Source organism: Phoenix dactylifera, chromosome 11 (assembly GCF_009389715.1).
Source record: "Phoenix dactylifera cultivar Barhee BC4 chromosome 11, palm_55x_up_171113_PBpolish2nd_filt_p, whole genome shotgun sequence".
Classification (NCBI taxonomy): domain Eukaryota; kingdom Viridiplantae; phylum Streptophyta; class Magnoliopsida; order Arecales; family Arecaceae; genus Phoenix; species Phoenix dactylifera.
The window spans coordinates 3,180,111-3,320,771 of NC_052402.1; the positions used below are offsets into that span (position 1 = coordinate 3,180,111).

The following is a 140,661-nucleotide window of genomic DNA, read 5'->3' on the forward strand; positions in this document are numbered from 1 at the left end:
AAGTCTATGTGGGGACTGCGACATAAATAAGTATTTGAATTTCCTCCCTGGATCCTTTTCTCCGCAGGCCGCAGCTGTGGTGAGAGGGGTGCTTCGGCCAGGTGCAAGAATATTGGCCTCAAATCCAAATGTGACAACCGGACTCGCGAGTGGGTAATTAATTGATGCGAGAGACGGAGAAGGGACCCGAAAAAAAAAAAAGGGTTCCCGTTCTAACGTGGGACCCGTGTTCGATCGCCTGTGCATGGGTAACGTCTTAGGTGGTGCTGCTGACGCACCAGAGCCGGATCTTGAATCATGAACGGCTCGGAATCAAATCAAATGAAGTGGTCTTAAACAAAATTAAATGTTTCAACGATAGAGTTAAAAACTAAAAATTATTTGGTTTCGATGGTTTTGACGCTTACCTAACTTATAAACTTATCCCAACCAAATTCACAACGGAACAAACTTGGTATTTAATATTCTTAATATTTTTTATATTTAGTAAATTTAAATTACTAATTCTATAAAAATAATCATCAAATAATTCTAACCTTCTATCCTAGCCTGATGAGAGACAGTTGTTTATTTTTCAATTTTAATTTTAGTTTTACATTTTTTTAATGTCAAATTGTAACTTTTTTGTTTGGAGAAGAATTCTAGGAGAGACCACATAGCATCACTCAATGCCTGAACCGTGTGAGATTGGTCTAGATGGCCCATTCATGTGGAAGTGAAATCCGTTCAACGCCAAAAGAAAGAGGGGCGCATATATTTCAAGCCATGCATGCACCACTCTACTCTACGTATATATCTAGTTAAAAACTAGGAAAGTACAAAACAAATCACCCATACGAAATTAGCGGCATTTAAATGCATCCAATCCTAGCTTATTTCGGTCAATAATGGAAGCTTCCGGACCTTCGTTCAGATCCCACGCTTTCGAGGTTCAGAAGGCCGCTACGGCTGCCTTCAATGGGTATTGAAGGCTATACAAGTTAGATTTTCGTCGGCGCTTTCTCGTACAGCTCCCACCTCTTGAATGTTCTTAAGTTTTTGGTCCCGCTGCTTCACAGACAATTACAAACGACCGGCCTCATCTGCCCATCCTTTAGCCGTGCACTAATTCCGCCGCAAAAGTGAGCAACTCAACATTCTAAAGAGTCTTTTTTTTGGGAAAAACTAAGTGTTTGTTTTTTTTTTTCAGAAGAAGAAGAAGAAGAAGAAGCTGATTTCAACCCTGAGCTTATTCATTCATTCTAGCTAACACAAGCATTTGTTCCGTACGTCTGGCGGAGGTCTTACATTCCTATGGAATTGCCTCTGCAGCAACTAAACAATGCATGGCAAGGAGAGTACTTCCACTGTACAAAAAGAAAAAAAAGGGAAAGTACTTTAGGTAAGTAAAAAAATCTCAATTTTTTTTTTCTGGTCAATTGAGCTGCAATAAAAGCATGCCAACGGGAAATTAACCACCAGCCAACCGGATTCAGTCATCAAGCATATCGTAATCGAGTTAGCAGGACCAGTGCAGTTGAGGGTGTTATATATGGGGCCCGGGCAATATCTATATATAAATGAATCCACAAGTTCCAACCAGTCATGGCCGTACGGTTCCAATGTTTTAAAACAAGGCTGTCGATATGTCCTATCTCAAAAACTAAACTTGAGCTTCCATCGTAGACCCTATGTATCCCTGGTAGAAATTTTAAAGAAAAGGGTAATTTCATAGAGTAATAAAAAGATAATTTTGTTCTTCATGAAAAAAGAAAAATTGTTGATGTATAAATCTAATTTTTATGTGCTCCTTCCATTCTTCTTCTCGTTCTTTCAATTTGGTGGGCTAGGATATAGATGGATAATTTCTTCCTTTTATCCATTTTTTTTAAGTTGTTTTTTGAACCAGACGGTGGAAAGAGATGAACCATCCTTTCAATTTCAGTCATCTTTTCTTCAATAACCCTAACCAAATATTTGAGATGCCACAAAAATATCAAAATGTATATTGCGAGGTGGTTATATTTGCTGCCAATAGCTCAAGATTTTACGAAAGATTTCAAAAACAGAAGCATTCCATGGAACATGTCTGCCAGCTCATCAGAATCCAGTAGTATTAGATTCATTGGTCGTGACATATTCTGTACCTCTGAACTAATATTTTCTTTCAAGGCAGTCATGACAAATCATCATTTGTTATGATAGTTTAAGCAGAGAAAAGAAATTTTCGGTTGACTGCTGAGGGGCTCGGCAACATGGGAGTTCGAACATTGACTTTGTTGTTCTAGATAATTATCTTATTCGGAAAAAAAATTAAAGCCTTCTTCTTCGGTGATAGGATACATATCAAATTATATTGAAGTTAAGGCGGTCAGGATGGTAGATGGAGGGCTCAATCAATTGCCCTCTGTTCAGAGTCCAATCCTACCAACGTAGGCGTTCGCGCGGTCGTTAACGGTTCACATCAAGCCACCACCGGCGACCCAACCAACTAACCTTAGCCCCTTTCTTTCCTTTTCTAAGCTCTTGTCACGCCTGGCCACAGCTGTCAACCGAATCCAGGGGCAGCCTGGTGACGCAGGGCCAAACAGTCTAATTCAGGATATTTAGCGTTGTTGCTCAGTCTTTGTGGCGAGGCATGTTTATCGTGGATGACGCATTGAATTAGATGGCTTGGGAATCGTTCAGAGAGACTTTTTTTTGGCCTTCTAAGGCCCTGTTTGGGGGAGCTGTTGGAAGTAGAGCTGTTGGAAGTAGAGCTGTCTGAAGTAGAGCTGTTATAAAAAGCTGTTTGCTGTTTAGTAGCTACATTCGTAAAGTGCTGTGGTACTTTATTTTGTGTTTGGTAAACAAACTGAGAAAGTACTTTTGTATGACAAAATTACCATAAAGGACATTGCACAGTATTATACAATAGAACATAATAAAATATAACATAAATTAATACATAAATATACGATATAGTATAATATTATTGTAATATAAAATAATATTATGTTAATATAGCATAATAGTAATATAATTATTAGAGTAAATTAATATTTGGTAATATAACATAATATTAAATTATTTAACATAACATATTAATGTATTATGATATAATGTAATATATATTATATTTATAGTATAATACAATAATAAAAGTATAAAATATTATAATTATTAGTATAAATTAATTTCTCATAATATAACATAATATTAAATTATTTAAAATAACATATTAATGTATTATAATGTAATGTAATATAATACAATATTTATAGTATAATACAATAATAAAGGTATAAAATATTATAATTATTATTATAAATTAATTTTTCATAATATAACATAATATTAAATTATTTAAAATAACATATTAATGTATTATAATGTAATGTAATATAATATAATATTTATAGTATAATACAATAATAAAGGTATAAAATATTATAATTATTAGTATAAATTAATTTTCCATAATATAACATAATATTAAATTATTTAACATAACATATTAATGTATTATGATATAATATAATATGATATTATATTTATAGTATAATACAAAAATAAAGGTATAAAATATTATAAATATTAGTATAAATTAATTTTTCATAATATAACATAATATTAAATTATTTAACATAACATATTAATGTATTATGATATAATATAATATAATATGATATTATATTTATAGTATAATACAAAAATAAAGGTATAAAATATTATAATTATTAGTATAAAATAATTTTTCATAATAATTTTTCATAATTTCTCATAAAATAATTTTCCGCGGTCCAGGGGCTCTTATTCGTGGTCCACGCTCGAGGAGGACCTCAGCGTGGGCCGCAAGGTTGATGATAAAAAAAACAATAGATTGATTTTGGAAGGTATAGAAAAGGATTAAAAGTTTTTTCTTCTAAAATGTGGTTCAAGAGATGCATACAAAAATTGAAAAGAAAAAAACCTTTTCTTACGGAAGGGAGTCTGACGGCTAGGGTTCTTGGCTCTAGCAGATTTTTAGGTTTATAAAAGGACAAACTATGTAATTATGTTATTTTAATATGGGCATTTTTGTCAAAAATACAGCTTTCCGAAAAAGCTGAAACAGCTTCCTCCCAAAAGCTCCAAATTGGAGCTTCCTCCCAAAAGCTGTTTTCAGCTTCCCGCAAAAGCTGAAACAGCTTTTTAAAAAATTTACCAAACACAGTTTTTCATCTAAAAGTACTTTTGGAGGGCCAGAAAGTGCTTTCTGGCCCTCCAAAAGCTCCCCCAAACAGGGCCTAAAGCTTATATACCCATGGCATTCAGAGACATTTTATTTTTTAATTTTTGCAATTATATTCATATCATGTTTGTGTAATACACTGTCTAAGAAGAAAAAAAATCGTGACACACCCGACACGAAAGGAAGTCCAAATCCTTTCTCATGGAGGTCTAATTTATGCTTGGCAACCTCTACTAAAGCGGTCTCCATCTATGGCTTCTTCAGAACTATGTATGTGTATTGAAATGCCAGCACAGTTGCTGGCTGGGTGGTTTTCTATACGGTGCATCACTTGGAAGATTTTTTTAAAGTGAACCAAGCAGATGTTTTTTACTTGCCTAGCTAACTTTTTTTTTTTGATTTTTTTGATTTTTTTTATTACTCTTATGCGTTTGGTGTGAGGAGCTCATGTAAAAAAAAAAAAAAAAAAAAGGCACAGTCTTCGCCTAACTTTCATCCCTTTATGCCGCAGTTCACTCTAATATGTGCCAGCTCTATAAGGCTGCAACCCCCTTTTACCTATTGTACTCACCTGTACATTTTCTGATTCTTCAATGAAACCTGAGGGAAGGATCTTACTTCCTCGGTTACTTCTTAAAAAAAAAAACAAGAGTCTTGAAACTCTGGCGAGAACATTTATTCTAGAAAAATTGAAAAAAAATATAGAAATACCTCCTCAATTTAGGGTTTATCCCAAAGACACGCTCTCGACTTTAAAAAATTCTACACGAATCCTTCAAATTTTTAAACTGTTCCAAACTAATCCCGTCGTTCATCTCCATTATAGAATAGTACCACATGACCATTATATGATAACATAAAATTATATTATGACCAAAATACCCTTCGTATTGTCTATTTGTCGATGAAGTTCTAGCACGGATCTCAAAACACTCTTAGTACATGATCCATAGTTAAGAAATATCCACTGCACATATCTCAAAGCATTCGAAACATCTTCACTCTCTACTTGCACGAATCTCAAAAGCATTTTAATATGCAGCTCATAGTTAAGGATAACATGTCGCACCGATCTCAAACACTCCAGACTTCTTCATTCCTACATATTTTGAAGAGGGTGGAGGTATTTTAGTGATATGTGACAGCTAATACCATCCGCTGGTTAGAAAGTGGAGGACAGCTTGGAATAGCTTGGAAGCTCAAAGAAGCTGCCTAAAACTTTTCAAAATCAAAGGGGTGTCTCTGGGACTGGTCCTAAATTGACAGGTGTCACTATAATTTTCTAAAATTTAATAGGGAACGGGACAGGCTCATAGCGTTTGGAACCTCAGGTCAATATATGCTCTAGATTCCTAATAGGCTCGGACCATATTATAACAAGTTCTAGGAAGGGTTTACTATTGTGGACTAAGAGTAACCGCATTTCTTTCCAGAGATATTGTTCGCTTTAGAGATCGAGGATCGTAGACTCTTATAGGGAGCCACCCATCCATTCCTCACGGTTTTGCCCTTTAAAAGACGCCTTTGAAGAGAAAGAGGGGAGCCCCTCATTTAAGGCAAAGCACTCTTCATCACACAAGCGGTATGGAATTAAAGGAGTCCCTCCAGACCCCAACACAGCCTCCTCTGACGGAGAGTATTGTGATTCCATACTTAAGTTTTAGAGGGTATAGGGTGGGCCATTCCTCTAGTGCCAACTGTTGTGGACTAAGAGTAACCGCGTTTCTCTCCAGAGGTATTGTTCGCTTTGGGGATCAGGAATCGTAGACCCTTATAGGGAGCCACCCATCCATCCCTCACGGTTTTGCCCTTTAAAAGGCGCCTCTGAAGAGAAAGAGGGGAGTCTCCTATTTAAAGCACATCACTCTTAGTCACACAAGCGGTATGGGATTAAAGGGTCCCCTCAGACCCCAACACTACTATATCAAAATCAGCTGAATATGATTCCATTTGAAACCATAAACATGTAGTTTAATAAGATGGTGGTCCGGAGTCACTGTAAAGTTTCATTCTTCCCGTACGAATTCTCACCGCCGGATGTTAGTGGATGTGCACTCCAAGTCAATTCTGAGCGACACTACCTACAGTCGAAGTGCAACACCTGCATGTGGTTTAGCTCAAAATAGCTTGTACAGGATAACAAGTCATATATGCATGCTATATTGGTGATGATAGCAACACAAGATTTCCCTAGAGACATAGGAAAAAAAACCCTACTTTTTTAACATTATAGTAGTTCTATAATGAAACATAAAAACATGTGCCGCAGTATTTTTGTATGGCTGATTTCTGATATGTTGGTCTAACTTAGAGCTAATCTTCTTTTGGGCCTAATTAGTCGGGATTGGTTACTGTCACACACTAATCAACAGCGTGTTCTTATTTAGGAGCTAATCTTTTTTAAACCTTATCACAGGACAACTAGTAGCCATAGTTACTAAGAATAAGAGAGGGCATATGGTAAACTATTTCTAAAAGGAAGATTTCTTCACTAGCCATATAAAATGGTAAACTATTTTATTTGTAAGTTACATGTGTAACTGTTGTATTTATTTGGACGAGCTATTTATTTATATGTTGCATTGCACATTATGTGCTTGATCCAACTATACGTGCAGAAGTAGCTGTTGGGCTGTTAGCTCGCTTTTTATTTCTTATTTTCTTTCCAGATGTTAGTGAAATTATGGGACTAAGAGCAGGAGAGTTAGGATCTAGGGGTTGTTTGCTCCTGGTTCAAATAAAATATTATGTGAATGATATTTGATCAAGTCCACAATGAATGTTGGTTTTGCAATATAAACTGATCTTGCTATTTTTAAATTCTCCAAGTGCTTTAGTTTTAATCCAGGAAAATATCTAAAAATTGTAATAAGATCTTATATATCCTCCAGATAAAATTCTGCAGGGTGTGCAGCTATTTGACATGAGCCTGTTCATGCAAGTGGGAAGGGGTAAGGCACAAATCCAGCGTGATACCAACTTTATCGCAAGATATTTGCACCAAGCCAACTTTAAATCATTACATTTGGTTGCAATAACGAACACTATCCAGTGGTCGTAGCCGGCAAAAAGCAAGCATTGGAACATGCTATGCACGTCCATCCAAATGTGTGGGAGTTACTCATTCTGCTCGGGGCCACTTCTTGGTGGGGGCAAGTTTGTCTTGATAGTGTCTCGACTGCATGATGGCCTTATCTATTCCTTTATTAATTTTGATCTTTTTCCATCCAAATCCTTTCTCGTCCTTCCCCATCTATATTTTAATCAAAATCTCAAATAATAAAAGTTAAACTGAATTTTTTTCTCAATGCTACGTTATCTTCTTCTAGTGTTTTGATTAAGAGTGTTTTTTTTTTTGCTAAAACGGATAATTTATACAATTCTAGTACGAATACATATAAAAAGATTAAAAAATAGTACATTCCATAGTGTTCTAGGCAGCTTCCCTCTTTCCGACCCACAAGAAGCATCCAAAGTGATTGGCTATGTATGAGGCCATCCAATCTACAGCACATTAACCTCTCTATATTTTAATCAAAATCTCAAATAATAAAAGTTAAACTGAATTTTTTTCTCAATGCCCCGTTATCTTCTTCGAGTGTTTTGATTAAGAGTTTTTTTTTTGCTAGAACGGATGATTCATATAATTTTAATACAAACACATCTAAAAAGATTAAAAGACAGTACATTCCAGAGCACTCTAGACAGCTCCCCTCTTTGCGACTCATAAGAAACCTCCAGAGTGATTGGCCACATATGAAGTCACCCAGTCTGCAGCCCATTAGTCTCTATATATTTGAATCAAAATCTCGAATAATAAAAGTTAAACTGAATTTTTTTCTCAATGCCACGTTATCTTCTTCGAGTGTTTTGATTAAGAGATTTCTTTTTTTTTTTTTGCTAGAACAGATGATTCATATAATTCTAGTATGAACACATCCAAAAAAAATTAAAAGACAGTATATCCCAGAGCGCTCTAGGCAGCTTTGCTCTTTTCAACCCATAAGAAACTTCCAAAATAATTGACCATATATGAGGCCATCCAGTTCGCAGCCCATTAGTCTCTCTCTGTATATATATATATATATTTGGTCTGGACAATCATGCCACAACGTCTTCTTCTCTCCTCGTCCGCTTGATAAAAAGCCTTTTTTTTTTTTTTTTCCTTTGGGTGGGTGGGAAACGTTGGGCGGAGGGGCTAAAATATTGGGCAGTGGGGTCCACCAAGCACAAGAGCCACCTCTCCACCGGCCTGGGTTGGGACTTGGGTGCAGCGAATTAAAGGTGTCTTACGTCCCCCGCCTCAAGTGGCGTCTCTCAAAAAACAAACAGAGAGATGGCCTGGTTGCTGGTTAGGCCCACTCTGGCCCTAGGTGGGCTCTTGGTGGAGGGTCATTAGACATAAAGGATGACAATTTATGATCCGAGCTATCAATCTATGAACGATTTATTTTAGGCAGATTTAGGTTTGACATCAGTTCCTTTATCCAAGAATACACCTCTCTTATGACTGGCGAGTGCCAATCCAACACTGGACATAAAGGGTAACAATTTATGATCCGAGCCATCAATCTAATCCATGAACGATTTGTTTTAAGCAGATTTAGATTTGACATAAATGGATTTCGATCATAAATAGATCAATCTGTCTAGACCTGTTTGTTAAATCGGTTGGATTCAGATTTAGACTTTTAAACCGCCATGCTTAACTTGTTTAAATTCATTTATCCTAGTACAAATATGTTTAACCTAACTTGATCTGTTTAATGGATAGGGTATGCAGGTTGGATCGGGTTATCTATTTAATAGACATATCGGATTCATATATAAAATTATAGCTTATTTAATAAACAAGTTAGGTTCGGATTGACGAATTTTTGACCCGATCCGTATTCGACACGATTGCCATCCCTAATTAGCCATCTATGAGGGTACTTAAAATTCACACCACCTCCTACAATCTGGAACTCCATACCAAGTGATATATTTGCTTGATGTTAATTATTAGATTCAAGTAATCATGCCTTTTATCTCTAGCAACTAGAGATATTCGAATTTGAATCTTGGACGGTGTATCTCCAAATATATCGATCCAACCACTTGATGCATAAATATTGTACGTTATTCTCATAATCAGCACTGAAATCTTGTCCAGTTAGCTGTCCAAAGCCCATCTCTTTAATATTAATCATCAAAATTATCCAGAATACAATCCTGCATATGGTTAGCACGGCAGCAACTTGTCATAGATCTTGATTGGCATGTGGCATGGCGTGTGAACATGAAGGTGGCCGAGCACTATGACCAGCGGACAGACATTTTGAGGGCCCAATGGACCTGGTAACTGCGACCCAAGCTTCTACCCACGTCTTTAAGAAAGCAGGGAGTAATTTGGATAAGGAGCTGGAGACTGCTTTGGGTGGTTCTCTGCTTGTTAGAAGGGTGAATTATAAGGCCTCCATGCTTGCAGACATGGCCAATATGGAATACTACGTCACTAACACTGTTAAGTCCAACAGGGCGTAGGAGCTCATGCATGGTTCTTCCCAGTGTAATAAACAATGAGAAATTGTGGTGCCAGATGAAGATCATGTTATTAATCAATGCTCCCATTTGTGGGCATTCTTATCACTTTTCAGTCTCCGAGCGGTTCTTTATACTTGACTCTGGACAATTGATGTTTCTTTTTGATTTTTTTTTTTGTATGAATTTTCATGGAGACATGGATTTTTTTTTATTTATATATTTTATATTTTTTTTACGGAGATAGATTTATTTATATATTTTATATTTTTTTACACTCTTTCTTATATGTGGGTCGGACTTTTTGTTCTGTTACTATGTTAAAATCACCACTTATCCCAAAAGCTTAAATTAATAAAATAAGGTAGATTTATTTATATATTTTATATTTTCTTACAACTTACCTGTTGCAGCCTTTGTTGGGAGAGATGCCCACAAGAAGTTCCTTACATTAGTGTTTTAAACTCTGCTCTTTACTTCCTTGGGGCCTTTTATAGCCTCTCATATGAAATCTATGTTTTATTTTAGGTTATGATGCAGTAGGCTGGCACCTTCTTTGCTTATTTTTGTTTTTCCTGATAAACTTCGGTTATTTTTGTTGAGAAAATTTTGTCAAGAAGATTTTACTTCCCCTTCCTCCCACCCTCGCTTCTTCCTCCTTTTTGTGAAGAAGACTATGGAATGCCAGAATGGGCAGCACTTTGCTCCAACTAAGAGCATGAAAGTTGAGGAAGAATAAAAATAGAAGATCTGAAGAAAGAACCACTACTTTGGAACTTTATAAGTTTCTTTTAAGAGCAGCCAAACAATCCATAACATTGGAGGATAACCATGTTGCTGCTTATCGGCATCCTTGTTCTCCAAGATGAGGAATATCTCTAGAAGCCGTCAATTCTAATGTGCATGCTTTCCTCCTCTCCAATCCTTACCAATGTCAGCAAGCTCATTTGGAGAATAACAACGTCAGCAAAAGTTAGATTGTGGAATATATATTTCCAAAATATTCGGTGGGGGTTACGTAATTACCCCAAACCTCAAGGAAGGTCAGTATAATTAATTTGTCAAAATAGAAAAAACTCCACCATATAAAAGCTCATATAATCTAACAATAACCAAAACTTCAGTGTCCCTTCATCCATAAGCATCTACCTGCTTCACGCGTAAAGCTCTGGCTCCAGAGCTTTACGCTACTATAACTGATGAAATATACACAGTTCAGTTCTTGCTTCTTACTTGCATGAGAGAAAAATGAGAGATGCATCTTTTAAAACTAAAATGTATATATTAAATCATATAATATAACAATTTTGATAGAATGATAGATTACCTCCATCAAGATTTTCAGCAAACTTGTAGATCGTGACATCTAGCACTTCTAAGGACAACCAAATCTACCATTTTTTTTCCCCACACAAATCTAGTATAAATACATCCTCAAGAGTCAAAGAGCAAAATATTCCGAAGAGAAAATGGCAAGGCCGCACCATCCATTTACAATATCTCACTGAAGTGATCTGCAACTGAATCACCATTTTGAGAGGCCTATCTAACTGCGTGTTTGGTGCCTCAGCACTAATAGCCAAGAGTGCTGATTGGCATTTATGTAGTTGAGGCTAAAGGACCAAATTGGTAGCACGGTGGGAATAGAGCTTTGATTCTACCGGAGTGGCCCATGTTCGAAATGTGCGAGCGTCGACTAAATGTGGAGTCGGATGCCCTCCGTTTGGCACATCCGGTGGAGTCGCTATCTGGTCTGACGGTACCGAGGTGGTGCTGGGGTGACGTACTCACACATGGGTGTTGATCCTAGTGGGGGGAGCCCATAGGTTAGGGAGGGTACGCGAAAATTTACGGTCTGTATCGAATATTTTTTGGTAGAAGGAAGACCCAGTGGGAGCTGCTACGCAGATGAGGTTCACCTCTCTCCCCTTCCTTTTTTTTTTTTTTTTTTTTTTAGCAAAAAAAAGAAAAGACCAAATTGGGTACCGTCACAGACCACAAAGGCCACAGTTAGTGCCACCAACATCGCCCTTTCAGAAGTTCCAAACTCTAATCATGGCTTGCTTCTCTCTTCTCTCCGTGCACTCTCAAGTTTTGCGACTCCGGGCCAGCCTCATGTCATCCATCATTGTGGCCTCTGCTGAATGGAGAGAAAGGAGTCCAAGGTCACACCTACACTTGTTATGGAAGCTGAGGTCCACCTCCACTAGTCTGTCAGCTTAAATATATTATTAGTTGCCGAGTACCAGAAGGTCAAACCTGAAATTTGTCCGTTATCCGGCTAGTCTATTCAGCTATTATCTTATCTGAAGGTTTTTTTATACCTCTGATAAGCTTAGCTGAATATATATACAATCTCATACAATCTCAATCACAACCATATATATATATATATATATATATATATATATATATATATATATATATATATTTGAAAAAAATGTTCATGACATCTGCAACCTAAGCACTATGTGGAGAAATGACAAATAAACTCTTCTTCTCCCACTTACTGGCGAAGAAAAAAATTAAGACCGATATGTTTAGCAGCGAATCGAAGGACAAATAGTCCAATAGGATGAGGAGTTGCAGTTGCAGTGTGTAGCCCAAAGTTTGATCGCTAGTTAAATACACCTATGTTGCTATAAACATTTAGAAACTTGCTAAAATCAATTAATCTCTCATCTCTCAAGAATTACTATAATTTGTAGTTTCAACTTCTTAGTGATGCAGGTATTCACTTATCAAACTGATTGGTAGCTTGAATTCGTCAAACTTTTAGTTCTGGCAATCGCTCTGGCAGAAGGAGTTCTTAGCCACCAACTTTCTTTATCCTCCAATATATAGATGAGTAGGCCCGGTTGTTCCCAACTTGCATATTTGGATAGCTGTCTTTTGGACATTTTTTAAATAGCTTGGATTCTGCAGTTGGCGACATGAGCTAGAATTATTTATTCCCTTAGCAAAACTCTCAATGGGTCGAGAGCATTGAGGACTCATTTGGTTCGCAGAAAAAAAAAGAGGAGAAAGTGTGACCAATGAAACAAATGATAAAGTAGCTTATGTTTGGTTAGAAATTTTAAATGAAAGAGATGGAAAAATAGCTTTTCTATAAAAATAAGTTTCTCACCTCCTATAGGCATAAACAGTCACCAATTTCATTAAAGCCTTTTTTTTTTCTTTCTTTTTTTTCAAAAAATCAGGAGGAACTCATCCTCCTCCAAAAAAACAACTCCGATATAGGTCACAGCATATGAAATTGAACCTTTGGTTCTTGCCTAAAGAGCAAGAGCTTATAACATCCAAATAAATGCTCCATTGTCATCAAACCAATTTGGACACAAGATGACTTAGTTGTCTCAAGAGACCAGGTCCGACATGAATGAGGTAGAGCAGACTCAGCCTGGTCCTTAGGGCTCGAGATGATCCATTGCTTAGTTTGTCATTTTATACCTAACTTGTGCATAATAAATCCAATCTGATTTGATGACTTTCAGTCTTACCTCCTGGAATTTCATGTTTGTCATCATCTTGTTCTAAATGCATATCTTGAATGTAACTCAGTCTATTCATCACAAGAGAGATACAAATTGGCGGCTGAAAAACATCAGCTTCTCCCATTTAAGTTAGTTGGTGATTCTCAATACAATATAATACATTTGTTAACAGTCTTGTGACCACTGATACGTTAACTTTAAAATGAGTTAAGGCTCTCCTAACCCAGACAATGGCATCTAATTCTTAATTATTTGCGCAAGTTGTGCTTTCCCTTTCCGTGATAATATAGAGTAACATATTATGGCGATTACTAGTAATAAAAGTCGTCTAACGGGTTAGGTTCTCGACCACCAACCGGCGAAGGCGCAATAGAATAGAGCATATGATTCTGGAACTATTCTTCTGTCTCCCCAATTGCTTTGCAATCCTATTTCGTTGAAAATATTCAAATAAAAATTATTAGCTCGCTTCGAGTCAAAAGTATCGTCGTTTGGAAATTGACCCGACCAGGGTCGCTGGAGTGCTCGGCTCATCTGCCATCCCGATTGAGAAGGTTAGCTGAGGATCGTCGCACACCTCCACGGTGATAGTCTGGTGGCCATTGCGCTCGGACGACGGTAGCTTCAATGCCAAGTGTCTCTGAGTTGACATTGAACATCGAAGGTGTTGTTCCGACCGTACTTGAATGTTGAATCCAACCTAAAATGATAAAGATAAGAAAATTCACCCACGGGAGCATATCCAGTGGGGGACCTTCTGATGCCTAAGTCAAACATAGTTTTCAGGAAATAAGAAGTGGTCTGAGAGTAGCAGAAAGACAACGTAGGAGAGTTAAAAGAGAACTTACCTAAAAAGCCTCTGATAATGCAATATATAAAGACGAGAGCCCGTGCCTTTCACCAAATAGTCCGGATGTGCACACTAACCATTATGGTAATAGTCCACGTACTTTGCGTGTGAATCATGCCTGCACTTCTTGGCTGTGCGAATCACTTGCATATAGCATTTGTTCGAAAATAATTAGCAATCATAGTCGAGCTGCTGCCAGTTGGGGAGAGAGTTCGAAATGCAAAGGATTCTATGCACACCTTCCAGATCGGCTACGTGGCAAGTTTTATAAGCAGTCAGCTTGTAGTTAGGTGGCCCGCTTTTATTGGCCGGTTTGTCTTGTCAGCTAATATCAATTTTGAGACATATCTGAAGGCAACCCACCTGATGTAGTTGGGAGATGAATGGTCTCGGAATTTATAACCTTTTCAGCAGAAGATTGGATGTCTTCAGTTTCTAAGCATCCAAAATGGACACCTTAAACTGCGACCCTTTAAGTGGGAGCCAGGTCGAGTGACCTACTTTTCATGTGCTGCAATCTTTTGGTGGGCAGCCATCCACCTATTTAAGCAAAGTTTTCTTTTGGTCCGCAGAGAAAGGCAGCAGCCGGCCATGTGCCTCCCTTTACAGACCGGTCGAACCCCACCAAAGAGAATCTTACCCTGGAGTCTTTAATTCAATGGTTCGCGGCGCTTCTCACTGCAAAAGCTGTTTTAGGGTCGCATATATGCAAGGAAAAAAAAAATTATTCCTTCAATCACTTCTAAAAAGAAACAATTATCCCTTCAAGCAAGCAGACAACCATTATTGTTTTATGGCCCTCTCAACCTCATCATCAGAAACCATCTCCGTTTGTTGCATTGAACATGCCGAAAGCATCAGTCTTTCGTCACTCCACCCTCATCTCGCTCATGCAACATGATATCTAAACTACTGCTTCTATTACTAAATAATGTGAAAGTTGACAAGTTCTGTTGCCATACATATACGTGGTTATATTTGATGTAGACGAGGAGGTGTTTCTTATTTTTGATGATTGATGTCTGCGTCTCCATCATCTTTCAATGGCACATTAACTTTATTTGGGCTTAACAGTTAGTGCATCCTACTTGACTAAATATCTTCGCACCTTAAAACTCTATTAAACCAAGGAAGACATCTGCCAATAAGCTCAAGCTGATAGACTAGTGATGAATGATTGTGATACACAGAAAGGCGGTGGCATTGTGCTGTTGTTCTAGCTTTATGCAAGCTGAGAGAAATATATTCTACACGGTGCGCATCACATGGATGTGCATGCCACCAATTACAACTGCTTATTTTTATAATGTTGCACTAGGATGAGCGCTTGATGAATAAAATTATATTTTGCTAATTATAGTTAGAACTTGATCATCAAGTTCTTTGTCTCCTTGCCCTGCTATAGAAACGAACAGCTGGATGGACAACTTTTGCTGCATGGCAAGGGCTATTATGGCATTTCGAACCTTTAGCATGATCAAACGGTGTGCCTCCACGTGTCAACATCTTAGATGTCTAGCAGAATTGGTTATGCACGCCAACCCGAGCCAGGGCCCCCCATCTCATCCTCCTCTGGGTCTAGATAGTATAAAACGTCGGCAACCGGGAGGCGCCTCTTGGGTTCACCAGTTTCGGGTCTCATCATTTGACGGAGATCAAGGGAAGAGGCGAAACAAGGGGCGAGGAAAGGGCTCCTGTCGCTGCCTTCTTCTCGAGCCAATGAGCCAGAGGCCAAGGAAGCCAAAAGAGGTACGAGAGCTCCCGTTCTCCTTAAACCCAATTCGGAATGGATACACCAATGGCCGCCGGAGAATCTTGCAATGGGGGTTCCCTGGCTCCAAGATTCTAGCTTTTTTATTTTTTATTTTTTGTTCTCTTGTTTTTTCGAGTTTAAATGGAATTGAGGAAACTGCAGAGGAGTTGGGCTGAAATCTGTTGTTTGGGTTGCACGTGCCTGCAGCTGTGGCCCAAGATTGTCCTCCGCAAATGGCTCAACATCAGCTCCAGAGATTCCGATTTCAGCGCCGATGAGGGAGACACCACCGAGAGCGAGTACGACTCCGAAGGTCACCCAGAACCCCAGAAAGATCGTTTTTTATTATATTCAAGAAACTGAAAAAGATTTATATATATAGAAAGATTGTTGATCCACGACTGAGTTTTATTTCTTGTGCTCTTTCTTTGGTTTATTTTGATTTTTACTTTTACTGTTAATTTTCTCGTGAAAAGTTGTTCTTTTGAATGTCTGTTCATCGACAACTGGGTAATGTTTCTTGTGTTCTTCCTTGGGACTATTTTGGTTCTCTTTCTTATGTTAAAATACATTTTTGCTTCTTGCCCACTTCCTTGAGATTACGATTTTCGTTAACTTTGCTTTCTTAATGAAAACTTTCCTTTTTCGTTTCTTGCGTAATAGAAAAATTCCGGGTTTCGTTTCATGAGCTCCTTCGTGGTTTAGCTTGTGGATTTGAATTTTATTTTCTTGGTAATAAGGTTGCCTCCTTACTCGTCAACAGAAGGTTTTTGTTTCTTGTCTTCTACTGTTGCGTTCAATACGATATGATAATTTTTCTGTTTATATTCTTGGTGGGTCTGGTGTCAGGGATTTGCTAATGAGATGATGATTCTTGGCCTTGTAACGGCATTCTGCAGATATGTGTGGTTGGGAGCGTCAATTGCGTGATGAAGAAAGGAGGTTGGGTGGACTAGGGGCTGCAACAAGTGGTAATCTTATGAGGCTTTGGTATTTTTGGCTATTGAAATCGGCAATATTGATTCGCTAGTCAGTTTATTCTTCAATTTTTTTCCTTTTTCCCATTCAAGAAAGTTAGATCTAGATGTAAGTTGAGAAAATAAAAAAAAACAAGAGTTCTCTTTGAACATTGCACGAATTTTTCTGTTCTTATAATATCTCTTTAGAGGGTTATTTGTCCGCCATTCTTATTATGAGAAGAAAATAATAAGTGCAAGGAGTTTTTTGGAACATAAAGTACAGAACAGTGCCACTGTTTTTGGATCAGAGTCAAGAAGTAGTCGCTATGTATTATTCTGGAACAAGAGTGAGTGACACACACGCAGAGAGAGAGAGAGAGAGAGAGAGAGAGAGATTGCAAAAGCTTTGCACCCATCCAGTAGCTTGCTGGTGCAAAGATTTCCCGAGAGCTGAAATGTTAGAAGCGATTTATGAAGAACAGTGGTGGAGGAAGCTTTTTTGTCGTGGAAAGATTCACGAGTTTCATTTGTGCCAAATTTGCCAACATAAAGCCATAAAAAGTTGATGCTGAGCTTTTCTAAGAGCCTCAATTTTTTTTTGCATCGCAGAGCTGTTTTTGTAATATCAATCCACAATAGATTTGGTTTTAGAGCCTGTTGTTGTGTGAGGAAACCAAAATGAAATCAAAGCAACTCTATTAATGCATACTGGAGTAGTACTTTTTTTAAAGAAAAGATTTGCAGATACTTCATTTCTCTTCTACTATCTATGTATTTGAAGAAACTTGTAATTCTTGAAAGTTTGTATTAGTGAAATTAATACTTGAACATGAAAAAGCATATTCAGACTCCAGTTATCTTGTTCAACGGCTTTCCATTGTGGTTCTCCTAATTTGGTAAATCTAACAGTATTTATTAATTTTTCTAGCACTGCAAGTAAAGCATTCATATTCAGATTGTATGTAATAAATAAAACATTTACTGAGAACATCAGCTCACCTCTAAAGAGACCTACTCATATGTTTCTGCAAGCCTTCTTATACAATCATTTTGTTGCTAATGGATATAAATGAAAAGGCAAGGTTATATTTTTACAGGCAATTGCTGTACTGTGACTTTTCTCTATCATGGATTGGAATTCTTTCTACTAAATTCCTGATGTGAATGATGCATGAGAGGTTTCTACCTACTAGCCAAAATTGCTTGATTTATCCTGGGCCTTGTATCTGCAGATAGCCGCATGGAAGGCACACCATATAGGTCACGAAGACGAAAATCAGAGACCTTTCGCTCACAATATATAAATACCAAAGAATTCAGGCATGCATATGTTCTCTACATGACCCTTTTCCATAAATGTATATTTGTGCTTGCAGATGGGCTCTGTGTGAATTCCTTGGAAAACCTATTTTCCGTGTACTCCCCTATAGTATCCTTTTTTTTCCTTTATGCACACACTGCCATAACTAGGGAGGAGTAAATCAATGATTCTTTCTTATCTGATCTGGAGCTCTTGTTCTTGTACAGGATTTGCGTAGGATCATGGAATGTTGGAGGGAAACTTCCACCAGAAGACCTAGACATCAGAGAGTGGCTTTATATGGAGGAGCCTGCTGATATCTATGTGCTCGGGTAAGCACTCTTTTTTACTATTTTAATATATGGAACATCATTGTTAATGGCTAAGCTGGGTGTTTGACTCCCTGGCTTCAAGAGTTGCATTTATTCACCTTGACGAACTAAGTTATGTGTTCGTATGAGATAATGGACATGTACCAATATCTACATCCAACTCACCCTGCACACACAAGCTCGTAAAGAGTGAACAGGTGCTCCCAAGCACTATAATAAAAACTGAAACTTTTGATGGATCATGCTACAATTAACAGAACAAAATGAGAGAATGCCTTGTAAGTTTAAGGAATGCTAGGAGAGTCATTTTTTTAATCACTATTATTTTGGTTAAAAATGTGATGTTTGATGATTTGACCTAAAATTTACTCTCGAGAGCTCTGGTTACATGTGTATTAGGTCAGGCTCCCAATTCATTATTTATAACCACCCCTCTTGAAAATTTAGGGCTGCACATTTTGCTTGTGTCATTGGGTGCATCGAGTAGGCAAATAGCATTTGAGATAGTTGCAGTTTTCTTAAGATTGAGAAAGAGGTTCTATTTGATTCTTATGATTTATTTCTAATTTTGATTTTCTCTGTCTACCATATTCAATACTTGTCTGTATCCTGTAGCTTATAATGGCTATTTGAGATATGCTCTATATCTTGCAGTTTTCAGGAAATTGTACCATTAAATGCTGGGAACATTTTTGGTGCTGAGGACAACCGCCCAGTTCCAAGATGGGAGTATACTATTCGAGAAACACTGGATAAGATTCAACCAATGAAAACAAAGTACAAATGTTACAGTGACCCTCCTTCGCCATCAAGGTTCAAGCCATCTGATGATGCTCTTGTCATTGAAGATGATCTATTGCCTGAGTCTGGTAGTGACAGTGATGAGGAAATTCATCCATCAGATGAGCAGCCTTCTACTATTGATACAGACGAAGATGGACTTAATGCTCGTGCAGATGATTCAGATTGCAATTTAGCATTCCATTCTTCTTTTAGAGCTGATGCAAGTAATATGAAACAAGAGCTGGAAGATAACAAGAATTCTTCCCTAAAGATGCTTGATAAGTCTTATCTAAGTTTTAAAAAATGTGAAGTAAGTTCAGAATCATTAGTTGGCCAACAAAAGAAGCTGACCATGATGCTTAGCAGCTCAGAGAGGACTGGATTAATATGGCCAGAACAACCATTGGACATGTTGGCCCAACATGCTTTGGATAATTCAATACCATTCGGTTCAGTGAAGTCTCTTAAAACTTGGACTTCATTCAAGTCAAGACATGGGGATTTCAAAAATTCTTCAGTGTTGGATTCAATTCCTGCAGTTAATTTGGATACTGTCGTAAACAGAAAGAAAAGATCATCTTTTGTGAGAATAATAAGCAAGCAAATGGTTGGGATTTATCTTTCAATATGGGTCCGTAGAAGCTTGCGCAAGCATATTCAAAACTTGAAGGTATCAACAGTTGGCGTAGGTGTCATGGGATACATTGGCAACAAGGTCAGGTTCCTTTTGATTTTAAACTCCGCTCTTCATGTTTTGAGAACTTCTCTGTATTTTATATTTCTTTTTTTCCATATGTGATAGTTACAAAATACAAATTCTTCTTTAGGTAGTTATTTTGGAAATGGATTCCTTGTTTTCTCTTGTATTTGGGTTTGAGTCAACCCTCGAACACTTCAATGATCAATAGTTATATAAGATTAAAATTTATCTTTCTCATATGTCATTCAACTGCAATCAATTGTAGGTTCAATCTGAAAAAATCTGAGTAGGTTATGCTGGGGGAAAAATGCTATATCTTTGTGTAATATAAGTTGGTATGAAGCTTCGTATCACTATCAAGAGTAGTTCCTGATACCCTCCATTGTCCATTTGATAACTCACTCTTAGCTTCATGCATGCGTCAATTTTTTTCATTCTGAATTTTATACGTGCCCTTAGTGACCTGAGGTCTTGTTGAAGTTAATGAGAGTCTCAATTATCAGTAGTATGCTATCTGTTTGATTTTTTTTCGGTTCCTCATTTGGAAAAAAAATGAAGGTACAGTTGAATCCAGATGCGCCAGCACGGTCTTGTATGTCACTTAATATCCTCATTATATATTTTCTTGTGATATAAATTATAGAGGTAATGACTTCCAACTATCCTTCCTCATACATACTCCAGGGATCAATATCAGTCAGCATGTCTATATATCAGACACTTTTTTGCTTTATATGTAGTCATCTGACATCTGGAGAAAAGGATGGAGATGCACTTCGAAGAAATGCTGATGTGCAAGAAATTCACCGGAGAACACAATTTAGTTCAGCTTCCAGTATTGGAATGTCAAAAACAATCTATGACCATGAGTAAGTAAAGCAAAGCTCTGCCTTGTCTGGAAATACTGACATTTATGATGTCTGAAATCCATTTTATGGTGAAATCGTCATGGCTGCTGCATTAGTTTTTCCTACCTCGTTATTTCTTTGGACGTGGATGTAAAGCACTGGTGCTATATGTTGACAAAAATTAATATCTGAATATTATTCCAGGATAAGTGAGTTAATTGAAGTATGCATTGTGAAAAATCCTATATGATTATACTCTCATAAAATGAACAATTCAACAATGCAGGAGTTCCTTATTTACCACCATAATTACTTACCTTAATGTTACTTATTATGAATAATGAACTTAGCAAAAATGACTGATCAAATATTCTTTTATCCATCTTTTTATTGATAGCTGCAGCTTTTCAGTGTCATGAAACATGGCAGAATTGAATCGTTAGATACATAATACTGCCAAAGTGAGAACGAGGGAAAATTTCTGTATAAGTTTTCTGATTTATTATTTTGATCAGCATAATTGCTATAATAACCCCAACTTTTTGGACTATGTTTAGATGTGAGAACTGCTTCTTGCTGTGCCTTTTAATGTTAAAACTTTGCAAAGTTCACTGTCCTATTATACAAATCAAAGGTAGATATATGTACATCCAGAAATATCTACCTCACTGCCACGAATTTGGCTGATTTGCAGAGTGCATTTTTAAGAATTTTCTGATTCAAATTTTGACATTGTAAAGGATATTGTGCAGCTAAGCTTACCTTGCTGTATGAGATATACTTCATTGGTTTGGTTGAGTGATATTAATTTTGCTAACTCAATGTGGCATCACTTTCCATGTCAGTACCAGCTAAGGATTTGATTATCACTGTTCTGAACCTCTTTTAGAGCCCTGAGTTCAAGGTGGCAGTTTGGCCGAAAACTAGTTCTCTTAGCCATGGTATCCCAAGTGTTGGGATGGAGTAGGATGGTGATGTGTCCCGTTCCATGGGCTAACCGGGACAACCCTGTCCTATGGGATTTAAAACCTTGCTCTTAGCATTAAGTTTTTTTTTCTATCTCTGATCAGTCAAGAAAATTCAGTCCAATTCGATGAGAGTGCCTTTTCCAGTCGATTGGACTAGTATGAATTTTCTGGTGCCACTTTTGGATTTTTCAAGCAATCAGAGCATTTGAGGATTTCTTTATTTTCCTTTAGAACTTCGTTTGTGCCTATGTTACCCTTAACCAAATATATTTCTCAGACCATGGCATGTGATATAAAGGCAGCTATGATTAAAATTTGTGGCTGCTCTTGTGTTTGGAATTAAACTGAGAGGAATGGAAGGCACATACATACATGTATAGTTATACATAATACATACATACGTATATACATACATAGATATATATGAGGAAAAGTTCGAAAAAATGTTGTGACATAGGTTTTGTTAAATCTTTCATTGATAGGAAATGTAGCCTCTAATTGGATTAATGGCTAAAAGGGATACTTAAATCCAGCCATAGTTGGTTGGGATAAGAGTTCATTATTGTTATCCAGCCTTCATGATAGAATGATGCAATTAATCCTATAATATCACTAAAAAGATCAAAATCATGCATATCCTAGTCTGCAAGTAAGTACATTGCTATTATGGGACATCTGCATTTTCTGGTAGGCTCATGTTACTTGGTACCTATAATCATCAAACCAATGATGGGGATCCCACATCAATAAAAAGGGCATTCTTGTTCGGAATGCTGAATACAACAGCCTATAAGGTGAAACACTTTCTAAGATATTTAAATGCATATTATATGTAAGATATCCCGTATTCTGTTAATTGATTGAATTATGTCCAGCCTGGGAAAAAACCCGAAACTGTTCAAAACTTTTTTCCTGCTTGACTTTGTGATTTTCTTACGTGCTTCCTAAACTTGATAGTTTTAATCTTAACAATTTTATTTCAAACTTTTCAGTAGGATTATTTGGTTAGGAGATCTAAATTATCGCATCAACTTATCATATGAAACAACACATGAACTCATCTCCAAAAGGGATTGGGCTAAGCTGGTTGAGAAGGATCAGGTAACTAACTACTCCATTATTTTGCTTATATCACTGTTTATTGATTCTTTTAAAAACATCTGTATCATTTAGTATTGCTTACTTACTTTTGAGTTCCTAATGAACTCTCCCATGATAATCTGAACTGACAAATTTGAAGAGTTCACAAATGTCCTTTTCTTTTATCTTATCATGATCATATAATAAATGTTTATCTCATCTGCATCTCAACTGGTTGACTGGGGCATTTATAATCTTGAGGCGGTGGGTCATAGATTACTAATTGATTCACGAAATTTCTATTCGTTCATTCGTCAATGACTTCGCTAATAGAAAAAAAAAAATCTTCAAAACTTGCTGGAGTCGATCAGTGTTGTGGTTAATATATACTGGAATGACCAAAATGATTTGAAACCCAAAGGTTGGAAGTGGTTAAAACTCAGAAGCTGCGGGTCTGGATTGATTTTCTCTAAAATCAATATGAAAGGGTCATATTGTGGAAACTTCAATCCTTTAATATTTATCATATCTGTGCACATCTGACGTCGTTGATTATGCCCTAAAAGCTGTATTATGATTTATTTCATTTTAACACTCCAAAGTCCACTGTCTAAAAGATCCAATATACATTTTAGGGTGAAGCACCGTGGATGGCCAGATTGCGTATTTCTCTTACTTTAATATTTGCAGCTGAAAATGAACAAAATAATATGAAGATAGAAAATAAGATTCCTGGAGCACACTTTAGAGTTGGTTGCTTTGGAGCATCAACCAAATAAAAAACTGTAGGGAAATCAAGATAAATGGAAATTCGACAAAAATGAAAAGAAAGTAAGTGCATTGGCTACATCAGGCGATACGCACTGATATTACTCTATATAATGAGCCAATACAGGTAGTTGCAAACTGTCCATTATAGAGATTTCTTTCTTACTGTCTTTCTTATACGAGATCAAATGTATGTCTTGATTGAATAATCTGGACTGTTATGTTCTGACAATATGATGGACCAGCAGTTTCAGCATGACATATATTATCGTATGTCATGCAATTACTAGCTCTTTATAGCTTCTTTCCCTGCATTTATGAGTTCTCTTGAGTGTCATCTCTTGTGGATGTTACCTTCCACTTTGTCATCGAAACTCAAAAGTTCTTGACACATTTCTCCATTCTTTTTTCTCTAGTTTCCAGAAATTGCACATTCATGTTCATGTGAGAGCAACTATTTCATGAAGTGGTTGGCTAAATCTAGAAGAGCTGCATAAAGCTGCTCCAAGTTAATAAATTCATTACGGATTTTGAGTACTATTAGTGCTACAATATTAAAATGCAATACTGTAATGAATTTTTTGAATCAGAAAACCTGACAATTCGATTACTTATTAATCTTTCATAATATATGATAGTAGAATTAAATTAAGTAAAATAACAGTGAATTTGCCTGAAATTTGGTGGCTAAGTTGGAGTTGTTCCTTAGTAACGTGCATTTAAAGTAATTAGATGGATAAGATTTCTTCTTCCTCCCTTTTTATCCCTCTGTGTATTCCGCACCGGCACATGTTTATGAGGTCATCATGGTGATTATGCAAGAAGTGTTATGATGTTTTTCATATTCATGAGTTATGATTTATTAGATTTTTCAGTCAATCAATTATTTGACTTTAGTGGAGTGATTTTACAATACTTTTTGCTATTTCATGTCATGACAGCTAAAGCTGGAGCTAAAGAAAGGACGTGCTTTTGATGGATGGTTAGAAGGAATTATAAACTTTCCTCCTACTTATAAGTATGAGGTTAATTCAGAGAGGTATACTGGAGATGATCCAAAGGCAGGAAGGCGAACTCCTGCATGGTACAAGCTCCTAACTATCTATTTTGTCATGCTATTTTTCACTGTCCTTTTGTTGATGACATAAAAGTAACATTACGATTAGAAAACCTAATAATTCATCATGATAACTTACGATTAGAATTTTGTTAGCATCATATGTTTCTTCCCTGATATCATTTGTATTTACTATACGAGAAAACTTTTTACCACTATATCATGGACATTTAATAGCGAAAAAAAACAAATAATGGCTCATCACAGTTAAAAAATGAAAGATTTGTCGAGGTTCGATCAACCAGCTAGAGTTATATTCTATGTTGTTTAGTACTTCTTAGGCCTTTGGGCTTGCCTTCCAAATGAAATCCTTTCATAAAAAAATTTAATTTGGCTTAATAATTGCATCCTTAATATTAAAGAAATGGCTGAGAACCTTGCTTTTAAAGGAGCTAGGTGTTTTCCTAATAGCCTCAATTTTTGATATATGCTTTTTAAACTAAAGCAAACATGCATGCCATTGAAACCATTGTGGCCATTGATTTTGTGTACTGCAGAGCTTCAATAATTTTACAGTGTTAACAACCATATTTTTGCTTTCGGTTGTAATTCAGAAAAAGTTTGAACCATATATTTTCACTTTTTAAGCTGCAAAGTCAACCTATTGTCTAGTATCTTGAAGACATGCATCATTTGGTAGTGTCTTTTCCATCTTCATTGTTTTCTGGTGCAAGAAGCTATTCTTGACCAACACATTGTGCAGAGTACTGGTAGAATTCCAGTTTTTATTTTTCTCCCGGTTCATGGTGATAGGATATCTTTCTTAAAAACTATAGTAACTGCAGTTGTTTCTTTAGGTGTGATCGCATTCTTTCATTCGGAAAGGGTATGAAGCTGCTGAATTACAAGAGAAGTGAACTAAAGCTTTCAGATCACCGTCCTGTCACTGCTGTTTACTTGGCTGAGGTTGAGGTTTTCTGCCCTAGAAAACTTCAAAGAGCTCTCACATTCACAGATGCAGAGATAGAAGAACTTTCAGAGGCAGATAATGATGTTGGGATGAGCGGACTGAGGCTAGGAGAGGTCAGTTTCCTGCCTATGTAAATGCTCGGTCAACCGTCTCTTTGCAACTTTAGTTAATTCAGTTGATGAAACGTTAAAACCCTCACCAGCTAAATGGATCATGGTCAGTGTTTTCGTCAGCTGATATCTGGTTTCATGATCCATAACTTTCCTCTGAGGGGTGGAAGCAACCACCATTCAAGATGTTTATTTATGTTGCCCCCCAGGCTTTCAGAAGACTCACAAGCTGTTGCACTGGCATCTGCCTTTCAACTGCAGTACAAATATCTGCCTCTTTTTTTTTTTTCCCGAGTACATCCAACTACACCTTGAAAAATTAAAGTGACGAGGAAACAAGTCCTGTAGCTGCAATATAGAATGAGTTTTCATGATTTATGTTGACAAAGTTTTGCCCTCGTCCATTTATTGATTATTGAACATACGTCAATTGTTTGCATTGTACTTCCCAACGATATGATGATCTTTTTGATAATTTTGAACTTTTCTTAATGGTCATGCAGGAAATGTCAGAATGGGAGCAATAGCATGGCATCGCCCATGAGTATACGAGGACAGAAGGATGGTCGGATGGTATTTCCTTGAATCAGTGCTGCTGCTGTTCATAACATAACCCAGAGGAGATGGACCTGAGCGGTAGCGCCCCTCTATTTACAAGTGACATCTTGGGTTCAAGACTTGAAGGGGCGTTGTCTCCTATATTTTGTCCAAGTAAATATAATTTTTGAGGGGAATTTCCCCAGTACTTATGTGTAGGTGGGATTTCCTTCTATCCTCAAAAGAGAAAAACATTAACCTGGAGAAGCATGTCCTGCCGCCCCTTGCACAGATGAGGTCATGCTTGGATATGTAAATTGTCATTGTAAATTTAGTGTTCTGACATGTCAAAACACGTTTTGCCGTTCAGAATCCCGCTGTTCTTCCAAGTAAGCATTTTTTTTTTCTCTTTCTTTTATCCCTTTCCCATCTTGTTGAGTCAATGAACCTTATCAGGTTGGCCGCCCAGGGTTTTGTTACTAGTGCTTATAAATATTAACTTAACATGGTTATCTTTATTGAACAATTGCACGTAATCTCATCCATTCACTAGAGGGGTAAGGAAATCTTACTCAAAATCAAAAGAAGTCTGCCCTTAATATTTCCCTAGCAATTAAAATATATGCGAGACGCCCCCAAAATACTGAAATAGAAATATGCCGGCGAACGCTCGCCATGGAATGCGTCAAGGCTGGCAATAGAAAGAAAACAGGCCACCAACCCGCATGCGCTTTGAGATCTGTGCGGTGGATGATCCAACGGCTGCTTGGCGCGAAGGGAGGTGAATCCTTGTTTGGTCCCAGCGCAAGTCAAGGTCAACGGCGGCGGCATATGTCCGCATGAAGACCATCATAGGCCGGAGGGATTCTCTTGGTTGGAGAGGCCGTAGGAGCTGGAGAGGAAGATGGCAGCGGCACTCACGGTCGGTGGAGCATTCCTATCCGCCTCGCTTCAGGTGTTGTTCGACAAGTTGGCTTCCCCCACGCTGCAGGAGTTTGGATCGCTGTGGGGCGTCGAGCACGAGCTGAACCGGCTGCGCCGCACGCTGCTGAAGATCCTTTCCGTCGTCGAGGACACTGAAACCAGAGAGATCAGAGATCAGAGCTTGAAGATGTGGCTCAAGGAGCTGAAAGATGCAGCCTATGATGCGGATGATATACTGGACGGGTTTGAAGCCGAAGTCCTCCGGCAGCAAGTGGAGAGCGGCAAGCAGGTGAGCTTTTTATCCTCTCTCAGTCCCAATCAAGTTCTATTCAATCATGAGATCTCGAAAAAGATGGCTGCGATCCGAGAAAGGCTGGATGACATAGCGAAGGACAGGGACGACTTCAAGCTAGGAGAGTTGAGGGATCATGCAGGACAAGCAGAAGCAGTGGAGAGCCAAGAGTTCAGCAGCTCTCTCGTTGATGAATCTTGTGTATTTGGTCGAGAGCAGGATAAGGAAGATGTATTAGAAATGCTGGTTGCTGATGATTCAAATCAAGTTGGCCATGGAAATGTCTCGGCACTGCTAATAGTTGGCATGGCCGGGCTTGGGAAAACAACTCTTGCGCAGCTCGTCTACAATGATCCAAGAACAGGCAGCCACTTCGATCTCAAGATGTGGGTTCATGTGTCGAAGGATTTGGGTGTCAGAAGGATCGCCAGAGAGATCATGGAATCTGCTTCTAAGGGGAGGCAATCCGAACTCGCGAATTGGAATATGGTTCAAGAGAATCTCAGAGGACAGCTGCAAGGAAAGAGGTATTTGCTGGTACTGGACGATGTCTGGAATGAGGATCGCAACCAATGGGAGCAAGTATTCCTCCCCTTGATGCATGGGAAAAGGGGCAGCAAGATCTTAATAACGGCACAAAACAAAAAGGTGGCAAACATCACGGACGCGACTTCGTTGTATTGTTTGGAGGGCCTATCAGACCAAGATTGCTGGCTGATATTTAAAAGATTCGCATTCGCAAATGGAAACTCCAGTGGGCATCCAAGATTAGAGGAAATTGGCAAGGAAATAGTTAGCAAGATTAAAGGCTTACCTCTAGCTGCAAAGATACTGGGAGGCCTCCTGTATTCCAAAGCAGATGAAGACAGCTGGAGAACCATCTTGGAGAGCGAGATATGCGAGCTGCCACCGCACAATGCGAAAAACATAATGTCAGCTCTAAGATTGAGCTATCAGCAACTACCTGCACATCTGAAGCAGTGTTTCGCATATTGCTCCTTGTTTCCAAAAGAACATAAATTCGAGAAATCCAAGTTGATCCAAATGTGGATAGCACACGGCTTCATTCGACCTCAGGGAAGAAGACCAATTGAAGATGTTGGAAGCGAATGTTTTAACAATCTGTTGTGTAGATCATTCTTCCAACGAGTTGAGGAAAGCTACTTCATGCACAATATGATCCATGACCTAGCACAATCTGTTTCTCTTGATGAATGCTTTAAAGTATGCAATGGCAGGATGCACAAGATCGCTGAAAAGGCTCTTCACTTGTCTCTGGTTTCTGACAATCTGGAGCCAACTGTATTCAGCAACTTGCTAAAATTCAGAAGACTGCGCACGCTCCTTTTCTTGCCTGACTGTAAGTCTGCATTCGATCACATTCCTGAAGAGTTGTTTATAAAGCTAAAATACCTACGGGTGCTGGACTTGAGTCACAATGACATAAAAGATGTGCCAAGTTCTATCGGTAATTTAAAGCATCTTCGTTACCTGGACGTCTCTTACACAAGCATCGCAAAACTACCTGAAACAACAGGAAACCTCCACAATCTGCAAACTCTGAAGCTTGAAGCATGCCCAGTTCGTGAACTACCGAAAAGCATTACAAAATTGATCAACCTACGCCATCTTAAAGCAAATGCTGAGTCGATTTCCACTGTAGCTGGAATTGGAAGATTAACTTTCCTTGATGAGTTAGTGAAATTTAAGGTACATAAAGAGGGTGGACACAAGATAGTCGAGCTAAAGGATATGTCAGAGCTTCAAAAGATTCACATTTCACAGCTAGAAAATGTGATCAGCAGGGAAGAGGCTCAAAAAGCTAGATTGAATGATAAGAAGCGCCTTCATATACTGACATTGGAATGGACATATATAACCCGGAGCAATTCGATAGACGAACTTCATGGGGAAGTACTTGAAGGCCTTCAGCCGCATATAAATCTGAGGGAGCTAAGCATTTGGTATAATGCTGGCAGCAGGTCTCCAAGCTGGATGAGAAACCACTTTCTCTTGAATCTAGAAATTCTTTGCCTTCGAAATTGCAAAAATTGGGAATTCCTCCCCTCACTTGGACAGCTTCGCTTCCTCAGGTGTCTAGATATAAGTGGGATGGATGGAGTAAAGAAAGTTGATCATCACTTTTATGGCACTGAAGCAGATGGTTTCCCATCTTTGGTGGAGTTGTCATTTGATGAGATGCCGGAGTGGGAGGAATGGTCCGGCACAGAGGGAGGACAATTGTTTCCAAGCCTGCAAGAGCTTCTAATCTTATCCTGCCCCAAACTGCAGAGAATGCCCCCACTCCCTAGTACATTAGCAAGGTTGTGGATAAGGAAAGTTGGATTGGTTGCTCTACCAGATCTATGGGGATGCCGGGGGATAAAACCAAACAGCAATTCACCATCATCACTTTCTAGCTTGGAGATTACCGAGTGTCCTAAACTAACTTCCCTATGTGACGGGTTTCTGCAACACAATCTGAGATCCCTTGAAAAATTAACCATCACTGATTGTCCAGAGCTCGTCCATTCCTCAGAGGAAGGGGGATTACCTGCACTACTCAGCCTCAAATCCCTGACTATGGAGAATTGTCCCAAGCTCACAGCATTACTGGAGGATAGGTTACCTTTGCTTGCGCATCTCAAAATCGGAGGCTGTCCAGAACTCAGAATGAGATGTCTGCAAAATCTCACATCTCTCTATTCCTTGTCCATTTCTGACTGTCTGAACATATCATCTCTTCCAGAAAAGACATTGTTTAACCTGACAGCACTCGAGGAACTGACAGTTAGTGGCTGCAGAGAACTAGCGATGCTACAGTTTCGGGCTCTCACCTCCCTCAAGCACTTGACAGTAGAGAACTGTCCCAAGCTGAAGTCTTCTTCGCTTCTGCCATCCTCGTCACTTGAATATCTTGAGATTAACAACACTCCACTTGCAGGGCTCCTGCACAATCTCACCTCCCTCTTGGCTCTGCGAATCCATAGTTGTCCCCAGATGACATCCTTTGCTGAAGAGGAGGAAGAGCTGCAAAAGCTGACATCACTCCAAAGCCTACATATTTATGACTGCGTAAATCTCCAGTTTCTTCCAGCTGCATTATATAGGCTTACCTCTCTTGAGCGCCTGTATCTACAGAACTGCCCACAGATCCAGTCACTACCAGAGAATGGTCTACCTGGCTCACTTAACATGTTGGATATCAGAGATTGCCCCATATTGGAGGACCGGTGCAGGAAAGATGCAGGCCCGGATTGGCCTAAGATTGCTTATATCCCTAAACTGGATATACTGACCAGCGGTGGGTCCCACGCAGCTAATAAAACTGAAGAGATGCTGGAATTGCTAGCTTCCATCAGTTCTGGTCCTGCAGTTGCTGAAATTGGTGAGTACAACTCCCGCAATCTTTATATTCTACATCTGCAAAAAAATTAATATTCAGCTGAATCACTTCCTAGTTTAACATGACATGTAATGAAATATGTTATAACTAAGAAAGACACCTTAGGATTTCACACAAACAATCATAAGGAAACCACAGAGACAAGTTATGCAGTAAAATCCTTGCCAAACAAGTACAAATTCAAGGACATCCGATTAGAGGTCTTCACTACATTCTTTTTTTCTTTTCTTCCTCTCAATGTTGCGGTTTTCTTGAAACCCATCCTCTCATTAGATTTGATTTATCATCATCAAGATCAAACATAATAAATTGATAGATCATAGGAGTACTTACAAGGTATGCCCGAGGAAAGGTAGCAAACTTTCTTTTTCCCAAAAAAAGGGGCGTGACTGGTATTGCTTAAAGAAGTGCTTTTACGACTTTTAGAAGTAAAAAAGCCCTTTCCAAAAAGAATGTTTTAATAATATCATCTCAAAGTTCTTTTGCCAGAAGAAAATGTCACAAAAGCTATTCTAGGAGAATCTTCTCTTTTTATAAAGCAGAAGCAATACCAATCATTCCCTAAAAGCAGAAAACATTTGAAGGATGTTGACCATGATCTGGCAATGTCATGGCAGTATGTCAAATCCAATGTGTCGAATAGATCGCTTGTTACAGTTTGTAATAAGAAAATGATAATGCATGTAACATGGTTGCTTTTGCTAATATAAATCATCCTATTTCTTAAGTTTGTTTGATTGAAAAGCACAATCAACATTACTATTTCATATAAGAAATAAAACTGGGTTCGTTTGATGAAGGATCAATATAAATTAAATCTTTTAATACATAACAATGGCATTTGTAGGGGTGTATGATAGCATCTTATATTGAAGAAACAGTTGAAAAGGTCAAATTGCAGAGTCCATCCCATGGAGCAGGTTTTTCATTAATCTCCAAGCATGAGTTTGATTTGCCGCATCAAGGTAACATTCTACTTTTATCTCTCAGCCACAAGATGATATGTTTAAGGTGTCATATACTTCTTATTGATCTTAATTGCTTGCTTGCTGATTGGAAAGCCTTTGACGATCAATGGTTTTTCTTCTCTATCGCTTGTTTTCATGGAAGCAAAAGTCTAATGCTTTGTCTTATCGATAGATTATGTTATGCTGTCAGACGTGTCGAATTTGCAAGATATCATGTCATCGTTTCTTTTCTTTCTTTTTTTTTTGTTACACAAGATGTCATGTCATTAAACATCGTTCGGATCAGAACAAATACAGATATTACATTTACTCGTCTTACAAAATCCAACAATCATTGCTCTTAGTCGTCTTACATTTACATCAATATGATTCTGTTGACATTGGATCAATTTTAGCTTGATAATTGGTCATCAGCTTCAAATTTCTTCACATAGTTCCATTTGCAAATTTGCCATCCCACAAAAATCATTTCTAAAGAACAAGATCAATCAAACCAACACAAAAACATATATATATATATATATATATATATATATATATATATATATATATATATATATATATATATATATATATATATATATATATATATATATATATTTTTCATTCAGAAACCATAGCCACTGAATTTCAACATTATTTAAAAAACAAAGAAGACAACAAAGGAGTAAAAGCAGTTACTTGAACAAACAGTTGGCGTGCAGAATGCATGAGATGCCCTTCGGGCAACCTCGCAAGGAATAAGTTCGAATCCCTGCGACACAGACGAGTGTATATTTTCTAAATTCACGACAGCAGTCCTCCAGTCATCGCATATTCTGTAAGTAGTTACCTTCTGGATTCGTCCTGTTTGTTGTCTTGTGCCGAGGCTGGAAGCCGAGGACGCAGAGTCGCAGACATGAGGAGGAGAGCTTCTGACACCAAGGGCAGAGAAAAGCACAAATAGTCCGCTGGTCCCATTTGGCTTCTACCAAGTAGACTCTTGAAGCGAACGGCAGAGCTCCTCTTCTTTCTCTTCTCGGAGAACTCCTCTGCCCCTACCGAGGCCGGCTGAGAATATAAATCTATTCCTGAGTATAAATCTCAGGAATAGTCTTGATGTTTTAACCAAAAATATATTTCTAAGTTTCCACCTGACCAAAATTAACAATACTCATGCTGACATAATAATAGAATTATCCTCGTGCACGAAGCGTTTTTTTTTTTTTTTTTTGACTTTAACCCGCACACCAGATTACATCAATCTTTAGTTGTACTTGAGAACGTGGAATTTTTTACTTCATTATCGAATTAAATAATCATTTGTTTTTGCAATTCAAGAAGAAACAGGACTCGATGATAACGGCTATTATAAATTTGAAGGATAGGTAGGATTTAGTCCGTAGAAAAAGAGAGAGTTTAATATGGTTAAATTATCGTTTCGGCTCATAGAAACATGCAGCTGGATAAATTATTTTATGCATAGAAAAAATAAAAACATGGTATAAGTAAACTAGTTGGATTAGAATTCCGAAAAAAAGCCAAATCTAACTTGTGAAGTTCTATTCGGCTGGCTTTTCTTTTGAAATGAGCGATGCTCAATCTGCGTGCAGGATTAGCCACAGGAAGAACTCCATGAATGCAAACACGAGCCAGCTGGTGACTGATGCACGGCCCATAAGAGAAGCATTTGGATTAAATTAGGAACGATCGAATAAAAAAAAAAAATGTAAAGATGCTCTCATTTTATAATACAGCAGGATAATGTTTATTAAAAACAACAGCGTTAACTTTACCACAATGTAATACAACTACATTATTCTATGCACCTTTAAAACTTGGCATTCTTTTTTCTTTTTACTAAAAAGAATAAATTAAACCAAATGAATATAAATACATTTGTGGGAATTAGTAAACAAAATATGTAACAATAAAATAGAAAAGACATATTCTAGAATGATTGACCACACAAAATATCATTCAGTCAACTGTGCTATTGGCCTCAATGAAGCATTCCTTCTTCACCACCTAACGTTTATCGATAACGCTGCTAAAACCTGTGTCTCGCATACTCCACATAATCAAAGTCAATTCCATTCACATGTTCCTGCAGATAAAGGTAGATAAAGGGTTAAATAAATTAAAAGATCGGCCCTAGATGTTGAGCATATGCGATGGAAAAGTCCAGCAGAAAAGAAACACCACAAAATCATGCCCCATAGGCCCAAGCGACATGACATTGTGCAGCAAGCTTTTGAGCAGTATGACTGAATGAAGTTAGAATTAGCTTTTATTTTTTCATTTTATTGGCTAATATTATGAGATTTTAAAAGCATAAATTGATCGAGATACCATATACCTCAACAATTTTAAAATCTTCTCACCTTGCGGCCAACTATGGCTCCCGCCGGCAAATGAGAGGAAAAAAAAAGAAGGTACTTAGTTGACTCTCAATATTTTTGATTTTTGATTTTTTTTTTCTCAATAAAATTTTTTGGTTTGACCAGCTTGATTCAGATAGATAATGAGATGGGTAGGTTGAAGTTTGGGTAGGCTGACACGAGCATCTCAATCTAAAAAATAATTTGACAAACAAATAAATAAAATTTTTTATACTTTTTCTAAGCATTTTCCATCATGGCGGAGAAAAACTGAGATCATACCCATACCCAGATGAACAAGATACAAACATCAAGAACTTTGGCATCATGAGTACACAAATGGAACCATGGAATCCCTCTCCCGTGACGTGCACGGGCAGCACGGCGCATGTTTCGTGTGTGGTTCAAATCCTATATGGATTATTTTTTGTTTCCCCAAATTTTGAAACCGCGGATTGCAAATTCCAACCCGCAACCCCATGAGCGGACTCTACGCATTCGGCCAGCTTGGCGTCGCTTGGCCATGGCCACCTCAATCAAATCAACAAATTCCCTACGGAACTCCGAGAGAATCACCACGCGTTTGGCCAAATATAGACCCAGAGACCGAGGACAGCGCCAATTACGTCCGAACCCAGGCTCCGGAGTCCGGATGGAACGCCAAAAGAGAATAATAAGACGTCATGCCTAGGCTACCAAGATGCTGCACCCACCAATTATATACCCTCTAAAAGAAATGATTTCTGATGATGTGCACAAGAGCATCCTTCCGATCTCTTTCTATCGACAGCTACATCCTAGTTCATTTGGAACCTCCAATCTATAGCCAAGTGGCTTAGGCCACCAAAATTCTTCTAGCTTTAGCTATCTTGTGTCGGGTACGTGTCCCTTCGAATAATCTCACAGCTACCAGAGTGAGGAATGGCAGGGTTTGCAGTGTATGAAAAGATTATGGGTCCCATCGATGGGAATTTTAGATTTCCTACCATGCAGGACAAGCATGCTGGGGATTAATTTCTGAATGTGTTGATGATATCAATGACATTTTCCAATAACAACATAATTCATATCCACATTCTCATAAGATTTTTGCTAAAGCAATCCGAAAAATATTCATTTTCCCCACATTGACAAGAGACTGTCAAGATGTTTCTCATCATCCTCCAATAAATTCAAAATTCTTAAAATTAGAAGATTCACGCTTCAGTCTATTAGTCATGGCTTGATGGTAATAAGTTCCTCCAAACGGACAAAAGTTATCAACTCCCTGACTGCCAAAAAAGGAAGAAGGAAAAAGCTGTCAACTCCCTAATACCTACATCAGCCTCATTGTCGTATGAAACATAAACTGCAACGTTTACCCATGATTTATTGATCTTCAGGATTCTCAATAAACAACAAAAACAAATTCATTTCAGTCTACCGACAAAACCTTCTTGACTTGATGTTAAAGATCCCAGAACAATAGCTTAAGTCGTCAGGTTTAAAGAGAGAGGATTCCCTGTGGAGGAAAAAAAAAAAGCAGATATCTTTGCAAGTTTTGGTACCAATGGGACCTTCTTTTTGATTGAATGGTTAGAGTAACTCAAGAAGATTTGGAAACCTTCCCTTAGAATATCTCAGGAATATATATGTATATATATTATGAAAAGGGTAAAGAAAATAAAAATGTCAAAAGCTGCAATAGCAAGTAGTACAAATTGTGTGACAGGGCATTATGATTTAAAGTATTAATGAGACATACCACATAATTCTCAAACACCAACCGAAAAGTCAAGTATTCATGACACATATAAGTTACCAAGATAGTTCAAAAATTTATCGCCAACAACTATATGTATTGTATGGCTGATTTGCTTTGAATCTACCTATATTAATCAGCAACACCCATATGAGGTGTTTTCAAATGTTAATGCTCTCTCTTTGCAAGGTCCAACTGAAGTATGACAAAAGTAACCACTCATTCCATATCCATCTAATCGAAAAGTGAAGAACAACACAAGTGTCTACTTTCCATAAAAATGTTCAGATAAAATATGATGTCATAACCAATGTGCATAGTGATTGCAGATAATATGTGGCAAGCCAAATAATATTCATTGCTACAGTATCCAACAATCAGGCCCATTACTCTAAACATGACCAAGGTGATCATCATCATCATCATCATCATCCTCCTCATCAGCTTGGTGTTGCCTCAACAAAATACCTGGGAACTACACGTCGTCAGTTCAAATCATAAAAGGTATTGAGAGCCAATCATCATCCAATAAACATAGCACTCATTATCATTGTAGGCAGCCCTGCTAACATCACTACCTGCAGTCATGATCCATCTAGTGTCCGCATGTCTACAAATCATGCATGGTTATGTCCATGCTACTTCACTAAAATAGGGTTAACAGTATATCCTGATACATGGAAGGGCTTACACATGCACATATCAGATCATCAAACTAAATTATAAAAGATTTCCATTAAACTAACAATTGTAATTGCTTGTTTTCTATAATAGAAAGTTTTCTTATCCCACTCGCTACTTCATTGCATGCCCAATCTTTCCCTAAGAAAACATACTGTATTGCAATTGCTGCTCAATGTTTGCCCTACAAGGTGCCCTGGACACAAACTGCTGCAGCAACCCTACCTTGCTATTTAGTTTGGGCCAGGGTTGCCAAGTAATGGGTAAGGTGGAATCCCTCAGCACAGAGAAGAAAGAACTCCAAACTCACCAAAATGAATACATAATGCTGGCATATCCAATTCTAATGGCTATTAGCAGGTAAGGACGCCAGGATTCATGACACTCTTTAGAAGTTCTCTCCTTTTTTTCCCCCCTATGTGTTAGGGTAATAAAATGACTTTTACCTCCTGGTTTTACTTCTTGAATTCTCTCATATGGATAAGCATTTTATGTTACCAAATTTGTTGCTTTTCCTGAATTGGGTTCCTGTCTTTTGTTTGGTTTTGGCTGTTTTATACTTTTATCTGCGTCGCCTTTTTCATCTGGTAATCTTGTGTTCTTCCCTGTGGGTTTTTGGCTTTCTTTACTCATTCATATGTTTTAGTCCAGATTCTCTATTATCTTCTCGGAATTTTGTGTGCTGCCATAGGCTACCTCTTCTTAGTTCAATTCTAAGTGATTTTGCTTGGGAAAAATGCTCCATTGTAACCCCACAAAACATACGCACCCATACAACCAAATCCTCAAGACCATAGCATAAGTAGTAACACCTAAAGATATATATGACCAAGTTGTGTACATGTAGATTTAAATTATGTAACCAAAAGCTCCCAATCCAAATGCTAGATAGAAGAAAACCAACTATACAAAACCCAGCGACAAATGGAATCAAATAGAGAGAGGACCTAAACACTTGTTCTCCAGAGAGATAACACCATAATTTTTCCAGGGACATACCGATGTTCCACAGCTGGCCGCGCTCCGTCAGATCTTCTCGACCTTGTCGGCCTTCACGACCGGGTTCGCCTTGGCAATCGCATCCTGCCCAGCGCCCCTGTAATCAAAGGCGCAATCGTGCTTATCAGAGTATCGATGAAGCGAGCAGAACACCTCCCCACAGCGGCATTTGAACCCCATCAACCCGACCCTCTTGTTGCAGAAGCTGCACCGATTCGGGGGCTTCTTCACCGGAGATCCTTCCGATGGAGCCGCTTCGTCGGTAAAGCTACCACCTTTGGCCTCCCCGTCGCCTCCCGCAGGCTTCTCCTCGACCTTCTTGGCCTCCACCGGCGGCGGAACCAGCAAAGTCTCGACGGAAGCCTTGGACTTGCTCAAGAAGTAGTCTTTGTAGCATTTGGAGCAGAGATTGTTGGTCGCAGGGCTTCCGAAGAAGCCGCAGTTGTTGGCGCAGAGGGTTGGCATGTTGGGGGTTTGGAACTCGGTCTCCTCAGCCTCCCTCTTCTGGCTCTCCTGCTCCATCTCCGGCGAAGAAATCCTAGCTCGGGACAGACAGATCGATCGATCGATCGGCGCTTTTCCAATCAATTCCTGCTAAGGAATCAATCATCAGAGTCAAAACCTAACCGATCCGAATCGAACAACCGGCAGCCGGAGCCGATCATTTCGAGACCTCAATCCAATCGAGAATCCTCGTTCTCGGACAGATCGGAATAGAAATCGAGAGAGTTCGAGGAAGAGCTAACCGATCGGGATGGCCCGATAGAGTTCGGAAAACCTTAAGGTTCGAGAAGAGAAGGGAAGAGGAGAGAGGAGGGCTCGGAGTCGAGAGATCTCCCCGGGCGCAGAGACACAGAGGGAGAGGGAGAGGGAATTTAACCGACCCTTATCGCGTGATTCCTTCATTTTTATTTTTATTTTTATTTTTTTGCTGGGAGGAAAGGCATTGGGATCGGACGGTATGCCGTGGTTGAAAGGTCGATATCGGACGGCAGGAATCGAAGAGATGGATGATGACGCTCTAGATTGCGTCTTCTCCGGGTTCCGGTCATCTGCCCGCTGCCCGGCGCGAGAGTAGAAGCTTTCCTCACTGTACGGTGGTTAGAGGCTGTCGCACGAGGCGGCGGAAAGTATTGGAAACAGTCGGTGCGTGTCGGCCTAGTGGGCTCAAGGAATTTTTTTTTTTTTTTTTTTTTTTTTTTTTTTTTTTTTTTTTGGTAGAAACGGCATTTCATATAACTCTAACTTGAGTACATCCAGCCAAATCAAAAGAAAGCAAAGGGTAAAGGGTGGGAGGAATATCTCCTACAAATGTCAATATGACCTCCCCAGAGTGCCGGGCAACAAAAGAGGCAACCCAGTCTGCCACACTGTTCGCCTCCCGAAAGACATGTGATGCCTGGAAATTGCTCATCTCCTGAGTCAATCGCCGAGTCTCACGAATGAGGGGATGACCATCACCATATCTATCCACTCCTCGTATCCAGTCGATCACCACAGAGGAATCCCCCTCAAGACATATATGCTCAGCATGAAGTACCCGCCTCGCATATGCTATGCCCTCCCAGGCTGCCCGCAACTCTGCCCCAACTACGGTGAATCCCGGCGTACGGCACCCACCAGCAGCAATGAGCCTACCCAGATAGTCTCTAATGACAAAGCCAGCTCCTCCCGACACCCCGTCCACCGACATACTACCATCAAAATTCACTTTTAGATAACCAAGGGGTGGGGGTACCCAAGAAACTAGGGCAAACCTGGGCGCTGTGACAGCTGAAAAAGTACCCCAGATGTCCATGGCTATCTCAGAAGTGAAGCTAATGGCAGCTGTAGTAATCTCCCTGGCATAAAGCATGGCTCTGTCCACCACCCTCCGTGGGGGTAATCGCCTACCCTCAAAGATGCCAGCATTCCTGTCCAACCAAATAGAATAAACCAGATATACCCAGCAGATGCCGGCCTCAACAGTGCTAGGCCTCCTCATGGAAACCCTCAGCCAATGAATCAGGTTCTGTGTCGACTCGACTGAGTGGGGTAAAACGGATGGTGATAGACGCCAAATCTCCCTAGCTCTGGGACACTGCAAAAGAGCGTGATCAATCGTCTCCTCGGTCTCCGTGCACTCCTCACAACACTGAGTAATCCTCATGCCCCGCCTCACTAGCAAGCTCCTGGTCGGTAGGCAGCCCCATGCCACCTTCCAGATGAAGAGCGCCACCCGCGGATGAACCCGCATCCTCCAGATCCATCCTCCCTCTATCTGCCGGGCTGGCTCTCGGCTCAGAAAAGAGTGAATATCCCTGGCCCTCACCTGAGATCGCCCAGACGGCATCCATACTAGTCTGTCCAACTCCTCTCGGGCAGGGATATGTAGGGCCAGGATCATCTCTGCCAACTGCTCCCCAAAAGTCTCTCTGATCAACTCCATCCTCCAGCAATCACCCCCTGGCTCCATCAGATCTCTGACCCTGAGACCGGCTAACCTCGACGTATCCACCATAACTGGTAATCTGCTAATAGGCTGCTCCGTCACCCAGCAATCCTCCAACACATCAATGGACCGTCCATCTCCAATGGCCCATCTAATCGCGGGAAGCACCAACCCTGCCCTAGCACAAATCTCTCTCCAAACCGGTGAATGGCGACGCCCAGCATGGGTCCCAAGCGCTAGGACGCCATACTTGGCCCTCATCAGTGAAGACCACATGCCACTGGGCTCCAGCACAAATCTAGCAGCATGCCGTGCCGCTAGGACCTCCCGTCTCGCCACTAAGGACTGCACCCCCAAACCACCATATCTCGTTGGCTGACATACAACCTCCCATGCCATAAGAGGGATACCCCCCCTTCCACTGTTCCTCCCCCAAATAAAGTTCCTATAGATCTGCTCAATTTTCCTCACTGTCGCTACTGGAATAAGGGAGTTAGATAGCAGGTAGACCGGGATAGAGGAAAGAACTGACCGTACCAGAGTAATCCTGCCCATCATGGATAGTGAGTGTATCTGCCAGCCCTCCAATCTGTGTCTGATACTGAGCTCGAGGGAAGTGCACTCGCCGCTGCGTAGGCGCTGACCGGAGATCGGTACTCCCAAATACCTCATCGTGCCCACCTGCTCACCCACTCCCAGAATCTCCACAATGGAGGTCTTCACACTCAGTTTGGTCTTCGGGCTGAAGATGATTGCTGACTTAGATAAATTAACCCGTTGACCAGACATAGAACAGTAATCTCGGAAAATCCTCCAAATAATCAGTGCAGCCTGCCTAGTCGCCCGAGCTAACAAGAGGCAATCATCGGCAAAGAGCAGGTGCGAAATCGGTGTGGCCTCCGCCACCGGCCTATAAACCTCCATCTCCTGGGTACTCACTGCATGCCGAAGGGCCCGGGAAAGTGCATCTGCGCATATAATAAACAACAATGGAGAGAGGGGGCACCCCTGACGCAATCCCCCAGAAGACTCAAAATACCGTGAAGGCGAACCATTTACCAAGATAGCAAAAGAGGGGGCTCTGATGCACCCCATAACCCATCTGATCCATGCCTCAGGAAAACCAAATCCCTGCAAGGACTGCTGCACAAAATCCCATCTCATCATATCATATGCTCTCTCCATGTCAAGCTTGATCCCCATCAAACTCCTCCTACTTGAGGCCCTACCAAGATCAAACATAAATTCCTGAGCAATAAGGACATTGTCTGTAATACTCCGCCCTCCCACAAAAGCCCCCTGCTCCGGGCTAATCAGTCTCGGTAGAATATCTCTCAATCTCAGAGCTAGTAGCTTCGCCGTCACCTTGTACAAGGTAGTACACAGACTGATCGGGTGAAAGTGACTCGGCTCAGCAGCGTCCTGTCGCTTCGGTATGAGGGTGACTAGGGTCCTCTGCCAATCTGTAGACATCACGGCTGTACTGAAATACTGCTGTATGGCCGTTGTCACAGTCTGTCCCACAATCATCCAGTACCTCCGAAAGAAAAATGGTGGAAAGCCGTCCGGGCCGGGTGCCTTGTCCCCCTCAAGGGACCACATCACCTCCTGAATCTCCCTCGCCGATACCGGCCTAATCAGTGCTGCTGTATCCTCCTCCGTCACCCGTATCAGTGGTGGCACAAGGCCCTCTGAAGCCGCGGGGCCCGTCTGCTCAGACCATCTGGCTCTGAAAAAACCCTCCAACACCCTACGAATCATATCTGGGTCCTCCACTAGCTGCCCATCCTCATCCCTGATCGCCCTGATCCTGTTCCGATGCCTCCTAATCACTGCCGCCTGGTGCCCATCCTCATCTGGCTTAAGGAACCATTCACCTGCCACTCTTTTTGTTTCCACGTCCCTATGAAATGTGCTGTGTTTTTTTATTATTATTATTTTTTAAGATAAACTTCTATGACAAAACCTCAAAAGACTGGCAATAGCATTGGCTTTATAATCAGAAACCAAAATCTCATGCTGATTGCGGCAGAGGAACGACTCATATTTAATGAGTTTGTCCTAGTGGTGGAGCTATATGCCGAGTAGGAGGAACTCGTTCATGTTAGAGTGCACTTAGAGGCTCAGCGAATACTTTTAGAGGGCAGTTCAGCTACAAGAATTGATTGAATCAGGAATGGGCATAATAGGTCAGATCTACACCACTAATCTGAGATATACGCCGTCTTCTGGAAGGTCTCAACTTATTTTGGATCACACATATATTTCAAGAGGCGAACAGTGCGACGGACTAAATCGTCTTCTTTGCAGCACATCACTTTGGGGCCTTCTTATGGAAGGACGCTGATCCGTTCCGCAAGATCTAGATCGTGTTTTGCATTCTGATCGTTCGTGGTGTACTCACGTTCGAGTGCAGTAAGATGCCGGTATACTATTTAATATACATCCTCCTAAACTGTAGTTTCCTTTTTTAATTCAATTTATCAACTTTAGTCCAATTAAAAATGGCAACCTAGCCGATCAACAAACACAGTTCTACGGTTCTACCAAAAAAAAAAAAAAGAAGAGATAATATGTTAGTTCTTTTATCTCTACTTTTTAATTTTAATTGTTCAGCTTTCGCACGATTCTCCAAATATAAGTCAATTAAACTATTCCAAACTAATTAATATTTATTTTTTACATTTTATATAGATAACATTATTCAATTTCCTATATTTCCTTGATAGCATCTTCTTATATCTATATACACTACAATTTAAAATATTATTTTTATTCTTGCTCCTTAAACATGCGTTGTTGTGCACGAAAGTATATCCATAGATATCAGTCTCCTATGTCATTATACTCTCATTTCAATCTCCCAACGCAGTTAGATTAACTACAATTTAGTTGGGTTAAAACATAACCTATCCTACAAAATTACCGCCATGTCCCTATCCGCAGTATGTGGCTATGCAATTCAGAAGAGACTTTGTGCAGATGTAAAAGGGTATTATATGCTTTTGCACTTGAAAAGTAACTTTATAATGTTTACGAATATAAGATCAACCAAAAGGGCAAAGATGTTGAAATATACAATTTACAAAGATAGAATAGGCATACAAAAACATGTTTCAAAAGGTGTACATGCAAAAGATTCTCTCCCTTTTCAACCCTTGAATCCAAAGCAACCATGCTCAAATCCTTCAACTTCCTCTGTACTTTTCTTCCCCTCCTAATTACCAGCTCTACATGTATTCCTATATCCACCAGAGAATTATAGACAACTGAGTACATGATGCACGATGGAAGCAATTCCATGGTTCCCTGCAAAATGAGGATTCACTTCAAGGTGAAGTAAAGCTAAATTTAGATAAGTTTCTAAGTTTATACAACCCAGCTGCATCCAGGTTCCTTGATCGAATTTTTCTTCTTCATCAAGTCAAAGAGCTTCCTAGATTACTCCATCCGATCCGTTCTACCATAGATATTTGCCAATCCAAAGTAGCCCCCGGCATTACATGGCTGCAACGTCAAGAGCTCTTTTTCTACAGTTCTTCCGTAGCAGCATCACCATGGATCAAACATGCATTGAGAAGAGCATGCGATGCAACGGCGTTAGCTGCAATAGGCTTGCCACAAAGCAAATTATGAGCTTCTTTTAGCCTACCAGCTATTCCATGCAAATCGGCAACACGAATGTAATGATGTAAGCTTGAGTCAGTGCCATATCTCTTACTCATGGAGTGGAAATAATCCAAGCCTTCATTAACTAGACCACCATGGCCGCATCTATTTAGTATATCAGTGAATATATTGTGATCGAAATTCTATGAATCCAAAGCTTTCTCTACTATCCTCAAAGCTTTTTCTGATATGCCCATCTTGTCTAAGACCTTGAACCACTGAATTCCATGAGACCACGTACATCTTTCTTTGGCATCTCATTGAACACCTGCTTTAATTCCAGGGCTATCCACAGCTTGCACCCATGGTAAACAAGGAGTTGCAAACAAGATGTTGCCCTGATAAAGACCGTTCTTTACTATGATTGCATGTACTGTCTTCCAATTCAAGCATTGTTCAAGTAGCAGAAGAACTTGGAAACGATCGTGAACGTAGATGAGCTGGGCTTCGTGCTTCGTCCCAATCCTAACAAGTGAGAGCCTTAGAGCCTTCTCTCCTCAGCGGCTTTCCTACCACCCACGACATCACTATGTTCCATGACACAGTATCTTTCTATTTCATAGAGTAAAAGATCTCGAGAGCTTTGTCGATCAACAAAGGGCTGGGCATATTTGTCCATCATAGCATTTTATGATCCCAAATCCTTCCCATTCATTCCATCAAAAATCTCTTCCGCATTGACCAGGTTGCACAATTTGGCATTCACATGAACCAAAGAGCTCGGAACAATGATAGAATCTTCACCTTCTTCATCCAAAAGCTTTTACTACAAAAGACTGTATTGGATGCCCCGACAAGTTCTTGGATGCAAACTGCAGCACTCTGAGCAAAACACTCAAAAAGAGAAAAGCTGTAGAGCCCTGAGGAGGCTCATTGTTTTGTGCGTATCAAGATATCATCGGAATCACGATAACACATTCTGCTCCGGAGAAGAAAAAGAAGAGCTGGCGTGCTTTAGACCAAAGCAGAGAGGCCAGGAATCAACGATGTGTGAGATGTTGAGTTCTTTTGGGTCATTTCGTCGAGCAACTGGAGGGCGGAGTCCACGTGACCAGAGTCGATAAACGTGGATGGCATCGCTCCACTCCTCCTGTACTCCGTGATCATCTTCGGCTGCGACATGCGTCCTGATAGCTATCGAGTTCAAATGAAACGGTTCGCTAATCGCGACTATAGATCCCAAAGAAATAGTTCTCGGAGATTCTATAAATCCCAAAGAAAAATGGGCCTGGGAGCCTATTTGAGAATGGGCCAGGCTTGAGCTAATGAAGTCCGGATGAGTTCGGTGTTTCATGGGTCCTGGGCTTAAGAATTTGTAACAGATGAACTAGGCATAGGCCTTAGTGATTCGGCAGTAGATGATCGATCCGGTTGTATTTTAGAGAGAGTAGTGTAACTCCTTGCAATTACATGGTGATCATCAATTTCTGGAAAAAAAAAAAGGGGCATGTAATGCCGTATTTGGCCTCATGATGGGTATAGTGTGCATATGATCTAAGTTTTTATAGTGGATTCAAACATGTCCCACTCAAATGTCTATATAATTGTAATATCTCAATCTTGATAGATAGTTTACAACTATAAGAGAGCATGCGAAGATGAACCTTGGTGCAATGATAATCATAGTGGTCTCTATATAGCTGGATGGGGGTTGTATCCTTCATGCAAAAGAAGATTCACCTTTCTTCACACAACACAGGTCTTATGGTGCTCCAAATTTTACCATTCATCCACATGCGTAAATCTCAGAAAGATTCAATAGTGGATTCGCTTGAAGGAAGGTGAATCCTCCTTTGGCGTGAAAGATACGACCCTAACCTTATGGCTAGGGGTGTCATCGAGGGCCTTGAGGTTGACATTGTGATGCATGGTGTGGTTGTCCCTGCACCTGTAGCCATTTGGTGTCTCAGGGGAGAACAATAAGAATAGGATGACGCTGCTTTAAGCACCTCATCATTATTTTATTTTTTATTCTTAACCTCTTCTCGTTAGGCCGAACCTACGAAGGCGAACATAGACTGGTCAGATAGAACTGATCTAAAATATTATTCCTCCGTGCTCAAACGAGTGATGCCATGCATGCGTAAGGCTTACATGGTACTAGAGTATGAGTCTTGTACATCGAGAAATGTTGTGATGACAAGAGCCCCACGATTTCAGAAAACGAGGTTGTCTTGACGTTATCTCTGACCGTGGAAAAGTGGCGACGATTGGAAGCAAGTCAGTTCCTTGTACGCATCAACAAGGACCAGCCTCGGTTTTCCATTTACATGGTTATTAGAGACAGCTCTTGCATGGAAATGAAACGTGAACGTTAAATTAAGATTGGTTAGATTTTTGGCATTCTTTTTCTCCATCCATGCATTGGCAAGATGTTTGGAGTTTGGAGTGAAATACATTTTTGGAGGAAAAAATCTCATTAATGGAGTTGATGCATGGTAAATATTCATCTCATGCTGTTAATTGTTCCTATTAATTATAAGAATATAATGTTTTATATCTGACACTTGATGGTTACCCTGCTTAATTTGGAAGTGCCTCTACGAATAAAGGAATGGCTAATCTATACTATTTTATTATATGGAACTGTATCTAAAACTTTTCAGTTTATCTAAACTTTTTTTAAAAAAAATAATGCCACAGAGTTCTATTACGAGCAATTCTCTTGCGAGGTGGCAAAAGAAGTTTATTGCAAGGGAGGATTAATCATCAAAGACCGGGGATTGGCTGACTATGGAGCTGCGCATTTTTTTTTCAAGAAAAGGAAGGACATCTCCATCCTAATCTATTCAACTTAATGAGAAATATGACAATACAAAAGTTAAGACTTCACTGTTTTTAAAAAGTTTCTAAAGTATATGATGACAAGGAACAACTGAACACAATTGTTCGACACCGTTGTCGGGTTCTGATCAGTGACAAAAAAAAAAAACCACCCAAATCATCTGGGAGAAGGCAATGACTAAATAATTTCAAAGATCAGATAATCTAATCACGGGACTGTAAAACTAGCAATAATAAATTTGATAAACTTCTCATCTGCACATTGCAGACACCTCGAAGTATTTTCTTTTAACAGTACTTTGGAACATAACGAACAACGTACAGGCCATGGCTATTATCCTACTGCAGACCGGCTGGAGCTTCAGAAAAGGTGAATCAACTCATGCACATGCGCTGTGAGTTTGCACACGTGCGCATGGTGGTCAATGGGTGGTGAGGGATTTGCGTAGGTTATTATTTATTTTTAGATGACATCTAGAGGTTGCTGAAAAAATATGATGCCTTTCAGGTTATGCATATGTTTTTAAAGACGAATAAAGCTGCTACTGAGTTATCTTATTTGCTGCTCATTATTTTAAAGAGATTTTTTGGATCTATTTTGTATCTATTTTTTTATATTCATGAAGTACTTTATTTTTTTACTCAGATGGCAATGCTCATATGAGGCTAGTGTGAGTTGTCGATTATAATTAAAAAAAAAAAAAAAAAAAAAAAAAAAAAAACTCCTATTGGCGAGGGGAGTCAACACGCTTGCCCAGTCAAAATGATGCCCTTCGGTGCCGACCGTGATGGAGGAGCAAGATTTGCACCCAAGATTCTCTCCATCATTGCTTGGTACATAGGCTGCTCAAAGGCAGCCCTAGTAATACACCCCCCCCCCCCCCCCCCCCCCCCCCAAGCCTCCTTTTCATATCATATGCAGTACTCTTCCGGAATTTTTTAAATCATTACATATCAATCATCATTAATTCGGTGTGACTGCATAGTTACAATAATATATGCGTATTTGCAATAAAACATGGCATCATGATTGTATATACAATATTATCAATTAATATCCAAAGTTTTCATCTCGTTTGGGATACTGGATGCTTGGTTATGCAATATCTTGACTTTTATTATTTCGATCGATTATTGTTTTACATCATTAGTTGAGTTTTCGAGATATGGTTCCTATTATATCAATTGAGATTTAAAAATATCACAACCATACTCATTCTTTCTCCATAATCTATCTTCTGAAATGGAATCTAAATTGATCTTGACGTTAGAAACACCAAAGCAATCAATATCTGACTTAAGAAAAGCCTTGAGTGTAGCTCCCTTACATGATCCACTTTGTTAGATCATTCTTGTTTTTTGCGTGAAACATTATTCTAAGAAAAATGTTAAACTGAAACTGTAAGCAAGAGTCTGTTTTAAACTTTAATTAGTGATTTGACCTAAATGCTGAAGAAAATTACTTAAAAGCAGAACTTCAAAAATGGAAGATGAAATAATAAATTCTTGTAATCCCGTCAAATTCTATCACTTTAGACTAACTTTTTTTTGAGAGAAATGGATGGTGATTCACCTAAGCTGAAATTACCTAAGCTAAGTATTTCAGAGACTCGTAAACTTAAGATCTCTTATTGCTAAGCAAAAAGGTGTTATCATTAGGGTAAACCACACCTCGCACTCTTAGGCTACTTGTGGTTCTTTACAAAAATCCCTCTATGTCTCTTTTACCAAAGGGTACGCACTTTAACAAAAAAAAAAAAGCAAGCCTAAAAAAACTTGGATGTATCTTTTAATAAAATAACTACTTTATTCAGAAGAACTGTACTTCTTTTAGACATCTCAAAATAAAATCAACATAAAACAATAAATACCATAAAAATTTTAATCGTAATGAAATAAAACATCAGAAATTTAACAATAAAATTAATGATGTAACCGATGATGTAGGGCTTTCCTATTTAATTAGGTACCTTTCCTATTCACCAACTAGCTATCTAGCTAAATTTCATAACATATATATGTTTCCTTCTTACCAACAACTGCATTAACTCGGGATATAACATCAACTCACAAATAGTTGATATTAGATCGATCTAGTATCTTAAAAATCTGCCCGATCATTTCACACTGTCCTCTCTGACCATGAGGTGGGCTCTATATATAGGACATCCTACTTCGAGAAGAGAGGGGGGCTCTAGTGATTGTTAGTGTCGGTAAAGATGAACCGTATCCAAGAGCTAAAGTGGGACTCTAATATTAGTCCTCTACCTCTCTGGGGAATGTCAGTTATAATATTTTAAGGTGATGGAGGCATCATAACATGATCACTGTCCAAGAGTTTCACAGAAGATCCTAACGCTGTCATTCTTCGAATTGGTGGAGGACAATTTGGCCATTGAACTGAACATGGGATGGTACTCCACATTGAAGCATCGGGCTTCCTGTACAAGTCCTCTTTTATTGAAAGTTCTCCACCACATTCCCTGCAGAAGAAAAACTGGAAGAGGGTGAAAGCAAAGGGAGATGTTTCCTTCCAAAGTCAGTGCTGTCCTCAACCAAGGGTTGGTGGAGGATCACATGAGCTTTTGCGCCCAGATCTTACCTCTCTCTCATCCGAGCTTTCCTCCACATGGGATTCAGCAAACTACTGGAGGCCTCGACATGGGTAAAGGATTTGCCTCTTACTTAAGGGAAGGCCTTCCTTCCATGCTACCCCGATATAGGGCTGCGCCCTCTGATGATGATGGTATAGGTCAATTTGGAGCTTCTTCAGAGCAAAGATCTAGTAATAATTTATGGTAAGAACCCTATAACATCCCAGAACAAAATAAGGTGCAAAAAGATATCCATAATCGTTTACTCCTATATATGCGATCTACTTCATCAGTAATTCCACAAAATCTTTGTTGAAGACATCTTTGGTTTGCTGTCTCTTCGATCTCCATGCATGCTGCAACCTCCTTTCTGAGGGTTCAAAGTTTGGTTCTTCTTCTTCTTCTCAGAACGACTACTGTTTGAGAATTTCATCAGAAAGCTCTCCCCTATTTTCCATCTAATATATAAAACTTCACATCAAAACAATTCTCTCTCTCTCTCTCTCGCCCACCCCCCCCCCCCCCCCCCACCCCTCTCCCTCTCCTTCATGAGTTCTGGTTGTTTATGTGGTTTCCAGGTCATGGAGTGAACAGGAGGGGGATCTAGGTGACAAGAGATCATCAGCCGGCGCAGAGGATGATCACAACAAGAAAAACAATAGTAGTAATCATGACATCCATAGACTACCAGTTGGTGCTATAGGAATGAAGAAGGTGAAGACAAGGAAGAACGTGAGGGACCCAAGATTTTGCTTCAAAACCTTGAGCGAAGTGGATGTGTTGGATGATGGCTACAAGTGGCGGAAGTACGGCCAGAAGTTTGTAAAGAACACCCAACACCCGAGGTATACCTTTACAAAAGAAAAAAAAAGGGGGCCGGACTGCACTCTGTTCGGGCCTCTTTCTCTTTCCTTTTTCTCATATTGCAGCCTGAATCCAGTCTCGGCTATATATTTTAATCTTTTTTTCTTAATCTTAATGGCCTGCATGGTAACGACGGCAGGAGACTAGATTTACTGTGCATTGTCCATGAATTATTTTATTGCTTTGGACGCATCACTTTCCCGTTCTCAGCTCGTAGGTTTTCTGAAAGACAAAAGCAAGGATCCCATGCAGGCATAAAAAGCCTTCGCGGCACACTTTGCGCACCCCCATGCATGCATCGGTTTTGACAGACTTGACATGAGAAATAATCATCTTTTTATTTCTGTGATGCTTGGTGGATTATAGATGCCATGCTTTATTGATTTGTGAGTCGTGACATGACCTTCATGACTTTGCCAATGAAACAACCGAAACAGGCAAAACACACTATGGCCCCATATCTTTTTTAAGGAGAATTAGGTTTCTTTATCTAAAACTTTGTTTCATTAAGTTATGATACCAATATGCATCCGAATAAGGTACATATTAGCTCCGGAAACCATGTTAAATCAAGGAGATCTATATAGGAAGGGTATGACATATTTTTCGCTATGAGATTTTGATAAATATAACATGAATTATTTGTTTTTAGCTCTTGACTTGGATAGAATAAGTCCTTTTGAAGTCAAGGAACTATATTTGTTCATACATCAGAAGGCTATATACTAATATTTTACAATTACTTCATATTCAATTTTAAGAGTATATTTATCATACTCGACAAGAGAATTAGATGCATGATTACCAATATACAACTTTTATTAGGTTTAACGCTGCACGGGGTTTTGGATTCTAAAACATCAATCTCTTAGCAAACATTGCTTTATGTGCAAATTTTCTATTTTTATTTCCCATCTAAAAATTCTTTGATTTATGTAGTTTAGTGTTAACATTCATCTTTTACGTGAATTAATTTATTTGTCAGAATTTCAGTAACATAGGAAAATATTATGGACTCCTCTCTGTCACTAAGATTTGATGACTACATTCACAGTCGTTATCTAGGCTCACAACTACATGGTCACATACACACAGGAACTGCTGCAGAAATCAGGATATGTCTTAGGACATTCATCAAAGTCTCAGAGACTATAAGAGGCCGTCCAAGAAGTTAATTTCAAGCTTAAACTAATGTTTATAAGATCATTTGCATCAACTGTTTAAACCTAGGAATAGCTGTAGCATTAAGACAAAACGGCATAATCTTGTATTTACCATAGAGTCCATGGATGACCCTTGATTCAGTTGAACAGACTTGAAATATATAAAGACCGATAGAAAACCAACAGTAATTTTTATCAGGCTCCCATTATCGTTTACACTGCTCACAAGAAAATCCAAACCGATGTTACAAGAAAATCCAAGTGAATGAGAGGAAATCTCAGAAACCAGCAAAACATCGGATGTAAAACAAGAACAGAAAACTCTATCAGCCTTCTCCATTTTCAGTCCTAATGAAGTAGTGAAAGGTTTCCCATCTTTCTCATAACTAGCTAGCTAACTAACTAACTAAATAAATAATAAGAACTTGGCCTTCTGGATCTTCTCCTAATACTCAGACTTCAAAGTGAGATTGAACTAGATAGCCCTTTACATGAAACATTTGCAAGTTTCTTGAATACTCATAGTTAGGGACAACATTTTGAGAAACGACTTTTTTCCTCAAGAAAGAAAGAAAAAAAAAAAAAACCTCATTTCGAGAGTAAAGGCTAGCAGCTCACAGCAGGCGTTTGATATAATAGTTACGTCAAACCACACCATGTGAATAACTAATCCATATCCTATTTCTTAAGTCTTATTTTTAGGGAGGAAAGACATCTGAATTATAGAAAAGCAGCATCTGCTTTCATGTGTCTAATTTTATAATGTAAGAGCCACAAGTTCACTTAAAATTCGTTTTCTTTTCCTCGTTCCTGCCTATATTCTAGGAAAGAAATGACACTAAGAAGAGGAAATGATTAGTAGAAAACTCATGATCTGCGAAGCAGGGTAATGCAGCACACTCTGACTTTTTGAGCTTATATGGTACTCTGAACCTAGTGTTTTTACCTCTTTGATATGAATACATGCATCAACAATCATGATTTGTTTTTTGCCATTATTCTTACCAGTATGTCTGTATTGATTATTGGGATTCAAGAAAAACATAATTTAAGGAAGAACAATCTGTCATGCAAAGAAAGAATCGATACTCTCTTCCAGGCTCCTCAACCATGAAAGAACCAATTTCCTTTGGTACAATAAATCGATATCAATATGTATTAGGAGCTATAAAATGGTCTATCTGTAACCAAATTAAATGTAGTCAGTCTTGGTCAGCATTTGGATTCCACTTTCTTGGTACAATGAGAAGATCTTGAATTAGATTATGATCACAACAAAATATATAGCTGCTTTGCAGAACAATGTTTTTCAAAGCAGCCTTCACTTTGATATAGTCTTGGTCAGCATTTGGATTCCATTTTCTTGGTACAATGAGAAGATCTTGAATTAGATGATGGTCACAACAAAATAGCTGCTTTGCAGAACAATGTTTTTCAAAGCAGCCTTCACTTTGATATATTATTTGATATATATCTAATCCCTACAAAATAAGGAAGAGGGATGAAAGAAAGTAGATATTTTTATCTTTGCTAACTCATATGGAAAAGAGTACATGGACAAAGCCTCTCAACGGAAACCTTCCTCGTGCTACTTCATGGCCCATCATTCATCTATTTAGGTGTAGATCCTATCTAACCCTGAGCATTGATGATCTATGTTTTGAGATACCACATATTTAAAAGTCATAAATAAATAAATAAATAAATAAATCCGCTCTCACCTGTCTCAGCTCTCACTTTTTTTTTCTTCGGGAAAATATCATCTCTCAAACTTGGAAATTTTCATTATATTTTCTATGTGTGTAAACTACCCTAATTCATGAAGACAAATATAACAACAAGATGCCTCATCAATGCCGAAATCATCACTGCCAGGGAAATACATAGGCCTCCTTCCACGTCAAGTGGCGTGTCACCGTACACTATTTCCCCCGGCTATCTGTTACCTCATTAATGGGGCATTGGATCCTAACTGGATCCTGTGGTTTTAGCCATGATGGCAGCTCATCACACAACGTCTGAATGCGATGGTTTCAGGTGGTACATCCTGTACAGTGATCTCTGTTCGTGGTTTCTTTGTGGTGTTGGGGCTCCCACAGTAACGAAAATACTGATGGAGATGGCTATGAGGATCCGTGTGAGCGTGTCTTTAGTCCCACATCTGTTATTTGCCAAGGAGATCTTGGATACTTATACAGGACTAAGGAATCTAAAATATATCTTTTGGCTAGGTTTTTTAGGTGATGCCTTGGGTTGTTACAAATGATATTAGAGCAAACTCGGTCCATAGCCTATATGGACTAGGGGACACTACAGCACAGGTTCATAGAGGTTGACCATGGGTCAATCATGATACTTGTAATTAGATTTGGATGGATTTGAATTCTTAGTCTGACAAAAATGTCGGAGCTTGAATGGAGAGAGTATGCGAGGACCCGTGTGGGCGTGTGTTTGGTGATAATTAGTCAAATTGTTGATAAGTATTGCATCAATTTAACACCCCATAACCATATTTCTTGTGACTCTTATTACTACTACTACTACTATCGTCGTCATTATTACTATCCTGTCATCTTCTTTTACGAACGTTAAGTTTGAAAGAAATGATGCAGTACTCTTCAAGTTTATATCTTAACCATTCAATATAATCAAGCTCATGAATCTTTGATGAATTTAGGCTTTGGCTCATTTTTTTCTCAAGAATGAAGTCCATGAACGATTTATGGCTTCTTGCGAAGGGGGTTGTATCCTTTGCAGAACCTCTTTTTCTTTTCCTTTTTACTGAGCATTGCATCTGTCTTCTCCCTGAATGCTGACTGTGGTAATAGTTTATACTACTGTCTGAAGATGACTTCATTGTGAATAGGAGCTACTACCGATGCACAGAGGACAACTGCCGAGTGAAGAAGAGGGTTGAGAGATTTGCAGAGGATCCCCGGATGGTCATCACAACTTATGAGGGCAGACACACACATTCTCCTTCACATGATGAGGATGACTCGCGGGCTTCAGATCATATCAATTTGTTGTGGTAGTCTCTTTAGATTGTGCAATACAGCCTTCGTGAGTTCCCTTTCAGACTTCTGCGATGGTTGTGTGTCATGATCACTTCATTCAAATGTTAACCATTAGATGTGCTTGTTTTTTGGACATCTGTGAAGTACTTCCCCAGTTATACTTAATTTCTAACTGGTAGAACTGCTAGAATTGGGTTGGACCCAGTCAGAAGTCAGAGGGATCCATGCCCAGTTGTACTTCATTTTGATGTGTAATTGAGCTGGTGTTAATTTGGTTATGGATTTGGAAACTTCTTTTACTTCTACAGTTGCATGTAGAGTTCATATCATTGCTATGATGAACATGCAGAGGAAAATAACTATAGAAAATTACCAATAATTAGCAGGTACACATGCATCCTTGATTGGAGCACTGAACTGCAAATCAAATATTACTTGATAAGATGAGGGGAGATCTAGAGCAAAAGGAAAACTATTGATTTGTGTCGAATGTGCTATATATCCTTGGTCATTTGTTTTTAAATAACTCAGGATAATGTATAAATTGATAGCGACATAGATGGATAATGCTGAGGATTTTTGAACTTACAACATCTAAACAAGGTGTTCAACTTAAGCCATTTTTTCCTCCCTAATTAGAGCAAAACGAAGTAAGTTGTATTTGGAATGGCATGTTGGAGAGGCTGCTGAGTGGTCTTCATCATGAGTGATTATGTTGGTTCGCACCTGATTAAAAAAGCAACACGAAATAGGTACAAAGTCTAGGAGATCCCAACTCATGAAAGGAAAGAAAGAGACTCATTGTCCTTAAACGCTTTATGTTTATATTACTGATAGTTATAAAGATTTATAAATACTGGTTATGATGCGCATGTGAATCTACTAACTTAATCTATAATCAAAATTATCTGAAAACTGCATCAGTTGCAATAAAGTGACAGATGTTGTATTAGAAGAAAAAAAAAGCAAGGAAAAAAGTTTAACAAGAAATCAATATTTTCCACCAAAGAGTAGTGTTCATTTGCAACCCTTATTGTCATTTAAATTTAAGAGATTTGTCATGTGCTATTAGGCCAACAAGTTCTATTACATGGTTGTATGTTTTGTTGCTAGGTCTAGTTGGACTGTAATCAAGATCAGGGTTTCTTGAGATACTTTCTATGTTAGATAATAGATTCTTGATAATGCTTATACTTGCCATCTTAAAAACTTGAAGAATTTGCAAATTATGTGTTGTTCCTTCACTAATTTATAGTACAAGAAAACTTGACTTGCAATCAAGTGGCAATATTCAACTTAGCTTTCAACTGATAATTCAATTATGTTGCCTAAAACTATAATCTGTGGTGATGGATTATTTTGTGAGGGAAACCTTAGTTATTAATCTTCTAGGCTTTGTAGCTAAAAATATTTCAGTTAAAGAAAAAATGTATTGCTTTTTTTTTTTGGTTGCAATCATTCGGACTCCGGCTTACATTGCATAGATGAATGATGGCTTCTTGACATATTCTTGACACCTCTATCAAGCACTTCATCCAACACCTTGAATTTACATCACAGAAAATTATAATGTGCTTTATATGCACTTCCAACACGAACTAAAATTCTGCTGGAAAAAGCATGTGATAGAAAATCAACAAAAAAAGAGCTATTAAAGTATTAAATAAAAGAATATTTTTGGAAAAAAATTTCATAGATTTTTTTTTGTTTTGTACTTCAAGGAAAATACATTCCAAAATTTTCCAATCTTAAAATAGAAAATCAAAAAATTGACAGCTGATCCCTGGGATGAGGTTAATTTATTCTTTAAATCCATTCAATGGAGAAGAAGAAGATTTTTGCTAGTAAGTTCCTGCAAATATAGCTTAGCACGCGTAGGACTCGTTTAGTTCGCAGAAAAAAAATTATTTTACTAGAAAGTATTTTTTGAAAAGTTGATGCAAGAATATATTATATTTGAAAAAATAGTTATGACATATTTAGTTGACTATAAAAAAATAATATAAAACGCATACTTTCTAGAAAACTTAAATTTGGTCTAACATCGATTTTTTGAAGAAAAAAATGTATAAATATCTTTTATACTCTAAACAAATTGACCACAAAATAAAAAAAAAGGCTTAAACTCTAATAGACCTAAACTTGTTATGAAAAAATGATTAATTAATTCACAACTTGTTATTTTTGAAAAAGAATGATTGTTATGAAAAAATAAATTTGTTATATTTCACACGGGTTCTATTTTGTAAGACTTAAACTCTAATAGACCTAACATGGTCTATTGAATCTAATTTTTATAATTCTTAATAATTAATTTTATAATTCTTAATAATTAATTTTTAAAATGATTTAAATAACTAGTACTAAATAAAAGGCCACTCTTTTTTAAAAAAAATATATCAAAATCATGTCTCAATCTGACTTAAGTTACTTTGATCTAAATAGAATCCTATTCTCATGACTTGAGACAGGTCAATGATCCTTATCCGATCCATTCAAAGCACGAGTCAAAAAATCTGAACCATACCTACCACTAAGTAAAAGATGACTTTGACCCAAAGTTGACCCACGTGGGGCCAAGTTGGGTTTTGGGTGGGGTTTTCGGGTGAAGTTTCACTGTTTCAGGTCGTGTCAAGTTTTCCATCCTTATTTTAAAAATATTTCTATAGTTTTTTAAAAATATCTCATTAGCTTTGTAAGTTTAAGGATCAAAGGCTGGATCTAAGATGACTGGCTATGGACCTGTTTGTCATTACTTTTTTTTTAAGTTTTTATTTCTTCATAAATTAGTGAAACATCATATGGAGACTGATGCTGGAGATAGTATTTGGACAAAATATTTACTGTTTGATGGGTTTATTTTCACTATTTTTTGAAAGCATAAAATCTATGCTTCCAAAAATACTAAAAATTTTATAAATAATTTTTAGAAAAATAAAATTGTTTCATCATATGTGTTGTTCGGCCTAGTTCATTTATTTCTTAGATTTTTTTAAACAAGAGCAACATGGAAAGTGTTCAAATATGTAGTTTTCGAGAGTTTAAGTAGAAGATTAGGAATATAGAAGTTTTATTGTTTACAATGACAGTCTTCTTTTTTTTTTGGCTTAAAACGGGTGCTTCATACAGTACATGTACGGATACACCCAATAAAATCAAAATACAACAGCTTGCGGAGTGCCAGTGGCAACTCCTCATCTCCGGACCAAAAGGTGTACCCTGAGTGGTAGGCCGCGTAGGCAGCCATCCAGTCAGCCACATCATTGGCTTTTCTGAATACATGCTTGGCCTGGAAAGCCCCCCATCTCATCATCATCCCTATGTCCCGGATCAAGGGATGGTCTATGCTTTCATCCCTCGACCTCCCCCGAAATCCATATGGCCGAGTCGCCCTCCAGAATGATCGAACTGGCCTGCAGCACCACCCACACATGTCGAAGACCCGCCCAGGCTGCTCGCAACTCTGCCCCTAGAACCGACATGTCAAATAGCTGGCAGCCACCTGCCGCCACCACCCTGAAGTGCGGTTCCGTATAACAAAATATGCACCGCCCTACGTGCCGCCATCCAGCATCGACCCATCGAAATTGACTTTGAGGAAGCTCGGGGGTGGGGGCTCCCAGGTGAAAATACCATCTGAGGAGCTACGGAGCAGAGAGGGAACCCCAGATGTCCCGAGCTATCAAAGGTCTATCTGAAGGGTGGGTGGGGCTGATCTACGTGGTATGTGCCCGAGCAAACTCCGCAACAAACCTCGGTGACACCCTGTGCTCGCCGAAGATACAAGCTCCTATGCTTATAATGATGTAAAATGCATCTATAATTCCTTCAGTTTGGGTTTGGCTAAGCCTTTATCGTACAATGTGCAGGCTTGAACCATAGCTTGCTTAAGCACTCAAAGCTGCTTCCTTCTTCTTCCATGCACCTGCAGCATGTCATGGCCGGTAATCGCCTAGGCTCCCCCACCTGTAACCACCGTAGGCTTTAAGCTTTACCCACTTTTATGGCACAGCAACATGAAAGAAACTTTTTAATCATGGTAGGCTGGCGGGGTCAGGGTGGAGTCCATTAATTGTCACTTGCTAAATGGTCAGGCATGGTAAAGAAGGAGCCAGCTCTTCCAACCTCAAGCCATTCCTTGATGCATCTTTTAAAGAACTCCAAAATCAGGTGGTTTGGAGTTTTATTTTTTATTTCTTAGTGATCTTAAAAGAGCTAGTACAACTAAGAACAGAGAATCTGCTCGGGAAGCTAGCCTCAATATGGGCACCAGACCCATCTAAATAAAACAACATGCAGGCCCATGAGTCCAGCCATCATTGCATGGCCCATTATAAGATCTATAATGGCATCTTTTACTGGCGTCTAAATTCTGAAAAAAATACAAGAAGGCAAATAGAGTAGTTGATTGGGTTGCATTGTTTATTGCTTAGCATTTTGGTGGTTTTCTTTGAAACAGCTACAAGACCATTCCTCTCCTCAATCATTTCTTGTTTTCTAATATTATTGGATATATTCATATACTAGTATATAATCTATTCGACCTATCAAAAAAAAAAAAAAAGAGTTTAGCTCCACCTCAACCTTAGAGTCAAACAAATACTCTAGATCATCAAGAGTACATTGGATGAATCTAGTTTAGAGAAAGCTTTGGCATTCTCAATCCTAATCTCCACATCTATAGTTGTCCTTCTTCGTTTCAACGCGCCATAACCAAAAATTCCCTTGTGCTAGCTACCATGTCAGCTATGCTCGATCCTTTGATTCTAATACGTGGAGAGTAGTATTTGTTACAAGGTCTTTTTGATGAGGATTCGAGCAGTAAATAGTGGGCCATTGCACAGTCATTGGCACTTCCCATTCATTTTTCCCTTGTTGGTGGTTTTGGATTGGGGAGAATTCTTTCGCTGCTAATGAACAGATATTAGCGTCTTATGGAATCAAAGGGAAGTAATCATTTAGGATGGATATTCCCTTGGATCTAAGTAATGAGTAATGAGAAAACCTCACCCTTTTCTATTCCTTAGCTTTTAAAATCAGCCAGTTTTATCCCATCGGGGCATCTTTGGGAATTGGAATCATTGACCCCTTGCCGTGAAAAGGCCATTGCGGCCGCGCGCGCGCGCGCACGGAGAGCGAGAGAGATGGATGTAGAGCTGTTCCCCTTGGCAACATCATTCTGCTTGGTGATGTAACGTAACATTGAGTAACTTGTGATTATTTTAGCTACGGGCTGATAGACTTTTGGGCACTTCTAAATGTACGAAAGAATTCAGTGACGCAGAGAGTACCTTATGTCAGGACTCCGTCCTTCCGTTAATTAATATATTTTGATGCCTCTCTCCTCACGTGAAGTAGGACGACAGATGTGCCAATTGGACTGCAATTTGCCTCTCATTATATTTTAGTTGGTTGGAGAGGGCTAAGTCCTAGTAAGATGGTACACAGTTGTTCATCTGCAAGAATTAAATTAAATGAACATGTACATGTGATTTTGACCAATGCTAGCATATAAATATGGCTTGTGAAAAAAAAAAGGTCTATAATCAGTCGCTATGATCGGTTCTTAGATTGATGAAATCCCAATCATTGTAAAAAATAGAACATTGTGACAGGATGTCTTCTCGAGAGGATGTAAAGAAGATTACATGTCTCTTAATGAAACAATGACATCCCAACTCTCTCGCTTTCGAGTGCTTTATCCTCTGAATCTCTCAGCCTCCTATTGATCTACACCAATCTGTGAAATTATATGCCTGTGCTGAATCATTCACCTCTGAAACTTAACCTTCACTGTCTGGGAGAAGGCATTCACGAACTCACTTGTTCGATTGTTATTTATGGATTCAGTCCTAGCGGAAGCACAGAGCCAGAGCACACACAATGACACAACACATGCCAGCACAAAGATCGAACCATGTAGCATTACATCAAAGAATCCAGCTACAAGTTCCCAAGGCATGCAACTTCCTCAGCAGCTTAATTAAAACATCACAGAAACCTTCTCAAGCACTCACAGACGAGCATTTACCCCAAACAAACCATAGGCGAACGTTGAGCAGCTTGCCACTGGGGCTGTCAGTACGTGGTTGTCGTTCCATGTACAGAATCTCATGCAAAACACGTCAAACTTTTTTTTTTTTTAAGTATTTGTTTGTTTGGATAGCTTCATTGACGTCCATTAGCCTCTATCCAAGTTGTAGTAATAAACTGTAGGGAGAGGGAGGCAGGCTTAGATTAGTGTACTTGTCTCTGTTGAGTTGAATGCAGTGAGCTTTCAAGGAAGCTGCATCGATCCCTTGAGTTGGGTGAACCAAAGATATTTTATGGATCGCAATTTATTAAGTCAAGCCAAGGAGAAAAGGGAAAAGTTTCGGAGATGATTTAAGAAAGAAGCAAGCAATGCTTCGTTTCTCCCTAATACAAAGTATCTGTGGGAGAGCTCCCTTCAAAGTGCCTTCCCCTCCTGTTTTTAGAATAAACTATTTTTTTTCAATTTTCGTGCAGCAACATAGACATACGAATTGCATTACATGATAAAGATTGAACGTAAATGGTCAGTAGGGAGCAAGTTTTTGTAACCACTGGAATACTCGAAAAGGATTGAGAACAGCTTCAAGAATGCCAGGAAGCAGACAGGCTTCTTCTACTTGAGAGAGAAGGGAATGTGCCAATTATAACAAGGAGCTTATCATGGTCAAGTAGATTTGTCATAATAAGGAGATCATCAATTATAGTAAGAGAAATTTAAGTCGTTTATGTGGTTGTAAGTACATTGGAGACTCAATACAACAGACTTGTACTTTTCCATCGGCAGTCATGTAATTAGGTGAACTACTCCCTCCCGAGGAATGAGACTAGGAGACTAATGGCAGTCTGACCAGTGGAATCATTGACGGGCCAAGGGAGGGACGGCCACGTATCAAAGAAGAAGAGTTTTCTAATGATCCAACATGATTTCTACATCGATGTGCATCATTTTAGCCACTACGAGCTGGGCTAGATAGAGTTCAGAAGTAAGATCCGCCATATCAGAAAGCTGAGTCGTATGCCAAAATTTCGAAAATCATAACTAGGTCATACGTTGTTCGATTGAGATAATCTTTTTTTTAAAAAAAAATCGGAGATTGTTTTGAAATTTATGACATGACGCCTCGTTCTTTAGGAGGCAGCGCCCCTAGTGATCGAACCCAAATTTCATTGTTTGGAGCCTCAAACGAGCCAGTCAAACTGAAAGTTTTCTTTTCAGGTAAGATTTTGACTGGACGTAGCTTCTATCCGAGAAGAATCGGGTAAAGCAATAGAAGGCAGATTTGATATAATAATCAAGATTTACCATCTCAAGATTTGTATTTTTTTTCAATTTTTTTTACTAATAATGTCTATTTTAGAAAAGAGAGTCATAGTAGGATTAGAAAGAGAAATGCGATCCAAATTATACAAGGACGGACTTCACTATTATAAATAAAAGTTATGTACCTTAATATTTTGATTATCAATAAAAGAAAAAAAGAAGATTTAAATCGTACATTCTCAAAATTCTATCTCTTCTACTTATCTTTCTCTCCCCGATCGGATCATGAAATGAGCGATCGAATGCGATGACAGAATCTTGGGTTAAGTTTCTTTGAATGGAAGTACAATGCATGGAGGATGCCGATTAAAAATGCCAGAAGTTCTAAACAGGAAAGAACTATAATATATTGGCAAACTGCTATTAATATACAACTATATTGTGCATGAGCAGATGTAAGTATGGCTTGCTTTGATTAGAAAACTGTGCGTATGCTCTGAAATCACGGTGCAGATGAGAGATTTGATAAGATGACAAATGCAATGAGTGACCCTTTGACCAGTCAAAGCGCTGAACAAAGATGAGCTAGTCATGAGTAGGGGCAGAATGGGTGTTCAGCAGTGCATATGCTCTAAGCTATGCAACCCCACCTGGTGACCAAGACGTATGATGCCAGTTTTGCCGTTGGTGTCCCCACAGAGTCCCGAAGCGTATCATCCTTTAATGATCACTGGGATTTGAAGTCCTTTAGAGTTTAGACAAAAGCTAGAAGCTTGCTTTCGGATGGAAAGGGCGCATGGGAAGAGCAGTCAAATGGCAGGAGGAACTCTGTGCAAAGGGACGGTCGGCAGAGCACTTCATTGTACGGGAAAATGTTTGAGACAACGAGGTCCAAGTAATCTACAGCATAAACTAGAGAGCTTCTAAGCAACTTTGGAGCACAAACACTTTGTGCATGGGTCATCTTCCTCATCGCCGGCGCATGTAAATCAAATTGAGTTTATCGGAACTAATTGTGCTTTTCTTAGCAAGGCGCCAATCCACGCTAAGAGGCAATTGCTTCGGAAAATATATGCAAGGAGGATTTCAAAAGTTTGATCGAAGGTGGTACAGGAAGCACCGAATTATTTCTAAATGCACACTTGGGATTTGAAGGAAAATCACTTTTATCTGTACAAGGAAAACTGGCTGATGGCTGAAACCAAGTGCCCTCCTCTGGAGAGGATTTTTGCCGTCGTTATTTCCTCCCGCTCTTCAGTCCTTCTCCTCTTTGCCTTCCTCGAGGCTCATATCGCCCACCCCGAAACTCCCATCAACCGAGGGTAGAGGGGCCGAGGCCGTGGAATCCACCGCCGAACCCGCCTGAATCTCCTTGAACATCGCCATCACCTTGAGCATCGAGGGGCGCCGCGATGGCCTGTCGTCGAGGCAGGCGCAAGCAATTTTAAGGTGCTCCAAGAGCTCTAGCTCCAGACCAGGACCCTCCTTCAATAGCTCTGGATCAAAGACATCACTGATTCTGGGCTTTGAGTGCTGCTTCACCCACCCGACCAGGTTATTGTCCCCGAAGTCCGACGAGTCCGTGGGCTGCCTCCCTGTGAGCAGCTCGAGCAAGACCACGCCGTAGCTATAGACATCCCCTTTGGTGGTGCACCGGAAGCTCTGGTAGTACTCCGGTGGGACGTAACCTGGTGTGCCCGCAAGAGTGGACACGCTCAAATGTGTGTCCGCCGCGCTCATAAGTCTCGCCATTCCGAAATCGGAGACCCTGGCTTCCAAGTTCTCGTCGAGGAGGACGTTGCTGGACTTCATATCTCTGTGAATTATGTGGGGGATGCAGTTGTGGAGGAATGCCAGACCCCTCGCTGCCCCGACCGCAACCTTCCTTCTTGCCGCCCAATTTAGCTTGATCCCGGCTTTCTTGCGGTCGTGCAAGACATCCTCTAGACTTCCGTACTTCATGTATTCGTAGACCAGAAGCCGCTCTTCGCCAACTTTGCAGTAGCCCAATAAAGGAACCAGGTTGCGGTGCTTGATCTTTCCTATGGTCTCCATCTCGGCCATGAACTCCCGGTCGCCCTGCCCGCTTACATGTATCAGTTTCTTGATGGCAACGACGCTGCCATCCTTGAGCTGGGCCTTGTAGACGTCCCCGAACCCACCGGAGCCGATGAGGCTGTCGTTGTGGAAGCCGCTGGTCGCCTCGAGGAGATCGGCAAACGTGAGTTTCCGAGGAGCCTTCTCGAATGTGGCGAGGTTGATGCTCGAGGCCTCCTTCGTGGCCGTCAGCTTCCAGTTGGAGTTGGCGGCGCCAGAGTGAGATCGACTGCTGTCGACGTAGAAATCTCCTGAGCTGTTATTATTGCTCTCTTTTTTCCGCCTCTTCCTCTTTCTGGCCTCCACCGCGACGACGATGAGACCGAAAACGCAGAGGAGGGAGACGAGCAATCCCGTCGCGACGCTCCCCGCGAGGGAGGCCTGCCGGCGGCGAGACGTTCGATGCTGGCCGCTCGAGCTGGCGTCCGCAATCCCTTCACAAGATGGGAGAGGGAAGCCGCAGAGGCCGGAGTTGTTGTCGTACCGGTACCGCGGGAACGTGGCCAGCTGCCCCAACACAGGGATGGTCCCGTTGAGCCTGTTGTTGGAGAGATCGATCTCGGAAAGCATGGAGAGGCCAGAGAAGGACGACGGGATCGGACCTTGGAGAGCATTATGAGAAAGATCCAAGACGCCAACATAGTGCAAGCTCCCCAGGTCCGACGGGATCGGTCCGGACAGCATATTGTGGCCCAGGTTCAAGATCATGGCGTGGTACATGCTCCCAAGCTCCCGGGGGATCTCGCCGACCAGCTGGTTGTAAGACAGGTCGAGGAAGATCATCGAGCCATTGTTGTTGAAGGTGTACTGGGCGCTCCCCTTGTACACCCTGGTGAAGTTGCAGAACCGCCGGCTCGGCAGTCGGTTCAGATCCTCCGGCCGTATCCCGGCGAACTCCAGAAGGCTCCCGGACCCGCGGCACTCGCTGCTCCCGTCGTTCTTTAGGTACACATACCGCTTCCCCGTGACCAAGCCGACGGCGATCTTGCCCGACTGCCTGGCGAGGGCCGGCGGGATGGTCCCGTTCAGCTGGTTGTTGTTCAGGTCCAGCCAAATCAAGCTCTTGCAGTCCCCGAGCTCCGGCGGAATCGGACCGGAGAAAGAGTTGTTTCCGAGCTTAAGGATGGCGAGGTTGCCAAGCCGGCCGATCCAGGAGGGGATGGGGCCTCTCAGGTGGTTACTCGACAGCGAGATCCAGTTCAAATTTGTACAGTTGCGGAGGCCGGCCGGGATGGATCCCGTCAGCCCATTGTTGTCGAGGATGACGTTTTCGAGGCTCCGGATGGTGGACAGCTGCGCCGGGATCTCGCCCTCCAGCAAATTCTGCCACATGATGAGGTCGCGGAGGGAAGATAGCGAGCCCAGGGCGGCGGGAATGGCTCCGCTGAGGTAATTGAAGCTGAGATCGAGCGAGACCAATTTGGAGCAGTTGCTGAGGAACTCCGGAACGCGACCGGTGAACTGGTTGTTCTGAAGATAGAGCTCTTCCAAGCTAGTTTCATAGCTTTGGCAAAGTGACGAGGGGAGAGACCCCGAGAAGCCATTGGAGCTGAGATCGAGCAGCTCCAGCATCGGGAGCTTCGAGACCGAGTTCGAAAGGGGCCCGGAGAAGTTGTTGAACGAGAGGTCAAGAACCACGAGATTCGGCAGGGAAGAGGATAGGGTCTCGAAGGGGAACACGCCGGAGAAGTTGTTGTTGGAGAGAGCAAGGGAGGTCAGGGCGGAACAAGAAGACAGGTCGGCGGGAAGAGTACCGATGAAGTGGTTGGCAGAGAGGTTCAGATAGCTCAAACTCCGGCACCCGCCGAAGACTCCGGCCACGATATCGCCGGCAAGCTCGTTCGCGGAGAGGTCCAGGCGTTGAAGGCCGGAGCAGTTGCTAATCACCGGGATCCCGCCGGTGAGCCGGTTTCCGGTCAAGTACAGTCGCCGGAGGAGGCCGAGGCTCGAGAGCAACCGCCGGAGGTCGGCCTCGCCGGAGATCTTGTTGAAGGAGAGGTCGAGGGTCTCCAGCGAGAACCCGCCGCCGCCGGAGGGGTTTTTCCCGGCGGGAGGGATCCCGACGAAGTTGCCGGAGAGGTTGAGCGATCTCAAACCCCTGCAGGTGCCGGCAAGGTTATAAACATCAGCGACCGACCCTCTGAGGGCATTATCGGCGAGGTCCAGCACGGCGAGTTGGCCGGCGCACAGGGACCCCGCCGCTGAGAGACTTCCGGTGAGGTTAACGGAGCGGAGGGAGAGAAACTCGAGACTCCCAAGGCTCAAGAGAGAAGAGGAGACGGAGCGGAAGTCAGCGCTGAGGGCGATGCTCTGGAAGGCGACGCCGACGACGCGGCCGGCCTTGCAGCTGACGCCGGCGAAGGAGCAAGGGCTCTGGCTCGCGTCCCAGCTCCGGAGGACCTGGGGGCTGGGCAGAGAACTCTTGAAGGAGTTCAGAAGCTCCAAGTCCCCGAACTCGCTCGATCCAAGACCTAGGAAGAGTAGCAGCAGTAGAAGGAGAAGAGGGAGGATGTCCATTGAGGGGCCGTCGAGGTCTCGGTCTCTTCCACTCATGGCGGGAAGATAGCGTTTCTAGGGTTTGGATTCCGCCATTAGAGACGGACAGAGTCCCGGAGGTGGCCGGGGGTTAAGTCGAAAGGTTGAGAGGGAGGCAGAGGCCGGCTTATTTATCGGGCAGTGGAGGAGGAGGCGGAGAGAGCTGTTGTGGGCCCACCGGCCATGTGCCCGTCTAATTTCCGCTTTCTAAATTTAATTAATTGACTATCAGGATAATCTAATTTTATCCATAATTCCAATTACCAACGCACCCCCGGTTCGGATCTTCGACGGGGGTTCGCCGAACGAACGGCAGGGATGCAGGGATGGTGCGCTATCCGGCCCAGATTCGCGACGTGGAGGGTGCTCTGCTCGAGGTGGAGTCACGTGGTTCCGGTCCTTTCCTCTACGTGGCCATGTACCCAAATTGCCCCTATATGTCGGGGTAATTTTACAATTTATAGGAGCTAAGTGCTCTGCAGATAGTGGAGGGTCTTTTAGTAATTTTATGAGGAGCAGGATGGCCCGCATGGTCCAATCGTGGGGAGTTGAGAGCGAATGGGTTTACGAAATAGCCGTCACTACTTTCCGAGGCAATTCCTCGAGCTGAGGGCGTTTTGGTCATTTGGAGCAATGCCTGGGTAAAAAGTGAAAGTAAAATTGGCTTTTTTTTAGTATTATTTTTTATTTTTACGTATGGGTGAAGACTGCGTCGGGCTAAAACATGGAATGAATTGTCAACATCGTACGAGATCTCGGGAGTCGGTGGAGGATCGATCTCGGCCGTCTACTTTCGAACCGTTCGATTTTCAAATTTGCCGAAAATGGAAGGTGAGATATGGTAGATGGGACTGACGAGTCCACCGGAAGCGTAGAAAGGGAAAGCAGAAGACAGGGCGGGAAAAGAAGGCAAAAAAGAGGATTAAAAAATATCCGAAAAATTATCCATAGCGAAAAAAAAAAAAAGGTTAAAATGGAAGAAGCACAGAGTTAAGAAAATTATACTGCCCCGGTATGCGTGTAAATTTTTAAGGGCAATACTGGTGATCCGAGCAAAGCAAGTAGAAATCTCTCCGGTCGTAAGACTGAACGGGCAAAACAGCACTGTACAGCAGAGTTATGGCCACGCACGCCCGTGCAATAAATATAGCTGGAAGCCGAGATGACGTGGCCTATGATCTAAGCCCCCCATTGGCTGCCTTTCCTGGTCTACATACACCGACATAATTTACCCAAAAATTGGACCACTAGAATAACTTCAAACCCCGGAAAAAAATGAGGGAGTACGAAAACTGGCAAGTGGGGCTTCTCAATTCTTTTAAAAGGGGCGGTGAAAACCTGAGGGGGAGATAGAGAAAGATGGGAGGTGACTGGTGAGGGAGAAAGGTGGGACCCACAAACGGGACGGACACGTGCGGCTGTCTGCGTACCGTGATGTGGCGCATATAGAAAGGACCCCACATCGGGGCCATCCCCGTTTTGAGCAAGCCAGCACCGGTAGGTTCTCGTCAGCGCTGATCAAGGCCGTTCGATCTGTGATGAGGGATAAGGGTTAAAAATTTAAGGTGTGGACCCGCCGATCTAAAAGAGGGAGAGAAGGGGTCAAGAAGAGCCGTTGGATTGATGGCGCACCCAACTTTAGGTGTATCCGCTCCTTTTCGGCTGTGGAAGCGTGGATGGGAGCGGGTTGTCGCACGTGCGAGGGTCATAATAAGCAATAATTGGGAGGAGAGGACAAAATAGAGGGGGGAAGGGAAAGGGACCCACCCTTTTTAATGATGGCGAGATGGGCCGTCTGATGCTGCCACTCGGCGTAACAGAACAAGAGAGAGAGCGAGAGGAGGGATAAAAAGGCAGTGAACTGCACACTCGAGTGTCTTCTGTTTGGTGGTTGGAGGATGTGAGGGTATCGCCTTTCATGCTTATCACGTACAAATGAGGTCGTAGATGAGCAGTGCAAAGTCTCGCACAAAAAGAATTACACGAGCTAATCTTTCATCAGATGCATCCCTTCTAACTAATACCTATCGTAATATAGGTTATCAAATGTGAGTCTTGATAGGGCAAATATTAGTCATCCCAACTTCGGCCAACTATCTTGATCTTGATTTTAGCCCAAAAAATGAGTTCGATTTGGACCAAGGTATCATTCTAGACAGTCTGAAATGAGAATAACACTGAACATCATTGCATGAATGGTAATAATGGCACCGGCAATTGCATCAGTATGCACGATCGGCGCAATTATTGCCAAGTATTAATTATGGCGAGCCGTTATTATGCGGTTAATGCACGATTGATTGTCATATGCAGTTACAACAGTACTCGATAAACCAAATAATGGACACTAACTTTATCCTATATATAGAAATAATTCGAGGACCTAAGGCAAGTAATCTAAGACTCTTCGCTTCGCATTATTCTCCTTTTTTTTACTATTGCTCTAGACCTCTGACTTAAACATCGGAAGGTCCCCACAACAACAACACCGGTAAACCTCCGGCAATTAGATTTTTTTTGCAGGTTGACCCTGTCTTCCATTTTCAGTTCAACCGATCTCAGTTCACCTCGATCCCATCTGACCTCAACGCACTTTGGTTCCAACCAACCTCAATACATTATAGGTGAAATCTGACCTCACAACAAGTCCAATGAGAACATCATACATCGGCAACTATAACTTTTCATAAGACTGCTGTGCTGGCTTAGTAATTCTGATTCTCTTTGCCCCTACCATGCTCCAGCTTGGTGGTTTCCACCGCTTGTCCAGAGTTGAATCCCGAAAATTGACATCAGACTTGAAAAGCCATCTACATATATTTTATGCACAATCATTCTGGATAACAGTTGCATTCTCTATCTTACTATAGTGGCTGGCACAAAGTTAACTGATGCTTAATCCTTAGATATCTTCGTAGCTTTTTCTCCCCAAAAAAAAAGCATGGTTGCCGAAAGAAAAAATAAGGGCTCGTTTGGTTCGCGGGAAGCATTTTTCCTCATAGGAATATGACTCCTGAGAAGCAGATTCTTAGAAAGATGATGCCTAAGATAGTACTTTTGGCATGTTTGGATGACCATGGAAAAGTGACAGATTTTCAAAGTGCTTATATTTGGTTGACCATCCACTTTCCTGAGAAAGTTATGTATAATTCTTATTACATCCTTAATAAAAATTATGTCTTTAATGCCTTTTTAATGCTTCTTTAATGCTGAAGGATTTTTTTGAGAAAAAATAAAAATGGAGTGATTCTCGCCTCATGGGAAAGTAACTTTTCCATATTTCTCATGGAAAAGATTTTTCAATGAAATGTGGGAATCATATTTTCATGAGAATACAACTTTTCTGTCTCTCTTCTTTGAAAACTTCAACCAAACAAGAGGCATCTCATTACTTTTCTGTTGACCACACTTTCCTCCTTTCTTTTCCCGTGAACCAAACGAATCCTAAAGGTAAGTTTCGAAACATAAGAGTTATAGTCCAGATGGGGGCTCGACGCATCGGAGAGAGTATTGTGACCCTCACCAGCGTTGGAGGCCGCCTGCAAGCCCATCTAGACCACTGCCATGCCTTGCCAGCCAGGCCGCAGGCGGCCTCCACGATGCACTCTCCGCTGCCCTTCCCCTCGCCCCCACGCCCCGTCCGGCCCCTCGCCGCTTCTCTGCGCGCGGCATCGTGCGCCTGGATGCGCAATCGTTGTGCATGGGGGAGGGGCAGAGATGGTGGAGCGGAAGCGAGTGAGCTCGATCGCCTTCGGTGGAGGGGTAATTTACCATCAACTTCCAATTCCGGGACCATGCATGACTGATGATGTAATCTTCTATCGTCAAAAATACTGCATGAATTGCGGTTAAAGATGGACTTACTATTATATCGATGATCCATCTAAAAAGATAAACCGATGCTATATATGCGAATCTAATGAAGCTTGATCTTGCTCGAGCAATAAAAGTTACCCCATCCTTAATCACGACAATCTTATCAAATTTAATCTCTCGTTATGTTTATTTTCTAGAGCCATCCGCGGTCGCGATAATTTTCGACTTTCTAGTTTCCTTCACATCTGTTTCATTGTGCGTTCTCTGCGTCCCAGGGAGCCTCTATTCAGAGTTCTAATCGAGTGAGGCACTTATGGCTTTCTTGAGCTACCGATTATGGCCTGGGGCCGGTGCGCGCGGACCTCACATCACATGGTGTTAATGGCACAGCAGTCGCCACTGAAGTATGGTGCTGCTATTTTTTTGGTTGGTGTCTCCTAGCCAGACGAGACCTTCAGAGAAATCAAAGAGTGGCCCCTGAAAGGACCATCAAGCTGCCCTGGGTCCAGGCGCATGGGGTGCTGGCCCTTCGATTGCGGAACGTGGCCTGGGACCTAAACTCTGTCCTTCCGTTCTCTGGTCTTCCGATTACCCAAAAGACTCGTCCATTTTGGGCGGAAAAAGTAGCCCATATCCATATTCATATTTATTTTATTTGACGATTACAAATATGGATATAGATATTAGTCGAATACAAAAATTCATATTCATACTTATTTTAAATAGATATGGATACAAATCAATACCGAAAGATAGATATAAATACAGATATAAATCCGATAATTGAGCTTTATGACAAGAGAATCATATATATTATTAGGTGAACGATGAATCAAATTAATAACAAATCGATATAGTCATTTATTTTTTCTAAAAATTCATAAATACTATATAAAATTAAATAGAATTACGAATAAAATTGGATATTCGGATACAGATCAGATAGTTGTTTATTTATATTTATTTTTTTTAACAAATATGGATATGGATATCAATTGGATGCTCAAATTCCTGTCTATATTCAGATAGATTTGAATACCAAAATAAATCCGGATAGATATTATTTGATCAATTTTCATCCCTACTTCATCATCTTTGTTCTTTCCTCCTCTCACTATCACAGCCAAAGCTCGCGTCAGCAAAATGAGGGTGCACTTCGTACTGCGTGCAAAACCAGCAACCAGGGGCGGCCCAATGCATTTGGGGGCCTCGGGCGAACTCACTAAATGAGGCCTTTTTTAAAATAATAATAATAATAATAAACTTTTAATAAGTATAAAATACTTTAAAAAATTATTTAAAAATAATCCGTCTAGCTTTTTGAGATGCAAAATTACTAATCAAACTTTTGTACTCAAGATTCATTAAAATATTATTTTCAATCGATAATATAGCTGCTCCTTTTTGAGATTGAATGAGTTTTTCGATTTTTCTTTTTTTTTTAAGTTTTTCATATCCACATTCATATTTTCTATTAGACATTTGAATATAAAAATTATATTAGTAAACAAAACAATTAAGATAATTACTACAAACAAATTAAAATATAAAAGAGAAAAAATAGAAGAGAAAAATTGTAACAAAATTATAGAAATTGCAATAAAATTAGAAAAATTAAACACTGGATGTTGAAAATATAATCAAACAACAAAAGGGGGTTAGAAGGATCACACCATATGTTGTGCACTTGTGCTACAGTGACTAGGCCCACTACCCAGTAAGGCAGTAACCCACTGACTCACTGAGTCACTGTCAGTGTCACAGACTGACAGTCTCTCAGTGATACGGACGGGAGGGAGGGCTGAGGGTGAGGGGACGGCCGGGCCTCTACTGCTTCACGGGACAACGGGAGCCGGGGCCGGCGAGGGAGGCGAGGAGGTCACGCCGTCTGCCGTGCTGTCACGGGATCACGGGCTCACGGCCTCACGCCTCACGGGAGCCGGGGCCGGGAGCGGGCGAGGAGCGGAGGAGGTCACGGCTCACGGACTGACGGCCTGACGGCTGACGGTGTCACAGGCGGGGTCCGGGGACTGGGAGGCGCTCAGGCGGAGGAGACGACCTCGCCGGCTCGCTGGATTGAGCCGGACGGGCCGACGGGCGACGGGGTCACGGCCTCACGAGAGCCGGGGGCCCGAGAGGCGGGAGGGAGGCAAGGAGCCGAGGAGCCGAGGAGCCTGGATGGCTGGATGCCAGGGAGGCGGGGACGGTCGCGGCCTCGCGGGATGCCGGGGCCCGAGGAGGCGGGGAGGCGGACTGGCGGAGGCGCGGCCACGCGGGGGGAGGCGAGGAGGAGACGAGTAGACGACCCAGGCGGCAGCCGGCAGGCAGTCACACGGTCACACCTTCACGGAACAGTCGAACAGAGTTACAGAGTAGAAGAGGTTTGAGGAAATAGGAATGAGGAGCAGAGGAGGAGGAAGCAGAGCTGCAGAAGTAGCCAGAGGATGCGGATGAGGAGGAAGTAGAGCTGCAGGATGAGGCGACCCGCGTCTTGTCGAGGTAGCCGTTGGCTCCTGCCATCCTGCGGGCTGCGGCTAGCTAGCTAGTAGAACCTATATTTCGTGAGCTGGGAGGGTAGAGGCGTAGAGCGTAGGATGCCGTCGCGGGGCCTTCTCTCGAGCCGGAGCCTTGGGCGACCGCCTAGGTCGCCTAAGGCTTGGGCCGCCCCTGCCAGCAACCTCTCGAGCTGTTCAAAGTGAAAACTGGTGAGAATAACCAGCCAGCGCAGTTGGCCCAGTTTATGGTATTCTTGACATCAACAAACTAAACATGCCGGTCTCATGGTGACGTTCCCGCTGTTCCTCAAAAGAGACTGACCGACGTTTTGCATGCAACAACCCAAAGCCGAAGGGAGAAACGACATATACACCATAAGAGAAGGGCACAGTCAAAAATGGCAGACGTTCTCCCAATTTGACCCACGTTACGGATCATTTCATCAGTTGTTAAAGTCATGGCCCCAGTTAAACATAATGTGGCCAATGTGGATTAAAGTATTCATCCCCACCACCTTCACTACAACCATGGAAGATACAAATGCAGCTAGACAAGCAATTTTGTACTCAATACCCTCTGAAGGCCTGTTAAAAGTTGCAAGATTCCTATTCTAGTACCTGTGCAAACAATCAGAAAAAATGACTAAAGAATTACCATATGATGTATAAGAGAATTCCAACAAATACTTTATTTATGTAAAAAATAATTAAGAGAGTTCCATAAGATGTGCACAGACAACTATATTGACTACAAGTAGTACAGGATGAAAAAGACATGACAATATGAAACCTGAGCAGTCCAACATATAAAAAGACCAAAGAGTAGCACCATTGGGATTGACATATGGCTAAAGTTCTTAAGCTACACAGCACCATTTGAGAAACATATAAATTTCCTCTTTCATACCTTCTCTGACATCCACCTCACTGTAAGTTGCAGCTTAAAGAACAAGGCAGGATCAGTGAGGCTATTGAACTAGATACAACAATGCCATGTTGAACAGGGCAGCCCTGCTAATAGCCAGTCATCAGTAAGATTCATGAGTAGGGCTATCAGAATGCATATCCATCAATGAGTCGTTTGAGCTGGGACAATTAGACTCCTGGTTTTGACTGAGAGAGTTCACTTCATGGTTCCTAGCTCCATTTCCAGTGGGCAGATAACCACTTGCCTCATATTCACTTCCCTGAGCCAGATGATAGGGCTGAAGACTCCTGCGAACAGGGCTGGAAAGAGCATTCGAGAAAACTGAATTTTTTGCCTGATCAGAAGGACTAGGTTGGGGAGCAAGTCCAACTGCTGCCCGCCCAAAAAAAACAGACGGTTGTTGAACAATCGAGTTTGTAAAATGCATTGTAGTTTGCAGATGTGGATGTTGGTGTTGGAATTGCAATCTTGGAGACACTATTGCATCCTCTCCTCCATAATCCATCGCATTCTGCAAAAATCGACTTCAAGTTCTCTGGCAGATGCCATTTATAATTTCACCATCACCAAAAAAACCTGTTTATAACTCAGATAGAGAGAGAGAGGGAGAAAGAGATTGTTGTCGACATGATAACGAAAAGGCAAAAATTAAGGTGGGGCAAGTAATTATATGATACATAACAAATGTTGCAAGAAAACAAAGAATGTGTTCGGTTACATATTTGTTTGGCGGTAAGTTGCATGTGCATTTTTAGCACATTCAAACTTGAGATTAATTGCAACGGAAATAACAAATCGTATATTTAAATGAATGAAGTTCCAAATAGCACACGATGATTGATGTTAGAAATGTGGAAGCTTGAGATGGCCTGAAGTAGCCAAGAGAATTTGCAACAAGGTTACTAGGTTTATATCATGGTACTTGAATTCCAAATTGTAGGTACTGCCTTATTTAGTTGAAGAATGACAGATGCATCCAAGCAAAAGGAGAAAAAAGAGGGAAAAAAGAAGAAAAGTGCCATTTTGTTGGAAAACCAGATATGCATCTAAGCAAAAGGCATAACCCAAAAGATTAACCAATAAAAAGCATCAATTTCTAGAACTGAATACACAGGAAGGAAGGAATGGGGATTGGAAAAGGAGCAATATTCACTAGCTTGAATCGCATGCTTTGCATCCATGAAGCAAAGACATGTCGCCGAAATGAAATTTTAGAAAAACAGAGAGAAACAAAACAGAAGATATATAGCTAGATGAAATGACAAAGCTAAAATAACAGTCATTGTGATAAAACCTGGATATAGGTAAGTATATCATCTACATTCACCCTTGACCCCTCCTCATGTTGTCTCAAGACCCACTGGTAGACCTTCCCCTGCATAAATCCAAAGGCAACAAGAAGCTGGGTAAGCACAAAAGCAGACATGTTACAAAAATTGCATTCTTTCGTGTTATTTGAACTGTCCAACTTTGGACCACTTGATGCATAAGCTAGAAGTCTCCAAATCACATGATTTTTTTGGTTTGTAAGCAGTTTACAGGTAATAGATCACATCTAATGGCTTGGACCATCGATGTGAGACTCCCATCATCCAATTCAAAAAAGGTTTAATTCTATAGGAGTTACACTAGGTATAACTAGAATCTAACCATATATATACATATACATACATACATATATACATATATATATATATATATATATATATATATATATATATATATATATATATATATATACATGTGTCTGTGTGCAAGCACACACACACACACATATAAACACATTAGTTTCATTTATATATCCTTCAATTTCAAAACTTTTGGTATATGAAATTTTCATCTATAACTTAATAGGGTAGAAAGGATAAAAACAACAACATACTATAACATGTTTGGATGTTTGTACTTGACTTTAGATTGCATATCGTTACAATTTTCAGTCAATCATTGTTATATGATTAATTATCAGGTGTTTGTAGTTCGTAATTTACCTTCGGAGCATTAGTTGGATGCTTCATTGATAAGCTTTAGGAAAAACCTTAATACATAAGGTGGCATGCTCCAGTGTAAACATCAGTAATGAGAGCCAAGAAGGAGATAAAGACAATAGGAAGTTATAATCTCAAAAGAAAATGGATTAAGTAAGATCTTCAAATGCAGGACAGAGAAGAGCACCATAAATTTGTAGGGTAGATATTCAAATATGTTGTATAATCAACATAGATATACCATAACCACTGAGCCTTTTCCCAACAATTTGTGGTCGGCTATAATCAACATAGATATGATCTATGTAAATGCACTCCTACATCTTCATACATATTGAACTAGAATCCTAACAGAAGGATTTAACCATTTAGGTTGAACCCTATTAGTGCAAACCGATCAATGAGTCCTTTAATTTTGAATATCCATACTATTGTGCATGAAGAAAAAAAAAATGCTCATGCAAATGCTTATGCATTGAGTAATTGCAAAACAAAACAATTTTAATGACAAGACACAATGTTTTCATTCAAAACACAGTTTAGGAGCATCCACACCCAATAACAATTGGTTTTTATGTGCTTTAAGTAGCACGAATTGTGATCATTGATCAATGAGACAGACACCCAAATTATGTCCCAACTTACATTCCAACACGTCAGCTCCATTGGTGTCATTCATTTTGTATCTACTTGATGCAAAAAAAAGATAGCTCCAAGATATAAGGTTTTTTGTTTGGAGACATGTTTTAGTTCATGATCAACAGTTGGTTCCTCAATATACATGAGCCATCATTAATTCTACACAAATAGGATATGGTTTCAAGGTCTATCAATGAGCATTGTTTTTAAAAATGGATTGTGCCACCTGAGTTCTTGTCTTAGGCATGGCTATCACCAAGTTGTCTCATGTAGCACTTGGCAGCCCATGCAAGTAGTGAAGACCATTGGTTAGCTTAGAAGCAACTGTTGGGCCTAAAACAAGTGCCTTTGTTAATCTCTTAGGAAAATTAAAAGAAAAACTTTGTCAACATCCCTTGAGGTTGAATAGCACAAGAGCGAGCATCAGTGATTGTCGAACTGGCCCGAACTAGGTAGTTTGGTCTGTATCGAACCGAACCAACGCCAAGTCGGAACAATTCAGCGGATCGGGTTGTTTCGGTTATAAAACCCCTCCCCACCTCTCGGTTCAATTATAAAACCACCTCCCTCGCCTCTAGTTCGATTATAACCCTCCGACTCGCGATGGTGTTCGAGTGCACCTCCCCTCTACTCACGACAATTCGAGAGAACCTCCTTGTGACATTGCTCACTCTCCCCTCAACCATCACCTATAAGCCTTCCCCCCTCTCTCCCTGGTAGGGTTAGGGTTTAGCCCTCGGCTCTCCCCTTCCTCCCTCTCCCTCCTCTCTCTCTCTTGCACCGCTAGGGTGGGTTCAGGTTTAGCCCTCAGCCCTCTCCCTCTCCCTCTCTCTCTTCTTCTCTCCTTTTCTCCCTCTCCCCCTCCCTCTTCCAATTTCAATATGCCTCAAAACAATACAATACAAACTTGTACTGTACTGAACCCATCACCGGCCATTACAGCATCCAAAATGGGGGGAGGGGGGGGGGGCCTAGGGCCTTGGCACACAAGTTGTCAATGCGGCCTTCACCACATACAGATGTTGCTTCTTCTGCTACTGCCACCAACTTGGAGTGAGTTTTGCTGTATTTTGCACTCTAAACTCTAGATGTCCATGTTGTGGTAAAGAGCCTGGCAGATCCAAGGCTATCTACCATCACCTGGAAACATCGAAAATATTGCCTTTATATTAAATAATCTCAATCTCTTCATGTACATTTCTATGCATGTCCAAGTTCCATGATTGATACATTTCAGGTCCGATCCTCTTCCTTCTCCCATCTCCACTCTTCTTCCTACTCAAACTCCCGATCCCATTAAATTTATCATAAAGTAGAAGAAGTTCTTTATTCAGTAATTCTATTCTCCAGGACCAGCTCATCTTATTTTCAAGTCTCTTCTCATTTATCTCATCAATAGAAAATAGGAGGCATTTGGTGTGAGGACCCGTGCGGGCGTGTGTTTAGTCCCACATCGGTTATTCGCTGGGTAGATCTTGAGTACTTATACAGGATCAAGGAACCTAAATAATAATTTCCGGCTAGCCATTTTGGGTGAGATCCTGGGTTGTTACAAATGGTATCAGAGCGGACCCGGCCCATAACCTATATGGACTAGGAGACACTGCAGCACGGATCCATTGGGGCTGACCGCGGGCCAATCATGGTGTTTGTGATTAGATTTGAATAGATTTGAACCCTTAGCCTGACGAGGACGTCAAGGCTTGAACGGGGGAAGTATGTGAAGACCCGTGCGGGCGTGTGTTTAGTCCCACATCGGTTATTTGCTGGGTAGATCTTAGGTACTTATACAGGATCAAGGAACCCAAATAATAACTTCCGGCTAGCCATTTTGGATGAGATCCTGGGTTGTTATATTTGGAGGCACAATCTAGGGTTCCAAGGTGCCCTTCTCTTTTCTTGTTCATGAAATCCCATGCCTTCTTCATTCAACTGCAATCTTCTTGCACCTTTCTTACATCAGATCCCTTCATCTACCATGCACAATGTCATGCAAAATGGAAAAGAGTACTTGCCAAGAACAAAGTAATTGGAAAAGGGTACTTGCCAAGAACTACTTCTAAGACACAAATAGATCCATGCATTAGCACAAACAAGAATGAAGCATGCTACTCTCAAGTTTGGGGCGATTAAGCACTGGATAATGTCAATATGTACTTAAAGTGGGTAACTGGGGACTGGGTCCAACCAATTTATTGATTTCATCAGAGTTCTTCAGACCTCCCTCGTCTTCTCCTTCTGACCAAAACGAATCTTCCCGTTCCACTATGAGGTCAATCCATCATAATCAACACAGACTCTAAACAGAATTTGACTAAGGAGGCCTTAAAAATTTCACCTATAATCTAGCCAATCACAAGCACTACATGGAAAATGATGCCATGCAACAGCTTCCACTATTCACTCGATAATCCGGATGAAGTAAAAGAACCGCTCACAAGAGGAAGAAAGCGACAAAATACACCAAAAAGCTACTCGCTCGATCACTTAAGAACAGAACGAAATAGAAGAAGATCGCTCGATCAGAAGAAAAGAACAGGAAAAAGCTTAACTTGGCAAGATCATGGAATCACAAAAGCACAAAACAAACTCAGAACATGCATATAAAGAGGAAAAGAAAAGAAACTGCACTCCATCAAGGACCAAAATGTGAACAGCGACAGAAGAAAACAAAAAAAAAATCCGAAAAAGAAAGAAGAAATTTTACAAAGATTCCATTAAAGAAGAGCCAATGCAAATTGAATCCATCAAGTAGGAACCAGTAACGATCTAAAGAAACCATAAAGCAACAACCTTTCAATCATCAATCAAAATGACAGTTTAGGAGAAATATATATATCCATCAAAGATGAACCTGGGAACGATCGATTGATGAGGATGAGAGAGAGAGGAACCAGGGCATGGCGCTCGCCGGCCTGGAAGGAGAGCTTCTGATGGTTCATGGCCTGGGTGTAGAACTGAGAGAGCGAGTTGGCCGCGCTGCAGAAGGTGGAGTAGAGCGTCCGATCCACCTCGTCGAGGCGCGTCGCGTCCGATTTCCGCCTCCGCGCCATGGATTCGATTCCGAGGAGAAGAAATAGAAACGATCACGATTCACGAACGATCGGTAATGGAGGAGGAGGAATTATAGAAGAAGAGCTCCTCTCTCTCCTCTCTAAATCCCTAAGCCGCTTCAGAAACGCCAGTGCCAAAACAACGCCTAGAGAGAGGAACCTTAGCTTAGAGACGTTTTATTTATTATTTTTCCGACCGACGCTCCCACGCCGATTCAGGAAAGGCGGCCGTTCTCCCTCCGCCTGGGCGTGCTCCGAGGAGGTGCATGTTAACACGTGGACTCGGGCCGTCGTGGAGAATCAATTTCTTTTATGCAGGTGCGTAGATCTGCCGTTTGATATTTGCGATGGACGGAAGATCCTGTATCTCGCATGGAATTTATATGAGGGCATGTGCATGCAGTAAGGGGGTTTGATGGGCTCCCTCTCTCCGCGCGCCATTGTTGCGACTTCAGTGGCTTTCGCGGACTCATACGGGTATGCATTTGGCCCCACGTTACGGATAGATTTTAGATATTTATCTCGAATTAAAAAATTTAAATAATACTTTTTAGCTATTTTTTTGGGATAAATTTTAAATTATTGTAAATGGTATTAAAATATATCCGGCCCATGCAGGACACTGTAGGAGCCATTCGTGGTGTTTACGATTAGATTTTTTAAAAAAATAGATTTGAGTTCTTAGCTTAGCGAGAATGCCAAATCTCGAAAAAAAATATATAAAGATGGGTAGAATCGTGTATTTAGTCCCACATTGACTACGTAACTCAATATTAAACATTGAGTCAAAAAAAAACTAAAAAATATTAAAAAAATAGTGCCTATAGTTTTCTCCTTCTTTTTTTTTCTCTTTTTTCTTTTTTTTTTTTACTGTTTTTGTTCGTTCTTTTTTGAAGCTAACATATATATACTAACATACACGCGCGTGCATAGATCATCCATTTTACATGAGAATTTACCTCCTCAAGTCCAATTTATAAGGTCACGTGACCATAGCACCTGACGTGCTTGGACTTGGAAAGAAATGTGTAATCTGTATATCTGCAGATAACTCTATAGTCCATGTTAATATCTCTCTCATTACAGCATAATATTAATTTGTAGTAGCAAAGTAGGCCGTTTGGTGTCTTTCCGGCTCTTGGAAATTAAACATGATCATTGAAGTTCATGAGTGATGGTTTACTTCTCAGCCAAGTGCTTGTATTTAAGACTTGATTAGTCCAAGGCAAGACACTAACCTTCAATGACTTTTTATAATAGCATAGTTATTTTTAAATAATAAAAATATAAATCATTTTTTATCTATTTAGTTTTTATAGATTTTTTTAATGAATTTATCAGATTTTTCTGAATTTTATTTTTTTCTTTTAGCCAATTGTTTGTGAATGCCAATCTGGCGACGGTAACAATTCAGATCCTTATTCAAAAAAATTAGTCGAAAGGTATTATTTGAGTTCCTTAATTTTATATAAATATTTAAAATTTATCTAATATATAATCGATGTGGGACTAAATACACGTTTCTATAGGTCATCACATCTCCACCTATCTCTCTATGGCCCAAAGCAAACACGTGCATGCAAATAATTGATTAGACTAGGCTGACTTAGCCCTGGAGGAGTGATGGATGTTTCCAAATTTGACTCTCATATCTATCAAACTAGAACATGCCCCAAATGAGTAAATCTGTTCAGAAAGGGACAACCACGATTCATTTAAAGTTTACCTTGAAAATATACCGTGATAATTCCTAGTTTTTAAACAAGAAATCAGAAAAGATTTTCATATACAATATTTTTTCTACAAAGGGGGTCGATATGTATAATCATTCAGCTAATGTCAATAAATAGTTTTTCGGATTCTCTTGAATAATTTGTTTCTGTGCTTTACGTATGACCTCTTACAGAACATTATCTAAAAAGCATGTGATAATTACGTACAAATATGTAATATTAACCATGTCAAGGGGTTAGATGTGAAATTATTATAGCCAACTACGCCATCAAAATAATTTTCTGAATTACATCAAACTTGCCTCTTAAGAAAAAGATAACTGATCGGTTATCATTTGCTTTTTTTTTGTATATAAATTTCTTTAAGATATCATATTATTTTTTATGCTTTCAAAGCATCTAAAATCTTGCACAGAGGGAGTCAACAACCGATGGTAGATATTTGACCATGTCATAGATATCTAAATCTTCCAACTATGAGGAAGAATATCAACCAATGAATTAGCTTACGAATGTAGCCAATGGCAGTGATCTTACTTTCTGTGGCCACAATTACATTCTTTAAAATCTGATATAGTTATTTATAGTTGGTACCTTCCGTCTATCTCTTTTTCAAAAAAATTATATTTCTAAATCTAAAATCCTACAAAAAATCACATACTTTATTGATAATATGGAGAAGTAAAGGGGTTATATGTAAATTTTGTTTAACGAAGCACCATTACATGACACGTCAAGTCGTCAACTTGAAGATATTTTACACATGACCCTCCATCAAACATAACATTACCAACGCTGCGACGTACTCTAATAATATCGAGAACAAAGGGGGTTATCCATAAACTTTGTTCGAGTAACGACATATCGGCCACTAGATTGCCGACAATATGTACGCTTTCTGCACGCCCACATAGCTCCGTTGCAGTTGGCCCAATTCCTCGCCGATCTGAAGCGCGCTTTAAGGGAACCTCCGAGTCTTACCCCTCCTTTCCTTATTTTCCGTCCTAGTCTGGGATCCGGACGCCGAGATCTCGAATCAGAGAAAACCGCGATTTCTGCGGCGCATATATCGCCGCCGCCAAATCTCCGCAGCCAATTTCGTCGGATCAGGGATCTCCTCCAGGTGCGATGCCTTTTCCAATTTTTCTCCATTTTTCTTCTATAAGTTTTTATTGGGGCATAATTTTGGTGTAGAAAGGGTTAGCGGAAGCCTAAGATCGGGGTTTTAAGTTGGAAAAGAGGGAGCGGATTTAGTCTTTCCGATCGGTTGAATGTGCTTTTATTCTACATTTTGATCGCCGCTTTCTTGCTTCACCTTTTTCTTTTATATTTAATAACGGCCCAGTTCAGTTCAGTTTCCTTGTTGCATGTTTTCAAGAAAATAGAAATCACATTGGATCGGTTTACTTCAAAAGGATTTCTTTTCTCCTCTTTGGGCCGAATCGGAGATCGCGTTTGATCTTTGTTTTAATCCGCGGATTTTAATTTTACTTATCGCTCAAAGATTTGAGAAATATCGTGAAAATTATTCTTTTGAAACCGATTCTTGATCAGATAAAAAAAAAATCTATCCTTGTAGTTCTAGTTCAGATTCCATTTCATTAACAAAGGTTCCGCTTTGCTCTGGGAAAAAAAAAAGACCCTTTCTATTTCCACTTTTTAATGAATTTCCTTATAAATGTCAAAGCAGGAGAGGCAATCACAAGTCTCTGCATAGTCTTTTTAATTATTTAAAATTCATTGGATTTATTAGAAATATGGAAGATCCTTTTCTCCTATTCAACTACCAGTGCTATGTGAGAGAGAGAGAGAGCCTTGAATTTCTGGTCAACTGAAGTATAGTTTAATATACTTTATGTGCCATAGTTGAGAGAGCTTGTCTTAACTACTCAGATATTCATTCAATGGCATCTGTATAATAAATTCTTCTGCATGTTTTCAATTAATTTGCACGCCCATATAATACTCTTGAAACAACTTATTTGTTTGATGCTATATATGTGTCAACAAAATTTTGACTCGCAACTTAAGGCTTTGATATCGAGCAACCTTTGTTGAACTTAAAAAAGTGGAATCGAAGGATTTGAATTTGCAGGAAGATTTTAAGCATCAATTTTCGAGTGCAAAATATCCAAGAAAAAAGTAATGGAAGGAATTTTATCAGGGATCCATATTACTAACCAACATCATAGATGTTGGCTTCTTAAATTCATGCTGAGTTTTAGTCCCATTGAAAAAGAGCATCTTATCAACTGGTTTTTTAGCCTCAAAATTATCCTATCTGGGATCAATTGGTATCAGCATCAAGTTGTTGACAATCTCACTTCTTACAGTTACAATGCTATTTTGAACACTTTGAGGAATAAAAGGTTGAATATTATTTAGATGGGAAACGTGATGTTTTCAACTATATGCATTATATAAAAGATTGATAGAAGCGTAATTGATTTTGTTTTCTATGTGGGCTTGCATGCAGTGTGGAGTATTGATGGATAAAATGAAGAGTTGCTACTTGGGGGCCTAGAAAAAAAAACTTGGTTTATGCAGTCTGGATGAGCAGTGGAAATGCTATTGACTGTGGAAGGAGGAGGATTTTTTTCTTCTTCAGCATCAGGGTATAGTAAAGGCCTTGCCCTTCTGTTCCTTGGCCGGAGTTACGAAGAAAGGCTGATGAGAGTTTCACCGTGGAATCAGTATCAACTGGTTGAGCAGGAAGTTGAGACAGGATTTCAACTGGCTTCAAGGAAGAACCAATCTTCTTGTGGATGTGCTTCCTTCATCTGCTTTGGTTGTGCACCTGCAGGAATTGATGGTTCATCTCCTCCTAAAGTGGGTCCTGCATGTCAGCCTGAAGTTTTATCAGATTCTTCTTCTTCTTCTTCTTCTTCTTCTTCTTCCTCTTCTGATAAGGGCAAGTTAGCAATTAGTGATGCTGTTAATGGGAATGGAAGAAACACTTGTCTTAAGAGCAATCTAAAATGGCCCTCCACAGACTCTTCAGCAGTGGTTACTGAAGTTGATGATGCACATGAATCTGTGGAAGAGATGCCAAATAATACATCTCGCTGTGTTGAAAGAAGGAAGGTGCAGTGGACTGATGCATGTGGAAAAGAGCTTGCTGAGATAAGGGAGTTTGAAGTCAGGTATATGTTTGGCTCCTAAATATTAGTAGACAATTTCAGAGAGAATTTTTAATATTTCACGTTGCTTATAAATTTTTTATGCATTAGATATTGATTGGAAGGAGACAATCCATGTATGACTTGGTTATATCATTTCTCTTTTTGTTAACTTTGCTAGATCAATTATTTTACTCATCCTTTTAGGAACTAATATAGTCTACAAAAATGTAAATCCTGGTCCATAATTGTGCCTATAGCTCTTAATGTGCATTTGGTTGGGCGTCATGCATTTATATGTGTAAGCTGTGTTTGATCCCATGTTGACAAAATCAGGAGGTTTCTTTCCATTTGCAATCATATCCATATGCATAATTTTATATCTATATATATATATAATTTTTTATGTCTGTCTATGAACCTTTCATTGTTTCATTCTTTTTTTTATTTAAAAAAAAATTCTGAATTACTTATGACAAAATGGAAATGTGAAATTTTTGAGTAGTCTACTTCCCTTCAAATGATGAATCCTATATATAATATGGATTTATTTAATATTTATCAACACATAATTGTTTATTCTTACAAATGTTAGTGTGCACATATGAGTCTGTATACATATATAATTACATATGTGTACATTTATGTCCCCATATATATATTATGTTTTTATGTGTGTGCATATTATGTACATAGACATGCATAGATACATACATGCATGCATATGCACATCTATGAAGGTCTAGGCAAGGGTTCACCAGGTGTTCTGAGGGATATTGATTGCCCAGGCAACAACTCTTCACGTCACGAGGCAAGATATCCAGAAGCAGAAAAGACACAAATAAGAGGGGATAAAACTGATGGGAATCTAGATATCCAGTTGAGATAATCTGGTGATGTGACATGGGATTCAGCAGTTCCGCTACGTGGATTTCATACATGGGCAAATGTTTCTAAGAGTAACATCTATGACATTCTGAATGGAAATGTTGAGTGGTGATATGAAACGATGTCTGATGATGAGTGTTACCAATCGTGTTGGTCAGAAATAATGCCAGTGTCCCTATGCACAGGATTACACCAATCAGATGGAGCATTGATGAAGGTTAACAAGTGACCAATGAAAAGTGCAAGCAAGTTTCTGGTGCTACTTTGTAGGCTATGGATCTTGTAGTAGGGGATTATGTGAATCATGTTTTAGATCTGATCTATGAGGTGTCATATGTCTATAGATCTCTTCTATTATATGGTTTTGGCTTTTCAAATGTTGGGATATTTCAGCCTTAACTGTAATATTGTCACCCTTATTGTATGTTCATTCTATGAGTGATGGTGATACTGAGATGGGAAACCAATGGAATGGTTTGCACATGCAACTGGAGCATGATTGGTTCCTCTTAAAGAGGTAGAGGTATTGGATCAATATATCAAAAGGGGAGAGGACAGTTAAGAATTGGACCAATTGGTACAATAACTGAAGAAGTTAGCACAAGTATCAGTATGTCGTCCTGGATGAAAAATATTTGTAAATTCTAATATAGGCTGTTGCCAATGAATGACATGCTGGTAGGAGTCCATATTGGACTATGAGTGCATTCCTGGTTCTACTCCAATGCATATGCTTAGCTCCAAGGCGTTGTTGCCTGGACCTGTTGCTCATTATCTGTCGGTGTTGGGTACTGAGGTATCATTCAGTTATCGACTTCTCATGATATTGGAAGCCTTTATATTGGAAACACTCCCATAGTCATACAGCAATTATTATAACACTGATGACAAAGCTTTGTTATTATATTAGCTTGCATGGAACACAATAGTTTTAAGTCATCAATTTAGTTTCTGATGCATCTGTTCTGATTTCTTTATTAAATGCAATTCTTATGCTGCAATATGAAAATTTTAAATTCTGCAGTGATGATGGTTTATCAGATGAAGAATTTGAACATGAAGGTATTGGAAGATGTGAGTGTGTGGTTCAGTAGATTTTATCTTCTATAAGACTGGATCAATGGACGGAAGAAGGCAGGCTTGGTTCTCTTCTCTGGCAACCGAACAACTGTGTCATGTGATCAGGCAGATGCTCGCAAAGTTCTACAACTTTCCACAGTAAAGTTGCCTGTTGCTTGCCTTTATCATCTACAGAGATATTCTTTGAACTGATTGCTCGCAGGGAGGAGATCACAACATAGGCAACAATTTTGAGACTGACTCCATTGTCCATTTCCTTTGTTTCAGCCCATGTTTGAGATATCCTGCATCCCTTTTTCAGGATTTCAAATTTGTCAATTTGGCATCTCAATCTCCTTGTATCTTGCTCATCTTTAATTTTAACCTTTATCACACAATGTTTTATTTGCTTGCTGATTCTACTATGTGTTAGTCTGTTGCCACTTATTTTGATGACCATGGATATCATTGATTGGCTCTTGTTTTCACTTATATAAATGCTTGCGATCTCATGTTCGTTTGAATCAGGGTATTGTGGGCAAAATCTGAGTCATCTGAGGAGAAAGGAAGAATAAGCGACAGAACTCCTCAGATAGAATCAGTTAATACAGAGCTTTATATAAAAATTAAGAACCATTATGGCTGTTATGTCTTTATAAAGATAGGAGAGAATAAGCTGTTGGATTCAGGTTTCAAGCTTGAAATTTGCTGATTCAGATCAAATGGTAGAAAGAAGACACTGGGGGAAAAAAATGCAGGTAGATTTATTCTTTCCGGCCAATGTTGGTGGCAACATGAGTTATTTCTTGTGCGAGGTGTTTCTTATGCGCGGAAATCATATAACCTTACAATATTTAGAAAATTAATGATTATTTTTTTCAATTCCAGAAGCAATTTGTTCCGATTGCTAACCTTTCAAATTAAGAGCAGAACTAAACAAAGATCCCCAGAGGTTGCTTCCACCTAATTGCACGCTGGTAGAGCAAAGTGATTATTTTCAGGTCATGAGTAAGTGAATGACATGAATCACCGGAGGATGCTTCTGAAGCTAATTTATGTTGATCCTGATGCTCAGTAGAGGTGCTAAAACCTGTCCTAATGCTTCAGGTTTTTGTTCTGAAATTTAAATAGGTTGAGTACGGGACAGATTCTTGGAGTTGATTTGGATCATGAGACCATGCATGTATTTGGGTTAAATTTGGATTGGGTGAGCTCATGATCATGTTGTGAAGTTTTAGAGGTAATTCTGTTCCTTTTGATACCACTTGTGAGATTTAAGAGCCGGCCAATGTTGGATCCTGTGGAGTGCAGTTAGTCATGGGTTGGGGAGACGGCCTCCATTCACATCATCTTGTGTCCTGTTCGCATGCAAGGCAAGTTAAACTAAATAGCAGAATATAGTAAGCAGACCGGAAACGAACAACGCCACCCAAATCTCAGAGCTCTCCATGGAAAACTTGGCCATATCTTATCCACACCTTCCGTATTCAAACCTTCTTCTTTATATCTTTCTTGGTTTTTTCCCCGTCCCTTTCTCCGTTCCCCCGCCACCCTTCTGCTTCCCAGAGAAAAGCCAGAGCGGGAGAAACACAGAAGAGAGAGAGAGAGAGAGCACAGGAAGAAGATATGTCTATTGCTCCTTCCATCCCTTCCATAAAGATTAAAATCTCTCCTCCTCATCATCCATGTAAGCTCTCTTTAAAACCATCCACCATTATCAAGAGCTCTAAAGCTGAGGGCCCTCTAAGGAGACCTGCTGCTCCTCTCTCCCCTTCTCCCTCTCCTCCTCCCCCATCCCTCTCTCCCACTCCTCCTGTGAAACCAGCCACCCCATCCTGGTCTCCTCGCACGCCGCCGGAAGCGGCGGTGGCGACGAAGGAGGTGGTGACTTTGGAGTACCAGAGGAAGGTGGCCAAGGAGCTGCAGGAGTACTTTAAGCAGAAGAAGATAGAGGAGGCAGATCAGGGTCCCTTCTTTGGCTTCATGAGCAAAAATGAGATCACAAATGGCAGGTAATTGTGTGCTTGATTCAAAAACAAAATAAATTCTGTAGAAAAAAGGACTGCTTTTAATAAATTTAATGTTTGTTTTTGGGTTCTTTTATGTGTTTCTGTTTTGTGAGTAGGATTTGATGGCAGGCAATTGGATGTCGGGGTTTCTCTTTATTCTTGAATTTTTAAGCAATATGTTACTTAAGGAAGCCGAGGACTGATGGTGATTATAAACTTTGAACTGGTTTTTTATGCTTCTCAATCTTTTTTCTCGTAAAGAAATGTTTGTTTGTGACGATGATGGTGGTAGCAATATTAACAGTAGTAGTAAAAATAATTTTTTATTTTAAAAAATATTGAGAGTAAGGATTTCTTCCCTAGAAATAACAAAATATTTTTTAAGACAGAAAATATAAATAATAACACCAACTATATTTTTTTTATCTTGATTTTTATATTTTTTATTTTTAAAAGTAGAAAACAAGAAATAAAAGCAATGCCAAATAGCCCTCAACATCATCTTCCACTGTTGACAATTGTGGTATGGGACTGGTTTGATATTGCTTTCTGTATTCTAACAAGGAGCCATTTGCATGGCTGGTTGTCTGTTTGACAATTACAGATGGGCGATGTTTGGGTTTGCTGTTGGATTGCTAACGGAGTATGCAACGGGCTCAGATTTTGTTCAGCAGATAACGATCCTTCTCTCCAATTTTGGGATTGTGGATTTGGAATGATACTTTGTAAGCATCAAATTGTATACAAGTCGAATCAGTCCAATTCAACGCATCTTATTTGATCGTTTTGAATTCGACTGATTCTTGTTAAATGGACCATTTGGACTGTCATTATATTGCATTTTCACTCTTTTGTTGAATTCTAACAACGTAAAGTTTCATTGCTCTTTCTTTGTTCATGCGGAGAATGCTTAGAGTTGCATTTTAACATCCAAAGTTAAGTGAATTTTTTTCTCATACCTGCATTTGTCACAGTAAAGTTGCATTTACTTTCTCACAAAGATTACATGGTCTTAAAAGAAAAATATTGTCAGATAGTTGCCTTCTACCGGGACAAAAGAATTCCCAAGACTGTATTGCCTTCATTGAAAAGTAAGGATCCTATGGCAGATTAAACAAGTAAGGATATTGAAGTTGTAATTTTATGAGCCAGATACCGAGAACAAAGGGCAGTCAGTTACCTATAATTGTGTCATTGTTACTACATACCTAACACCATTGTACTGACCATGTTCCTGTGAAATCTCTTTTTGTTAAGATTGTATTGCAAAATTTTTCACACAGGTGAGATGGGAGTCCTGATTCTTGATCAGTAATGAGTTCATAGATTCATTCAAGGACCTGGTTCGTCACAAATAACAGAGCACCCAAACATAGCAGGGGTTGTTCTGTGCTTGCTCTTTTCCCCATTATCTTATATAGTGATTAACTGAAATGTTACCAAAAGAAATAAACTGTGCAATGCTTTCGAAGAAGCACGATCCAGTGTTTTAAAAAAACAGATTTTTGCAAGGATGATTTTGTTTTAGTCTCTATGGTGTGGACATTTAATCTAGAGGAGATCAAAATGTTGATAAATGTGATGAATTTGTGTGTATGTTTCAACCAAAAGAAATGGTAATGAAGATGGTATGCTGAATTGTGTTTGTTTCATCTAATGGAGATGGTAATGAAGATGAACTCGCGAAAAATCCATCACTCTCTGGTGGAAGAGAAGGAGTCTTTATTAGCTGTTTTGTTGTTTCCTTTGGAGGAGTTAGAACTCCATAAACTGTGGAACATTTTGGTTCCCTGGGAATTGTAAGCGCATGTAACTTGGGTTCCAGAGCACCAATCCTTATTTCCTACTCTTACCTGGAAGAATTTCTCTAGCAAGTGGAAACATCTTCCTTTGTCATGATGACATGATTGGCCAAAGGACAGGACATATCTTGGTTCGCACTAGACAATAAGCTAGGCCTGATTTAAAATCCATGTTCTTTCAAGTTCAACCAACTTGCTAATTCTTCATATAAGTGCCATTGAGTCTTCTTGTTAGATTTAATTGGGTTCATCTGCAATGGTGCAGTTGCTGCTAAGGTGATAATACTTCTTCTGTTTGACTTGAAGAATTGTTGCAGCCTGGGTTTAATAAATGGGTTTAATTAGCAATGGTGTTGATCTATTTAACTAGTCTTAGATTTTAGAACTGAAGCCTGGGTTTAATAAATGGGGTTGATCTATAGAGTAACAAAATGCAATGGTGTAAATATTATTACCCACGCGATAAACATTTTTCTCTGCACCCTGAAAGAATGCTGCAGCACAATTTCATTTAACCAGATACATTTTGCTTGAAGAATAGTGTAAATATTTCCAATCTTTTTTCCTTTTCTTTTAGCCGAAAACAGTAATAAGAATTCTCAAATATTAATCCATCTTAAATACATTTTTGGTTAACAAAACCATGGATGGTGTTGCCGCTAAATTCTGAATCGAGGCTGAGACTTGGCTCGCTTTGATGTTGGTAAGAGCCAAACTAAGTGAAATCGGATGAGACCGAGATGAGGAAAATTGGTTGCCTTTGAGGCTAACTTGTGAGAAGTCCACTTGCCGAAAAGATTCCGGCGGGAGGCCCTTCGATACTTAAATCAAAATAATAGAGCAACAATATGAAAGGGAGAAAAATGTAGAGAGAAGTCCCCAAATAAGTATACTTGAGGATCGTCGAGCCATCTTTTTAGAAAGGGTAAAATACTGATCCATTCCCCCCTCGCTTCGCTCGCCCCCTAAGGGGGTGTTCTTCTATAAGCCGAAGATTAAGTGTCTACTACAGCATCATATTTCATGATCATATTCTCTGAGCCGCACCTGGCATCTCAGTTGTTGTTGTTATCAACCGTGGTAAATCATTACATGATTTGGCGTGACGCGTCTTAACTATAAGGTAGTGGTCGGCTGCACGTCAACAATGTGGAAACCGTTCTTCATGAGCAGCATGCGATGAGCAGCACGCGGTGGCAATTTCGCCGATCGTGCATTGACTGCAGTGTTGCCATAACTGTTGATCTTTATTAGCACGAGCAAAGTGGCACTTTGGTTTTTACTGAAGTTATTCACCTCGGTTAATACTGAGGCCAAAAAGGTCGGTCTAAATCGACGACAGGATGTCCAATATTTCTTACATCAGATGGCACATGGTTTCAACCTATAATGGTTGACAATGGTTGTTATTAGGTTGGATTCATCTGACCATGCATCTGCAAAATTAATTAAAGGAGTGTTCTGTCTAACAAATGCTATGCCAGTTCTCATATGTATTTTGAAGTAAGAATTGCCGTATTTGAAATTGGCCCATAATTTTGGAGTTCTAAAAGAAGAAAGATGGTTTTCCCATGGGACAAGAGAAAATCCAATTTTCACTGACCGTAAAGTGGAGAATTTTTTTTCAAAAATATCCTTAAACTTTTATATAGAATGAGGTAAAAAAATTTTGTCCATTAAGAGCATAACAGGTATTTTACATAACTTGTTTAGAAAAGTAGATGTTTAACTAAATATAAGCTAAAATATGCCTCTTTTCTATTGTCCACCAAATATACAAAAATTAATTTTTTAAGTATCATATATCCAAATATCAGCTTCTCTTTAAAAAATGGTTTTTTTTTCCACAAACCAAATGAATCATTAGAATATCATGCCCTTCCTCCCAAGCGGCAATAATTCGTGCCAAAAATTGAAACCACCTCTATTGGAGAAGGATTTATTTGTTTATCAACTCTGAAGCGTACTACGCACGTTCAAAGACACGCCAAGATATGAAGGATGGCACCATCCTCCTTGTTGCTTTGACTCAGATTTTTCCTTTTTTAGGTGTCGATTCTAATTCGCGGAAGTCAAACTCAAAAAAGAATTTGACATTCGACATTAGACCAAAACTTGATGTAGAAGGAAAAGTTTAAGATGAACACCGGCTATCTTTTGGTTGGTTGGTTAGTGCTCTTCTTGGCTTGGAACAAGTTCAAGATTCAAAATTTGGTGGAGGTCATGTCTCCATCAAGCTATTCAGTATGGTTGACCAACAAAGGATATTAGTTATTCGAAATATTATAGAGATTATGTGAACCGACTAAATTGGAAGGAGATTTAGTTTATATATAAGTATGTTTTGGGAGAACCAAGAGAGATCGCCTCAAAGTGGAAATATAACGCCATGATTGCAAACCAAGTAAGCTTTCTATAGCCTTTGAGATTGGTGCATGGCTCCTCCCCAATCAGTTTTCTCAGTGCCATTATTACTTGTTAGAGATGGAAACGCATGAATCTCCGAGTCCACTCTGAAACTCAATTTCTGCGGCATAACTAACTACAACCATGCCTTCCAAACTCATCCGTCATCTCATCAATAGCAACAACCATTGATCGGTTGGGTAGAAAAATTCAAATCCCAATTTGGAGTTTTGCTTAAGATTTAAAGTTCCAAGAATTTGACCTCTTCTAATTAACTACGAAAGCTAGTGGGAAAATTCAGGTCTCGCATGCGACCGTCCAGTCGCACCCGGACATTAATTGCGTTGCTAACGAACTCCCCACCGTCGGCCACTCGTCCACGTCAGCCCCGTTTGGAAAGAAGACGCGCGATGCTGTACCTCATGTTCCACGACCACGATAAAACGACGACCTTTTAAACGCCTCGCGTCACCGCCCCATTGGTGACCGTGATGTCAACGCTCCATGTCAACGGCTATAATTGTCGGTAGATACCGGCCCATTTGACACCTCTTATAATTACTCGCGGCCAGCCTACCGTTACGATGCTCCGCGCACCTTGCATCCGGTTACAAGGGCTGAACTCGGCATTCCTTAATCTCGTGAGCAACCGCGAGTTAGTGGAACATAACTCAAGTATATATATATGGGACCGTTGGGGACAAGTTACTCAGACCCATCTATTTCTTTCGGCGCTCTATAGCTCTCAAGGGAATCCGCATTCGAACCCACCTTAAGATCAGAAGATGAGTTCGATGAGGGCGCCCATCCTTTTTCTTGCTTATGTCCTCGTTTCAGCACTCCTGCACCCATGCCTTTGCCGAGACAGGAGAGCAGCCAAGAGCATGCCAAAGATTGATGGTAATTATGCTACTTATATGGTGTCATTTTTTTTGAACCCAAAAAAAAACATTTATGCTTTAATTAGATTCTCATAATATTACTTCTTTTGATGCAGCTAAGGCAGTCGATCAAGGAGTTGCCTATGTACTTATGCTTGCTGCCCTCATTGTTACGTATCTCATCCACTGATGCCGGTTTTGGTTTTTTTGTCGAGTATATGCTGTTTATAATCAGAGAAATAGTATGACTGTTATTGCATGCTTAGTATGCCACCCGTTGCTAGGAGACATCCAGGCTATGACCACTGGTGGAATGGCCTTGCAGATAAAACACGTGTATCGTGAGACCAACGAGGCAACAGATTGGATAGCCTCTTACATGGCTAACTACTTTGGAGAGACTCTATGGCTAGAAGAGAGGGGATTATTCGGTGCACTTCAGGACTTGTTATTTTTTGACTTTTTTTAGATATATTCGTGCCTGATATGTATGATACATCTACTTCAGAGGGAAAAAAAAAGAATATTGCCTAAGAATGATGCTTGAGTAAGGATGTACATTTTGTCTACCTTTGCCTGAAAATGATGTTGCAATACACGGTAGATAAAATTGCACGAATTACGTGCAATAGATAATAATTCTATTCCTAAAATTATCGTTGACAAAAAGAAAGAAAAAAGACAAGTAGATTAATCTTCTGCTTGACGTACTTACGGACCCTAACTCTCATACCGTCTGGTTCCACGTTTATCGTTAAACACACGTATTTGTATCTAAGTCGTTTGATGGGAACTGGGTGGCTTCTGATAGACTACAAGTCGCTGGAGATCAGTCCTATCCAAGGGATGACCATAGTGTCGGAAAACCAAGTCAAACTTTGACTCTTGTTGTGGCCATGTCATTTATACCCACTCCATCTATGCGGCTCATGAAGTAAGCATTCAATTGGCACCGCTGCTTCTACACCCCATCGGACGACTAGAAGCCTGCAATCAGGTGGACAGGAGAAACTGCCCTCCTTTACTTGGATCGGGGATTTATCTTTCGCTTGAAGGAAGGATTCATCTTATTTTGCATGAATCTACTATAGAACCACCCATCAATCGCTTTGAGATATATATAGACAGATAAATGGCAGAGTTCGGAGTGCTTTGACATCTATAAAGTTGGTGATCCAATAGTGAATTCATACGAAGGTGAATCCTTCATTTGCATTAAAATTACAACCTTGTTGCCTTTTGTCATGCCTCCGAGCCGCAAGTCAGGGTCGCGGCTACCGCCGCATACTCATAGAGAACCCTTCTCACAAGCATTTATGGCATCTCAACATGATATCATAAACAAATAGCGGAATAATTTTAAATAATAATATTCAAACCTTAATCTAAATAACTAATTCAAAATTAAAGGGCTTACAAGACCAAATAATATTTTAAAATTTTACATTAATATTAAAAATTTCGTCTAAGTAAAGATATCAAAATTTTGTCTCTAGTCGCTCTCCAATAATAAATCTCCGAGTCAAGCTAATTCTTCGAATATGTAAAAATAGTAAAAAATTATGTAATGAGCTAGACAACGCAGCAAGCAATAAACACTTTAGGTCAGATCTGATAAACAAGCAAACCGATGAATTAGAACCCTATTATAGGATTGTGTTGGAATTAGAACCTAATTTACAACCCACAAGCCTAAAATCTGATCTACTCGGGTCGTGGTTGAGTCAATCCAATTGCAGTCCTATTTAGGTCCATCCGCAACCAATTATAATGCAATAGGGCCCTATTTTGTTTTAAGATATTTTTGGTCAATGGTGCATATTTTGATTCACTTAAAAGTGTCACAATTTTTATTCGCATATTTATTCATGCATTCATATTTTTAGCAGTGGTATAGACAAGTTAGTTTGCCCTCCGCAACGCCGCCATACCCCGTAGTATAGAGTACTGCTGCGTTTCGACAGAACCGCCCCGGCCCACTGCTAAAGCCGGTTTATAGGGTACTTTTCGGGCCATGATGCCAATTCTGCCCCTTCGTCGTTACCACAAAAGCCGGGGCTAGAAGGGAAACATGGCGCTGAACATTGTTATAAATGCAGCATCCCGGCCTTTTCTCCCGGTTCCAAAGTTCCAGCCCTAAATTCCCCTGGCCCTCACCCAAAAGAGAGCTATCCCCTCGCCCTCCTGGCTTTCTCGAGGCTTCGTCTTCTTCTTAACGTTTTCTAGGGTTTTTGCTCTTCGATTGGTTTCGTCGCAGGAGAAGAGATCGAGAGCGTCGGAAACTTTCGTCCCGATTTGGAATTTGGTGCTCGGGGATTGGAGCGGATCGGAGCGGAGCGGATGGAGAGCTCGCGAACGAGGAAGCGGCCTCGGCTCGTGTGGGACGTCGCGCCTCCCGAACAACGAGAGGTCCATCCGTGTCCAGATGCTAGGGTTAGGGGTTGGGATTCCGAGGAGGTAGAGGAAGGGGAGGCTAGGGTTAGGGTTTTAATGTATGTTGGATTCTGAGCGGGTATGGAAATGGTTCTTGATGTATTCTGTGTAGGATGCTGTCCGAGATGAGGCGGTGCCCGGCACGAGGGGTGCAGCATCGCCTCCGTGGAGGGATGACGATCGAGAGGGGCACTATGTCTTCGATCTTGGGGAGAATCTCACTCCGCGATGTAAGATTTCTTCTCCTGCTTTCCGTATCTTTGGATTTGAATCGGGAAACCTGAAAAGAAAAAGAATGTTTTTTTTCCTTAAAAAAATCAAGAAAATATTCTTAAGAGTCTGGAAATCTATTTTCATGAATGATTTCTTTCTCTCTTTGAAATCGAGAATATCTTTTCACAGTTCCAATTTGATGCTGCTGTGCGAATCTTGGTGTATTTAGCTTCTGCAAGTATGATCTTTGAGTCGTGATATTAAATGAATGAATTCATGCAGTGACATGCATAACAGGATGCGTCATGTAAATTTCTAAAGTCTGATAGCACAACAAGTGAGTGCATATTTTATTTTGACTTATGTAGTGGGGACTCGGTCTTGGAGCCATGGTAATCTCATTAAAAGATTTAACGCACTCATTAAATGACTGAATGCTTTTAAGGTTGAGAGAGATATTGCTTTCATACGATCAAGATACATATGTGTGGCTCTTCATAGCTAACTAACTTTCACTGAAAGACATTGTGATATCTTAATTTATAAGTGACACAAGAGATGAATATTCTGTTAAGCATTATAAGAACAAGATCAGGCATCACTCCGAAGTGGAGCCGATTGAATGATGGTTCTTTCGATAGGATGCTAAGGAACTTAAGCTTAGACTAACAAATCACTTCTGTCATGTACGATACTGTAACATGTTACCTTTTGGGGGCATTCAGAACAGATTACAATATTTCTTCATAGACTATAGGGAAATGGAAGGGTTTATTTAATTTCTGAACCATGGAGCTATGTGCATTATGATCTGGGAACTTATGAAAAATATGTTGTTAAAACTGCTCTGGGTACTGTATTGTCCTCCCTAAGTTTAGAGGTCTTGTTGGAATTATAATGGGATAAGTTCCATTCCTTCTCCAGCCTGGTCAGCAGCGTGACCTTGGATGTAGAAGTCAGTGCCCATTAAAATGCTTTTGTACTCATAGGAATTTGAAAGGTGATAGTAGTGGTCCTTTAATTTGTTAACGTGAGGTCTTCATCTGGTTTTCATTATCTGACATGGTTTCCCCTTTCCAGTAACGCTGCAAGCTCTTGAACTCAAAATTGTTGCAATGAGAATTGCTATCTATGTTATATGACACAGTCCAACATGACATTCTTAGTCGTTGTTGCAATGTAAAAACTCGTGGCAAGTTTAAAGAAAAGAGAGCAATGGACAAAATTAGTGTTCTTTGATATTAATGGCTTTTGATACCACGAAGACCTCTTGAAACACATATAGGAAGAAGAATATTCTATTAAAAAATCAAGGAGCACAAAAATATTGAAACATGTGTTTATACAAATCAGAATATATATTTTTTTTAAAAATGTCATGAAGAATGACAGTTGTCAAGATCACCATTTGTAGAGGTGCATCCAAACGCATCTTTATATTTTACTTTATAATCAGGTTATTGTGATTTAGCATTTCATCAAGGGACGGCCTTAATACCTGCTTTAAGAATCGTTACTGTCATGGAAGGGGAAGAGCCTTTTTAAACTTCTGCTCAATATTTTTTTTTATATCATTCATTTTATAATTTACTACCATAACCATGATGCTGTAAGATTAGATCATCGGAAGCTTAAATTTTTCTTACATCTTACTAATATTGATGTTTTATTGCTCTCATCATCATGCATGAACTCTTCATCATATTCTATCATGTTATATCATCATGTATGAATTCTGCATGTTTTATCACTCCTCACATCTTGCTTAAATGCATCGGAAGCCCTCATTTGCATATATTGGTTCTGAGATGTTCTTTTATTTTTTTTTTGTTTCTAAAATTGATGCAAAAAATAGAGATCATTTACATTTTTCCCATTCAATCATGCAGATAAAATACTTAGCAAGATGGGGGAAGGTGTGCTGTCTAAACTTAACTTTTTTCCTTGATATTGTCATTATTGTCTTGGTTAGCAAGACATTGGTACTGCAGGCACTTTTGGCCGTGTTTTGGAATGTTGGGATCGTGAAGCACGTGAATTTGTGGCAATCAAGGTGGTTCGTAGCATACGCAAGTATCGTAATGCTGCAATGGTTGAAATAGATGTCCTTACTCATCTTGCTAAGAATGATAAAGATGGATCAAAGCGGTAGGTGGCTGACTTTGTAGTTTTAAGTTGCTTATTGATGATATCAAGCTTCAGTTCTTTTACTCCTCCGAGTTTCTTCTCTCAGTTGTGTCCAGATACGAAGGTGGTTTGACTACCGAAATCACATATGCATTGTAAGTACAGCTCTGGGCTTTATTCATGTTATTGACTTATAATATTTCATTCAGCCTTTATGACTACTCTACATGAATTCTTCTATCTCCTAGAGCATGATCTGTTCGGTATCATCTTGATGCTACTATCTTTCCTTGGTGAAGATAATCAGGCAAGTGCAGCTTAAGGGCTGCCTTAGTTTAGTCATACTTCGAGATTGCTGATGACTATTATCATTACTTGACACACCTCCGGGTGCCCCTCATTGATTGATTTCCCTCTCTTACTGGGTTATTAAACAATTCACAGCCTTTATAAGCAATTTCGAGTTCATGAATATTGAGGATTAGGAAGAGCATTTTCCTCTAGAAAATGTTCGTATTTGTTTGGTGGCGCATTCTTTATTGGCAGGCTTTTTGTCGAAGATCCAGTAGTTGGAGGGTAGAATTCCTGCATACATAAATTGTTATCTGATATTGCTAAATGGAGCTCTAGAAGAGTTGATAGGGTTAATTCATTTTTAATATTAATTAAATTTTAAATCTCTTTGGAGATAGGAAAACTGATTGTTGCAAATTCTTGATATATTATGTTCTTTTAAGGTTTGTTTATGGTACCGGAGAACTAAAATCAAATATTTTCTTTGAATGAACTTTGATGATGCTATCAGGTATGTGAGAAGCTTGGGCCGAGCTTATATGATTTCCTAAAGAGAAATAAATACTGTCCATTTCCTGTGGGACTTGTGCGGGAGTTTGGACGTCAGCTTTTGGAAGCTGTAGCATGTCTGTTGATTATTCATAGCTTCTTTTATTTTTCATTCTCTGGATTTTCATTCCTAACCACTCTTATAGATCTATTTGTTCTTCTTTTTTTTTTCAGTGTGAAGTGGCAGGATTAACCTTTTTATTTTTCCTTTTCTGAAAACATAGATATGCATGATTTACGCCTTATTCACACTGATCTGAAGCCAGAAAACATTCTTCTTGTGTCTTCTGAATATGTAAAGGTTCCAAGCTATAAGGTATTTTGACTAATGCAATTTTTAGAAATCATATGATATTTTGCTATCAGGTACATGGACTCAGTAGTTTTGAATGAATGCTTGGGATGATACAGAGGAATTCACCAGATGGGACGAACTTCAGGTGCTTGCCAAAGTCGAGTGCCATTAAGCTGATTGATTTTGGTAGTACTGCTTTTGAGAATCAGGACCATAGCTCCATTGTTTCAACAAGGCATTACAGGGCCCCTGAAATCATATTAGGTAAATTAGCTTTTTATGATAGAAGTGTTGGCTTCACAAACTCGTCTGAGATGCAGGATTTCCTAAGTGAGGTTCTTGGTTTTCTGTTGTGATTTTAAGGGAACAAAGTAACAAGCTTTTCATGGCTATAAGGCTGCAGCCATAAGAGACCGCTGGAGGCTAGATTTCAATGTGTTCCTATGCACAAAACTGGAAATTTGTTCCATTTTTTTTAGTTAAATCTCTTTTTAGAAGTTTGAGCCACATTTCCTGTGTGCATATAATCAATTTTGAGTTAGACCTGTGCATAGTAATTGGGAGATAAAACTTTTGTTGCAGTAGTCTCATTGTTCCTTTAGACAAATTTAGCTTTCCTAGATTTCTAGTTTCTGAATGCTCTTCAGTAAAAAGTCTTACCCACTTCCTTGTTTGAATAAACTCTGTTGTCTTAAACTATGATTCTGAGCAGAACTTGACACCTTTTTTTCAAGTCTTTTTTTTATAAAAAATTTACCGTTCTTTTCCATAGTAAGAAAACTTTTTGATTTCCCTCATTTTCCATTTCTTGCTTGATTCGGTTTATCTTGGGTACTTCTTGTAGTGCCCCATGGCTGTTGCTAATTTATGCTCTATGTTTTCCTCTCCCATGATAGAACCCTATTGCCCAACCTGTTATTATCTTTAATTTGAATTAGTTAAGCAGAATTTATATGTGTGCATGCACATGAGTTCATTCATGTATCTGTGTAGGTATAGCAGATATTGTGAAGCTAGATATTATTTGTAGGGAGTGTTACCTACACATTTAGCATGAGCACTGAGTGTCTATTGCCATGCCAAGGTATTCATCTGTGCCATAGCATCTGGCACTTGAATGCCAATAATCTGACACAGGTACACTTCATGCAAAAGAAATAAATGTAATTGTGAATTTATCTATCTTTGTTAACTACTAGACTGTTGCAATGTTATGCATCTTGTTAAAAAAACTTACATCTATTACAAAATTGCACTAAAAGAAAATCAGTAGAAAGGTATAACATTTCTGTTGAATTAGGTGTACATGTTAGATTATAATGTCCATCACTCAAAATAATAGAGAATAAAAGCATTCTTGTACAAAATGCTTCTTTGACTAGTAGCACACTATTTTTATGATGCTAAGGGGTCTCGTTCCATCTTCAGTCATGTCTTAGTATGTGCTGGCACTCCAAAAACCACAGAACTAAAGCTTCCAAGGGACATTGTATGACTGGCCTTATGTTATATGAGTTAAATAAGTTGGGGAGCATGTATTTCCCTTCATTATAAATTTCCTTGGGTGGCATATGTATGATATGGCAATTTATATTGTTGGATTCATGTTGATGACTGAAAGTTGCTTCAATTATAGGATCTTCAAGTGCCCTGAGATCCTGTCATATTTTCTTCTTGATTTGCAAAATTGTTGTGATTTGTTTGTCATGAGTCAGCATCATTTTTTTAATGCTTGTCCTCATCTTATCATCATTGAATGATTCTTATATCAGGTTTGGGTTGGAATTATCCTTGTGACATTTGGAGCGTTGGTTGCATCCTTGTTGAGCTATGCTTGGTCAGTCTGCCAACTTGTCACAGATTTAATATTAGAGAGGATAAGTGGATTGCCTTGCATCCGTAATGGATATATTTTTATTCTAAGCATGTTTCAGGGTGAAGCATTGTTTCAGACACATGAAAATTTGGAGCATTTGGCCATGATGGAGAGGGTTTTGGGACCATTGCCAGAACATATGATACAGAGAGCTAGGTAAGGTTTCCGTATGTGTTGTATGTGGAAGATTGCACATTGTATTGATGAAAAATTATATGCTTATATATAGGTTTGTCTGCAATCTGCATGCTTGAGGTGTTCTTAATTGCCTTTAGAGTTGACACTCTTTTGTTTCAGGTTGCTTTGTTTTTCAGTGTTGTTTTCTGTATAGTTGACATTTTATGATAATTTCTAGCTCAAAATAGAGAGTTTGGATTAGACATACAACAATGTGCACGCTCTAGTCTTAAGAGTGAAGGAATTTGAAGTTATTGGTTTCTAAACAACCTCAACATTTAGGGATTTCCTGGACATCGGGCATGTGTATGGCATCAGGGAGAATTTGTTGACATGGAGAGTTGTATTATTCACGTGGTTGGACTATGACTATTATAAACCATATGGAAGTTCACTGCACTGTGATTGATTAGAACTATGATTTGCAATGCTCCAACACTGTAGGAGTCAATGGATCTCCAATCTGTTTTATCTGTCTGATTTTGTTCATTATTTATTGGCCGTTTTCTATGTCTAGCATGCCAGAGCATTCATACTCCCCTGAAGAGATTCAGAGATCAGTTAGTTTACACTTTTGTATACTAGTTAGTGATTTATCGTGATAGCATTGCATTCTGAACTGCCCAGATTCCTTGAGGATGGCTGTCTTTAAGAGATTTCGTTTTAGTGGCAGTTGGTACCTTCTTTCCTTTCTTGTGACACAGATGTGTTGGACTGGCCAATTTGTAGTAAACATGAGAACCAATGATGCATTATTAATGATCAAGATATGACAGCTGTAGGAACTTATTCCAAGATCAGTATGTTCATGGTCCACCTGAACATGAGTTCTCATGCACTTCTCATAATTTATGATCAGGGTTTGATATCTGTTGATACAGTAGACTACCAAAAATCAATTGGATTATTTGTTGAACTCAGCAGACAACTATCTGGAACCTAATTGTGTTTTGAAGCAAGAGAGTTTACCATGATACTGACACTATTGCTTTTGAGATACCGTAATATAAAGTCACGGTTTTCATGTTTACATAACTGCCATGCTTAATAGCAAAGATCTGTTACACCAAGAAACTGTTCTTTTCAATTATTGTTGCATATACTTTACTATTTGTGCTTAGTTTTTATAGAATTAATTGTTTGCATCTTATACCTCCTTTCTGGCATTTGCAGTCCCTCGACATCAAAATATTTTAGGCGAGGGATGCGGTTGAATTGGCCTGAAGGTGCTGTGTCAAGAGAAAGTATCAGGGCTGTAAGGAAACTTGATCGACTTAAGGTATGTGTTCGTTCTGCTGTATTACAATAATTCATTGATATCCAATTATCTATTGGATTAGATCATTATCATTTTTTGCATATATATTGAAAGGTGGAGGGTCCATTATAGCATGCATTTGGATGATTTTGTATTCAGATTAATGCTCTTTTTGCTTGCCATTGATTAGGAAATAATGGAGATTTCAAGTTGAAATTATCCATGAAGGCTAATCTGGTTTGGAGAATCAGGTTATGAAAGCAATTTTTAAAACCCATCTAGGACGTAGGTTGTCATAGCACAGCATTGTCTTATGACCAGGAAATGAAAGCACGTGCTATGCACGTTACATTTGGTAGGTTTATAATTGGAAAAAACTGGTGATGTAAAATTTATGAAAAATTGGTAATTGGTGAAATAAGGGTGTGATACTTCATTCTTTTTTGAAAAATCATTTTACTTACAATTAGTGAATGACCACAAAAAATTAATTCTAATTCTTGTATCAAATGAAACGTATTTTTTTGAACTTCTGGGCTATAGGTTGTCCGGTAACTAATTAGAATGCTTTTGGAAAGGGTATAAAGATGCATCAGTCATCATGGGGTCAACAATTTTACATGGGAATTTGTTGGTAATCATATAGAGTAAGCTCAGCGGCAATAGACAAATCAGGTAATGGAAATCTTGTAAGAGATCAAACAGAAGCCTAGTTGTTGTAGCAGTTAGTAAACAAATTATAATCTTGTTATTGTCAGCTATGCTATGTTTTGTGAATCAGGTCATCTGCAATAGTTTGGCGAGCCTAATTTGCAATTAGATAAATGCAAATGTATGATATCAGCCATTATAGTATGCCCTTTACACAAAACTGAGACCATAGTGATATAATACTCTGTGAAATGTCATGTTTCGTAATAATGATTCATGCTGCAGCGTTCTTAGATTTTTAAGTAATCAAACTGATCAAGAATTCTATATACTGATTACTGTTGTGGTAATCCATCCTGATGACGCAGGTTGGTGAGTGGGTGCTGGGGAAGGAGTCAGAGAGAAAAAAAGGGGGTGCGGGGGTGCGGAAGGGGGAGGTTGAACGAGAGAGTGGGGATCCTTTGTGTTTGGGGCAGTGAGCGGGTGCCCAGGGAGGAAGGGGATGTTGAACGAGAGGGAGGGATCCTTTGTGTTTGGGGAAGTGAGTGAGCGCCCAGGGAGGTTGAGAGAGAGCGAGAGTCATCACGGTGAGACTGGTTGGAAACTGGTTAAGTTAGATTTTCCTGGATCTGCACTAATTGCCAAAGGTTAGGATAAGTCTCCATTTTTTGACAAAAAAAAGTAGGAGGAAGCACCATAGCAATTCCCTTGCTGCTATGTTAGACTCTCAGGGCAGCTGTGATGAATAAAGATATGTTGAGCATTGTAACCTTTAAGAAGCATATGTTGTCCGATGTTTGTAAGATATGCAAACCTATAGACCTAGCTAGCGTGAGATCAAATTTATTTTTCAATTGTTGTATGGGTGCACAAGTAATATAGGATGTCAATAAAAATATTGGAGCTTTTGTCAATAAAGTTTTGCGCAGTAGAGCTTTTGTTAATAGTACTTTATAATAAAAAACTATTTACCGTTTGCTAACTATATTTTTTAATAAAGTATTGCATTCATCTAAAATTTGTTAGATTACTCCTTTTTTGGCATTACTATAGATAGTGGAGCTTTTGTCTATAAAGTTTTGGGCAGTAGAGTTTTTGTTAACAGTACTTTTTAATAAAAAAATATTTACTGTTTGCTAACTATATTTTTGACATATCGTGGAACTTTAACCGCTGCTTGGTAACCAAATTGGGAACATATTTTTTGGTATCAGAAAATAATAACAAAAGACATCTTATAGTGGTTTAAATTATCTAATTAGACTGTCAAAACTGTTATTATAAAGTACTCTTAATTTACAAATTATTTATTTAATATTTAACCTAAATAATGTAATAATTAATGATTTTTTTTAAAATTTATTATATAGTAATATTTTTTTATCATATTATTGTATTATAAATTCATAATAATATTAATATAATGTAGTGAAATAAATTATTATTTTAGTATAGAATATTAGTATTTTATTATCAGATTACTATAGTATATTAATATTATATATTATGATATGATTATTAAATAGAATGATTGAAGATAATCATATCATATTGTGTTATATTGTACCAGCGAAAACTGTTATTATAAAGTCTTGTATAAATTATATTTAAATTAATTTTTTAAAAAGTTCCATTGCTAGGACTCTAAAATTAATTGAGTTCTGATGAATTGTCATTTTCGCTACCTTTCCTACAGGACTTGGTTTCCCAGCATGTGGAGTACTCCAGGGCTTCATTGACCAATTTATTATATGGCCTTTTGAAGTTTGAACCATCAGAGCGGCTGACGGCGCGGGAAGCGCTCCACCATCCTTTCTTCAAAAACTCAACATGAAAAGCTGAAGGAACAAGTGGCTAACTTGGGATGTGATTTATTTAGAGTTTTGATGCCTGTATGGGAGAAAAACAACGGGAAAAAAGAGGAGTTTCCCGTTGCGTCTGTGTTAGTTTTTGTAGCCTGAGACCTTTGTGTATGTCATGCTGGTGGATGCCTGCATCAGATTTTGTAGCCTGAGACCAATGTGTATGTGATGCTAGTGGATGCCTGCATAAATATGTAATAGCACATGGCCTTCAGAAGACCTGGTGCTATGAGCTGCATTTGTATTAAGTTTTTTTTTTTTTCAAATCTTTTTGATTTTTCTTGTCATCGTGAATGTTGAGATACATAGCTTGAAGTTTGGGGGGGTTCGTGGAGGCTTCCACCAACCATTCTGATTTGTGATCTTTAGTTGCGCTCATCATAACTAAATCAAAGAGCTATGTGTTGTTTGGTGATTGCGGTTTTGGTTATTAATTTTAAACCGGATTTCTCCGCTCTGATCATGTCAATGCTGGCGGATACCTTTTTGAACCACGATGTTTTGAACCACCATCAACGTAACTGGTGGTGGATGCTGGACGGGAACTTCTCTGTTGTTCGAGATAAAAGAAGGGGTTGGGCCGCTGGGGCATTCATGGTAATGAAATAATCATGAGCTGGTCTTTTTAATAAGTGGATTTCATTTGAAAACTATGCTCAAATATTGATTTTAGATTTTTATCTACTGCATGCACGTTAAGGAGTTTATTCATCATGCGGTGCTCATCTCGGTGATTGGCCTATCGTAATAAGATGTCCTGATTAATTCGCCCTTCCTCCGTTACCGCGCCGTTGATCCATATAATATTCTACTCGTCTCTGTTACTTTCTAAGAGCTTTTGTGCAGGGCTCTGATATAACACATTTCAAGGGCCACTGGTGATCTCGAGCGGGGGAGGATGATGATGAAATTCAGGGACTTGATTGAGCAAAATATAGGAGAGTTTGGCAGTGCCGGATAGGGTCCAGATGACGGGAAGTTGTTCGGTCCGATTAAACTTAAAACACATCCCTCGGACGCCGTGCGGGGGCTGCTGTATAAGATCCATGAGGAGACCCTGAAGCCGTCAAGAGAGCTCCAGGGCTGCATGCTGACGGAACCCATAAACGCTTCCACAGCTAGAAGATAATTTATGTTTCTTCTGTTTTCCGTTCTTCAGGGCTGTCGAGCAGGTAATATAGACAGCCGACAACACTAGGCATGGACTTGCAGACACAGATTATGACCGAAGTCCTGAACTCATGACCAACAGGGTCTCAAGATTGATTGATTCATGCAGACACCACTTGGATCAGCTGTTACCTTCCCTTCGGGCTGATTGTCCTTTTGGTGGTTACGAGATGAGTGGTTTCGGAAGGACATGGAACTGCGTGCAATTGACAAATGTCCAAGTAGAGTCTGATGTAACTCCTGTTTATGGTTCACCTGGGCTGTAATTTCATCCTCATGGGAATTCCTATTTGGCTCAAAACAACCTACTCTGCCTTTGAGCAGGCCGCGCTGCATGGATGTGAAACTACTGCATGGGATGCTGGGTCCGCACTGATTTGAATGATCGCATATTGCTCAAACATAGGCGCTCTTTTTCTGGGCAGTAGTCCTGCTTGTTATTCTATGGCCTAGCTGGTGAGAGAGCACTCTATATTCTTATTATTCTAGCATCATCTTTTCTTTTCAGTAAGACATACAAAGCAAATTTTTTCATTAATTTGGGTAGCTTGCATGTGGGCAGAGTTCATAGTTGTAATCATGACTTGCTTAGGAGGATGGCAGCTGCTTATAAAGAATGCAGCAGGAGTTGGAAGGGCAAAGATATTGATCAAAATTCATTCCACAATATCCTTCAGCCCTTATTTCAAGGCTGCATAACAGGGTTGCACCCGGTTTAATCCCCTCCTATGCTACTCAGAGATCCAGCATAGTAATACAGAAAACATTAAATTCGGAAACAAGTCATCAGGTTGTAATTGCAGATTGTTTAATGAGATTTCTTATATTCGTACGTGCAAATACAACATCTCAAAATAAATTACTAATGTAGATTTGAAATATTTTTAGACCTATGCATGGTTATGACTTTTGAATAGAGTTCTCTTTCTGATTCAATTGGGGAGAAGAAAGATTTCCTTCAACCCACTCAAAAAAAATGTAAAAGATGGAAGGAATCGTGAAAGTAGGACTTAAAGTTTGCTTTTCTTTCATTAATTCGCAAAAAAAATGAGGTACCAGCCTCTATTATAATGCGAGGTCTGCCCTAGCACAATTTGGGTCGAATTCTTTTTTCTAAATCTAGTAGGACTCTCTTTCCTAAGAAAGATATCTCTAGTAAAAAAATTTAGAAAAAGTTAAAATTTTAGAGGAAATAGATCTTGACTTATATATCAACTCTGCCTTCTTTCGCTCCGCCAGATTTTTATCGGATAGAGAGCTACGCCCGGTCAAAATTTTACCCAGGAAAAAAATTTTCTATTTTACCAGCCTATTTTGGAGCCTAAACGATGAAATCCCGGCCCAATTCAACCTTCAACCCAAAGTTCTAGATTACAAAAAGGTACCATTTTTTTTTAAAAAAAAAGATCATCTCAATCGGATATCGTATGACCATATTAAAATCTCCTGAAGTTTGGCTTGCGACTCGGCTTCCCAATGTGGCGGTATTTTTCTCCTAAACCCTATCCAGCCGCACTCGTAGTGGTCAAAATGGTCCACATCGAGTCTGAGGATCCTCCTATATCACTTTCTACACATCCAATTGCACATAACTATTTACAGTAAAGAAAAATATTATAAAACTCAGCCCTCTAAGTGAATTGAGCCAAGTCTATTTGACTGGCTCAGTTGAATTTGGCCCAAAAACAAAAAAAAATAGAGAAAGAAATCGGCAAGTACTGTGCACGTAACTGGGGAGAAGAGGACACCCGATGGGAGTCTTCTTCCTCCCAATTTGGCCAGATGGAATCTGACTCTGGGTTGGATTTCAATCGCGATCGAGCCTATTTAGAGGTATCCCTTAGTCCTCTCTCATCCCCCATTGAAGAGCCTAGGCCCTCCATTGAAGCTATCATCAGATTTCTTCGAATCCCTCTTTGATTGTTGATCGCCGTTTGCGATGTTGCCGCGACCGAATGCCGCCAGAAAACTAGGAAAGGATCCAAGCCCCTTAAGCTACACCTCTCCTCTTTCTTCCGAGGTTGTTAGGAGCTCCAATGTCGGCCAATGATCGTTAGATTTTGGCCAAGAAGGGAAAAGCTTTGTTTCACCTATTTTGATTGGCCGAACCCATGTTTTCTTGATTCTGGTTGTTTTCGCCATTAGTGCTCACCACCGGGGTCTTCCTCCGATCCCTTGTAGTGGACGAAGTCTATGGCCAAAGCTCCGGCCATGGTGATGCTGATTTCCTCAATTTAAGGGATCGAAACTCCTGTTTCTTTGATGAAATTGATGCTGCCAGCACCAGTCATCGCCGGCCACCATTGGCCGGCCGTGGGTCCCTTGACCTAAGGCACCACCACAACCACCGTTCTCTCCCTTGAATCCGGTAGGCAAAGTCTCCCATGTTTTGATACTTCTTGTCTTCTATTTCGATGGTCATCGTCGGGCATGGCACACCTTCGACACCGCCGTGGGTTGTCGGCCGCTGGGGGTCACCAACTAGAAGCACCATCGAGGGCCTTCCTCTATTTAGGAAGGAGAGAGAGGGAAGGAGAGAGCCTAATAGCTCTCTTCTTCTTCCCTTATTTCCTCCCCCCTCTCTCTTGTTCTTTTCTCTCTTGCTCTCTTTGTTTGTCACTCTCTCTCTACTCATTCTCTCTTTACATGTTTAGGTACTTTATGAAGTCAGGCTGACCCTTAGAGGATCCCAGCTAGTATTGTGCAACCTGGAGCTTTGAGCTGGTATTGATCTCAGGTCAGTATTATGTAGCCATAGGAAGGATTTCAAGTCAGAGTTATGTGACCGTTCGAGCGATTTCAAATTTTTAGGTTGATTTCTCTCTCTATCTGGATATTTTCTCTCTCTAGTTGATCCGAAATATGGTATGCCGTACTATACCGCACATACCATACTGGTTCAGTATCAGTACCGGTACGAGTGGCATACCGAAAGTCGGTACGCTAAAAAAATATGTATCATATACTGTACCGACACTATGCTAGTGTGGCACTGGTACGGAGTCTGGTACCATTATATCGAACTTTGATCCGAAGAAATTCTTGGTTAAAAGGGACTAGTGGGTAGTCTTGGGTTACTATATGATGGTGGACCCTTTAGTAGACCAATAGAAGGTTCTAGGTAGTCAGACATCTCGGATGATTTTTGGTATTAATTTAATTTTGTAGGAGAACAATATTCAGAAAAAGAGGACGTCGGGCAGGGTTCTGTGCATCTTGATTCGTAGATCGCAATGTGGACAGGTGATTAGTCTGTCTAGGTTGTCAGCAAAAAAATAAAAATCCTTGTACACTTGCCTGCATGATTATAGATATTTTATATACATACATATGATATGCTACTGATTAAGATAAGTATAATATAATAATTCTTTTATTATGGTGTTTGTATTAAACTATATTTTTTTATGATTGATAGTATGATGGATGCATATATGAGTATGATTAACATTTGCATAATCGGATTAATGGATGTGGTGCTCTAGATTAACTATATTATATTGATTGCCCTGTCACGGGTGGAAAACATGATAATTATCGATTGCTTCATCACAAGCTGGAAATGTGACACTTATCGATTGCCCTATCACGGGCGAACAACGTGACTGCAATTAGTCTAAAGCCGAAAATTTAAAGAATCGATGATTGTCTCGTCATACGTTGAAAATGTTACGCTCGATTGTACTGTCACGAGCGGTAAATGTGGCACCTTTTGATTGTCTCATCGCAGACGAAAAATGTGATCGAAATTTGGCCCAAAGTCAAAAAAATAATTGATCATAGATTCGGATCAAGTTAAAAATGAATGGAATAAAAAGTATTGAAAATAATATTGAAAATCTATGAGATATCGTATGATATATCAATCTTAAGTGACTGAATTTCTATTGATATTTGACATACGTATTTATACTATTTATTCGAGCATTATTGATAGTCAGTTTGTGATTCAATGATGTATGCAACGATCTCTTACTATTTTTAAACTTATATTATTATTATATTGGTGTGAACGTGTGGAGATTTTTAGTGGGCTGTAAAGCTTATACCACCTCTTTTCTTTTTCTTTCAAAGTTGCAAGTTGTTTGGCACTTGGCTATAGTTGGGATCACAAGTGAAAGGATAAGTAAAAAGGCCACCACTGATACTGGTTGGATGATTAAATTTTGTAACATTACCACATTTGTTAGTTGTTATGAATTCAGATCATTATTATTCAATAATATTGAGGTTGTAATAAATTTTCAGGCCTTGTATGTTCTCTAGGGCTTTAGACCTAGGTGTTGGATTCGGGGCATGACAGAATAGTATTGGAGTGGTTCCGACCTATGACCTATGTGAACTAGAGAATACTATAGCACAATTATATTTGAGATAACCATAAGTTGATTGTGATATTTGTGATTGGATTTGAACAGATTTATATCTATAGCCTAGCGTAAATGTCAGGACTTAAACAGGAGGAGTATGTGATGACACGTGCTGGCATGTGTTTAGTCCCACATTGGTTATTTGCTAGGTAGATCTCGATACTTATATAGAATCAAGGAACCTAAATAATAGCTTTCAATTAGCTTTTTGGGGTGAGGTCTTGCTTTGTTACAAATATGGTGGTAAAGAGCAGCTTAACAAGATGACTCAGTTCAATTGAGGTCATGGATTAATCACGGCTTGGAACAAGGAGGCACGGTTTAGGATGGCTTTACCTGGCTCATCGCATTTCAGCATGTTTTACATGGTTGAGCACACTTTGAGCTGACCGTGGATATTACCGTATCATATAACTCGTGTTTCAGAGACGTGTTAACAACATTTTCTCTTATCTGCAATTGCACTGCCATCTCGAACTATGAATTCAGCTGTCCATGCATTTCCCCTTAAAGTCTTCCTTTGGTTGATCTCGAGGAATAAGCTCTGTGCTTGCTAGGAAAGGTTGGCAAGTTGGCCCTAGTGGTGCTCTTTGTGGCTCGAGAAGGGAATCCCACTCGCATTTAATTCTAAAATGCTCCTTCTCAAGAAGCCTATAGAACACCATCAAAATCCAATTGTAATTGAGGGGTTGGCCGGCTAGTTTTCAGGACCTTAATTTGGACGGCTTGGAGAAGGAAGGAGTGTCAACTAGCTCTAAGAAAGACCGGAGACCAATTGTGTAGATTTATGTTCGGAAATTTAGAAGGAAAGGAATGCTAGAAGATTTACTAGGCGGAACACCTTGATCTATGCCATTCTACAGAAGATATTGCACACTTTCTACTCTTGGGAGCATCTGTGTCCTCTTAAAATGGCCGACAGCCATGCTAAACTTCGGTACAACTTTGGATCCTTGGTGCATCAGAGGAGAGTATCTTTAGTTTCTTTGAAACAGCCACAAAAAGGCGCTCATCGTCGTATCATATCAGTTGGGTGGTGTGGAATCTGGTGGAACTGAAGAAGGAACATCAAAAGCTAGGCTTTTTCACTCTATCTTTGTAAATTCTTCAATGAGCAGTGATTATTCCTTGTTTCACTGTTCTTCTTTCCTTTCCCTTTGTACATATTTTCTGTTAAACTCTCAATAAATCGTGGGTGGCAGTTTGCCCCCAACTTCCACCAAAAAAACATGCAAGGAAAAAGATCCCCTAGTTTCTGGATGATGAAACCGTAGGCTTCGTCATAACTGTAAAACAAACACAACTGGAACATAACAAGAGTCTATACAATGATCCTCATAAATACCAAGCCGGATAAAAAAAGTTGTAATTGTTGTGGGAAAAGAGGTTTTGCTTCAGCAATCTTTGAACAGATACAAGCACAAAAGCAGAGATTCAAACACCTAGTGATTTTCTCCTGCTTATATTACCTAATTACAGCCAAGGGGAAGAGTAGAGAGGAGTGACCACTGATTTAACTTGAAGATACTTTTCGATTGCATTCAGTCCACAGTCCCTTCCAAATCCACTCATCTTAAACCCACCAAAAGGAGCATCTGGGTCGAATGCGAAGTAACAATTGATCCAAATGGTGCCTGCACGAACTGATCTTGAGACTCGGTTCGCTATGTCCAAATCCCTAGTCAGGACTCCCGCAGCCAGGCCATATCTTGTAGCATTCGCCTTCTCTATCGCCTCCTCGATCGTCCTGACAGAAAAGGGGAAAGAATGATCAATCTCCATGCATCTTTTCTTCTGAACTTTATCATTTTATTCTACCGTCTTGACTAAATATTTCATGGAATCTTTCAGTGTTCGAAGAGGCTTACTGAAACTTCATGAGGGACATCACAGGTCCAAATATCTCATCTTGGGCGATCTTCATGTCCTCCTGGCAAAAAAACAGTAGTGGACAATGTTTCACAAACTAGATGAAAACTCCTATTGTTGCAATTGGTTCAATAGAGCAGAACTGTGATCCTTTTTGTCACCTTAACATCAGTGAAGATTGTTGGTTCAATGTAGAAACCTTTCTCTCCACAGGGTTTTCCTCCAGTCAGCAAGGTAGCTCCCTCTCTCTTACCATGCTCAATATATTGAAGAACTTTTTCAAATTGTTTCTTGTCAATCTGGACCCAGAAGAAAAAATAATGTCAAGTTCCGGAGAATGTCAAAACGAAAAAAAGGAAAAAGAAACAGGATGCTTTAACTAAACAAAATGTTTGGCTCAATCGCAAGTGAATAAAAATAAAAGAAATCCAGAATGTTATTTGCTCTCGAGATTGTTGCTTGCAATTCTATGCATATACTACAATGCCGATTCGGGTTGACCAAGAAGCAAAGAACTAGATTTACAATTTAGTAACAAGCATGGTCTTTTGGAAACGTATGGCCAGAAACTTTAGCTGAATGATGGGAAATAGCTTCTATCGTTTACTCACATGCAAACAATGTACTAGAGAAGCAGGAAGATTACCTGAGGGCCTTGATGAACATCGGGGTCCAAGGGGTCTCCAACTACCCAGCCTTTGGCGCTCTCTGCCGCCTTCTTTACGAATTCATCATAAATTCCTTCCTGAACGTAGATACGAGACCCTGCAACGCAAATTTCTCCCTGAAAATTCAAAAACCGCCAATTATATTAACTTTGTATCCTAAAGCATAAGATTTTCAACGGTAATGGGTATATATATAATAATATTGCCTTGTTATAGAAGATGGCTTTCTGGGCTAAATCCACTGCCATGTCGACATCGGCATCGTCGAAGATGATGATGGGAGACTTGCCGCCCAATTCAAGCGACACGGGCTTTAAATTACTTCTAGCAGCTGCCTCCATCACCAGGCGTCCTACTTCAGTTGAGCCAGTAAAACTAATCTGAAACCAGCAATAAATGATTAAGGTCACTAAAAATTGGCCCGTACGTACTTAAGACCATGCTGAAATCCTCAACAAGGAAGGGAATCATGTTCTATCGATCTAAAGAAGATAGGATAATATAGAATTAGCTAGTTTCAGATAGGAGATTTGCTGGATATTATAGCTCCCTTACTTTATCGACATCCATGTGCGAGCAGAGGGCCGCACCAGCTGTGGCACCGAATCCATTGACAACATTGATCGTTCCATCCGGAATACCAGCCTGTAATTAAAAGAGAAAGAAGTTGCTATTACGTTAGGAACTACTTCGAAACTACTCATTTATGTTCATAGAAATAAATTCCTTTTCTCGAGGGATCCCTATTATGTCTTGTAACAACTTAGGATTTTATCTAAAAAAATTATCAGAAGGTATTTTTTCAGATTTTTTAGACTTGTATAAATATCCGACATCTTTTCGGCAAATAATCAATGGAAGACTAAATATGAGTATTTGCATGGATCCTCGTGTGTCTACTTAACGAGTACTTAACTAGGTTTAAAAATGTGAGAAAACAAGCTATATATACCTGCTTGGCCAAGTGGGCAAAGTACAAGGCAGAGAGAGGAGTTTGCTCGGCAGGCTTGACGACCATGGTGCAGCCGGCGGCCAAAGCGGGGCTGACCTTTAAGAAGAACATGGTGGAGGGGAAATTCCAGGGTATGATGTGGCCGACCACACCGATGGGCTCCTTGAGCGTGTAGCCTTGGCACTGGCTGGACAGCTTTAGGGTCTCTCCGTGGATCTTATCTGCGGCCCCGGCGTAGTACCGCAGCATGTTCGCGCAGTGGGGGATGTCCATACTTTTCCCCATTTTGAGCAGCTTTCCGGCATCTAAACTGTCCAGCATCGCCAACTCTTCTATGTGCTCTTCGATCAAGTCTGCAAACTTCATCATCAGCCTTCCCCTCTCCTGTTCATCATTCAAAGCACTTATTAGCTAGCTGTTGTATGGATCGAACATCCATGGGTTCTCTTGACCATATTTGAATGAACGAATCATGAATACAAGCTCCTAAATATTTAAGAGACTCCTGGGAGATAATATTTGTTTTTTTTTTGTATAGTTTTTGGACACAAACTGACTGCCTCCGGACTCATTTTGATTCCAACCATGACTCCGCTCTGGTCATTTTGATTCCAAAGTTATGAGCCAGACCATTTGAGAAAGACGGGAGGGAGAAAGACCAGGATCATACATAACCGGACATGCGAGGCCATTGGCCATGGTCGAAGGCTTCTCTCGCGGCCTTCACGGCCAAGTCCACGTCCTCTTTATCGCCCTCGGCAACTTTAGCCATCACCTCTCCGGTTCGTGGGTCCCTTGTCTCGAATGTCTTCCCTGTGGGCCTGTGGCAAGGCCAGCAAGCAAACATCGTTATTATTATCAGTGAGACCTGCGCCATGTTTCTAATTCTTTAGATGTACGAATCTAGGGTTGAATTGATTGATTAAAAAATTGGGCAACAATAGAGACTTCAGTAGACTGTACATATTTTAGTTTTTCTAATCGTATGATGTTATTGAATAAATTTATCATTTTTGTTAATCACTCTCCATTTTTAATAAATTCTTCAAAATTAACTATAGTTTTCTTGAAATTATTTTTTTATTTCCAAGTAATTCGGCACATAATGTGGACCGTCTCATTTTTGATTATCTTGATTCTACTTAATTCCTATATGGGTTGGTATAGATTTGTTAACAAAAATTAAGAGTTGAGTTAGATTGATTGGCTCCAGGTCGGCCCTAGCCTAGTTTAAATTAATCTAAGATCGATCACATGCAACGCTTGAATCTTCATGTGCGCATAACTTGTTTGCCATCTAATCGTAAACAACCTACCCAGCTGATTGTAGCTTTTACACTCTCAAAAAGATGAAAGAGTAGATATACCTTTGAAGGATAGGTATAAAATAGTTATTTTTGTCTAAGTAAAACAATAATGCATTTATATTTAAACAAATTATTAACGGCTGGTTTTTTGAATAAAAAGCAAAATACAGTTTCCAAATCTAAATTCAAATATTTTCCTTATGCTCACCCTTTTCTCATCCGTATAACTTTCAGATCGATATTTCCATCCCCATTGGATCGCTTTGAAATCCGTGATGGTATTTTCTACTCCTACTGGATCACTTTGTGATCCGTGCCCTTAATCGCTCTTTCTTCTCATCTCTCTCCACACAATCCTACCACCGCTCCCTCTCCTCACATCCACCAATCTCCTCCTACCGTCGGATCGCTTTGAGATCCATGCCAATAGCTCTTTGGAAGCAAGAACTTATTCTGGCTTCATTATAGATCTGGAGAAAAGGAGCAATATTTTCTTCTTTTTTCTATGGTCTATGCGTTCGCTCCACTTGTTCACCTCAAAAGAGCACAGTTTTTGATGGAATACCTCGAATTAAATAATACAAAAAATGGAAAACTGACATCTGAACTAATTAATTTTTTTATCGTATTAGCATTGGAATCCGGAATAAGATATTATCTCTATATCCTGATCTAGGGAAACTATATAAGTTAGAGGAAGGAGAAGCTGGGTACGAGAGACGGAGTCGACGAATTGGCCATTGATGAAGAGCTTGGTGAACTTTATCGCTGGCATCTTGAAGGCACCGCCGGAGTTCCCGTTGCAATGGTCAGCCATGGAGAAGAATAGCCGATGTCTCTCCGCAAACAGATCCTTCCTTCTTCCCAGAATATCCCTCCCCTTCTTTGCGTTTGCGGCGAAGCAGAATGGCTCGGTCAGCCTTTTTATGGAGTTCGTGAAGATGTTTTTCCATAAAAGGATACTAGTATTTTAGTGATTTTATTAATACTTACTATAAATACTAATAGACTTACTATCTTACCCTATCTATATCCCATTTGGGACATAGAATTATACTAATATTTTAGTTTAGTATTTATTATATTTTAAGGTATGCTGATTTGATCATGTTCTTATAATTTTTTAATAATATATTATTTTATTATATCAATAGATATATACAATTCTTATTAAAGTTCATTGCTTAATATGCAATAGTATTAATGCTGCCGATGTTAATGTGCGCAGGATCATTAATGATCATTGCTTAATATGCCACAGAAACTTGGTTATTGAAGTATTTTATTTATTATAAATTTATTACATAGCCAAATTGCATTTCAAAAGTAGATAAAAAATTGGAGAAAAACAACCATGCTTTATGCATATCTATTAATGACACTGGTATAATGATGGAAGTTTATGCATCGATTCATCTTGTGCAAAATTTTTTGCATATGAATGCCAATAACAGATGTATCAATGACAGAAATTTCTGTACAGTAATAAATAAAGTTCATTGCTTAATATGCAATAAACTTTGACTATTGAAATTTTTATTTATAATAATTAATTCTATTACTGTATAGTATTTTCCAAAAGTAGTTGAAAAATTGTACTTCGTACACGTGCACTTTATTGAACCACTTGATTGCATCAACAGGAGTCTTCATCTAGTTCCGGAAAGATAACATTATCCGTTGCTTTGTTGCCAGGAGGACATGAAGATTGCCCAAGATGAGATATTTGGAGCTCTGATGTCCCTCATGAAGTTTCGCTAAGCCTCTTCTTGCACTGAAAGATTCCATGAAATATTCAGTCAAAATGGTAGAAAAAAATGATGAAGTTCTGAAATAAGAATGCATGGAGATAGATCTTTTTTTTTGTCACAAAAAAGAAAAAAGAAAAATAGAAGGCATGTTTTCCTAGAAAATTATACAACTAAAAAGAATGTAATGAAATTTCGATGAAGCTCGGATCAGTTCCCCTTACGCGAGACTAGTACCGTACTCATGGCATCATGCTTTCCCCTTTCTGTTAGGACGATCGAGGAGGCGATAGAGAAGGCGAATGCTGCAAGATAGGATCTGGAATCGTAACCAAGGATTTGAGCATAGCAAACAGAGTCTCGAGGTCAGCTCGTACAGGCACCATTTGGATCAACTGCTGCTTTGCATCTCACATGGATGCTCCTCTTGGTGGGTATGGATGAGTGGATTCGGAAGGAAGTTTGGATCCAAGGCAGCCGAAAATGTATCTTCATGTTAAATCAGGAGTCAGCTCCTGTAAACTTTTTCCTCACCCGACGGACACTAGCCATAAATTATTATTTGAGTTTCTTGATTCTATATAAAGACCCATGATCTATCCAGCAAACATGCTCGTACGGATCCTCACATACTCCTCTCGTTTTGTTGGGCATCCCTCCTTATGCATTTAATTATGCTTAGAAGTTGTGAGATATGTTGTCTTCAAATTTGTTGGGAAGACACTTGGTTATTCAATGTTTGCTTGGGTAATTAAAGCTTCTTTGATTACTTGTTTCAAGGCAAACTTGGGGAACATTGGTGCTTCTTTGGAAGCTAGTTTTTGGGATTCCAAAAGGCTAATAGGAGTGAAAAAATTCAGATTAGTGTGCTAGAATTTAAAGCTGTTAATTGGACTGCATTTTTGTGTCTCTTCGGTGACTTGAAGAGCTTGGTGCCTATTTTTCCAGCAACCTTTCACTCTTTTGTTTTGGAGCTTTTGTGTAGCTACTTCCTCCTTTGTCAAAAGCTTCATTTTGGCCTACAAATCCCTTGTCATTTTGTGAGACATTTGTGTTTCTTGTAAACGCTTTGTAATCCTACAAAGTTAGTGAAATTGGACCTCGGTCCCGTGGACGTACCTCAATTGAGGGAACCACGTAAAAATCTCTTGTGTTCTTGTTTTGTTTTTTATTCTCTTTATTGATCTACACTTGTGGGGAGCCATTTTTCCCAATACATTTAAGCCCTGACGTCCTCGTCAGGTTGAGTTTAAATTCATTCAAATTTAATCACAGGCACTACGATAGATCTATGGTCAACTCTAATAAATCTGTGTTGCAGCATAGTCTACATAGGTAATGGACCAGGTCTGCTCTGATACCATTTGTCACAACTCAGGATCTGACCTAAAAAAACTAGTCAAAAAGTATTATTTGAGTTTTTTAATCTTGTATAAGTGCTCACAGGGTCTGTGCGAAGATTGCTAAAGCAAAATCTCATATATATCCCCCCAGAATTTGAACTTTGCTAGTTATGAGGATCATTCTATAGACCCATGTCATCTTCCAGTGGTGCTTCTTTCTCTAATATTACTTCATTTTTTATAGTTATGGCGAATTTTATGGTTTCATCATCCAGAAAGAACTGGGTTTTTTTTTTTTTTTTTTTTGATATCTTGCATGTAATCTTGCCGGACAAATCTGACTGCATGAAGAGTTACATGATGCAGTACCGTCCGTCGTCAACCTAGAGAGTGCCAAACCTCCTCAAATATGCTTGAAATGCGATGAACCAAGCATCATCCATCCTAAACCGTCGTGACAATCTATGATTAGTGGAACAATATCCTGAACTCCCACATCACCTATCCTTCATGTACCGTACCAATCTCTTGATTGCCATGATCCAAGAGGTGACCACATAGAAGACTTATAATAGTTTTCAAAAATTACGTAATGATATCCAATTAGGCAAGATTACATTTTGAAAATAATAAAAAGAGATGATAGGATTCACTAATCCGGCTCAAAATAATGACATTCTGAATAGTTTCCTTAATAGGCCAGGTAAGCCTTCTAATTAGGGGTGGCAAAATATGACCCGACCCGCCAACCCGACCCGTGTTCGACCCGCCATAAACAGGTTTGGGTTTGGCCTAAACAGGTTCGGGTCGTAAACAGGTCGACCCGTTTAACCTATTTATTAATTGGGTCGGATACGGATTTTAGATGTCTGACCCGTTTAAACCGTTTAACCCGTTTAACTGTTGGGCAGGTTAAACAGGTCTAAACAGGTTAAATGGGTTAAACAGGTTAAACGGGTTAAACAGGTTAAACAGGTCCAAACAGGTTAAACGGGTCTAAACAGGTCTCAACAGGTCGGGTTGGGCAGGTTAAACAGGTTGGGTTGGACAGATTAAACAGGTCTAAACAGGTTAAACGGGTCAGGTAGGGCAAACAGGTTAAACAGGTCGGGTCGGGTTGGGTAAACAGGTTACCTGTTTATTAAACAGATTAAACGGGTCGGGTCGGGTTACCTGTTTAATAAACAGGTCAGGTTCAGGTTTGTAATTCCTGACCCGTTTAATAAATTGGTCGGGTTCAGATTTATAGTTTTCTGACCCGACCTGTATTTGACCCGACCTGTTTATGCCTGACCCGACCCGATTGCCACCCCTACTTCTAATCTGTTTATTACAGTTTACTCCTTTACATTTAAGAAATTGCCAGCCGTTGTCCCTGCTGTTATGCAGACGCGGGCAATTCTAATAATCTTTTTCTGCAGCAAATAGTTTTCAGGTGGTCGCTGTCTCTTTTTTTTTTTTGTCAAAAATAGGAGGGGAGGGGGAGGGGGAGGGGAAGGGGCAGAACCCCACCTGAGTAGCAACCCCCTCTTCCATCAAGAAATATTCGATGTGGGTCGCAAGTTTCCACGTACCTTTCCCAATCTGTGGAAAACCTCACTAAGCCATTCATGTGTGAGTACGTCATCCCAGCGCCACCTCAGTACTGATAGAAGAAAAGCATATTCACACAGAGCCATCCGGGCGTGGGGCATGCGGTCCTTTGATTTAATCAACGCCCACACATTTCGAATCCGGACAACCATCAGACTACCACTTTTAGTAAACTCAAACGGTTCGCGGTTGTCTCCTTCGCCCAAAAGAAGGATATTTTACCTTCCTTCGCGTCCATCCACCATTGGATCACCCACTGCACAGATCCCAAAGCACTCTGAACCCTCATTCATCGGCCTGCACAGCTCTCAAAGCAAGCAGTGGATGATCCAACGGTGATGGATGGGCGCGAAGGAACGTGAATCCTTCTCTCGCGCGATGGATACAACGGCAAGTCAAACGTTGCTTGCAGATTAGGAAAAAGACCTCCACGAACGCCATAAAAAGGCCCACCGAGCCACCCTGCTCCGCGGCACGCACGAGAGAGGGGTGGGATATTCTGGAAAGAAGGAAAGCTCTGTTTGTGGACAGACATCGGCCATTCTTCTCCATGGCTAACCATTGCAACGGGAACTCCGGCGGTGCCTTCAAGATGCCAGAGATAAAGTTCACCAAGCTCTTCATCAATGGCCAATTCGTCGACTCCGTCTCTGGTACCCGGCTTCTCCTTCCTCTGTCTTATATAGTTTCCCTAGATCAGGTTATATAGATAATATCATATTTCTGGATTCCCCTGCTAACACTATAAAAAATTTATTAGTTCAGATGTCAGTTTTCCAATTTTTGTACTTCGAGGTAGTCCCTCAAAAACTGTGCTCTTTTGAGGTGAACAAGTAGAGAGAACGCATCGATCTATAATGAAGCTAGAACAAGTTCTTGATAATCTTTACATATAATTTTTTTTTAAAAAAAGAATCACTGAGGCTATTTTGCGGTGGAGTAGAAATGGTCCAAGCACGATGACACGTCTGTTGCTAGGTGACGGCATTGCCGGGCAAGGTGTTTAAAGTAGCATGCTCTGTTCCTAATATGCCGATATCCTTTTGACCAAATGGCAAATGATCCATTGCCTTCTTGGTTATTGTTGCAGCAGCGGTTTTCATATTACTGGAAAGAATTGGACTATTAACCGACTCTACGAACTTTTAAATTTCTAAGTCTCTATAATCCGAGTTTCTACTCGATATTAAAGTCAAGAGAAGAAACGAAACGTAATGGAAAATATTGCTTACAGTCTATGAAAAGAAACATGAGATGCATCAGCCATGACGAAGTATCTAATTCAATGTGAATCACAATATTCCTACTGTCCATGAAAATTCCGAATCCAACGGATGCAAACCTTAAGGATGTATTGCCTTGCTCCTTTTCTCTTGGCTTTTCCCCCTTGACAAGGTTGAAAAAGGGGCGGAGTAATATCCTTTGTAAACGTAACGTCTCCTATACGCAACGTAACCTGCCAGGCCACCTCGCTGTCCCCAATTTAACTAATAAAAAACAACGCCAACGGCTTGTCCATTTCGACGTCGTTGGCCATGGGATAGAGAGGCGCTCCGTGTCGGGATAAGTTGTTCATATATTGAGGCTGTGACCGGGACAGCGTGTTCAGCCGACCAAAGGATATCATGAATAATGAACGGGTGGCTTACGTTAGCGAACGTTTACTTGCTAAAATTTGCTATGCCATACCCAAATGTTAGATAGTTTACTTTTCTTCTCCTGATATTTGAATATTGTTACAACGTGCCGTATTACGTCATTTACTTCTAAAGAGCCATAACTCTTATACAGTGTTCCCTTGTAATGACCTATGGGCTCGTTTGGTTCGCGGGAAGTATTTTCCCTCCTAGGAATATGATTCCTGGGAATCAGATTCCTAGGAAGAGGATACCTAGGAAAGTACTTTTGACATGTTTGGTTAACCATGAGAAAGTGACTAATTTCCAAAGTGCTTATGTTTGGTTGACCATCCACTTTCCTAGGAAAGTTATGTATAATTCCTATTATGGCCTTAATAAAAATTAGATCTTTAATGCCTCTTTAATGCTTCTTTAATGCTGAAGGGTCTTTTTGGGAAAAAATAAAAAAAGAGTGATTCCCACCTCATGGGAAAGTAACTTTCCCATGTTTCTCATGGGAAAGACTTTCCCATGAAATGTGGGAATAATATTCCCATGGGAATACAACTTTCCCATCTCTCTCCTTTGAAAACTCCAACCAAACAAGAGGCATTTCATTACTTTCCCGTTGACCACACTTTCCCCCCTCGTTTTCCTGCGAACCAAACGAGCCCTATAAGTCATCATAGCATATTATAATACCATGATCATATTAAATATCTTTATTTTAGCATTAGTGATTAGCTATGAGAGAAGTTTTTCAAGGGACGAGATTTGAAAGCCACATGACATGGTAACCTGAATCCAACTATCTTAGCTTCTTTTGGCTCCTTGTGAATCAAAACATCGCATGCTTTATTTCTTTGTCTGTTTATTAAGTGCAAGCTTTGACTTTTGGGCTCCACGCCACGAATATCGGGGATGACGGAAGGACAAAACTTTTTAGTCAACTAAAACTTTTGGCTAAATTGTTTGTTTGCCGCCTGGGAGGCGTGTAGGAGAATAGTCAACCTTACTCAGCACTTACATAGATTTCTATGCGCGACCAATGAACTCGGGAACTATTTAATATTCTATCTTTCAAGAAATGGATTCAGCACTATGTATTGTTTTTTTTTTGGTTTCCATACAATTAACTGAAATAGCATTTGATTGCACATTCTACCATTCTTTCATCTTTTTGAGAGCGTAAAAGCTGCAGTCAGCTGGGTAGGTTATTTGCCACGGAGATTCAGGCGTTACATATGATCGATATAGATAAATTTAAACTAGACTAGGGGCGATATGGAGCCAACCAATCTAACTCAACTCTTAATTTTTGTTAACAAAACTATACCAACCCACATCAGAATTAAGCAGAACCAAGGTAATCAAATTCGAGACGTTCACATTATGTGCCAAATTACTTGGAAATAAAAAGTAATTTCAAGAAACTTATAGTTAGTTTTAAAGAATTTATTAAAAACGAAGTGTGATTAACAAAAACGATAAATTTATTCAATAACATCATACGATTAAAAAAATTAAAATATGTACGGTCTACTGAAATCTCTACTGTTGCCCAATTTTTTTCAATTCAACCCTAGATTCGTACAACTAAGAATTGGAAACATGGTGCAGGTCTTACCGATAGTAACGATGTTTGCTTGCTGGCCTTGCCGCAGGGAAGACATTCGAGACAAGGGACCCACGAACCGGAGAGGTGATAGCTAAAGTTGCCGAGGGCGATAAAGAGGACGTGGACTTGGCCGTGAAGGCCGCGAGAGAAGCCTTCGACCATGGCAAATGGCCTCGCATGTCCGGTTATGTATGATCCTGGTCTCTCTCTCACGTCTTTCTCAAATGGTCTGGCTCATAACTTTGGAATCAAAATGACCAGAGCGGAGTCATGGTTGGAATCAAAATGAGTCCGGAGGCAGTCAGTTTGTGTCCAAAAACTATACAAAAAAAAAACAAATATTATCTCCCAGGAGTCTCTTAAATATTTAGGAGCTTGTATTCATGATTCGTTCATTCAAATATGGTCAAGAGAACCCATGGATGTTCGATCCATACAACAGCTAGCTAATAAGTGCTTTGAATGATGAACAGGAGAGGGGAAGGCTGATGATGAAGTTTGCAGACTTGATCGAAGAGCACATAGAAGAGTTGGCGATGCTGGACAGTTTAGATGCCGGAAAGCTGCTCAAAATGGGGAAAAGTATGGACATCCCCCACTGCGCGAACATGCTGCGGTACTACGCCGGGGCCGCAGATAAGATCCACGGAGAGACCCTAAAGCTGTCCAGCCAGTGCCAAGGCTACACGCTCAAGGAGCCCATCGGTGTGGTCGGCCACATCATACCCTGGAATTTCCCCTCCACCATGTTCTTCTTAAAGGTCAGCCCCGCTTTGGCCGCCGGCTGCACCATGGTCGTCAAGCCTGCCGAGCAAACTCCTCTCTCTGCCTTGTACTTTGCCCACTTGGCCAAGCAGGTATATATAGCTTGTTTTCTCACATTTTTAAACCTAGTTAAGTACTCGTTAAGTAGACACACGAGGATCCATGCAAATACTCATATTTAGTCTTCCATTGATTATTTGCCGAAAAGATGTCGGATATTTATACAAGTCTAAAAAATCTGAAAAAATACCTTCTGATAATTTTTTTAGATAAAATCCTAAGTTGTTACAAGACATAATAGGGATCCCTCGAGAAAAGGAATTTATTTCTATGAACATAAATGAGTAGTTTCGAAGTAGTTCCTAACGTAATAGCAACTTCTTTCTCTTTTAATTACAGGCTGGTATTCCGGATGGAACGATCAATGTTGTCAATGGATTCGGTGCCACAGCTGGTGCGGCCCTCTGCTCGCACATGGATGTCGATAAAGTAAGGGAGCTATAATATCCAGCAAATCTCCTATCTGAAACTAGCTAATTCTATATTATCCTATCTTCTTTAGATCGATAGAACATGATTCCCTTCCTTGTTGAGGATTTCAGCATGGTCTTAAGTACGTACGGGCCAATTTTTAGTGACCTTAATCATTTATTGCTGGTTTCAGATTAGTTTTACTGGCTCAACTGAAGTAGGACGCCTGGTGATGGAGGCAGCTGCTAGAAGTAATTTAAAGCCCGTGTCGCTTGAATTGGGCGGCAAGTCTCCCATCATCATCTTCGACGATGCCGATGTCGACATGGCAGTGGATTTAGCCCAGAAAGCCATCTTCTATAACAAGGCAATATTATTATATATATACCCATTACCGTTGAAAATCTTATGCTTTAGGATACAAAGTTAATATAATTGGCGGTTTTTGAATTTTCAGGGAGAAATTTGCGTTGCAGGGTCTCGTATCTACGTTCAGGAAGGAATTTATGATGAATTCGTAAAGAAGGCGGCAGAGAGCGCCAAAGGCTGGGTAGTTGGAGACCCCTTGGACCCCGATGTTCATCAAGGCCCTCAGGTAATCTTCCTGCTTCTCTAGTACATTGTTTGCATGTGAGTAAACGATAGAAGCTATTTCCCATCATTCAGCTAAAGTTTCTGGCCATACGTTTCCAAAAGACCATGCTTGTTACTAAATTGTAAATCTAGTTCTTTGCTTCTTGGTCAACCCGAATCGGCATTGTAGTATATGCATAGAATTGCAAGCAACAATCTCGAGAGCAAATAACATTCTGGATTTCTTTTATTTTTATTCACTTGCGATTGAGCCAAACATTTTGTTTAGTTAAAGCATCCTGTTTCTTTTTCCTTTTTTTCGTTTTGACATTCTCCGGAACTTGACATTATTTTTTCTTCTGGGTCCAGATTGACAAGAAACAATTTGAAAAAGTTCTTCAATATATTGAGCATGGTAAGAGAGAGGGAGCTACCTTGCTGACTGGAGGAAAACCCTGTGGAGAGAAAGGTTTCTACATTGAACCAACAATCTTCACTGATGTTAAGGTGACAAAAAGGATCACAGTTCTGCTCTATTGAACCAATTGCAACAATAGGAGTTTTCATCTAGTTTGTGAAACATTGTCCGCTGTTTTTTTGCCAGGAGGACATGAAGATCGCCCAAGATGAGATATTTGGACCCGTGATGTCCCTCATGAAGTTTCAGTAAGCCTCTTCGAACGCTGAAAGATTCCATGAAATATTTAGTTAAGACGGTAGAATAAAATGATAAAGTTCAGAAGAAAAGATGCATGGAGATTGATCATTCTTTCCCCTTTTCTGTCAGGACGATCGAGGAGGCGATAGAGAAGGCGAATGCTACAAGATATGGCCTGGCTGCTGGAGTCCTGACTAAGGATTTGGACATAGCGAACCGAGTCTCAAGATCAGTTCGTGCAGGCACCATTTGGATCAATTGTTACTTCGCATTCGACCCAGATGCTCCTTTTGGTGGGTTTAAGATGAGTGGATTTGGAAGGGACTATGGACTGAATGCAATCGAAAAGTATCTTCAAGTTAAATCAGTGGTCACTCCTCTCTACTCTTCCCCTTGGCTGTAATTAGGTAATATAAGCAGGAGAAAATCACTAGGTGTTTGAATCTCTGCTTTTGTGTTTGTATCTGTTCAAAGATTGCTGAAGCAAAACCTCTTTTCCCCCAACAATTACAACTTTTTTTATCTGGCTTGGTATTTATGAGGATCATTGTATAGACTCTTGTTATGTTCCAGTTGTGTTTGTTTTACAGTTATGACGAAGCCTACGGTTTCATCATCCAGAAACTAGTGGATCTTTTTCCTTGCATGTTTTTTTGGTGGAAGTTGGGGGCAAACTGCCACCCAGGATTTATTGAGAGTTTAACAGAAAATATGTACAAAGGGAGAGGAAAGAAGAACAGTGAAACAAGGAATAATCACTGCTCATTGAAGAATTTACAGAGATAGAGTGAAAAAGCCTAGCTTTTGATGTTCCTTCTTCAGTTCCACCAGATTCCACACCACCCAACTGATATGATACGACGATGAGCGCCTTTTTGTGGCTGTTTCAAAGAAACTAAAGATACTCTCCTCTGTTTGTTAAGAATCAGTTCGGGAAGAAGTCTGATGCACCAAGGATCCAAAGTTGTACCGAAGTTTAGCATGGCTGTCGGCCATTTTAAGAGGACACAGATGCTCCCAAGAGTAGAAAGTGTGCAATATCTTCTGTAGAATGGCATAGATCAAGGTGTTCCGCCTGGTAAATCTTCTAGCATTCCTTTCCTTCTAAATTTCCGAACATAAATCTACACAATTGGTCTCCGGTCTTTCTTAGAGCTAGTTGATGCTCCTTCCTTCTCCAAGCCGTCCAAATTAAGGTCATGAAAACTAGCCGGCCAACCCCTCAATTACAATTGGATTTTGATGGTGTTCCATAGGCTTCTTGAGAAGGAGCGTTTTAGAATTAAATGCGAGTGGGATCCCCTTCTCGAGCCACAAAGAGCACCACTAGAGCCTACTTGCCAACCTTTCCTAGCAAGCACAGAGCTTATTCCTCGAGATCAACCAAAGGAAGACTTTAAGAGGAAATGCATGGACAGCTGAATTCATAGTTCGAGATGACTGTGCAATTGTAGATAAGAGGAAATGTTCTTAACATGTCTCTGAAACACGAGTTACATGATACGGTACCATCCACCGTCGGCTCAAAGTGTGCCCAACCATGCAAAACACGCTAAAATGCCACGAGCCAAGTATAGCCGTTCTTGTTCCAAGCCGTGATTAACCCATGACCTCAATTGAACTGAGTCATCTTGTTAAGCTGCTCGTTACCGCCATACTTGTAACAACCCAGATCCCACACCCTGAACCCTAATAGCCGAGTCAGCTGCATGACATGGCCACATACTTCCTAGGATAAAGCCCTAGAGAACATGCAAAATCTAAAAATTTATTACAACCTCAATATTATTGAACAATAATGATCTCAATTCACAACAATTATAAACTATTACAAAATTTAATCATCCAACCAATATCAGTGATCTTTCTATTCATTCTTTCACCTGTAATCCCAACTATTGCCAAGTACCTAACGACCTACAACTCTGAAAGAAAAAGAAAAGAGGTGATGTAAGCTTTACAGCTCAGTAAGAATCTCCATATATCTACACCAAGAAATAGCAAGAAATCGTTGCACACATCATGAAATCACAAACCGACTATCAATAATGCTCGAATAAATAGTATAAATATGTACATCAATTTATACAAGAGTTCCAACCTCTTAAACTGAGAAAATCAATCCTCATAGTCAGAGCTCTGAGCATGGTCTCTGATCACTGCGAGGGATTAGAGGAAGATCTCAGCGGTGGAAACGACCGAAATCGAGAAAAACACGGATTCAGCCAGTCAAAATAGGGGATATAGATCTTTCCCCTTCTTGGCTAAAAATCTGATAATCACCGGCTGGCATTGGAGCTCCTAACTATCCCGAAAGAAAGAGGAGAGATTCTGATTGCTCGTGGCGTACTCATGTCTGAGTGTAGGTTGTTTTGAGCCAAATAATATGCAAGAAACTCTCCCAAGCGCCACCCAACGCAGCCTTCGTGCATTATTGACCCTCTCGAGTCTTCCATCAACATTCTTTGTCCTGATTATCAGACACTTAGTTTGAAGCCATTTAGCTTCTTTTTCTCATATATGTTCCTCTCTTTCCTTGACAATATAACTTATTACTGTCCCTCATCTCCGTTGTAAGTTCGATTAATCTTCAATAAAAGCCAAAAGCCAGATGGCTCTTTTGCCTCCTTTTTACACCCAAAAAAAATAAAATTAATTTGACACGAATCTTTTGATGTTCCGGCCTATCCGGTCCCATTCGTTCAACCGTCGAAGTGCGACAATGGTTGGCTTGGTCCACAATAACTATAACCTCAGCGAGTCAACTAACCGCTTCAACCCGTTCTCAGCCGGCTGCAATGCAAGTACTCTGCTCGATCGCCTTCTTTCCTGCATGTAAGCCCACATGATTCTACTACCTTTCCATTCATGTCCAAGCATCATCATCATCATCATGATCGCTTCATACCTTCTAGCCGGCTACGTACTAAAAATCGTAAGTCTCCTTGCCTTCTCTAGCTGTGCTTCTTTTCATACTTGGAGAATGAGTTCCTTAAGAGTGTATGCTTTGCTCTTCGCAACCTTCTTCTTCTCAGGGCTCATGCAACTTGCCCTAGGGGAGCCCACAGCAACTTCTCTAATTGTCGATGGCAAGGCGATCGATCTAGGGATAGCGTACGTGCTTATGCTGGCAGCCCTTCTCGTTACATACCTTGTTCACCAAGTCTTCATGAATGAACTGAAGATGGAAACAAGGACGCTATGGACCTTTACGTACTTATAGCTGCTATGGAGAGAGCTCAAAATTGTATTAATTTGTAAACATTGTTGCATATGTATGATGCATTAATATCAAATAGTGAGCTCAGGTATTTATTTCCTCGATGTCAAGGTCAGAAATTTTCCATATTCATGTAGCTCAGTTGAATCAAAATGAATGGCTCTTGCTTTTATTTTAAGTTTGATCCTTTTTTTTTTTTTTTTTTTGGTAAATAAAAGGGGTAGGGGGGAGGAAGGGACAAGCCCACCCCCGCGTAGCAGCCCCCACTGGGCCCCCGCCCCGCCAGGAGAATGTTCGATGCGGGCAGAAATGGCCGTGTGTTGGGCACTCCGACCGATTTTACTCATACCCTCCCCACCCGTAGGCCTGGCTCAGCTACTCCTCTGAGCTCTGGCTCGAGTCCCACGTGTGAGTACGTCACACCCGGCACCACCTCGGCTACTAGCGGTTCAAGAGCGGTCCTACACCACAAGTCCAAGCAGTGGCCAAAAGTTTGATCCTTTCAAGATGGCTTTCTGTCTTACAAAATGGCTATCTTTAAGTGGAGAAGATAGGATTTTGGTCGGGAGAATGTGACGACAATGACTAATGATTCGCAAGCATACCCTTCGTTTGAATCAGAGTGTACGTAGAAAATTTAAAGAAGTGTAGAAATCCAAACCTCTGCTAGCTAGTGCTCGGCCGCAGTCCTGGCCTCTCCTCGAAGACGCCTGGCGCGCGGCGTTCGAATCCTTAACGGGGGGTCGCGTCCCTCTTCCACCAGGCCCTTATCCTCCCCCTGGAGACATCTTACCGCTCTACTTCTTCCATGGCCGACCTTCCCTTCGCCTCCCTCGCCCACTCCCTCTCCCGACCCCCACCATCTTCCGCCCTGCGGGCGGGAACCTCAACTTCCTCCACGCCTCCGGCGACGCCGTTGTCGACCGGTCCTCCAGCTTGTGTTGGACCTCGGACCCTGAAGGTGGCCTGCGGCGGCAGCGGCCGTGCAGGTGACGAGGTTCGCCGGTGGCAGGGTCTCCGTGGGGATAGAAGCAACCCAATGCATTTGGGGGCCTAAGGCGAACTCATTAAGGAAGGCTTTTTTTTTTCATTTTGTCTTTGAAGCTTTTATTATAGTGGGCCGGCCCAAGATGAACTCACTAAGAGGAGCTTTTTTTTCTTTCTGTTTTATCTTTGAAGCCTTTCCTGCGGTGGACCTTCTTTGGGTTAGAGCTTTAGACGACCGCCTCAGTCGCCGGGGCAGGCCCTGCATGGGGATCGTCGTTCGCCATGCAGTGGCCGATGGGAGCGGGGTGTAGCGCTTCGTGGAGGCATGAGCTGCGTTGATCAGGCACTCGGCCTGTGACGATATCGCCAGGCGATGCTTGAGGCAGATGGTGCCGGCCGGATCTACCCAAGTTGTATAAGATGGTTTCACGACGACGGCTTGCAGTCTTGAGTTTGGATCGTCGCAGGTGTTAATAATGTTTTGATTATCTTCTTGGGGTAGACATAAATATCTGCCTGCAATATAAATATTTTCTGCTGTGTGGATCGGGGGTGCATCTTTCATGCCTTCACGCAAGTCCAACGTTAGATCACCCACAGCACAACTTTCAAAGCAATCTAAACTCGGTCTTCTATTCGTCTGCACATATCTCAAAGCAACTAGTAGGGGATCCAATGGTGGATTCGCACTCCTTCTTTCATGCAAAAGATAAACCCTCGACCCTGCCGTATTCTTCCACCGACAATGGTTTTACCTTACAGACGAAGCTCAGCGCCGATTACACTCAATAATGGTCTGATTCAACTCTGGTCCTTAATTTTGCATTGAGATTCATAAAAGTGCAGGTCACTTAAATTTATCATTTTTATATAGTGATCATGAAACCATACCATGATTATTATATTAAATATAAAAATAAAAAGTGGTAATATATTTTTGGTTTTATATTTTCATATAACGATCAAGGGATCATTGTATGTTGATTGAGACCGGTAGGAAATGAAATTTGATGGAAAATCTTTCTGCAATTCATTGACTATAATAAATTTTAAATTTCGTGCTTTCCCATAATATCCACTAAATCATTAATTCCATGGTCATATATGAAACTCATCCCTCAAAAAAAAAAGAGAGATCATATATGAAACATAGAAATAAACTTTAATGATAGGTCCCTTTATTTTTTTATTTGTTATAATAATTTCATATTTTGGTATAAAATTTTGTGATCACTGTAGGAAACATGAAAAATAACGAGTCTTTCTATTATTAGTTGATTGTACTGAAGCTCAGTTTTCATCTTCTCATATAATGATTATATAACCATTCTTTGATCACTACATTAAATATGGAGAACAAAATTTGATGACAAGGTATTATGTAGAGCATCAATTCTAGTAAATCTAAATTTCATGTTTTTATATAACAACCACTAAATCATGCAGTAGTTACTTGAAGAAAAAATAAGTAAAATTCGATGATAGATCCATGTCTAGTTTATTTATTAATTAGGATACATAGAATTTAAAATTGGACTAAAAGGGAGGGCGTTTGCTTGGCCCATAGTAAGTATCTGCTATCCCTCTCCCGCACACGATCGAATTATGAGGCAAGTAGTATTTTTAGTTCAATGATCAAAGCCTGTTTTCATCACACACAAAAAAAAAAAAATCAAAACCCGTTGCAATATCTGACTAAAAGTCCACAAGCGACGCTGGTCAACTCAACAGGAGCTAATTTCTTGTAGAAAAGAAGCAATACGACGCAGTATTTCTAATGTTATTTGACCCAATCGACGGCTCTCCCATGTTCATTCACTGGACTTCGGCTAATTTCTTGTCGAGATATCCACCATCTCTATCACCGTGCGACACCCGCAGTAGGTGCGGTCCACAGTGCATTCCCAGTCAACTCGCATGTTCAAAAGCCTCCATTTCCTGGATCAAATATGGCGGCTTAAATGCTAATAATAATAATCCGATCGCCTTTTTCTCCATAAAAACCTACCAACCACCACCTCTCCACTCATCTCCAGCCATCATCGCTTCATATCTTCTCAGTACTTTCTTTCTTCGCTTCTAAATATCTAAATATTCTCATCTCGTTTCCCAGGTTTTCGCTCCCTTCATCACCTGGAGAATGAGGTCTGTGAGAGTGTCTTATCTGCTTCTCTTTGCTTTCTTCTTGTCAGGTCTAAAGCAGCTCACTCATGGGGAACCAACGGCACCTTCTCGGGTGGTTGATGGCAAGGCCATCGACGTGGGGATAGCTTATGTGCTCATGCTGGTAGCCCTTCTTATTACCTACCTTGTTCACTGATCTTTTAATTAAGAATGTAAACGTAGAAAGAAAATTACGTGCAGAGAACTTAAAATGTGTTTGTAAGGGTTATATATTTTTTTCTTTGATGAGAATGGGACTAGGGAGGTAAAATAAGTGTTATTTCATACTATTGTTTGCCTGTGCCAAGCACGCGGCCAGCCAAGTTTGTAGTAACGCTGAAGTTATGGTAAAAGTCGAGTTGCTGCTTGAGGGTGGAGTTATGAGCCTGAGAGCCTGCCTTGTCATAGAAGAGATGTACAATTTATCGAATATATCTGAAAAAACTATTTCATCATTGTTATGCTTACAAAACTCTCCTATTTGTGTAGCTGAGCAACAATATGTTCTATTTTTTTTTAAAAAAAAAAAAAAATGGGGCCTCGTGTGGATGGTAAATCCTAAAAGTCAGGGAATGGACAATTGAATTCCAGATGCCTGAGTATGTGTTAGTAGCTACGCATTTGATCCCATGAAAGTGAAAAACGGACCCTCTCAAGATTCATGTAGGGTCTCATTTAACTCGGACTAATTGAGGAATGTTACGTATAGTGCGTGCAGCTTAATTTGGGTAGGTTACATGATCACAGCAAAGCCATGGAGTCTTTTTTTCTTTTTTTCCTTCTTCCTCTCCGTTTTTTGAGGCAAAAGAAGCTGCGGATATTTGGGTCGACGCGCCTGCTGTTTGGGAAGAAAGAACCAATCAACTACTACCGTGCCTTTTTCACGATACACATGTTAGCCATTCGAATTCTTGCATTATTTCGTCATATACGAATGACAGTAACCAGATCAAAAGGTTCGACTTAACCAGTAACCAGATCATTCAACAGTAATAGAATTTACTAGAAAAAGGTTTCTTAAAAGAAAAGCTCTTGCGACCGCTCACTTATTCGTCAGTTTTTCATGCAATGCAATATTGATGATTGGCGTGACACATCATGATTTGGTCTGCAATCCTTATGAATTGACGCGATCCCATCATATCATGTTGGCACAATGGATCGATGGGGCAACTAAGCAGTGCCCCATGGCATTACTTTTCATCAAATAATTGGAAATGCACACTTTTTTCGGAAAGGAAAATTTTTGATGCGAAATGAAGTGAGAAACTTTCCCTGATTTAGTGATCAAAAGAGCGTACAAAGAGTTACAAGTATGGAGAAGGAGATGAGTCAACAAAACAAAAACATTTAAACATAAAGTACGTTCATAATAAAGGATGTCATAAGTATAGTTTAAGAGTTATAGTGGTACAACGATGAGGACCTCATCCAAAATAGCTCCTCAGAATTATTATTTGAGTTGATTCCGTATAATTGTACCTCAAATCTATTCAACGAATAATAGATGTGGGTCTAAACACACACTCGCATGGGTCATTTCAAGTGGGTAACCAAAGAAGATAAGCTATCCCAAATCAATTTGTAGCCTTCCTCCTTTGTAGGTAGAACAGAAGTTCTCCCAAACCCAAAAAGAGTATAGGATCTTTTGCCGAGCGGTGAAATTGGAGTTTTTCTTCTTGAGTTGGATTCTACCATTTCTTTCTTGCCAAACATACCAAAAGAATGACATCATCAATAGCTGCCCTTCTAATTGATTGATGAACTCTCTTGCTCCTCCAAGAAGACCAAAATGAGAGAAAGTTGGCTGGCCAACCTCCTTAAGAAGGAAATTTGAAGTGCATGTAAGTTACATGTGTGATTAACGTTGCTTAAACAATTAAAATGCTCCAAGTTAAAGTCACAGTATGGTAAAAGCTACATATAGTTGCATACTAAAAGGTAAATAGTTACATAGTTGCATAATTTTGACGAGCACTTTAAAAGCATTATCCAAATCGTGGCACAAATTTAAGCTATTTGTAATTGTATTATAGCTTAATAGCTTTCACCCAACCTACTCAGCAACCTATCTTAACAAGAGGTTGCACTGTTGGCATTTAAGACCTAAGATTTGATGCTAGGATGATCGAGCTTGCCAACTCTAGCCAGTGGATTATGCTTACCACTTTATGTCATACTCCAATAATGATCGGAAAAAAATTGTTAGATGGATCAGATTCATTATGGATCGATCTATGATGAATTTAATTTCTTTATTTATTTTTTATGTATAATAATAATATAGGAAAACTCAGGCCGCTGCATGCTACTCGATAAGGGTAAGAATTCAGCCAGCCACGTGTCAGTTGTGTAATTTTCCTATATTAGCCCATTGTCTGCTCGAGAAGGCCACATGTTCGGACTCCTTTTGATGCGACCACTGAACTAAAAATATTATATATTATAAATTCAAATTACATGACTGCCACAAAGATTCCTCTTGTAGGAACTCGCTCTAATCTCTAAGAAGATTTACCGGCTTCAAAAGCTTACTACAATGAAGTTCATTTACACCACAAGATTAGCCGGTAGATTTGCTGGATATCTATTCACCATAAAAAGAAAAAAAAAATCCTGGATGCCTTGTCCGATAAATATGATGCTCGTTTCATATATGGGGTCCGTCCGGTCATGTGTTGCCTGCCTCGCATACTTGCGCATCGGAAATTGGTGCTGATGGGCGTCATGTCAATCTATCTCACCTCGGGCGTTGCAAGCATCCTTCAAATGGAAAAAATTAGTAGTTTGATTGGATCCATGACGTACCAGTCCGACCAATCGAACGAAGATGCAATACATGTAACCGTATTTTTTTTCTTATTTTTATGTATAATAACAACATACGTTAGAATGAATTTATCGACGGTTCCTGCTCCAATTAATAATTTTTTTACAAATAGAAATTATTAGTAGGATCATATTTGCCGGCTCGACGATGGTCCGGTCCAACTAGAAAGAAGCATGCTATGCTTTCCCCTTTTCCCTCCTTTTTCTTCTTGTTTGATCGAGAGATGTAGCAAGTTCTCTCTCTCATAGATCCCTTCTCCTGCAGCAAGGACTCCACAATTATAGCCACCACCAGTATTACCACCTCTAATAAGATTTGGATATTTCAGCATGAGAAGCTGGAGACTGCCATGGACGGTTTCTCCCCCTCCCCTCTCCTCGACTTTGGCAGCCGCAACTCTATTTTCCTCGCCGTCCTCGACATTCGCCGCTTCCTCACTGACTGTCCTTCCACCTCCGATGTCGAAATTGACCTTCTCTTCCGCAAGAAAATATAAAATATATAAATAAATCTACTTCATCTTATGAGTTTAAGTTTTTGGAATAAGTGGTAATTTTAATATGTTATCAGATCAAGTAGAGATTCTGAGTTCGAACTCTATTTCTATGCTCTTTAACCTCATTATTAAAAATAACAGCCATCTCATTATCAGATCGGGGAGGTTTGGCAATGCTGTGCAATTAAAAAACGAGCAGGGTGGAGGATGCGGACCAAATCTCAAATTGGCGAGATCTCTCCGTTTGAAGATTGAACGGGAAAGGTCCAGTCTCCTCGTCATTTTGTCCATATTGCATGACGGCCTTGGTTAAATGAACCTATATAATACTATTTTAATTGTCGTTTAACACATGGACCGTTATGGGATCGCCTAGTTTGAACTTGAGTTAGACAGCGTATGGACTGCGTTTTAAAATATGGAATCTCATGGTGGAAAGTCACGAACCTGGTGTTTGGAGAAAGTTCAGATTCCGCTGAATATTCGAAATTCAGAGGAAAAAAAAAATCAAGAAATTCATCATAAGATCAAGAATATTACAAACAACTAAGAATTAATCAAGTAATGTATGATTATTAGATTCCATATACTTACTTATATTAAAAGAAGTATGGAAAGAGATAGGGATAATAGAAAAATAACGGAAAGAACAAGAAAAATAGCAACATCATATACAATCACTAAAGCATAATTTATTAATTTCTTTAGATCGGCCGTAGTTTAATTAATAAGTTGCAAGTATGTGAATAAATGAGTAATTCTGCATGAAAGCTGTCATATTTAAGAAATAATTTAAATATTATTTAACTAAGGTAAGAAAGAAAAACAAACTCAAAGTTCAAAGATTTAAAGAATATCATGCATCCTGCAGTTTAAATTCACGAGATCAAGATCTATCTCTCATAACAAAGTATGTCATACCGAGGACGGAACAGCATGTTCAAACTTAACATCCAATTCACTCCAATTTCAAGTTTTAAACACTTTTAGTGATGTACTTTAAAGATGGCCAACCCTACCACTATCCACATACTTGGCAATCTTTCATCATAGTAAAAGCACATCTGTCGCAACTTTGGACATCGATGCAACCTAGATCTAGTCTACATATCAGCAAGATAATCAAGGTCACTATTATAGCTTCAATGTTAATTTTATGCAAATAATAGACTATGATCGGCATCTATGACACTATTGTGAAGATATGTGCGGACATGTGTTTAGTCTCACACCGGTTATTCGCTAGGCATATCTTAGATACTTATATAGGATAAAAAAATCTAAATAATATCTTTCAACTAGTTTTTTTGGACGAGGCCCTGAATTATTGCAACTACAATAAAAAAAAAATTGATTAGAGTGGGATAAATAAATATGATAAACTATGTAAATAAAAATACGCATAACCTATATACGCCAGGTTCAAACCAGGGGTCATACCTCTTAACCTAAGAAAAAAAGAAGAAAAAGGGGTCATACATACGGTAGTATTTAAAGGACCAAACCAATCCTCCTTCAGATTAAAAGTCTAGCCAAGCGAAGCCGCCGCTAGAGGCCATGCCGGCAGAGCAAAGGTCGGCTCATTTGAAGCCCCTGCTTCAGAGTCCAGAAGCCAACAACCGTTCAATTCATGTAACTTTCCAAACCTATATATATAAATCCATAGAAACCTACACATGCTTATCTAACCCCCAATTTAAACCTATGAAATTAATCCCCTACCGTCTAAACATATTTATAGCCCATTAATTAACACCATACCTCCCAAGATGGAGAACAGGACATACCTATAAGACATCCTCCCAGTTTTACCTTCCAAATATCTTCATTTCCCATGCCTCTTCTCCTTTCTCCTTCTCCCCCTATATATAAAAGAACCATCACCCGCCACTAAGCCATCTTTATTCTCTCCCCAGTGACCAACCCCAGAGAAGCAGCCAAAGAAGAGAAGAAAGATATGGGGAAGAAGGGCATTCACAAATCTTTCCAACTCTATTTCTCTAAGCTGAAGAAAGTCCCCACTCTCCACCTCCCAAGCCCCCCAAACCCCTCCAACGTCGCCACCAGCTGGCTCCTCTCCGCCTGCAAGCACCCCAGGACCCCGTCCTTCGCCGTCGATCGCGACCAACCTGAAGACGGCAGCGGCGGTGGCGCCCATGACCCCGCCGCCACCCTCTCCGACGTCGATCGCTTCCTCTACGAGAATTTTCACTCCCTGTACTACCGCGACGAAGACGACAAGCGTGAGTTCTCCTCCGAATCCCCAAGCTACGACACCGATCCGCCCGCGGGCATGATCCGGTCGTCGGAGCGGTTCTTTGTTTCCCCCGGTACGTCCAACTCCCTCCTCGACGAGGCCCGGCCGAGCGCGGCCACGTCATCGTCGTCATCATCCTCCCGGCAGGACGACGCCGGTCCGGCTGTCCCCGGCGACGGGGTGGCGGTGACGACCTTTTCCAAGGACCCCTACGACGATTTCCGGCGGTCCATGCAGGACATGGTGGACGCCCGCCACGTGGACCCCCACCAGGCGTTGGACTGGGACTTCATGGAGGAGCTCCTGTTCTGCTACCTGGAGCTCAACGACCGGAGCGTGCACAAGTACATCCTGAGGGCCTTCACAGATCTGACGGTCAGCTACCGGCGTAGGGTTCCGTCGAGCAGGGGGAGGAGGCAGGGGAAAGCCAAAGAAGGGGAGGAGATGGTGCTGCCACGTCATTTTCCGGTGGCCGGCTGACGTGGACCATGTTGGTGGGTCCGATTGGGAGGTCTTGAACGGCACCGCTGGAAGAGGTAACGCCGTATTTTCCGGTTGTAGATATATAATATCATCTATATACCAAGAGCCATTAGGGACATGGGAACGCAAGTTACGTGATGAGCACATGCAAATAATATTATAGCCATAATTTAATGGGGGAATTAACGGGAGTCAGATGGTTTTCCTGAGGAATCAAGCCGTCAGAAACCGTAGATTGTCGTTGAATTTTCTGATCTAAAAAAACGAGGCAGATACCGGCTGCCTTGGGTAGGATATCATGTTAAAATCACTATTTATTCTAAAAGCTTAAGCTGATAGAATGAAATAAATTTATTTATATATTTTATATTTTTATTGCCATTTCTTCAACTTGCTCAACTTTGTAGCTCAGGTGCCCGTGAATAGACAACTAATTAGCTCTTACGCTTGCACATGATCCGTAAAGTAGATGTAGCAACTAGTGTATCGGCTATGGTATTGAATGGTGTTATTAATGAAGCCATAGACCTATAAGTTATGGTATTTATTTTACTGTCGCACTAAGCAAGTCTATGCCTAATTGTCTAATTATTCAAGAGGTTCTTGAGATTTGCGGTCACATGCAATGCGGGGAGCAAATTCAACGTTCTGATATATATGTTATTTTCCCGTCTTGTGGTTGGACCATTGGATTTGGCGGATCAAGTTCTTTGGTGCGATCTGTTTCCAGGTAATATTATAAAGATTTTGGTTGGCCTGGCACCATAAATTAAAGGAGATCCGGTCCGAACAATATAACGATCCGTAGGACCGGGACTGGGACTCCACCGTGGAGCATGTTACTACTGTGGTGACTCACGCTTTGACTATAAAAGCACCAAACAATAACGTGAGTGAGGTTCCTATTCTCCCCTGTTCATATTCTACAGTTCCCTCCGTGGAAATTTATTAAAGCAGGTTTGAAACAGAGCTCAATAGGCCTAGAAAGCATATCGCCAATTTGACACTTGACAGCTGCTAAAAGATCCGTGACAAGGTTTTCTTTTTTTTATTTATTTTTTTATTTTTGCAACGGCGGTTCACATAGGGTATAAATGCAGCCAATAAAATTAGAAAATAGAACACTACGTAATACCTCTAAAACAGACCCATTTCCAACCTAAACAAAATTATCGGTGGGCCGCATAGGAGGCCACCCAGTCGGCTGTCCCATTGGCCTCTCTGAACACATGTAAAGCCTGATGGGAATCGCATTCCTCCATCAACCGGCGAATCTCATGGATCAACGGCCGGTCCTCAGCAGTGCATCCCCACCCCTGGATCTACTCAACCACTGTGGCCGAATTGCCCTCAAGAATAATGTGGTCCTCACCCAGTGTTCGCTCGCATAGTAGATGCCCTCCCAAGCTGTTTTAAACTCAGCACACACCACTAATGAGTCAAAAGTCCGCCAGCCTCCCGCCGCAACTAATCTGGAGTCGTGATCTCGGATGGCGAGTCCCATGCTGCTGCATCTCCCCTCATTATTCACACTGTCGTTGAAGTTTACCATGAGAAAATTAGAAGGTGGGGGCACCTAAGAGACGAGTATTGTTCTGGATGTTGTGTGAGCAAAATAGGAGCCCCAGATGTCCCTAGCCAACTCAGGTGATGTCTCTATAACGTCGGTGATCTCAGCCGCCTTCATAAGGGCTCTAGTCGCTATCACCCTCGGATGAGAGCTGACTCCCTCGAAGACTTGGGCATTCTTATCTAGCTAACACTGGTAGGCTCGATAGGCAGCACATGGCCCCCCTCCTCAAGCACAGATCTCCGTGTCGAGGCCTTCAAGAATTGTAGAAACTCCTAGGTAGATAACCACCTCTGCCACTGATCCGGCTAGCTCGAAACATAGCACCATATCTGCCTGGCCTGCGGGCAGTCTATGAGGGTGCAAAAAATGGTCTCCTCCACCTCTGGGCAAGTCACACAGGCTGCAAGAACCCTCACACCCCAACACAGTTCTAGTGGGCAAGCATCTTGTCACGACCCCCGCCCTGATCCAGCAGGCCGCCGCGACGGTCCTAGGGTGCGGGTAGGCATAAGGCCACCAGCCACCGTGTAGAACCCTACTACCTATCAATCATCAATAAATCCTGAAAATTTTGGCATGATGCATGCACAAAATGATCACCTTTCCTATATTGACCCGTCAGGATTATATCAATATATACAACAACACTATCTGTCAGAGCAGCAATCACATAATCTGTCACATAATGAACCTGGACAATATATATCAATACATTATCACAGGCATATAACTCATCTGTATAAAAATCTGATTCCCATTCCATCCATAGTCAAACCCATATCCACAACAGGATCTATGTCTATAACTGTACACTATGTACAACAGAAGGTTTATAATACACCAAAATATATAAACCTCTATCTACATTATACTATGGAGCAGCACAGCTAGCAGACAATCTCTAACCCTGCTCCTCTCTATACAACACCTGTTCTGAAATCAAAAACACCAAACTGGGGAGTGAGTATATGAATACTCAGTGAGTGGAGTTGAGAGTACTATGCATATGAGACAGAATATAATCATGGCTCGAGATGAAATCTCAAGAGCATATGAATGGTGATCAATAGCAAGATGAACATGAACTCAACATAAAGAATATGGAGTAAATCATCAATATCACCATAATCAATATCAACTCATCTGAAGCACATATGGAATAATCAAGTAAACATATATGCTACTCATGAATATGCTCAATAGATCATAATGCTGGAACATACAAATCGGGTGTCAATATATGAAGTCATCACTAGACAGTTGTCGGGAAGTGGGTCTTACGCCCCAGGCAAACCACAACAACTCTCTACTGTCACATGCATATGCAGGATAAG

At 40.1% G+C, this 140,661-nt stretch overlaps 13 protein-coding genes and 1 long non-coding RNA gene across 26 annotated transcripts; 8 read left to right on the forward strand and 6 right to left on the reverse strand.

The window, feature by feature from the left end:
* The first annotated feature begins 15,662 nt into the window (after positions 1-15,662).
* LOC103720600 (type IV inositol polyphosphate 5-phosphatase 3-like) lies at positions 15,663-26,613 on the forward strand. 5 transcript variants are annotated; one of them, XM_008810381.3, is made up of 11 exons: positions 15,664-15,808; positions 15,975-16,125; positions 16,712-16,783; positions 18,004-18,091; positions 18,299-18,403; positions 19,058-19,901; positions 20,571-20,755; positions 22,695-22,803; positions 24,492-24,634; positions 25,465-25,690; positions 26,191-26,613. In XM_008810381.3, exons 1-11 carry the CDS (start codon positions 15,779-15,781, stop codon positions 26,212-26,214), a joined length of 1,977 nt encoding a protein of 658 aa, XP_008808603.2. In that variant the 5' UTR covers positions 15,664-15,778; the 3' UTR covers positions 26,215-26,613. The 5 variants fall into 5 exon arrangements, with proteins under 5 accessions (XP_008808645.2, XP_008808603.2, XP_008808629.2 ...); XM_008810407.3 differs by having other exon boundaries at positions 15,665-15,808; positions 16,020-16,125; XM_026810031.2 differs by having other exon boundaries at positions 15,665-15,808; positions 15,975-16,111; positions 26,191-26,599.
* A 152-nt stretch (positions 26,614-26,765) lies between these two features.
* On the reverse strand, positions 26,766-28,707 carry LOC113463650. The gene is made up of 2 exons (XR_003388317.2): positions 28,255-28,707; positions 26,766-27,300 (listed from the first exon to the last, which is right to left on the reverse strand). It is a non-coding gene; the product is annotated as an uncharacterized LOC113463650 (long non-coding RNA).
* LOC103720629 (disease resistance protein RGA2-like) lies at positions 27,307-32,127 on the forward strand. Its single transcript, XM_008810433.4, has 2 exons — positions 27,307-30,828; positions 31,694-32,127. Exons 1-2 carry the CDS (start codon positions 27,336-27,338, stop codon positions 31,717-31,719), a joined length of 3,519 nt encoding a protein of 1,172 aa, XP_008808655.2. The 5' UTR covers positions 27,307-27,335; the 3' UTR covers positions 31,720-32,127.
* A 1,540-nt stretch (positions 32,128-33,667) lies between these two features.
* LOC103720638 (zinc finger A20 and AN1 domain-containing stress-associated protein 6-like) lies at positions 33,668-38,697 on the reverse strand. 4 transcript variants are annotated; one of them, XM_008810451.4, is made up of 2 exons: positions 37,596-38,694; positions 33,668-33,900 (listed from the first exon to the last, which is right to left on the reverse strand). In XM_008810451.4, the coding sequence occupies exon 1, from the start codon at positions 38,115-38,117 to the stop codon at positions 37,623-37,625; it is 495 nt and encodes a 164-aa protein (XP_008808673.1). In that variant the 5' UTR covers positions 38,118-38,694; the 3' UTR covers positions 33,668-33,900; positions 37,596-37,622. The 4 variants fall into 4 exon arrangements, with proteins under 4 accessions (XP_008808673.1, XP_026665838.1, XP_008808665.1 ...); XM_026810037.2 differs by lacking the exon at positions 33,668-33,900 and adding an exon at positions 35,185-35,445 and having other exon boundaries at positions 37,596-38,697; XM_008810443.4 differs by lacking the exon at positions 33,668-33,900 and adding an exon at positions 35,972-36,383 and having other exon boundaries at positions 37,596-38,691.
* LOC120112503 lies at positions 38,134-44,817 on the reverse strand. Its single transcript, XM_039132053.1, has 7 exons — positions 44,656-44,817; positions 44,440-44,517; positions 43,905-43,963; positions 43,561-43,800; positions 39,353-41,941; positions 38,850-39,289; positions 38,134-38,189 (listed from the first exon to the last, which is right to left on the reverse strand). The coding sequence occupies exons 1-7, from the start codon at positions 44,815-44,817 to the stop codon at positions 38,134-38,136; spliced, it is 3,624 nt and encodes a 1,207-aa protein (XP_038987981.1).
* A 4,112-nt stretch (positions 44,818-48,929) lies between these two features.
* LOC103720653 (probable WRKY transcription factor 13) lies at positions 48,930-54,389 on the forward strand. The gene is made up of 3 exons (XM_008810476.3): positions 48,930-49,277; positions 49,652-49,918; positions 53,967-54,389. The coding sequence occupies exons 1-3, from the start codon at positions 49,003-49,005 to the stop codon at positions 54,133-54,135; spliced, it is 711 nt and encodes a 236-aa protein (XP_008808698.2). The 5' UTR covers positions 48,930-49,002; the 3' UTR covers positions 54,136-54,389.
* An 8,082-nt stretch (positions 54,390-62,471) lies between these two features.
* On the reverse strand, positions 62,472-66,144 carry LOC103720660 (brassinosteroid LRR receptor kinase BRI1-like). The gene has a single exon (XM_008810486.4). It carries the CDS (start codon positions 66,059-66,061, stop codon positions 62,666-62,668), a length of 3,396 nt encoding a protein of 1,131 aa, XP_008808708.2. The 5' UTR covers positions 66,062-66,144; the 3' UTR covers positions 62,472-62,665.
* Positions 66,145-73,018: 6,874 nt separating this feature from the next.
* Positions 73,019-79,230, reverse strand: LOC103720668. 2 transcript variants are annotated; one of them, XM_008810495.4, is made up of 3 exons: positions 78,804-79,230; positions 74,577-74,657; positions 73,019-73,793 (listed from the first exon to the last, which is right to left on the reverse strand). In XM_008810495.4, exons 1-3 carry the CDS (start codon positions 78,960-78,962, stop codon positions 73,383-73,385), a joined length of 651 nt encoding a protein of 216 aa, XP_008808717.2. In that variant the 5' UTR covers positions 78,963-79,230; the 3' UTR covers positions 73,019-73,382. The 2 variants fall into 2 exon arrangements, with proteins under 2 accessions (XP_008808717.2, XP_017701586.2); XM_017846097.3 differs by having other exon boundaries at positions 78,764-78,945.
* A 2,398-nt stretch (positions 79,231-81,628) lies between these two features.
* On the forward strand, positions 81,629-86,249 carry LOC103720684. Of its 2 annotated transcripts, none has more exons than XM_008810526.4 (3): positions 81,629-81,818; positions 83,172-83,838; positions 85,744-86,249. In XM_008810526.4, the coding sequence occupies exons 2-3, from the start codon at positions 83,261-83,263 to the stop codon at positions 85,745-85,747; spliced, it is 582 nt and encodes a 193-aa protein (XP_008808748.2). In that variant the 5' UTR covers positions 81,629-81,818; positions 83,172-83,260; the 3' UTR covers positions 85,748-86,249. The 2 variants fall into 2 exon arrangements, with proteins under 2 accessions (XP_008808748.2, XP_008808740.2); XM_008810518.4 differs by having other exon boundaries at positions 81,632-81,818; positions 85,727-86,249.
* A 1,138-nt stretch (positions 86,250-87,387) lies between these two features.
* On the forward strand, positions 87,388-88,489 carry LOC103720677 (light-harvesting complex-like protein OHP2, chloroplastic). Its single transcript, XM_008810507.3, has 2 exons — positions 87,388-87,773; positions 88,375-88,489. Exons 1-2 carry the CDS (start codon positions 87,388-87,390, stop codon positions 88,487-88,489), a joined length of 501 nt encoding a protein of 166 aa, XP_008808729.3.
* A 6,476-nt stretch (positions 88,490-94,965) lies between these two features.
* Positions 94,966-104,990, forward strand: LOC103720700 (serine/threonine-protein kinase AFC3). 4 transcript variants are annotated; one of them, XM_026810056.2, is made up of 12 exons: positions 94,966-95,316; positions 95,405-95,522; positions 97,395-97,421; positions 97,497-97,653; positions 97,739-97,787; positions 98,438-98,552; positions 98,700-98,791; positions 98,887-99,034; positions 100,543-100,607; positions 100,705-100,802; positions 101,997-102,102; positions 104,429-104,990. In XM_026810056.2, exons 1-12 carry the CDS (start codon positions 95,200-95,202, stop codon positions 104,564-104,566), a joined length of 1,230 nt encoding a protein of 409 aa, XP_026665857.1. In that variant the 5' UTR covers positions 94,966-95,199; the 3' UTR covers positions 104,567-104,990. The 4 variants fall into 4 exon arrangements, with proteins under 4 accessions (XP_026665857.1, XP_008808767.1, XP_026665866.2 ...); XM_008810545.4 differs by having other exon boundaries at positions 94,968-95,268; XM_026810065.2 differs by lacking the exon at positions 97,395-97,421 and having other exon boundaries at positions 94,970-95,316; positions 97,478-97,653.
* A 6,395-nt stretch (positions 104,991-111,385) lies between these two features.
* On the reverse strand, positions 111,386-115,747 carry LOC120112319 (aldehyde dehydrogenase family 2 member C4-like). The gene is made up of 9 exons (XM_039131279.1): positions 115,645-115,747; positions 114,294-114,436; positions 113,624-114,007; positions 113,227-113,316; positions 112,878-113,051; positions 112,650-112,787; positions 112,165-112,302; positions 112,003-112,064; positions 111,386-111,881 (listed from the first exon to the last, which is right to left on the reverse strand). The coding sequence occupies exons 1-9, from the start codon at positions 115,745-115,747 to the stop codon at positions 111,608-111,610; spliced, it is 1,506 nt and encodes a 501-aa protein (XP_038987207.1). The 3' UTR covers positions 111,386-111,607.
* A 4,319-nt stretch (positions 115,748-120,066) lies between these two features.
* Positions 120,067-125,911, forward strand: LOC103720725 (aldehyde dehydrogenase family 2 member C4). Its single transcript, XM_008810568.4, has 9 exons — positions 120,067-120,267; positions 122,898-123,040; positions 123,325-123,708; positions 124,016-124,105; positions 124,281-124,454; positions 124,545-124,682; positions 125,030-125,167; positions 125,265-125,326; positions 125,448-125,911. Exons 1-9 carry the CDS (start codon positions 120,165-120,167, stop codon positions 125,719-125,721), a joined length of 1,506 nt encoding a protein of 501 aa, XP_008808790.2. The 5' UTR covers positions 120,067-120,164; the 3' UTR covers positions 125,722-125,911.
* A 10,979-nt stretch (positions 125,912-136,890) lies between these two features.
* LOC103721618 (transcription repressor OFP14-like) lies at positions 136,891-138,007 on the forward strand. The gene has a single exon (XM_008811891.3). The coding sequence runs from the start codon at positions 136,972-136,974 to the stop codon at positions 137,749-137,751; it is 780 nt and encodes a 259-aa protein (XP_008810113.2). The 5' UTR covers positions 136,891-136,971; the 3' UTR covers positions 137,752-138,007.
* Positions 138,008-140,661: the final 2,654 nt, after the last annotated feature.

Bases quoted from the DNA above. Each gene is read 5' to 3' on its own strand.
- LOC103720653 (XM_008810476.3), top strand. From the start codon at position 49,003: ATGTTTCCTTCCAAAGTCAGTGCTGTCCTCAACCAAGGGTTGGTGGAG. The intron at 49,278-49,651 runs GTAAGAACCCTA...TGTGGTTTCCAG, and splicing joins AGATCTAGTAATAATTTATG to GTCATGGAGTGAACAGGAGG. The intron at 49,919-53,966 runs GTATACCTTTAC...CATTGTGAATAG, and splicing joins AAGAACACCCAACACCCGAG to GAGCTACTACCGATGCACAG.
- LOC103720629 (XM_008810433.4), top strand. From the start codon at position 27,336: ATGTGGCTCAAGGAGCTGAAAGATGCAGCCTATGATGCGGATGATATA. The intron at 30,829-31,693 runs GTGAGTACAACT...TGGCATTTGTAG, and splicing joins TCCTGCAGTTGCTGAAATTG to GGGTGTATGATAGCATCTTA.
- LOC103720700 (XM_026810056.2), top strand. From the start codon at position 95,200: ATGGAGAGCTCGCGAACGAGGAAGCGGCCTCGGCTCGTGTGGGACGTC. The intron at 95,523-97,394 runs GTAAGATTTCTT...TCAATCATGCAG, and splicing joins GGAGAATCTCACTCCGCGAT to ATAAAATACTTAGCAAGATG. The intron at 98,792-98,886 runs GTATTTTGACTA...GGGATGATACAG, and splicing joins TAAAGGTTCCAAGCTATAAG to AGGAATTCACCAGATGGGAC.
- LOC103721618 (XM_008811891.3), top strand. From the start codon at position 136,972: ATGGGGAAGAAGGGCATTCACAAATCTTTCCAACTCTATTTCTCTAAG.
- LOC120112503 (XM_039132053.1), bottom strand. From the start codon at position 44,817: ATGTCGCAGCCGAAGATGATCACGGAGTACAGGAGGAGTGGAGCGATG. The intron at 44,518-44,655 runs GTCTAAAGCACG...TGTTTTGCTCAG, and splicing joins TTCCTGGCCTCTCTGCTTTG to AGTGCTGCAGTTTGCATCCA. The intron at 39,290-39,352 runs GTTTGCCCTAGT...TTTTGATGGTAG, and splicing joins TCAGCTGTCACAGCGCCCAG to TATGTCGGTGGACGGGGTGT.
- LOC103720638 (XM_008810451.4), bottom strand. From the start codon at position 38,117: ATGGAGCAGGAGAGCCAGAAGAGGGAGGCTGAGGAGACCGAGTTCCAA.
- LOC103720725 (XM_008810568.4), top strand. From the start codon at position 120,165: ATGGCTAACCATTGCAACGGGAACTCCGGCGGTGCCTTCAAGATGCCA. The intron at 124,106-124,280 runs GTAAGGGAGCTA...TGCTGGTTTCAG, and splicing joins CGCACATGGATGTCGATAAA to ATTAGTTTTACTGGCTCAAC. The intron at 124,455-124,544 runs GCAATATTATTA...TTGAATTTTCAG, and splicing joins AAGCCATCTTCTATAACAAG to GGAGAAATTTGCGTTGCAGG.
- LOC103720677 (XM_008810507.3), top strand. From the start codon at position 87,388: ATGTCTATTGCTCCTTCCATCCCTTCCATAAAGATTAAAATCTCTCCT. The intron at 87,774-88,374 runs GTAATTGTGTGC...TGACAATTACAG, and splicing joins AATGAGATCACAAATGGCAG to ATGGGCGATGTTTGGGTTTG.
- LOC103720684 (XM_008810518.4), top strand. From the start codon at position 83,261: ATGCTATTGACTGTGGAAGGAGGAGGATTTTTTTCTTCTTCAGCATCA. The intron at 83,839-85,726 runs GTATATGTTTGG...TAAATTCTGCAG, and splicing joins ATAAGGGAGTTTGAAGTCAG to TGATGATGGTTTATCAGATG.
- LOC103720660 (XM_008810486.4), bottom strand. From the start codon at position 66,061: ATGAGTGGAAGAGACCGAGACCTCGACGGCCCCTCAATGGACATCCTC.
- LOC103720668 (XM_008810495.4), bottom strand. From the start codon at position 78,962: ATGGCGCGGAGGCGGAAATCGGACGCGACGCGCCTCGACGAGGTGGAT. The intron at 74,658-78,803 runs GTTCCTCTCTCT...GGATTTATGCAG, and splicing joins CCGGCGAGCGCCATGCCCTG to GGGAAGGTCTACCAGTGGGT. The intron at 73,794-74,576 runs GTTTTATCACAA...CGATTTTTGCAG, and splicing joins ATATACTTACCTATATCCAG to AATGCGATGGATTATGGAGG.
- LOC103720600 (XM_008810381.3), top strand. From the start codon at position 15,779: ATGAGCCAGAGGCCAAGGAAGCCAAAAGAG. The intron at 18,404-19,057 runs GTAAGCACTCTT...TATATCTTGCAG, and splicing joins GCTGATATCTATGTGCTCGG to TTTTCAGGAAATTGTACCAT. The intron at 19,902-20,570 runs GTCAGGTTCCTT...TACATACTCCAG, and splicing joins TGGGATACATTGGCAACAAG to GGATCAATATCAGTCAGCAT.
- LOC120112319 (XM_039131279.1), bottom strand. From the start codon at position 115,747: ATGGCTGACCATTGCAACGGGAACTCCGGCGGTGCCTTCAAGATGCCA. The intron at 114,437-115,644 runs GTACCCAGCTTC...ACAGGCCCACAG, and splicing joins ATTCGTCGACTCCGTCTCTC to GGAAGACATTCGAGACAAGG. The intron at 111,882-112,002 runs GTAAGCCTCTTC...CTTTTCTGTCAG, and splicing joins ATGTCCCTCATGAAGTTTCA to GACGATCGAGGAGGCGATAG.